Source organism: Poecilia reticulata, chromosome 1 (genome assembly GCF_904066995.2).
Source record: "Poecilia reticulata chromosome 1, P_reticulata-male-v2, whole genome shotgun sequence".
NCBI classification, from domain to species: domain Eukaryota; kingdom Metazoa; phylum Chordata; class Actinopteri; order Cyprinodontiformes; family Poeciliidae; genus Poecilia; species Poecilia reticulata.
The window spans coordinates 18248710-18357552 of NC_088830.1; the positions used below are offsets into that span (position 1 = coordinate 18248710).

Here is a 108843-nt window from a genome sequence, read left to right on the forward strand (position 1 = left end):
CAAACCATACTGTAGTTTTCTCCTGATACGTTTTGTTTTCTTTTTCAAAGAAAGACAAATGTGTAGACTTATTGAACATTTTGCAATTTTGCATAGTTTTAAGACCTTTTCAGGGTAAATTAGTCATATTGCAGGCCAAAGCCCAACCCTAATGAGGCTGAACGTCACTTCTTGTCCTCGTTAGTGTAAAGCTTTGGGAGTGAATGAGCAGCAATAGATTACTGTTAGTATTTGTATTTGGAGTAAAACTGTACCCATTCTGTTTGTTTGTGTGTGCATTTTTCACTTTCTGTTCTCTCAAACCCTTTCTAACTTTTGCAGAGTTTTACTTCAGAATAAACTTTCTATTAGTCTATTAAAATATATCCAAACATCTTCCCCACCATGAGAGCAAATTCAAGAGTGATTTTGGCAAATCTGCGCAGTTCATTGACATTTGCCAATAATTACTAAAACAAAGCTTTCAAAGTTTTGCAACTGTATTTAACACAAACATCTGGACCGTCACAAAAATTAGGGAAGCACTGAAATCGTAAACTTAGCAGTTAGGAGTTAATGCGGCAGACTGAAAATGTCTGAATGATTGTTGCAACTAGTGTCATTATATTTTTCAGCTTTATATATATATATATATATATATATATATATATATATATATATATATATATATATATATATGTTTTTTGTTTTTTCAGCCCCACTAGTGAGTGGCAACACCTTCACTCTAAGTGGAATATATTTATCTTTCACAAATGTCAAATCGTTGTTGTCACACCACACTGTTGCTCCAACAGCGCTGGCATGTGGCAAGCAATTGCCCCATGGGCATGTCAAAGAAACGCACAAATGCACAGTTGGGAAGCAGGCACGCATGGCCGCACACATACGAGCACACCTGTAAACATATACCATGTGCTGGTATGTCACCAACTGTCTCCTCCTCCCATCGCATCCATCTCTTTCCCCTCTTTGCTCCCTCCCTTCATGTACCCTCTACCCCCCACACCCCGCTCCACCCACCCACCCAATGTTGTGGTCTGCCCGTGACAGTAATTGAGGTATGCTGGTCAGAACAGTGTGAAAACTGGGATAGTAGAGGAGGAAAAGATGGGAGAGAGAGAGAGAGAAAGAGAGAAAGAGAGAGAGAGAGACAGAGAGAGAGAGAGAGAGAGAGAGAGAGAGAGAGAGAAATGAAAAGAGGAAGGGAGGGAGGGGGAAGCCATTCATCTGAGGCCTCTGGATGCGGAATGGCGTATTACAGGTCTAATGTGTAATTAGATAGATAGGGAATAAGGTCAGTGTGCTCTGAGAAGGGGGAAATTGCTGCTGGTACAGTGCCATCTAGTGGTGACATGTTAGCAGGGCGTCTCATCTGCAGGTGGACAGTTTGGAGTGAACAGGGGGTAGGTCCAATCTAAGAGCAATGATGATTTATGCCTTAGCCTTTACTGACTGTAAGTGGAATTTCTCGCATGACGCTTGCAGGGCTGCTGCCACATAAACTGGCAGAAAATCGGACCTTCGTTTTTGACTCCTGAGTTGGACTAGACAATTGCGATCTGGTCTCAGAGGGAAGTGGAGTTCTCTTCCAGTTGGAAAGTTGTCGGTTCAATTCCAGAATTCCACAGTCATCTGCCCAGGGGCAAAATGCTTGTCCCTAAGTAACCTACTGATCTGCAGGTCAATGGGACTTTGGTGTAAATGGATTATATTGGTCAGTTTGACTAGCAAAGCACTGTATACATTTAGTTCATTTGTTAAACATGAATAAATATGTTAGGCCAGCCAAATGTATTCCTGTGAATTTACTGATTTTCCTTCAATGAATTATTGAGTGTTTGTCCAATTTCAAACCTGAGGTCTGCATATGTTTCCACTGGCAATGTTGAGCTGCGCATATACAAGGGTGATTGACAACACTAAGATCTTCCTTCTGGCTCTGATTGATTGTTTCTAACAGAGGGGTGTATTTCTGTAGCTGGCAGTAGGACTACATAGAGGAGGTGGAGCTTGAGCTTTTCACAAATCACCCGTCTCATGTCACATGGTTACAGTGCAGTGAGAGTTTTACCAAACATGTAAGAAACATATGTTTCTAAATGTTACCGACTGCAGCTTCAAAATGATGTTTATGTGAATTGAAGACATGAAAATAAACTGAATTGAAGCTAGTGCTACACATGTTCAACATTTCAACTTTGATCAAAGAATTAGTCACTCAAGACTTAATTATGAATTTTGCTGTGCAGTTATCTGTTAATAGTGTAAATTATGCATATTTTTATTTTATTGCATAATTAAAGTAAAAATAAACATCTTCATTTTATTGCAAATGTTTGTTCTTTAGAAACTCAGTGGACTGTTATTTTTTTTAATTCAAGCCATCTTTTAGTAAATTCAGGGTCAGACAGTCTTTTCAACCTATTTTATGTTGCTAAAAACTGAAAAAAAAAAAAAAGAAAACATGTGAAAGTTAAACTCATAGCACAATCTGGTAAATAAACAAAACAAAAAATGCATAACTTTGGCCAAACACAAATACTTCAAGAAGATGAAAAAAATTAAAAAAGAAATGAATCACGTCTGCTCTCCTGGTTACTCTGCTCAAAATATTCACCTTGTAACTTACAAATGTGTGTGTGTGTGTGTGTGTGCGTGCGTGTGTGTGTGTGTGTTTGTGTGTGCGTGTGCATGCATGAGTGTGCGCGTCCGCCCCACCTCTCTATCGTTCTATTACATGGGCCAGTGACTGCGCCATCTCCCCAGTTATACCCCTCTGCTCCCCCAGACGTCTCATGCAGTCCTGAGGGATGGTGCTGATGCGGGAGGCGGAGGGCGGGTGACTACACACATTATCTCTCTGAGAGGCTCAAGCCACATGCATGGCTGCAGCCTCTCCATCCCCTCGCTGCTGACTCTGACGCTAAACATTTAGCTCAAAACACATCACGTTGCTCTTTTCACAGTCACTCAGGGAGTCTACGCCTGCACAATTTGTTGAGGTAAAAAAAAACAACAGAAGTTAAGAGGCTGTGCATCTCCTGTCGCATACATAAACACAGTGGGGAAGTTCTAATAGGTGCTTTACTATAATGCCATTTATATTTTTACTTTTCTGTTTATTCAAAAATGTATAATATTGCTCAGGCAAGTTATTGTCATTTTTTTTCTTTTTTTTTCCCCCCCTGCAATTTCTCTTTTTTCTTAGGCTTTATGAATATGAGGGAGATCAAATTCTCTCTATGTAAGTGAAAAATCGCAAAGAATAAAGAAAGTCTACTTGAATTGAAATTGAATTGCATTGTCCTCACACCTAAAATCGTCTCTCTTATGCCTCCTAGTGGCCACAGGAAAACTACACCAAAGCCTTCTGTACAATTTAGAGTGTAGATTAATAAGGCTTCCTGATGGCAAAATAAATTGTGGAAGTTAAGGCAGCACGCTAATCTAAACTTTAATTTCTTATCAGGCTATAAGGAGTATCACCCACAGCTCAAGTTGTCACTTTAATGACATGTAGCTTATGAGTCATTGAACCTTCACCTCTTGGGTATTCTGCTTAGAGACAGGTTTCACTTTTCATTTAGCGAAAAAGAAATTAGAATATCATCCAAAACCTTTAAGTAATTTAAACTGAAAAGCAAAACTCATATATTGCATGGTTTCACTACACATAGGCCGATAAGTTTTTTCTAAAAATTATTATTAGTATTATTTCTGGTAATTTTGATAATTGTGGTTTACAGCTGATGGAAGCCTAAAATCTACATCCTTTGAAAGTTAGAGGGACTTCAGGAAATACCAGCAGATGATGTGACTTCCCAGATCCTCACTGACTGTAAAAACTCCACACTGACGTCAACCAACTCGGAACTTTGTTCCTTTCTACTCTCATGAATGGTAAAACTGCTAAACATTCTACAAATAATAATAATAATAATATGTCGGGAATTGACAAAAATATTTTAAATATATTTCGATTAACAGAAGTTAGACCAATTTCTAAATTGTCTAAATTCTACTTTTGTCTTTGTTACTTTTAATGTGATTTTCTCTATATAAAATGGCATCGCTCTGCTAGTAATGAAACATTACCAAACAATACTTTTTTATATATAAGCCAGAAGGCCTTTCAGCAACCCACACAGCTGTGGAGCCGGATATTACCAGCTTTTTCAGGAACTCGTTGAGGGGAGGAGCTGATCTTGTGTAGCAGCTTTCAAAATTAACCTCAGAGTAAAACTTCTGAAACAAAAAAAACTGACTGTAAAATCCAGAAGTTAAGTGCAAACACTGATTTGCAAATGTATTTAATTTAGTTGTTAAATTTATCTACGAACATAAACAAAAAAGCTTTTAATGGGAGTTAATCTGATAGGTCAACATGAAGAAGTCTATAATTGTGAGGTGGAATGTAAATATCTGGTCTACAACTGTTTCACAAAGACAAATCTGACAAATCTACTTTTTGAACAGAGGTAAGAGAAAAAAAGAAGAAAAAAAAAACTATCAGAAGCTACAAAAAGTCTGAGACTGAGTTGATAGTTCAGCAGGTCAACAACCCTAAACGTAAAAGCATAAAATAATTTATTTCAGTAAATTATTCTGACAACTTCATGTGAATATGAATATTCAAGATGTGAATCCAATTTAGAATCTGAGGAAAGACGGATGCTATTGATCCAATTTGACTGAGTTCAAAGAATTTTGCAAACAAGAATGTGCAGAACCTCCAGTCTGTCGATGAGCAGAGCTAGTAAAGACATAGTGTACCCAATAAGATTGGCAGCTGTAGCTGCAGCAAAATTTAATTATATGTAGTGCTGACCCAGTGGTGGTACACATAAATCATTTTCTCTACCATTTCCAAGTTATGATTTATTTTGAGTTTCACATAAAACCCTGTGACGTTGAAGGTCGCAAAGTGATAAAAATTTAGAAAAGTTCAAGGTTTTACATGGCCCTGACAGACAAAGCCTAAATAATCATCACGAGAACTGAAACTGAGTGATAAAGCTGCTATTGTTAATTGAAAGAGTTTCTTATGTCAAAGAACAAACGCCAAGAAATGTTGGTCAAATTTAGTTAGTTATTTGTCATTGTCTGGATCTCCGACGCTCTCATGTCCGTCCTATTTTTAACCTCGGTGAAGCCATTTGTGTCACAGCATGCTGTGTGAGAAGAGTTCCAGGAATAATGTTTGATCGTCCTCAGAAGCAAATTACAATAGGAGTTGTAGATGACTTTTTGAACAGCACTGTGTCACGTACATGTGGTGATGACAGCAAAGCTTTGAGTCATTGTTTTCCCCTAATTCATTCCAGTGCAGTCTCTTGCACTTGCTGCGTAGCACCATGACAATCTTACATATATCCACTCAATTGCTCCAAAGCACAACATTAAACTAGCATACAGTGTAAATAAAGGAGTCAGACTAACTATGGGTAAAGACAAAAAGAAATCTAAAATACCTGTTTACACTGCTGCACAATGTCACATCAGGTCATATGCTCAAGGATTCCCCAAAGCCACTTGTTTTGCTTTGTGTTAGCATATCTTATCACATTGATGGTAATCACCATCATTATAAGGAGCCATGATGTCAACCCTCCCTGTTAATTATTAGCTTGCTGAAACGCCTTCTTTATTGCTGGGAGCGTCCTGGAAAAACACATAAAGATACATTTACTTTAACGCTTTTCATACATCCTTACCAGTGGAACAAAAATTGTGGCTGGCCATGCAAAGCTTCCTATTTTATACTGTTTATCCCACAGCGATTTAAGACATTCATTTGTGGGTGTTAGCTGCAGCTCATACACACACGTGACTGGCACACCGACAATGTGTCAGCGCCTCAAAGTCGTCCTCACCTCCTTCTTCCTCCAGATCCACAGCCACGTACTTAAAATCTGTGGCTGGACGGGAGTGTGGCTCAACTGTTTTGTGCTGTGCTTTTGCATCTGCGACGAAGCAAACTTAAGTGTAGATATAGCACAACTCGCCATGTCTTATTTGCCCATACAGTGTCTAAACTTGTGAATAAGAGGTATTTCATTTCAGTTTCTAATCACACACGCAACAGTCACAGCTATCTTACTCGAAGTAAGAATGAATGTGTGTCACAGTGGAGGAGCTAACTAAAACGCCAAACCTGTTGAACGACTCTGACTCAGCATTTCTATCATTTATCATTTTAAACATGCCTGTTTGTTCTCAGATGAACAAAGAGAAAAACTGCAGCGAGGAAGAATATTCTACATCTGATCACGCACGGTAGTCTCTTCCAGATGAACAGTAATGTTCACAGTTTATTATACATTTTGAATTGACAAAGCTATTCAGCAGTTAAGCTAAACTATAACCCACTGTGCATCGTTTATTGTGGAAACACTAAAACAGTTAAAACAGCTAAGAGTCAGTCATGTCTCTTTTGTCTTCTGGCTAAACATTGAAGACATTTCAATTTAAACACAACTTGAGCATGTTAAGTTGTGAGCCTGCATCTATGCATTATAGGTGTTCATTTCTGGTACTTGGAAACCTAAACACATTTTTAAGATGTGCCCGTGCTCAAACAAAGTTGATTGGAATGGTTGCATTTCTTCCTTTAACCTTTTTGGAAGAGCTGTGAGAAGAACCACACTGCCAAAAGAAAGTCATCATACGTGCTGTTTGTAATTCCACATGAGGGGTTGAACTTTGTGACCTACAAACAAAACATTAAGAGAGGAGCAAAATCAACACTGTTCATCAACCAGAATGTATACCAACTGTAAAACATGTTGTTGGTGGTGGTAGTATCGTGCTGTGAGGATGAGTTTCTTTAGCAGAGACACTGGACGGCGTCAGACTTGATTGGAAGATGTATGACGCTGAACACAGAGCAATTCTTAAGAAAAACCAGTTAGAAGCTGAAAGAGTTCTCAGACTATGGAGGAGTTCCGCCTCCCAGTTTGATGACAATTCTGAACATAGAGGCAGAGCTACTAATGGATTAAATCAAAATACTTAAAAAAAAAAAAGAAAAACAATCAAAGTGTAAAAGTAGGTATCTGTGGCGCGACTGAAAAAAATATTTTTAGATGCTCCACAACTGACCTTAGCTTTATGCTGCTTTGCAAAAAGAATGGGCCGAAAAATTTAAATCTGTACATGGGTCAAACTGTTTCAAACATAGTTGCAGCAATAAATAGTGTGAAAATCGATATATATATATATATATATATATATTTTAACCCACTGAGGCCTGAAGGTTCAGTAAATGCACACCAAAATTTTGGGAAATCTTAGATTTTATTAAAAATCTTGAAATCTACATATACTTTTCTTTTTGTATCATAAAAAGACAAGGATATTTTATGTGTTTATCACCTAAAATCCTATTGAAGGTCAGCAAAGTCATGCTGTGGTTGCAGCATGATGTCAAAGTTCAGGGGGTATGAATACTTTTTGTAAGACACTGTTACATTGATTTATATCTGTGTGAAAAATCACACAGCAATGCTAATTATCATGAGTGGATAAATAGATGAGTTCCATTCTGGTTAAAAAGTAGCCTCAAGTCAAAAATACCCAAGATGCACTTCTGACTTCAAAGCAAATTCTGTATGCTGGGAAACAAAGATTTTATTTGCCAGACAGTATGTACTACATTATGTTTGCCCAAGTCCAGCAGGTCTGTGATAATAGAACACTGCAAATAGCAGAGGGAGCTCTGAATCAGTCAGTCCTCTCAAAGATAGCGATAACAAAGATGACTATTGGAATGTTGTGCAGTTAAAACTTAAAATGTGCAATATTTCATAGCTCTGAAAACAGTTTCAGCATTTCATCAGTTGTCTGTGAAACACTGGAAAGATGTGACTGCTTTAAAACAACATGAGAGGTTTGTCGGGCTGAGTTTCCACTTAACACAGCACAGTGAAACGTCACACACTGTGTAGAAGTGCTTAGTGGCTATGAGAGGCTATCAGTAGATGCAATAAAAAATGTGAACCCAGGCAGTGTGTAAAAAAAAAAAAAAAACACACAGCACATATTCTGCACCTCCTCTCTGAAAAGAATACCAGAACATCACAGGTTGGGAACAACAGTTGGGAGGGAGCATAGTACTTACTCCATGAGCATAGTTTAAGATCCTACCCTTTTCTTTTGTTTATTCGCTCCCATAGCCGTGGCTGGTACCACTTCTTTCTTGGTGTGTCTCCTTCTCCTGTTAAAGCTACTGCTTGTTCTTAGTGTAGATGCTGTCGTTTCTCTGTTGGTAACCTTGTAGCCAAGGCGAGGAAGAATCGTCTTCTTTTGGTCCCCTTTGTTCTCTTGAATCCCTTCCTTTTTCACCAGTCATTGTTTTTTGTTTCCAGATTGTCAACTCCCCTTGGTGACTCAAGGTCTTCATCACCAGGTCACCAGGTCCTCATCAGTAGGTGTTCACCTGGGTGAAGTAAAAATGAAAAGCTTGTCTCTCAAATTAAAAGCACGCGTAATACTTCCAGGTTCAAAAATATAGTTAAGAATGTTCTTTTTTTTTCCCCTTTGTGGAAATGATTGAGAAAAAAAATCAACTGAATCGGTTTATATTTGATTTACTGGTGAGTTTGGTGGAGTCAAACATTTAGAAAAGCAACAAAAGAGGGTAAGCTGGATGTGACGTAATCCACTGGTAGTTAGAAACAGGTATTTCCATTATCAGCTGCTGGGGTGTGCAGCAGTGTTAGTGCAGAGATTTTACTGTGTAGGAATCAGATTTCAAATATACGTTTTTGTTGTTTTCTTTTAGATAAATAAAACAACCAAGTTATGTAAGCGTTTTCAGGAGGAACACTGTAAAGCTGAAAGATGTAGACCAGACACTGAGGAAACTTCATTAATCCAGCAGATTGCACTGATGCTCGCGTCACTACACTGACCACAACCAAACTACTAAATTTGGCAATGAACAAGGGACTTTCTGGATCAACCATTTTTATGACCAAATGAACGTTCCCACATGGTGATGTCAAGTCACAATGTCAATCCCGTCAAAGAAAACCTTTGGTGATTGCTTTAGTCAGTTTTAAAAGTAGCCATTAGTTTCCCCCTTCTTTTATTGTTTGAGAGACGGATTGCTTTACTTTTCAGTGCGATAGAACTAATTGAAGCGATGGCGCTCGAAATCACGTCTGCCAACTCTAACAGCAGGTCTTCTTTTCTCGCAAACGCAAGCAGACACAAACGAAGGGGACTTCCAGGCCAACACACCTCCACCCACGCACTCAACCTCAGAGGCTGGACTTCGAGACAAAATCACATTCCATGCACGTCTGCTCACATTTACTCAAACAGTCTGAGAATTAGGTCCATTGACACAGTCTACTGATGTGCACCGTACCTCACATGAAATTTGTTGACTGTATAGCATGCAGTTACTCCGCTGCAACCTTAATAGGGCGATTAGTGCAACAGTATATATATCAATGTGCTGCTGATGAACTGCATTAGTCATCATCAGCACTAATGACTGATGACTAATGCGGATGTATTGTAATACGAGGGAGTTTCTTCAACCCTTGGCTGATGTTATGCTTTCAGCTTGTAATTAATGCATATTCATTTCTGTTCATTTGTCTTAAAAATTTTACATTTTTGTAGGAAATGTGAAATGTTTCTTATTAAGTAAGAAACATTAAAACTAAGTTCCAATTTATTGAAAGGCCACAAAAAAATCAGTTGAGTATCAAAGCCCACTTACCCATGGAAACTGAATTGTCTTAGACTGATACAGTGGGCGCAGAAGGAAAGCGGAACATTCTTCTGAAGCTCGTCAACATCACTCACTTCTCAGTAGAACACGATTAAACTAATTACAGTAAATGTTTTCAAAATTAGAAACTGTTTTGGCCTACGATTTTTATTGTCCAAATATTAGAAGACGGCATCTTAGGGAATATATTAAAGTAAAAATACAAGTGTCTGCAAAGGGATAACAATGAAGCCTCTGTGACGGCTGTATGATTAAGCAACTAAACCAACATGCTATAAAAAGTCTGGCAGCTGTAGCACTGATATACTGCAGGACAAAAAATTAACACAGCAGAAACAGCATCTCCAAAGTTTCAAAATCATAATCAAACAAACAGGTGCGGCAATGACCCACTAGCCTAACTGTTCAGAACAGTCATTCAGACCAATTAATTGAATTCATTGCACCAACATTGCCACTTGAAGAGTATCAACTAATGGCCACTATTATAAAAACATGGCAAAAAGAGCTATGGTGGTTATTTCTTGGTCACTCACACTGGAAAAAGCAAGTTTTTAATGTTTTTTCTCTGCTAATATATTTATTTATTTATTAGTTTCCATCGAAGTGGTTCCTAACTAAACATGTTTACTGAGAGTTATTTCATAGGTGCAGAACAATCTTACATAAATCTTAAATAAGGCAGCTTTAAGACGTGTCCTGTATGAAAAATGTAGTCATGTGCAATTGTGTGTTCTTGCCTATTAAAAACAAATCATTTTCAGACCTTGAAGGTTCTGGAAGCATCTCCTGTGTAAACTGAGCTTAAAAATATATTTTTAAGCTCAGTTTAGCAGATAATTTACTGGTTCTCCTAAAACCAAATGTCACTGTTGTATGGTGACATTTGCCAACATAGTTTGTCCATTGGCTAAGAGTTTCATTTTGCTCTCATCTGACCAGACTACTTTCCCACTAGTATTTCATTGGCTTGTGAAGATCCCCATCCGCAATCTTTAAGCAAGCCTCAGGCTTTTCCTTCTGCAGTGGAGACTTGTGTAGTGAGTGTGCCGTTTGCTAAATGAACTAATTCCAGGTCTTTCTGAAACTCTCTCTGAGAGATCCTTGGTCCTCGGACAACAATTCTGATTATTTTTGACTCCAAAGTCAGAAATCTTGTGAGGATCACAAGGTTGTGGCTTTGGTTTTATTTCCACTTCCCAATTCTTGTCCCATCACTTGAACACTCAACAAAAATTCAAAGATCTTGAGCTCTTTCATTTTACCCATAAATACACGCTTCATTTGAGATACCTGGGTAATGAAAAACCTTGTAATCATTTTACTGTAATAGTGGCAGGATTACTCTCTAAATACAAGTAGATTTCTTAACAAAGCCACAGAAAACATTCTTTTAAAAACTGAGAAGTTTTAAAAATTTGATTATGTATTTTGTTTAATCTGTAATGTTTCACATTTTGAAAATGGTCTCAAAGAAAAAAAATGTTTTAATGCATAATTATATATTTTTATTTAACCAGAAATATTTTTATTTAAACATAAATACGTTAAATATGAGGACAAATTGTAAGAAGAACTTCTAGTTTTTGTCTGACAGAAAAATGAGGAACAACTCAGCTACCCACGCACGAGCTGAGTAATCAGAAATGCTTTCATCGTGTGTCTTTAAGAACATTTAACAAGAAATTCTGAGAATGAAATAAAAAAGGGGAATTATAAGACAATATGGAAGAAAATCCTACTCCTAGATATTGCAAAAATCCAAATTACATTTCTTAAAGCATTCTGGGACACAGACCTTGCTTTTTTTTATTTTTAGTTCAGATCAAATACAGTATTTGAGTTGGGTTTTTTTTCAGTTTTCTCTGCCTCCAGTGACCTTATTTATCAGTGGTCAGGCAGGAAAGTGGGTTATGAGACACACGGTAACGGTCAGCAGACCAAGACTCAAATCTATGAGATCCACGTCGAGGACTAAAGTCTCTGTCTATGGGTCGCTGCTCTACCAACGCGCCCGAATGGAAGTATGGAAGTGGTGACGTCATGTTCAGAGATTTTTTTTCTTGCAGGATGGATCGGTGCACTTTGAATAGGTGGCACTTTGATTAAAGAACATTATGTGGAAGTAGAGAAACCTAGAGACATCAACCATATTGTATGATTATTAGATTTATTACATTATGACGTTTTTAGACAAATCCATTCACATTTCATAGTTAGTTTTTCTTCAAAAAAAAAAAGAAAACTGCAAAAACTAAAAAGAATCCTAATCTATTTTTTTGTTTGTTTGTTTGACTTAATGTTTTGAGTCAAAGTAATCTTTTCCAAATCTTTAAGCAAACATGACATTCATTTGCAATATAATTACTGACGGTCTATCTTTGTATGCTAAACGAGCCAAACTTGCCCAATGACTCATGATACAGGTCACCCAGTTTGTGTGTACACATGCAAACTTTTCCTATCCTATAGTACTGTTCGTTTGGTCCCAGACATCACTGCTTTGTTAGTGTTTTCATCTGGCTCAGAGATGAGTCAGCGTCCCCAAAATATCTACAACAACTCCCGCTACCAACACATGTAAAGCAAGTCTCTGCATGCTGCTCAGACAGTAATCAACCCAAAACAGAGGGCTGCAGCGTGTTTCCTCATGCGCATACAGCTGAGTGTCTGAGTCACTATTGATTCAGGGAGGATCTGTCTGGTGTAATCTCCTTAAATGGCTTTTTAGGTTCGTAGGTTATAAATTTTTGAAAACATTAGAAAAAGGGATTTAATCGCTGCGCACTGCAATTAACTTGAAACTCAGTCTCAAACATAAAAGTAACTTCCTTATGTTATTTAAATACTGTTAAAATCTCATTCTCTTTATGTAATTCCAAAAAAATACAAATAAAAATCAGTAATATTGAGCTACTTTGCTGGAGAATCCACTGTGTTCCAGCATGTTCTTCTATCTCTTTACCACATCAGATAGTTTGTGCATGTCTGCAACTGGGATTCACGTTCAGATTATGTCTCCCAAAACACATGTACAATAACAAAGCAGACCTCCTTCAAGAAATCTAATCTGATCTGTTTCTGTCACCACATTCAGCAGACAACCCTGAGAAAGCTGCATGAAAGGTTACCTGGGCCACAAGCAGAATTTTCTTTGGGGGCCCAAGCAAATTGTTCAAATAGCAGCTGTCTTATATAGAAATCTTTCACTCCTGCAACAACAAGAAGTAGATTATAAGTAGGTCAAAATTCAACACATCATCCCCCTGATCTAAAAAAATTCAAAAACAATTGAGAGAAAAAAAATCCCTGACATCCATCATGCAGGAAATGGTTACACTTCATACAAACGGATGAATCACAGTGAGCGGCATTACCCACAAATAAAGAAACAGCGTAACCACACATGGATGCACGTGTTACTCTAACCGTCCAATGACTGGTCCACGAGGTCATAACAGAACCTAAATGAACAGCTAAGCAGTGCAGGCCTAAGTTGTCTCAGTTATGATCAGCGTTCATGACTCACTAATACAAAAAAGAGACTCGGCAAAACCTCCAAAAGGTCAAAGTAAAACCCAAAAATCAACTCAAATGCCTTCCCTACATTTGCCAAAAACATCTTAATGATACCAGAGACTTTTATTCATCATACATTCAGTCAAACATAAAGATGGTAGTGTGATGGTTTGGAGTTACTTCAGTAAAGTGGGACATGTTGGCATAGCTGCTGGAAATTGTAAATACTGCTCAGAAGCTAAATAAAACCTGAAGAAGAATGTCTGGCCATTACTTTGTGACCTTAAATTCAACCCCACATGGGTTACACAAGCAGGACAACGGTCCAAAGTAAACAAGCAAGTCAGTAAGAAGGTTTTGTAGTGACTCAGTCAAATTCAGGGCGTAAACCTGATACAGAAGTTACATGGCAGACGTTTATGCTCAAAAATATTCCAATGTGGCACAAACAAAACAAAACAACTCTGCAAAGAAAAGGGGCTACAGTTCCTCCACAGAGATGTAAAAATATTTTGCTGATTATTTCGAACTCTTCAGGGCCATTGTTGTCACCGAGGATGGTGCTACCAGCAAAAACAGGTTAAAAACTAAATCTTTAATTTACTCATGTTATTTTTGTCTGATAAAAAAAAATTTAGCTTGATGGTCTGCAGTATTTAAGTAGGGCATAAAAACAACCAGTGAGTGAATCTGCAAGTGGAGCAAATACTTCTCCAAAGCACTGTAAGTCCAAGAGAAAAGTAGGACGAGATGAAAATTTAAGTGGCAACAAATTTAATCAGTGACAACTCAGCAAATCTTTCTTATAAGGTAATGTTTTGCAGTATAACACTTCGACTAAAATTAATATGAATCATTGCACATACAAATGAAGGCAGGCCTAATATCTTATTCTAAGTTTGTCATGAGAAAAGAATATTTCATTTGTAAATTAGACTGGAAATTGTAATAAATTGGCTGCAGAATTCTAAAAAAAGAAAAGTGCATTCTAACTTTTCTCATACAACATGTCACGATATTGTGGCCGATGATATCACTGTATGCTAATGTAATAACATTAAACCAGAACAACTAAGTGGATGATTTAGTCAGCACAAAATCTTACAAAAAACAACAATAAACCTATTTATGATTCTTTTTTTCAACTTTGGTAAATTTTCTGCAAAAATATTATGCTTATAACACCATCAACATGTTGGAATGTACTTGGAATGTACCCTGGTTAAAGCCTGTATGATTAGCATTGTGATTTGAAAGCTTGTGAAGATTTGAAGGGTAATAAATACAGTTCCTCTACTAACTTAGTTTTGATTTTAAGGGGACAGGGGGACACGTTAGTCGTAGTGTGCATTCTTGTGCACTGCAACTTGCTGTCATTTCAACTATTTTTTGCCTTGGTGATCTCAATTTAACGAGTTGGGCTTATTATTTTTTCTTTGCTTAATATTAATGATTCTTCTGTGATTAGTTTTTACGTGTACTTTTGTTTCATTCTGGTTTTTATGTATTAATGTACATTTGAAGGATTTTATCCTCCATTATTATGATTTATTTTTATTCTTATTCAACTCTACTTCTAGTTCTGTGACCTTATTTTATTCTTCAGGTGACGACAGGTTTAAACAACAGGTTTAAAATCTAACTGAGTAACTGCAACTGCGCAGGAATGAGGCTCATACTCACGCGCATGCGCAATACCGCAACAGCCCAGCAGCGCATGATGACGCCACCCAGCAGATGATGACGCTACCCATTCATTAAATACAAGACAAGCCCGGACACACACCGTCCGACAGCCGGTGGACGAGCGCAGTTTGTTTTGACCGAACCCACAGGTTCTTGCGGCGGAGTGAAGAAAAAGCAAAACGAAGATAGAGACGATCTTGGATTAAATCCTCGAACACTCATTTTGAAAGCTGTGTGATTATAGCTTATCGGCGCCAGTGTAAGGAGCTCGGGCGAGTTTGCGAGCTGGTTGTTCCTCAAATAAGCATCGCCGTCGGGGTACCTGTCAGAGGAGGACAGTCGCGGATATTGTCGCTGACAATGACCTTGGAGGATGAACTGACAACAGCCGCAGCGAAGGGACGAACGGCAGAGGTGAAGTCTCTGCTGCAGAAAGGGGCTCCGGTTAACGGGGTGAATAGTTTTGGACGAACAGCTCTACAGGTCAGTGCCTCCCTGAAGCATCTGCGAGAGAAAAATAAATAAATAAATAAATAAAACAGCGATGGCTATTTTATATGCATCTATTGCATTTCGTATACTTTTAGTTGTTTCAATCCGGTTTCTATATACAAGTTCTACACCTCAAAAGCAGACGGGACAATAACTGGTAGATAAGGCAGCGACAACGCTATAATCTGTACTCCAAAATGGACGGTTATTCAGGAGGGCGAATCAAACTATATATGTATAATTGGCTTTGATAATGTCAGCGGCGTTCTGAGCTGAAACGAAACCGCAGGAAACCTTTGACTTCATCATAACTTTTACCTTATTAAAAGCTGCGACGGGCATTGGTTTCACTCTTAACATTGTGGTCGGACTGTAAAAAAGGGAGCATTTACCAGCCGTCGAGACAATCAATCAACCAATCAGTGAATGGAATATACACCTCGTTCTTTTTTATAATATGTATATGCTGACTGCAAATAATTTCTAATATGTCCGAGTCATGTAATATCCAATATAATAGTAAGCGTGTTTCTAACTCTGACAAAGACAATACACCCTTTTTGTTTTTCATCCTGTTTGGCAAGTTTTGAGCACTTTAAATAACTAACTCACTGAGTTTGTACTGTAGTGTTGACTGTCAAATTATTGTTAAGCGTTGCAGGGCCTAACTGTACAACTAACTGTGGTAAAACAGTTGCTACAATATCAAACAGACGTTTAACAAACGAGGTAAAACAGCATGTAACCTAGAAAACACGGTCGATGCGAGACAAGTCAGTTCCTAGTGCATTTATGTAGAAAATGTGTGTTTTTTTAAAGCAAATTAAAGAGTACCAATACATAAAAAATAAAGTTAAGAACAATAGCTAATTTCGTGCGAGTATTTCATTTCTGTCATTTACATTTTTATTTATTAATTAATTTATTTAGCGTTTTGGGCGCAATGTACCATTTTGGCAGATATGTTGCAAACTAAATTTTACAGTAGGCTATATAATTATTGAGTACATGTTGGTTTTCGGTCACCTTAACAGTGCAGACGGGTTTGGCATAGAAAAATGTTTGCAGGGTATCACAAGTTATTGTTCAGCCGGTCGACTGAAAGGCGCAAGTCCAACAGTGGCTCTCTCTTTTTGTTTGTGTAATAGCGATAAATAAATGAAAACTAGTAAAATGGGATTTATTTCGTTAGATGAATCAATGCACAGATCATTCTATTTCCCCGCATGTGTCCATTAAGCATTAAATAATCCGTGAGGAACTTTTGTTTTTTTGTTTGTTTTTAAGCATTTTATTCAGTGTTATAGGCCTTTGTATCAAATAATACATGAATTAAAAACGCCTGGTTCGGTTTTCCTGAAGGTGATGATGATGGGCAGCTCGGAGGTGGCTCGGCTCTTACTGACGAGCGGAGCGGATCCAAACGTTGCGGACAGAAGCACCGGGGCGACCCCGCTGCACGACGCGGCCCGAACGGGCTTCCTGGACACGGTGAAGCTTCTGGTGGAAGCCGGGGCCGACCGGCAGGCCCGGGACAAGGACAGTTGTCTCCCGGTTGATTTGGCCAGACAGAGCGGCCACACGGATGTCGTTGCTGCCCTGGAGACTCTATAACTATGTGCCTGTCTTCATATGAAATATTATTTAATTCGGTTGGCTCTGATTGAGAACCGTGAATAAGGCCCGAAAGGGCCCTAATTTATATTTATTTATTATTTAACGAGATGCTTATAATATAGTAGGATACAACAGGACTTTTAATGGACTACTTTTAGAAATCGGCTTAGGATTAGAAATGTTTTATTAAATAACGTTTTGTAAATGTTTATGACATGTTTTTTTTTTTTTTTACTGTTCTTCTGAAATCTGAATATTTTGCTTAAACTTTTGTTTAATGAAGAAAGCTAATTTAGAAGCCATAACTTGTTGCACATATTTGTTTTATGCACTATTATGAAACCAATACACTGAGATATTATCTCTTTGTATAATTAGTGTTTGCACTTTAATTCAAAAAAGTTATGAGCATAGCCTATATGAGTTTGAAACACTGAAGGAGAGAGTAAGCAGGCTTCAGGTTGTCACAAAGGTTAATTATTGTCTTTACAACCAAATAAAATAAAGAAATTACTTAAGGATATTCATTACGCTGGGGAGTTTTGAACATTGTAGTGCTATTAAAACATGGAACATATGGACTATGACTCCTAATTGTTTTTATAGGTATGTTTGAACATGCAGGTGAACAACAGCTGAAATGTTTCGTCTTAGCAATTATGCTCTGGACTAGAGCTAAACCAATAAAGTGGCTAAAGATTTGCATTTTCCAGTTTACCTTTAATATGCAGGTCTAATAAAATTGTTATTCAGTAAATGCAGAAACTATTAGCTGTCATCAGTTTTAGTCCCAAGTCCAACAGCATGTGGCCTCATGAACATTTTAAAGCCAGAGACTTGCGCTCGGATAGATGAACGATGACAATCTTGTAATATCTCCATTTCCAGTCAAATTCAAAACGGTTGCCCGAACCAGCAGCACATGTTCCCCCTTTTATGTGTTATAGATGACAGAACAAAATAAAATCAGAATCTTATGGTCAGAATTCAGAGAAAGTCAGAAATCTGAATTGCCCTGGAAAAGCCTGATCAGTGCAGCTGTGCTCTTGACCAAGTCTATCTGCAGTGTGATGACCTTATGTTGTAAACATGGTGAGTTATTTTGTATTTCGGTAGTATTTGTATATACAAGAATGACATGACTGGGCATCCAAATTGTGAATACAAAGAGAAATGAAAAGAAAAAAGATGTTTATCTGTTAGAGAAAAAAATCTTATATCTTTTTTAAAATACAAAAACTTGACTAAATCACATTTGCAATTCTTTGATTTAAAAAGACAAAATATTAGTCTGATTTATTTATAGTTCCAAAATGAATTGACTTAGTTAATAGGTGCCATTCAACTAAGTTTTACGGCACTAATCTGCTGAACCGTTTATCATTTTAGCTCATAAGTCAAAAGAGAAACGAATGGAAAATCCTGATTTACAGCATCAACCGGATCAAAGTAATCAAATCTTCTAAAAATTATTCAAATTTTCCTTTTTTCTTAAGAAACTCAGCAAAGACCTAAATGTTTTGATTTATACTTTATTCAGATATTTGCTCATGCATGATAAATTGACAGTTCAGCCTAAAAAAAGAGGAAATCTAAGTGACTCAGGCATACTGTGCAGCGTATAGTGCAATGGAAAGTCAAGGCCAAAGATTGCAAAGATAAAAAAGGAATTATACGGTTTACTGAAATATATGGGATAAACATACGAGTTCAATAAATTATTATAAATCTCTACATGAAATGTTTGAGCATGGTTACCATTATGGGTGCAAATTCTACTGCCAACTATATGCAAAGTAAGAGCTGAGGATAAGAGTAAAGATCATAAAATGTAATTTCTAGAAGCAGAAAAACATTCCAAATATTAGTTATGTGTTCATTTAGAATATTGTGTTAAGGACTTTGATCAGTATATGCTAGACTGTGTTCTACAGGAACTGAAACTAAGACGGACAGTTGAGAGTCAGGACATATAGAAAGTGTAAAGGTTTATAAAATACTAAAAATATAAGTCTGCAACATATCAAGTATAATTTCGAGCATTTTCAAATGCAGTTACCAAAAGGTGGACAAGAAGTGATCTGTGAATCAGTTTGAAGAAGTGCTTCGGGATGCATGTAAAAATTGAGGAGGTGGCCTAATGAGACTCCGGCTAAACAAACAGAGGTGCATTATTCCTGTGAGGCACTTTTCTTGTGATTCATCGATAATGAATCCACAGACAGTCAGGGTCCGCCGTCTGTGCCTGGATTCGTGCACGTGGTGTCTGTTTTTTTTTTTTTCTCCTTTTCCTTTTTTCTGCTTCATGTCTTCTACACCCACTCAATGCTTTGGTAGCATTACTGAAGACTGAGCCATAGACTGTAAGAAAAAAAAAGAAGAAAGTCGTTATCCTTTCATTTCACACATGTTATTCCAGATTTGGCGACGTGGACGATGTGGAGTGATTTGTAGAAATTCAACGACGGAACGATGGAATTCAGACGTCTCTAATGTGACTATTTTATCCGACAAATAGTTTCTTAGTAGGTGTAGCAGACAATATAATAGAAATACAACGTATCCAACAATCGTGACGTGCATACTGCTGATTCTGTGTAACTGAATCGTTCAGTTACACAAGATTAAAACACCTGCGACATGGAGTTCAATCAGAAAATAGGTTTCAAACAGGCGGCTCCTAATTAAGGAGATGTTGTATGTGCTGGTTATCACACAGCCCTCTGAAAATCTGGTCCAGGCGCTGATTAAAAAGTTGAATGGAAAAGTAAAAGTATATACAGGTGGCGAAAACTATAGGCCAACTAAAATGAGGTCAAGTGCCTCAAAATGGTAACGAGAAAGATGGGAAGAAAATGCAAAAAAAAAAGCCATCGGAATCAGTCAAAGCATAACCGGAGTGGCAAACATTCTTCTGAGAATAAGTTCAGTGGTGACCAAAGGTTACTTGTGAGTACTGTAACAATTAAGAAGACAGCTATGCCTATTGAAGCCACAATAAAGAATGTTTCTAATTAAAGCGTTGGGCGCTGGGGTCGCACACCATGAAATGTGAGTCAGCCTAACTTGATGCTGGTTTATGCAGAAGAGGGAAATGTCCCAGGATTGATTGCTTCAGCAGGACAAGGAACCCAAACACATCAGAAAGCGAGCAGCATCATGGTTCCAAGTATCAGCCTCATTTTTTTTTAGCTCCCACAGATTAACAGGTTCTAATCAGGAAGCTGACTAGAGCCACTGAAAACGTTATTACTTTTAGCAAGAAGAAAAAAAAAATTGTGACATTTAAAGATTACTTTTAACCTAAATTTGAAGTTCAAACTACACACTGAAGCCATTTTCAGTTTAACACAGGAATTGGTTCCTCAGTTCCTGCAGAGTTGTGACATATTTGTTGACTTTGTTCCTTGATGTTTTGAATACGGCACACGTTTTTCTCTGTGCATTTGCATGTATGGAAATAAAAGCTATTGGAGGAATTCTAAAATTTTCCCACCTTCTATAAACATCCTGTTATTTTAAACGCAACTGTACATGTTAAAGTAAAAAGAAAAAAGACAGAAATATCTGTTGCCATTTAAACACTTATTCTACCCATGATTACAATTGCTCTGCGAATTTTAGAAAACTTGCTCAAAATGCATGTAAGGAATGTTTCCGCCATAAAAAACATTAAAATAAAACATGTCTGGCCTCTGTTTTTTAAGCTACACCTTTTTGTTGTTGTACTTGTAGTTACTTCTACAAAATGTAGCTAACATATAACATCATAAAGTCTGTCTTACAGGCAGAGATTTAAGGGGATTGTGCATCTTTGGTTGTTGGGTTGGTGAAAATATACAACAAACGGCAGTGGGAGACAATTTTAAGAATGACCCTGTAAATCAACAAGCAGACACTGTCGCCAGATGTTAATGACATTTTGTTGGAATCTTACTTTTAAGTTCTTGGTGGTTTGAGTCCAGTCCATCTGGCTGATCTGCGGTATTGCAGTCAGCAGGATGCTGCTGGCTTTGTTTGCGTTCTCCTTCATCGTCTTCAGGACATTATCAACACAGACCTGAAAAACAGGAAGAACGGCAGCAGCGTTACAGCAATGAAAATTTCTCTTCCTCTAAATGTCACTGATCTTCTGCATTCCAAACAAAATTATCGATGCTTTTTTTTTTTTGTCTCCACTTTTGGTTTGTGGGTTATGTGTTTGAATGCCTGTGTCATAACCCCAAATAAGGTCCTGAGGAAGTGCTGCGAGCCCGTTCTCCATTTTATTTTTCTCTCCAGTCTCAGTTTTTAAAAAAGGTAAAAATAAAGTCTAACCATTTGAATTTAAGCAAAAAAAAAATGACCTTAATTAATTTAAGTTAGAATATATGAAGTCTTTATATATATATATATATATATATATATATGAAGACCACAGTGGTGCCTGTGGTCATCGGGGCCCTCGGGGCAGTTACCCCCAAACTGGAGCAGTGGCTCAAACAGATCCCAGGAACAACATCAGACATCTCAGTCCAGAAATGTGCAGTTCTAGGCACAGCCAAGATCCTGCGCAGAACCCTCAAGCTCCCAGGCCTCTGGTAGAGGACCCGAGCTCAGAGGATGAAACAGACCACCCACGGAGGGTGAGAAGGGAATTTTTTTATTTATTTTTTTATATATATAAATTAAACTTTACAGAGAAGTTATTCCTGCTGAAGAAAATCCTCTCTTAAGCATGATACGGCCACCACCATGTTTCACTGTTTGCCACCATTATGTTTCACTGTTTTGGACGGTGTGGTCAGGGTAATGTGCAGCGTCTGCTATTCGCCGGACAGAGTTTTGCATATCAGGCAAAATGCTCTATTTGGTTTTATCTGATAAAAGCACATTCTTTCACATCTCTGTTTTACTTCCTGCATTGTTTGTGTCATGACTTAATATGGTTTTCTTTCAGTAATGTTTTTTTTTCCTCTTTTATAAATGACAATTGATCACCATTCATTTAGCTTTGACAGTGTTATGAAAACAATAGGAAAATTCTGTCTTGTGGAAATAAAATACGAGCTGTTGCTCAGTATTACAAGCTATAGAAATATAATTATGATGGGATGTTTACAAATTCTGGTAGATTAATACATCAATTGAAATGTGTTTGGAAAGAATCATACAACTGAAATACTTCCTGTAAACACCTTCCAGCCTGTCATTTACATATAATTTTGAGAAAGAGAGACAGATGTTCTTTTCACTTTTTCAGATACAAATCATTTTTGATTTTCCTTCTTTTAAGTTTTTGTCAATGTTTGAAGTAAAATTGTAAAGTTTCACATTTTGAAATCTGGGCTAATGGACAAGTTACTCACTGCGTAGACAGCATGTGGTAAATAGTTTGACTTGTTCAGCATATTTTTTAATCTGATGAGGTATAAAAAAAATGATTCACACAGTTTTTCTTCCATTTACACAGCTGCTTAATGTAAGGTTAAGATTGCATCAGCATAAGAGTGTACAGGCTGCCAACTACGCAATTTCCTCAGGACCGTCACACACTGTAGTTTTCATGTAGCTGCAGATTTTAAGTCAGTAAGTCAAAAACCAATCTTACGGTTGGGTAAATATGTAACTCATGAGCCAATGTGACAAATTAACCACACGTTGATATTCATGACAAATGGATACATTTTTCTTGATACTCTAGTAAATACACAGCTTTTTGGAACAGTTTATTGTCCAAAAACCTGCTAGTGGCTGGAATTGCTCATTTTTACCCTGCACTAGATCAGCTGAGTAGAAACTTTCAAATACGAGCTGGTTTCTGAACAGTGAATGCATCACATTAATTCATACCAGGTCAGATGGATGACAACTCTCTTTTGAGGGACACTTCATTATTATTCTTTCATCTTTTGAGAAGCACTTGTCTCGCTTCCCATCAGATAGAAACTTCTGAGTTGAATGAAAGAAGAGGTTTGAATAATTTTGAACCTAACTCTGCTTTCCACTGTGAACTATTGGCTGTTCATTCAGACTGCATAGCAGATATCAGGAAATGTAACATTACATCAAAGTTGCCTTGTTTTATGAAAACTAAAGTATCTAATTCTGTCTGCCACCGATACTGCTGGCTTAGGAAATGCTGAACATGTTCTCAGTTAAGGTAATGACTCTGCAGGGTGCAGATAAAGCCAACTTCATATATTAACTAATAAGTTTATTAAATGCAAAGCTATGTAGTGGTGACTGTTCTGACATATGCGTGGCATCTCCTTTGGTCCCAATATAAAAATTCTTATATATGGTTCATAAACCATATACACTCCATATTGAGTGTTTACAACTAAAACAAATGTTTCAACAATGTAATATAACAAAACCAAGTAACTATGTTACATCCAGTTTTTATACAAAAAAACACGACATAAAACAAATCTGACTTTGCAAAAAGAAACCTTGAAATTGGGCCTCTGTCTCTTTAAGAAGATCCTAAGTTGATCATCTTAAAAGAGACAGATTTTACATAATAGCCCCCGTTCCATCTTGAAGTAAACAAATATTTTGACAAACTCAGAAATTATGAGGCATGAAATAGAAACAAAAGTAAGTGAACTATAATATGAATTGTAAGCAGAATATGCTGTAAATTATTCACTTTTATTTTATCTGTAAAGATGTGTCTAACCCAGATCCTGGAGGAGACACATTTGTGTAACAGTGGGCTGTTTTTAAGAAATAAAAGTTGTCCTTTTGGTTGTTGGGTTTTTGTTGTTACTGTTGCCAGAAAGTAGAAGGAAAAGTTTCATTTCTTAAAGAAAAACTGTACGTGTTGAAACTGAAACTGGTAGTTCTGAGCTTCGCAAAACACGGTGACTAGAATTTGGCCACAATGTGTCTAATTTATGCATCTCTGTTAAGGATAACTTTGTATCCATCTTAGAAAATATCAAATCACATAGAATGCTCTAGTTGATGAAATCAGCCATTTCATCAACCAAACTTGGAAATATCTAAAAACAATATAAAACATGTTTGCTTTTAAAATATTTGTTTTGTTATTAGTATTTTTCTTTTACATTTTAAATGTCTAAAATACTTCTCCATTCTGTCTGAGACTGCACAAAAACCCTGTTTTTATTTCACGCACATTTTAAGTAAAATATGTCTTAAATATTCACAGGTCATATCAAACAAAGTCTGAAAATGCCATAAAGTATAAATTACAGTCAGGGATTCTGGTACATCCGTCCTGTTTTTACCTCCTGTAGCCTTCCTCTGTTTTCATGTCATGCTTAATGAATACATTTGTGTTTGTGGTTTTTGATAGCATGAAGTCATGACTCATTGTGACTCAACCTCCTCTGGCAGGGCTTCCACCGGAGGCTGGCAGGCCAAGCCGAGTGGGGGTGTGTGGCGTGAGGAGGGAGGGGAGTAAACAGGGAGAGGCCAAGAGGTAGCAGCAGGCCGGGCTGGAGAGATTGGTGGTGGTGGTAGGGGGGGGTGAGGGGAGCGGAAGGATGTGGCGAGTGTTTTGCAACAGGAGGGGGAAGAGGTCAGCTGCAGGAACTCGGAAGTGAAGCTGGATCACTGACAAATAAGCCAAAATTCGCCCACACACAAACACACACACACGCGCGCACACGCACACACACACACACACACACAGCCATTATAAACTGGTTTATATAGAGCGGCTGCCACAGGAGACGCCACTCGGAAGCTATAGGAAGCCGCAGGCAATAACTGTGGATCACTTGGGGTGCAGGGGGAGAGACTTCTGAGAGCTCAATATGATAAGAAAATTTGATCCAAACTGTGCAAGACGGCAACGTTTGGCAACACATTACACAAGGAAACACTTTGAGCAATATAAACTTTTTCTGATAACAAAAAGAACTGTAAACAGAACGTCAGACGTGAGCATCCAGTCAATGATTATCATCTTCACTTGCTGTAAAATCATATTCCAGCCTTAAACGCGACAGCTATCATGGGACACAGGGATATAATTGCAGAATAATTGCTTTATTGTACAACACGGCAGAGGAGAGTCCAAGTAAACCTGTTGACTGACACTGAGTTATCAGAAGAAATCTGCTGAACAGTGAACAGCTGTATGTCATATTTCAGGTTAGTTTCCTTATTACCACTGGTGTAAAGTGACAAAGACTAACCACATAAAGCATGTCATCTTACTTGTTTTTTTTTTCTCTCGCTCTCTTTCTTTCTTTTGCTCTTTCCTTTGTTAGATGCAGCAACTACAGTGGAGCAAGCTGTGAGCAAGTTTGGAAAAATAAGGTTTAATGTGATCCCAGAGAAACAGCCCCTCCTCCACATGTTGCTGCACTCTGCCATTCTGCTGCATGAAAGAAGATTAATACAATGTTGCCTTGCTTACAAGATGGAAGGATTCAGCAGTTAGGAAACAATTCTAGCAGACATAGTGTGGAAGCTAATAGAGCAAGTCTTTTCAAATGTATGTGTATTTTTGACTTTTGAAGCTGAAAGATTGGGTCCACCACCCTGTTTCTGTCAGTCTGCAGGTGCCGTCTCAGTCCTTCATGGACAGTAAAAAGGTGTGACAACCACAACCACTAGTGCTTGATATCTTAATGGGTCAGTAACAGTAAAATTTTAAAAATCGTCCCACAGACACTGCATATTTGAAAAGATGTGAGTGAAATTTTTAAGGTAAAGAGAAGTGAAAATCTCTCTGTGCATCATTGAGAAAATTCAAGATTTCACAAATAGGTCAAAATGATATTCATCTGCAAGTCCCATTGTTACTGCTAGCTGCTTAGATGTTTACAGTAAAGTTGTAAACATCTAAGCAAGCACAGCCAAAAATGAAAAAAAAAATAAAAATAAATAAATAAATGAAAAAATGAAAAAAAAAATCAGATCCTTCTTATATTTTTGGTTTCCATGAGATAGCCGTCACCAACACATCTGTCCAAGAATACAAATGATCGACATCGTCCTCTTATTTAATTTAGCAATGAAACAGCACTCAGCTGTTTCAGGTCTGACTCAACTAATTCTTCCAGCAGGACATGTCAGCAGCCTCTTGGTGCCTGAGTCACCAAATTAGTGGGAACAACGGTTTGTCCTGCCACTCACCGCCTCTTCGTGCTCCTTCCAACAGTCGTAGTCTGTTGCCATTGCGATGCTGGCGTAGCACAGGCCGGCCTCTTTGGCGAGGACCACCTCCGGCACGGTGGTCATGTTGATCACGTCGGCGCCCCACTGTCTGAACATCAGGCTCTCTGCCCGAGAGGAGAAGCGGGGTCCTTCGATGGTCAGCATGGTCCCTCGCACGTGGCACTTGACACCCAGACTGCGCGCCACCTCCACCAGAACCTGTTACAGATAACAGAGCATCTGAGAAAACTGGCTGTTTATGAAGCATTATTGACCTCTGGAAAGGAGAACAGCTCATAGGCAACAGCCGTCCCTCTACAGTATTGCCACCTGCTGGTGTGGTAAATATTCTTTGACGGTAATCCCAAACTTACATCTACAGTTATGTCAAAAATATCCACACACTCGCATGACAGATTTCGACTTCGACTTATCTTTTTACCAACCAAGTTAATTTTACCAACATGTCTCTGATGTTGCTGAGTGGCCTAGTCAAAGTCCTGACTTGACTCTGACAGAAAATCTGTGGAGGGAGCTAAACATTAGGGTGATGGCTACAAGCTCTACCAGCCTTCGGGTCCTGAAGCGCGTCATCGGAAATAATTCAAAATACCAGTGGAAACATGCAGAAAAGATAGCATTCAATAATTAGAAAGGTTTGATTGATTATTGAGAAAGGTATAAATAGTTTTGGCTGTGCCACGTACTATTGAAATCTAATTTTGTTTTTTAAATTCTTCACTCCTTTTATATCATTTCATTATTTATTTTTTTTGTCTGAGATGCAAGATTCGGGTATACCTGCTCATCCTTCTAGGGAGAGGAAGAGTACACCCTGGAGAGGTCAATAGCTTCAGTCAGGATGTTCCATTTTAGCCTGGCCCCAGAATCTCGCGGAAGTGGAAGGCGACCAGCGCATCGTACCTTTTTTCTTTTTTTTTTTTTTAAACAAACTCACCTCTCTGGTTTTGTTGCAAAAAGGATCAGCCATGGGGATGTGACAGACCCCCGGTGGGCTGGTGGGCTGCCCGTCATACAGCGTCTGAGGCCTCTTGGTCGTCCTGGAGAAGAGAGACTCAAAGTCTTTACTGGAGCCAATTTACAAATGCTGCTGTTGCAAATTCATGTCAAAATCAAGATCAACCATATCAAAGTGGAACATCTTGCATTACAATAAAAGATCTCTTAAAAATAATCGTTAATTTGAATATTAAACTGAATAGTATATCAGGAATGTATGTGATAATGTTGGGGAAGGTTTACCGTGATAATATTCCGCTAATATTACAAATAACCAGGTGCTTCATTTTTACATCAACAACTTTTACAAAGTTAACGTTTGTAAAAGTTAATGTTTACTTGTATTTACTGCTCATAGCAAACAGCATGGTGTCTATTTAAGAAGTTAATATTTAATCCAGTACCATCAGCTTTTTGCAATATGTATTTTTGCACAAATTAATACTGCAAAGTTGATAAAAGCATTAAGAACCACACATCAACAACAAAATGCCTTGAGTGGTTTCTAAACCCGTAGACTTGTACAGTCTATTGTAACACTGACACACTGCTTTTCTCATCTATCCAGGACAATAAAAGTGTAGTGATAGAAAAGCAGCAGTTTTTGTTTTATAAATAAAACAAGTGTCCTCTGTGTCAGTGAGCTGAGTGAGCCATAGCTTCATCCCGTCTCCAATGAGCTCATAACGCAGACAAACGGTGGCGAGCACACAAATAACCTATTGACTTCTCCCTGCGAGCCGAGAACATCAGGCCTTCTGTAGTTCCCTGAAGCCTTCCAGCTGGGTTCTTTGTCATGAATCCCATGAGCTTTGGAGTCAGTGAAGGTGAAGGAAGAATACATTTTGTTCTCGTCACGTCTCTTGAAAACATGTTTTCAGATTTTTATATGGCATTCTTTGTCATGGGTTTGATACCTCTAGAAAGAAATACTAAATGAAAGGTCTACAGTAGGGCTGACTAAAAGTGACTTCTTGCTTTCTTGTGTTTTCTCAGAGATCATAGAGTCGTAGCAGCATTTTCTTAGACATCCAAAGTATGAACACTTCTCATGCCCTGCCCTCATTTCTTACTCACAACCGTGGCATTGGATGATTAATGTCAGCCTTTAAATACTTTGTGCAAGCTTTGCAAAGCTTACCGTCAAAAGCAACGATTTAGGTGGGACAAAGCGTGAGCCGAGAACAATGCCTGATTATATCAAGAAAAACGAGTTATCCTTGGCCTTGCAGTTCGCTTGTATTTAAAGTGTATTTTCCACATTGCATATTTACGAAATACTTCATATATTCCTGATACAACCACAAGGAATTAGCAATACAACAAACATTACTGAAAGGTAGTCAGAAATTTACATTTACGTGTTTGAATGTTAAGAATACTATTAAGGGGTTGTGATGACTTTTTGCAGAATAGAATGGTTACACAAGATAGAAATGAAGGAGTCAAAAATAAGAATTGGTTACATATATTTGAATTCATTGTGGACTCTAATTGAGTCCACAATGAATATAGTATATTTTAGCTTATACCCATAAGCTAAAATATATGAATGTGTGGATTTCGAACTCAAGAACACTGCAGTAATTGGTAAGCATGGTAGAGGCAGAATCATGTTGAGGGGCGTTTATGTATATACTGACTTTGACTCGGCTTGGATTAAAGATCAAACTTCTGCACCTACTTCTTATTTTTACTCAAGCTTGTTTATTGAACGATCGTCCCACCTGGGAAATAAACATTTCAAAATAAATAAACACAAGCTCAAATTTAAAAAAGTTATGCCAATTCATGTATGTAAACTTGTATCACTGGAACTACGATCACTTTTCAACTTGTCTGATTAAGATGGTACCATGCATGGTGTTGATAAGAAGTACAAATCTGAGGTATATTCAGGAAAAACCAGACAGGCTGGCTTCAAAGCAAAATTGCGAGAAGCCATTTACGAAATGTTCCTTAACGGTAAGCGTGTGGTACTTTGAAATGAAGGAATGAAGAGATGTTGCGCATATCTGAAAGCTCCCATTATTCCTGTGAGACAGCAGCCGTTAAACATGTACGACGAGTACATTTAATTTTCTAAAAATGCTGCCCGGCCAGTTTGGAGCTGAACGTTAGCTATTTCATCAACCGCAAAGATCTGCGGCCGTCGCCGGAAACGAGAGAATGGAAGCAAAGACAAAGTTGAGATTTAGATTTAAATGAACACAGGGCATTGGTACAAACAGACAAAGACATCTGTTTATTAAATGTTCAGCTTCTGCACGATGAGTTAACGAGATGGGCTGAGCTAAAGCGATGCAATCACATGCAGTGGGACAAGTCTGAGCAAGTCCCAATGTTTAACTTCCTCATTTCGGATGAATAAGTCACGGTGAGGATAGTTCATCTGGTTCCTCAAAACACTCAACAAAACCACAGGCTGAAATGTCGGAGAGCAGGTTATTAAGATCGGCTTGACTCGCCTTGTGCCAACTCGCGGGTCACAAGGGCGGCGATTCAAATAGGAACTCGGAAAATGTACAGCCATGTCTTGGAAGACAGCATGCTCTCGTCTAAACTGGCTGTCTTTTCAATGTATGGAGAAAAAAAGAGAAAAGAATAGCGAAGCGTTTGCCTCGAGGCGAGAAACAGCTGAGGAAGAAATTCTTAGCCACAAGACAAAGATCTTTATTATTTAGCATCAGTGGCAGCAATCTCAACGTGCGTGTGAGACAAAACACCTGAAGAAGAGAAGCAACAAATGCCTGGGTATCCCATCACTTTTTTTCTTTTATTCACATTTTATTACTAATGTTCTTTGAAAAAAACTCGGAGTCCTTCCTAAAAGCAAAGATGTTAATACCGGTACTGCATGAAATCAGAAAAACCCACATCTAGACTATTTTACTTAATCACAATGTCCCACCACTCTCTGCCAAAAATATTAGCATCCATGCGTTAATTTGCTGCACTGCTGTAATGTATCTCCAGATTAACTTACACACAGACGGACTTCACTTACCGTACTAGTCATAGGACTTCTGAGGGGAACTGGAGTTGATTTAGGGGAATCACAGTAAAATGGGACCCAATAAAGATCAGCACCACACTTTTCAGATATTTTTTTTTTTAATAAAAACTACAAAATAGACAACCATTCATTGTTTTCCTTCCACTTAAAAAAGTCTGTGCTCAAATCTGGATAAAACACAAGACATTTGTGGTTGTGACGTGACAACATCACAACCACTGGAACCTTTCATACCTCAAAGGTTCCAGAGGTATGAATACTTTTGCACCGAACTGAACATTCAATATCATTTCCTCTCACTTCAATAAGGGTTACATGTCAAAACACTGAACACTGCAGTAGCACAAAAACTCTTCACAGGTTAGAGATTAGTAGTTCACCTGTTTACCTCCTGAAACTACCTTTAATCTGACCCACAGTCGGTTATGTTACCATGCCAACTAAATGCTGATTCAGTTTGACCTCATCCTGACCTTGGGCTGAAGAATCCTCCCACATCAGTACGGTTCTGCTTCTTCAAGGTCAGCTCAAGTCTGGATATTTGTAAAGCATTTTTACAAAGCTATCCTGGTTGCAAATTATCAGTATTAGACAGGAACAAAAATGCAACAAAGTCGACCAACAGGCTCTGATGTAATTTTAGCGGCAGTTATTTAATATAAACAGCCCATATGAAGACCGCAAAAGTCCACACCAAGTATTGAAAACCCCTCCCAAACATCCATTCGTAGACGTTCAACAAACACGGACATTTCACCCTCCTCTTAACTAACTGCCAAACCAAACACACAGACCAAGTAGACGTTAAACAGGTTTGGCAAATTACTAATCAACTTATTGTGTATAAACACTCAATGTGAACCGACAGCAGAAATTCTCATACAAGAACAAAATCTCGCTGAATGAATGTAGAGACTCATGGGAAAAAACAAAACAAAACAACGAAAACACACAGGATTATATAAAAGTATCTCTGTCCCAAAAGACAATTATTTTAGTAGTCTCCTCGCTGAAATATCACGCTTTCAATATGTTTTCTCTTCAGCTTTTCACTTTCACTTCAGCAAACTGCTACAAAAATTTACTCTGGAGAAGTCTTCAGCTTCCCCCCCACCCCCCACACAATACATGGCAGAAGGCAAACACTGCTTTTCTCACATCACACCAAACATTATGAAAAAAAAAACTTCCTTCCTTCCTGACACGGATATCCGAACACTTTAAAAGTTAACAGATTCTGCTCTAACATGATCTTAGTCTCTAAACAAAACATCAGCTGATGTCAAGTCAAAGGGGTTCATTGATAAACAAGTACACCCGGTTAGCTAGTCACACTTCATTTGTTCTACTTCATATCATGCTTGTGTGTAAAAACAGGGCTTGAAAAGAATGAGAGTTGGTTTAGAAAAAATATTTTAATATATAACCCAATTAACCCAAATTTGGCTTAAATAATTTAATATATTGAATTTTACATTTGATACCCAAAACCTTTTTTATTGTTGTTTTATATTATTAATAAGCTGATGTTCTTATTGCACAGAATATTTGACAGGTGTGCTGCTTTTCTCTTTATAAAGTGATTTGTGGAACAAGCTCATCTCACCTAGTTGCTCGGTCAGGCCATCTGCTGAGGTGGCCCAGCCTGTGGTCGACGTGACGTTTGCAGCTCTGTATTCCATATCAGCTGTTATTTCATATCAGCATTACTGGGACAGCTGTCCTCGCTGCCGCACAATAAACTGAGCTTTAAATGGAAACCCTTGTGTATTATTTATTGTTTAAGTTCTTGGAATGGATCACACTGTTAAAAGTAACAGCACTGTTTAATCTTTCTTTACCATATGCTAACATTTACAGCAGCAGCTTTGAATATTTAAGATGATTTAATGCATTTTAGTGACTTTATTTAAAAGCACATTAAGTTGATGTTATATGGTTGATGATTGTATTTTTTTTTTCTTTGACTTACTTTAGTAGCTCCAGGTTGTTTTGTGCTCTTCAGAATGGGTTGGTTTGACTGGCTAACAGCTGGTCAGATTCTGAGGGTCTGATAAACACTCGGCAAAAGAGCCAAAACAAAAACACCATGGCTTATGTCCCTATTTGTAGCGTCAAAACAACGCTAGTGCTCTGAACATCAAATAGCATAAACCTAATTAAAAACAGCTTACAGTATAATCTCTGCTCATAAAAACGGTATAAATGCTGGTTCAGGTTGTACCTAGTTATTATAAATCATCATTATTCACAGAAGACATTCTGAGTGACTTCAGCTTCTGGTGCTAATGATAATAATGGTGGCGTCAATGCTGACGTTAAACTGGTAACCGTTATTAATGTGCACACAATAACAATGAGACAAAAATGTTCACAGGTATAAGATGACAAGAATGAACATGAACAAGTGTTGATATTTTGTGGAAGTTTGAAGTACGTCAAACTTAATGGCTTAACAATATTTCTAAAATGCAAATTGGGATTGAAACAAGTTGGCAGTTGGGCAAAACTTATTAAAATATAGTTAGAAATGTTCTTTACTCCAAGTGCTACTGTTTTTTTTATGTAAGAGCTATGCTTCTTATTGGAAGAAATCTTAATAAAACCCTAATTTTAATCTATAAAATTTTGTGGATTTTTTTTCCCATTTGAAATAACACACGTTATTTCAAATGAATAACAGGTGTGTTGCAGTATGTTTTCATCGTGACAATGCATGAAGCATTTTCCCAGCATTTACAATAGTATCATGAATTTCCACATCTTGACAACAGAGAGCAAGAGAGAAAGTCTTAAAGGGTTCTTTTAGCCTGCTGTAAGAAGCAACAGGTGGGCGAGGCGATGAGTCAGTCTACGGCCCATTCACCCGTAGAACCCTCTGGTCACTGAAATTTTCCCCGTGAAGGATCTTAAAATTGAACATTAACCTCCAGGAAAGTTTTGATGCAACATTTTAGTTGTTTTGAAACCAAAACTTTTTCCAATCTTGGCATCACTTCACACTGGTAAGCAGCTACTGTCTCGAGGAGTCAGGAATCAGTTAATGAAAGCACTTACATGGCACACGTCACTGACCTGTCGATGAACTGATCTATGATGACGATGTCACCGGGCTGAATCTCTTCCCTCAGGGAGCCACAAGCTGTGGTTACCACCAGATGAGTGCAGCCCTCTTCTCTTAGAGCCCAGACGTTGGCCTGGTAGTTCACATTCGACGGCATTATGGTGTGCTGTCTCCCGTGTCTACGTTTGGCAAAAAGTCACAATTTCATTTTATACACATGCACACAATACCCAACACTGGCCCTTTTCCCAAGGCACACTGTCAGCACAGGAGGGCTTACCTCGCAAGGAGCACACATTCCACATTTTTAATCTTTCCCAGTATCAAAGCATCTGAGGGCTGTTCAAGCAAAACAGAGAAATCTTTCAGAATACACCACGAAGCCAAAACAGAGCACATGAAAGGCTTACTCTTTACAGCAAAGAGTGCGCCTTGGAACAACTTGCCTTTCCATATGGTGTGTCAACATAACGCTCTGTTCTTCCTTCCAGAATATCTGGATCATCAAGACCTGACCCACCGATGATTCCTATCTAAAAAGAAAACAAAGTCGTGGTCACAAAGATATGAGCTGCGTTTTGAGTTCATTTAGGTGGTTGCATCCAGCCGTAATGGTTTGTCTTTGTTTGCACTTTAACGCGCTTTGCATAAAGAAACAAAGAACTCCACCTGCCAATGCAAATTTATGGTGAACCCTTTAAAAGATAACATACCTCAGAGGCAGCAATGCGACCACCAGTATGATTGATGGAGTAATACAAGCTTAGTTTGACAGCAACTACTCTGTCTTGCAAATTTCTGTTTGTGACCACTGGCTCCATCCCAACTGTGAAATGAAAACTATGTGCGTCTAACATATCGTCTACTGTACATCTTTGGGTGTCTCCACAGCACAGTGTCAAAAAATATATATGTATCTTTTAAAGGACACAGAAAAAGACTTGCTAGTTCTGTCAGATTAATTGTAGGTTAGTAAAATCAACAGAGAGTGGTTGATGTTATCAGGTTGCATTAGTAGCACAAATGTTGAGTTGTATACTTGTCATGCAATGGACTTAACCTGATGTGTCTCAGACAGGGTTTCAGTCATATCAGGCAGCAACCTGATTATCAGGCTGCTATTAAAGAAACCTGATTGTCAGGTTGCTACCAAAGCAACCCGATTGTCAGGTTGCATTAGATGTCTGAGACAGGGTTTGGCTCAACGGACCCCAGCATTATGGAGGATGCTGCTGTTGATGCTAATGTGGAAACAAACAGTGACAATGACTGGAAACATATTCAGAACTTTTACTGGTACAAATTGGTTTATGTTCCTGTTTAGTAGATAGATACAGAAACCAGAAATCCAAAAGTTCTGTTTTGATTGAATCACAGTTTAGGAGTACTTTACCGGTAAAGTGAAATGGCATGCAGCCTGAGTTCATATTCCTTTATGAAAAAGTAAACTTCTGACTGCTACGTGGCAGGGGGGTTTTTTTTCTTAGTTTTTCCCCTCCAATGTAACCTGGAATGAAATGAACTGTTCCGCTGATAGAGTGTAGTTAACTGAATGCATTGAGCAGACATACCAACCTTCCTTGAAATGATCATAAAAGATTTTTGATCATGAACTCAGGCCATTCCAGTCTGTTTTAGTTCTCTTCATAAACCCATTTCATATTAGTGCCAAATAATTCATTAATGTCATTAAATTAAGCTTGGCTTGGAGGGATTTATCTTGAGCTTACAACCAAAACGCAAATCACAGCATTTTAAAATAAAAGTGTTGAAATCACGAGTTTAAAACACTTTACAGAATGGTCTGAATAGCAGCTTTAAAAATGCCAACAATGAATTGCTACAATTTAGGCACTAGACAAACTATTAAGGTGGGCCGTAGGCATGAAAATAAAGGAGGGTTGATCCATTGTTCGTTGTAGTGTTTGACTAGGTCACATGTCCCCGTCAGTCAGTAAGCGTGGCGACAACAGCAGGGTGCGCTCAGGCGGCCATGTGTTTAGGTATGGCTAAAATTCTGATGAAAAAAAAAACAAAAACATTTTATTGCCAGAATAAAAGCCTCCGAGTTCCCACAGATATGCTTAGCTAAGTGTTAAAGTCAAGTTACTCTGTGAAGTAGCTTAGTTACAATGCTAACGTCAAGACAATGTTTGTTCCTTCACTTCTAGGTTTGATATACAATTAAGACTATATGGCTTAGTCCCCCTCCTTTCAGCGAGCTCAGCCACGTAACGTTCAGCAGCAGCTAACAATGCTCGCAATGTAGCATGAAACGACAGTTAATACCTTTACGGACACGGAGGACGCCATTACAGTTATCTTCTTGCAAGTAAAAGTGGAGGGTTTGGTCAAATAGAGGAAGCTTCTCCATGAACATCCGTCCGCACTGTGAAGCGCCAGTATTTCTCTTCCTGCTCGGTCATTTGAAAAATAAAAGCACTGCGAAAAAAAAAAAAAAAAACACCTCCGACTGTTAGAATGTCAATTATTTCCTTTACAAGCCAGACTTTGGTTATTTATCGCTTAAAAATGGTAAGAGGTGAAGAAGAGTCTGGAAAATGAATGAACGCAGAAACTCAGCACACGCCTGCAACTTAAATCTGTAATATAAAAAACAAATATGCACAACTTGTTTTATATTTATGGGGTTTTTGTATGTATTTATTATCAACTTCATGTATACTAGTTTCAACACCACGTGTGTCTTTGAAGGAGTCAGTTTCACCTTTTATTTTATTTAAGACCTCTAAAAGGTCATGTCGTTCATATGTAAAAACCAGCGATTGTCTTAAAAAAAATCATATTAATTTAACCAAAAGCCAAAAAAAAAAGAAAAAAAAAAGGTTTTCTAACTTTTAAAGCCATTATCCCGTCCACTAGATGTCACCGTAATCTCAGTGCCTGCTTAATCTGTGTTGGTCTTGTCCGTTTTTGAGATATCATTGTTACTAGATTGCCCCCTTCTGGATGGGAGATAAAGTTAAACAAAAGCACTTCGTGTAATATCGAATGTTTTCCCTTTAAAAACAGTCTTGCTTCATGCATTTCTGACCGCAGAAGTATGTAAAGACACAAACACCCACTGTTTCACTATTTTGAAAATATTTGGTTTGAAATTTCTAACTTATGCAGATTTAGATAAAGATCTCCACCTAAGTTATTCCTACCTCTGGTAGATTTAAATTCAAAACAATCATTTAAATTGACTTGACAAATTTCTAAGGGTAGAAAATAGTTTCGACATGCTGTTGTTTTCAGAATAAAAATGTAAAAAACTTAATTTTTTTTACTCTTTTTAAATCAAGAGCCAGTAGGTGTGGCAGATGTATATTTATCCAGTTTCTGACAGACGCATAATGATTTAAATATGTTAAGCTTTTGGGAAAGTGTCCTGATATTACCATTTGTTGCAACATAGTGCAAAAAATAGTAAGTGCATAATGAATCTACAAATAACTTGCTCATTATAAACATCACCAGTAAAACATCCTCCACAGTAACCCATTTGAATTAATTCATAAATTAAACTTGATACAAAAGAAGTCATTTTTGAAATCATAATGCCATTTTAATGGTAACAACTGAATTACTGGCAGTTAAAAGTAGATCTGTGTCATAATTACAACAGAAAGGCTTAAAATCCCTGAATATACAAACACCTCTGCACATTGCAATATTTCAATATTTTAACAAAATAACAGCTCACGCTTGTAAAATATACAATTCAAAAATATTTACACCTCTACCTTGTTTGCATTGTCATGTCAAACAGCCTTTAATAACACTTTACATGGTGGGCATACCAGACAGTTTTGATACAAAATGTCATTAAAGATAATCTGTTTTATCTGTAGAACGTACATTGTTTGTCACATATGGAATTTACTGTGGAAAAACATAGTAACAATAAAAATAATATAAAAAAACAACTGGACACCTGATAGTTTAAAGACTGTTCTGATGCAAAATACTTGTGATAAGCTCTAGAATATTCAATCCATCAATGTGATTGTGAAGCTTGGTCCACCGTGGCAGGGTTTTCTCCATCATCAGCAGGATTATCGATGAAAGTATGTTCAGTAGTTCTACTGACAGGCGTGATGCTGCGATTGGCAAAAGACTCATTGTCGCTTTCGATTGTAATGACATTGGGTGAGGACTTCGCTTTGAGCTCGGAATTCTTGCTTTTTTTACTTTTCTTCTTGTGCTTCTTCTTCTTCTTATGGTGGTGCTTGTGTCGCTCACCGACGACCTCTGTGCTCCCACTCCTGCTTCTCCTCCTTGACCTCTCTTTGGATCTTTTATGGTGCTTCTCTTTGCTTGTCTTCTTGTGTTTTGTCAACGACATGGAGTCACTTTGGCCACTTTCGGTGTTCTTGGATGGTTCTGCCAAATGTTTAGCTTTACATTTCCTTTTGCCGCCAGGCTTGTCGTGATGAGATTTCCTTTCCGGCGAAGAGGAGCAGCTGCTGGAAAACGGTCTGGATCGAGACCGCCTCCTGTCTCGTCGGTGAGGTGAGTCCCTGCTGCGGCTCCTGGATTTGGAGCGTGAGTACTTGTGGCTGCTGTAATAGTAGGACCGTCTCTGTGTGTAATGAGTTACGCTACCGTTCCTCTCTCGTCTGTAATGGGTGTATGACTGGTAGCTGTGGTCGCTGTCCCTCCTTGCATGCAGTCCATCACTTTTTGAGAAGTTTCCACGACGGGCATGAGAATTGAAAGTGCTTTGAGAAATTACTGGACTTTTGCTAGAGTACTTGCGCCCTCTGCTCTTTGAGTGGCTCTTCTTTCTCTTGTGGTCTCTCCCCTTTGATTTATGTCCCTCAATAGACCTTTCCCTGCTGTCAAACCTTTTATGTGTTCTTCTACCAGTTGAAGTATTGTATGTGTTTGAGCTAAGTGTTTCGTTAGAGGAGGACTGATGACGGTGGTCTGTTTGGCCTTTTGTAGTTTCTCCAGCCTTACTGGAATCACTACTGCGTGAATTTGCAGGACTACAGCTGGTGAAACGGATGTGTTGCGACTGAAGAGGAGCTTCTGGGTTCTCCTCAACAGAAGAGCCATCAGAGTCAGAAGACAGATGAACCAGCTCTGGAGTCCTTTCTGTTGTAGGCTTAACATATCCCACAATGACACAGTCATCACCGTCGGAAGATGCACAGTCTTCTATGGTGCCGTCAGCATGAGCAACATCTGTTTGGCTATGAGATCTAATTTGTGGTGGAGAAGCACCAAAAATTTGCTGCTCGTCTTCTGAGCTGCTTTCTGAATCCAAGTCCAGGACTGTTTGAAAGTCTTGCCTGCTGGGCTCTGTTGTTGTTGAATACGAAGGCCCCGGCGTCTCATCGTCCCACAAAGACTGACTCAGAGTATATGCCGAGTTCCCAGGAGGTTCCATCTCTGCAGAGTTTTCCTCGTCCTCTGAAATGGCGATTACAGAGGAGTTGGAGCTGCTGTGCTCATTGGAGGAGGGTGCAGGGCAATCATAAACGGCATGTTGGTCGTAGGCCTCCATATTGAAGGGGGACTTTGCAAAATTGATAAATTCGTGCAGAAAGTGTTCTGTCCGACCCTGCAGGAAAGGTCTGAGCTCTTCCTGGATGGCCCCGTCCTCCATATCGTAGCGTGTAATGCGTGACATGATGATATGCTGAACTATGTTGACCAAGGAGCCGTGGGCCCCGTACAGCACCATCAGTTCTCTTTTTAGCCACGGGACGAGTCTGTGTAGGCAGGCAGGATTTCTTCTATAAAATTCAGCGGATGTGTCTCTGGAGCGCCCGCCGTCCCTCACAATCCTCACCCTGACCCCCCTTCGGTAGAGCTCCCTTCTGAAGTTGATCATCTCCTGTTCCCTGAGATTGTTCACGGCTCTGCCTTCGCTTGCAGCTCTCCTCTTAGCCGCCAACCTCGTCATCATGCGGCGAATGTATCGATCCCGTCTCTGCTGGGGTAAATCGGAGGAAGCTTCAAACATTACTCCGTTATCTGGAGGCGGAGAGGTTCTTCTCATCTGTCGATGAACCCCAGTGAGAGTCGTTCGGTATCGAAACCGAACTCCTCCAAAATAACCAAATGAGGAATTTTCCACCTGCTGTTTCAGTTCATATTTTTGAAAGTCCTCATCTGATTTTATGCTGTGATAAATTGAACTAAACGGCTGTTTGCACAGTGGGCACTCAGGTTTGTTCTTCGACCACTCCAGAATACAACGGAAGCAGAATTTATGGAGGCAGCGGTCCAAGTAGGACATATTATGAAATATGTCCAAACAGATGGGGCACTTGGAGTCTGGAGACACGTCTGCAGACATCGTCTTGGAGGTTTTACGCCTCCCACCCTTTGGGCTGTGCTGTAGGGCAACCTTGATCGCTGACATGATCTGATGAGGAAAAAGGAATGTTAACCATTTTGAAAAAAATTTATAAATAAAAAAAAGAAGTCATAAAACAATTTCACAACATCCCTACAGTCCTATTTTTTTAAGTTTCTCAAAGACTTGCATGACAAAATGAAGACATCTTAGTTGGTGTTTCTCAGTAATTCAGTAATTTTTTTACTTTAACATCTTAATGGCCTTTGAACAAACATTAAAAATAATTTTAGCAGCAGAGAGAGCATGAGTGGATGAACAATTTCAGTACGGTATTTTACATTCAAGCAGTTACCTTTATATTAGCATGATATTGTGCTGTCATAACAAAAAAACTTAAATTTAATGTTTTATCTTAGTATGCTTCATTTACTACTACTTCCTTTTGTTGAATGTTCAGACGTCAATTCGGGCATCTTAGAAAAGGTGAAAAGTAATGATCCATTCTCCAACCAAAATATTGCTAATTGGAGAAACTTCTGGTGGGTGGATAGTATTTTTGGAGCCACATCACCAACACCCAACCATAGACTTAGAGCAGATTTTATAGTTACTGTACATGCATTATCTGATAATCAACAACAGAATGACAATAATATTATGGTGCATGGAATATTCCCTGAATATCTAACGTTCCAATTAAGATATTCTCTGTTTATAAAAAGGTTATTTTTCTTTATTTTGACACCTAATAATGAAAATAAAGTTGCAGTTCTTTGATTTTATATATATATATATATATATATAATATTTAAATAGAGGGCATTTATAAAAATAGAGAACATTATTTTTTTAGAGAGTCGTGTAGCTTTTGAGACTAAAACTTTAGCAAATCGGCCAACATCCTTTAAAATATCCACAATAAGTTAAAGCTGTAGCAATAGAAGAAATACTGTATATATATTTTTGATCAACAGCATTGGGTTCACACACGATCAAGTGGCGTCTTATAGTGTTTACATGAAACCCTAAATAATTATACTGCACTGTTAAAGAAAGACTTATATCACTGGAACTGGATTTATAATAGAAAAAAAAAACATCTTAAAACTTTAGTAGCTCAAAATGTATTTATTCCGTTTAATACCTAAACAATTTTAAAACCAAGGTAAAGTGGTAAGGTAAGGACTACAATCATGATTCCTTCCAAGTGTAAGAAACCATAAAGAATTACTGGCACTAAAATTGCTAACCGCGGGGTTCGTGTGTACTGTTCTCTTGAAAACACATATTACTGGAGAGGGAAACTAACTGGAAACTGTTATGGATCAACTCGGTTAAAGTTAGCAGACTAGCTAAATTTAGCTACGAAGGCTAGCAGCACTACAGCTGGTTAGTTAGTCGGCTTTAGGAAAAGTTGTTTAGCATGTACCTGTTACTTTGTTGAACACGTATATGGTCGAAAACTAACTATACCTTCTCTCCTTGAAGAAACTCACTCATTCCAAGACAAATTTATCGTTAAACATTTCCTTCCTCACATTTCATAACGCAGGCTTGACAACGGGAAGACCTGTGCACAACTTCCGCCTTTCAAAATAAAACAGTGCGTTCGCAATGTTTTTTAAGTTCTGTTAAGCAGAGCATAGTATATTAGCATAGATCTATTTGTGGACACTTGCATTATTTATTTTTAACTTTGCACACAGAAATGAATGTCTATAACCTAAAGAACACTAAACCTACAGTGAGACATGCTGTGGTGGGGTTCCTTCAATGAAAGAAAATCCTGCAAGTGAGGAATGGATCATAATCAAAGGGTGAGCAGTATGTTAAAAATTTGAAACAAAACCTTCAGGAGTTTGTGACAAAATTGGACATGGATTATCGCTTTTCCTTCCAACATGACATCATCCATTGCTCCTGGTAGAAAGCTAACTCCATAATGCACCTTATCGATAGATTTGCTCTAAACCCTGACTTGAATCTCATTGAAAACTTGCGAGGGTCAGCTGAAGATTAAGGTTCATTCCAAAAGACCATCACATTTGAAGGAACTTGAGACTGCAGGCTGTTATCCAACAAAAATAAAAACACAAAATGACTAATAGCGTCAAGGGTTTTATGAGATTAATTAGTTTCTGTGTTCAAAGCAAAACACAACTCTCATTTAATAAATCTAAAATGCTTAAAAAAGGTGTTTGAAATTTTTTGGAGAAAATTTTTTTTTAAATACAATTTTGTCCTCAACTATGTTCAAAGCATGACTTCGAACACACCCTGAATTAGATTACATCAACAAAGGAAAAGCAGCTACAACTTTGTCTACACATTATTTCAAAAGCATTTCCAAACCAGTTTGTTTTCCTAAGGTTTGTGCTGCAGATATTCATGTTGCTGTATGGCTTCATCACAGAGAATAACATCCAATCCCCAAACACGTGCTTTCAAAATTCACATCTGAAATTATTTCCATACCTTATCTTGGTGAGTTTTATAAATTAACACAACTGCTATTTGACAGGTGAGCAACCAGTAAATCAGAAATCAGCAAATATTTCTGGTTAAAAGAATTTCTCTACAAATATTAGAGCCATGTTCTTGTGCATAAAGTACACAGTTTATTTTTTAAATATACTTTTTTTTTTTTTACAACAGAAACTCAAGAAAATTAATGAAATATTTCAGGTTCAGTGATGGCCATGTGTTTCAGGGAGACCAGGAAGAACTTCACCCGTCTCAAGAATGGTGTCACCCTGAGAAAAAAACAACAACAACTCAGAGACAGGTTTATGACATTAAAGTTAACTAAAGAGAGGTACAAACCTTTCTCATTACATTAAAATAAAAGTAATAGAGTAAGAATTTATAAAAAATAAATACATAAATCACACTCACAGGGAAAAGCCTGGGTTTTAGGTCCACAATGCCGTAAGGTCTTTGCTGTAAAGAAAAATGACACCATTGTTTAGTCCCTCCTGATCAGATAAGCTTTGATTCACAATTATTTTATAAATATTAAGGGAACAAAATACAGCCAGACAGTTCCTTTGTTATTGTTACATTTAAATGCGACTGCTCGTCTCTTTTTGTGTCTCTGGCCTGTACACTACCAATCCTGTTTCAAAGCGTCTGCTTTTTGACATAAGGTTTTGATCCTAGCTTTTGTCTGTGCACTTTTATTTGCTACAGAGAGTTCATTCTGACAGCCTTACATCACTAATATGAGATTTGCACCACTCTTGATGATTTTTGTTAGTAATTTTTGGTATTTGTAGATTTCCAGTGATACAAAAAAAAAAGAAAGCTCTGTAACTTTGGACTGCATGAGACAAATAATTGCTTTACTACACTCAAATTTTATTAGAAATTACATTTAATTGATGTAAAAAGTGTGGTGTTTTTTATTATTATGCTTACATAAATACCTAACTTGGTTAAAAAAAAAAATCAGTACAACAGGTCAGACCCTAAAAATGAATTTGAAATCGGGCAAAAATCTCAAACTTGTACATAACACAACTTTCATCACATTTGGCTAAACAAAGAACTGTTAACTGTTTTTATAAATGTCCCTGCTTCTTGTTGTAACCAATTCTCCTTCACCTTCACATGTGATGCTTTTGTGTTTCCAGTGAAAAAGAAGGATGTGTAATTCTTCCAATTTTATTATTATTATTATTTATTTTTTTTTTTTAGAAAAGTTTAACTTTGAAGCTATATTTTCTTTTTTTGTCTGACTGGAACGAAATGGGTTTGTTTGATATACTGATAAGAGTTTATCTTTCCTAACTGCATGTCCAGTTTAAAAAAAAACACACACAAAAACAAACAACTGTCACCATTTCTGTGAACTTACAGCAGCGTGGTATTTCACATAGTAGTGGGCAAGCCAGGCAGGTATCAGCAGCCGTGTTAATGTGAAAACGCCACCTTTGTACACCTTGTGGGTCTGCAAATACAGAAATTAATCAGCATTACATAAAATAATTTAAAAAAGATAAAAAAAACCAGATAATTTCAAGACATTTTAATTCACAAATAATGACCATTTTTTTCTCAATTCAAGGATTAAACTGGCCAGTAAGGCTGCAAGAGTATTTGAGTGGGGTCATCAAATGGTTACATGGAACATATTGAATAGCACCTTCATAACAAAAACCATTTGAAGACTTAAAGACTTTTAGTTGAAATATAAATTATTCAACTCCTCTATTTAAATGAGATTTTAAGACAAAAAACATATCAAAGGAGGACAATTTGAACTGATAACACCATAAATATTACAAGTAGTTTCTTCAAGTTAAACATAAAATGTCTTCAGCTGTATTCAACCCCTTGATGACAACCATCTTTAGCACTTAGGAAGATACCATATTGCTGTCATGTGCTTCATGATCAGCTCCTGCCAGCCTTTCTGAGGAATCTCGTCCCATTTCTCAAGGGCAGATGCTTCCAATTCACGAATACTGTTAGGTTTGAATGCTGCATCCACATTTTTTCAAATCCCACCTCAAATTTTCTAATTGCGTCGGCTGACCACGTTGACCATGCTTTGAGATTTGCTTGGGATCACTGTCCTCCTGCCTGGGGGTGACTTCCCCACTGACTCCATGACATTTTCTCCCAGGATTTTGCTAAGTAAATTTAGTTAATCAATCTTTATGCTCCAGGTCTCCAGAACCACAAAAATTGGGTTCTTTTCAGCGAATGCTTCATTCTTCTTCTACAATGGATCCTACAATGTTTCACAGGTTGAAAATGTTTAAGACTGCACTTATCATTAAACGTATGATGTGTTGACCTTGGATAAACTTATTGTAGCATTGTTTTTAATTTAACCATTCAAAATGTTCCTGTGTCATTTTGATTTACAAACTTAGCAGAGAAGTTAGATTTACAAAATTAGCAGAGAATATTCAATAATTTTAACCGTCAGAGTAGCTTTATCTACACAGGTGTTATGATTTACTTCTACATACATTTTACTCTGCTTGCTGGTGAGCTTCAATGAAAAAATATATATATTCTAGGTGCTGCAAACACAGTAATTACAATTGCTCAAATTGTGATCTGAAATTTAATTAAACTGATAAACTACTGAAGACGTAGCAGTTGGTATTGCATTGTAAAATACGTAAACAATGAAATATATACAGACCACTGTTTTAATTACTTTAAGCCTAACTAAATAATTTTCGCACAATAATATCATTGTAAGTTTAATGAAGCGCACATTTATCTTAATAAAGCTGTATCTCAGTTCAGATCATATTTAATATAACGTGTTGTTGTGTTTTCATGACTCACATAAAGCCTCCACAGACTCTTCGGCTCCAGAAACCCGGCCCAGAACTTAGCGACAGGCCCGAGAGGTTTGGGCTGCAGCACGGGCTCCCTGTGACTGAGCTCCTGGTCCTTTAGCCACTGCCTCCGGAGCTTCACTAGCTGCTGGAAGCGCAGCTTCTCGTCTGGTGTGTAACCAGACATTATTATTCTTGAACGTTCAACCTCGACAGACCTACAATGACACCATGGAGGACACTTCCCTTAGCAGACAACAGTAGCCGGAAATGCTACAAGAAGAAAATGACACAATTTAAGAGTTTGACTAATCTGAGAGTGACCTCTACTGGACAACAGTAGGAAGGCAGGATGAAAGATGGGAAAATGGAGAGAAAAGCTTTTGAGAGGATGGCCCTGGTTTTCTCCTAAATGCACAAAGATTTTATTAAAAAAAATAAAATCTTAACAATACTTTACAAGTAAATGCTGCATTAATTATTTGTCTTTAGTTGAAGGTCTTTGGAATTGTTGTGCTGTTTTTTATATTATTAATTTTAGCCGCTGGATGGCGCCAGAAGCAACATTCTGACAGAAACAAAGCATAACATTCCATATTTTAATGGAACCTACCTAAAACTCGGGATTTATTTCAATATGTAAAATATTTTATTGGAAAGTTAATTTTCAAGAGTCATAAGTGACTTTAAATAGTTCTCTGCATCACACATTAATATCTGTGTGTGAAGGACACCTCACTTGTTTTTTTGTTGTTTTTTTAATTGTTGTTATTGTTTGTGTGTGTGTATCTGGGTGTATTTTATGTGCCTGTCACTTGCTGCATAAACGGGATTATTCTATTCTATTCAATTCAAATTGACATACTAATAACTGAAATAATGAACATTTCCCCTTTTTGATCAGTTAAGTTGACTAAAATTCTTGATATTTGCTAAATGAGAGAATAATGTGACAGAGAATTGCCTGGAGAAGTATTTTCTTCATTTTCTCCACATCCAGAAAATTACACGTTTTCAATATAGTTTTTCAGTGGTAGCTCTTCCATTTGACCTGTATGACTTCGTTTTAGACATCGTTCGATAAGCTTCTCCCAGTAGTTTACTACAATATTCTGTTCGTAATTTTATAAATAGTTAGGTTAAACGAGAACCATCGTTTTTTTTTCGCAATTTTCCACCAGCCATAATTGATAAAATAATAATAATAAAATAAATATCAACATACACAAAGAGGGGTTCTTTTACTTTGAAAGTAGCCGGAAATAGTCATGTGACGTCTGTCCTCGCTGTTACTTTTAGCATCATGTCTTTAATTAGCTAACGCTTCCTTATTTTTGGGATTGAAGTTCAATAAAAAATAATCACCACACAATTTGCAAATGTTTCTCGACTTAGATTTTAACACTTTATAAAGGTAAGTGTCGTTTAAAACGCATGTTTTCGTCCGGTCGACATTAAGGCTAGCCATTCTGAGTAATTAACCTTGGTCGGGCTTTGTTAGGATGGTTTAATTATCATTAAAACAGCTACGAGTAAAACGGTAGATGACAACACAACTTTTAAATTACTGTTAATGTTAGTTATAGGTCTAAGCTCATTTTCTGGTCAACTAAATAATTTTGGTTTTAGAAGTAGCTAGCGCTGTCATGTGAGCTAAGCGATAACGGTGAAAACATGTCTTCACCTGTATTGTATAAGCTTGAATTTCGACTTGCATGTAGTAACAATGAGGGGGCAAAAATCACGCTAATACCATTAAAACTGTTCCCATAGTTTTCTTAGAATAGATAAAGAAGACAAATAGGTTTATTAAAACTAATAGTCACAACACACATGATGGCATACAGGTGCATCTCAATAAATTAGTCTATTATTTAAATGAATATTTCTGTTAACTATGATGATTTTCTGTTTACAGCCAATGAAAACATATCATTTAAGATTAGACGATGACATCAGACCAATGAACACCATTTATTAGACATAAATATGGGCTTAATGAGTATTATGTCCAATACCTATTTAAAGGTTTTTATTTTCAAAAGGTAATTTTACAAACAAGCTACATTGCAACGCATATCCTAATTTCCTCAGATGTGCTAAAGCTTCTGGGAACACTGGTACAACTTATCTGCTTGGAGAGTGACGTTTACATGTGTTATTTAGGATGCATTTTGTGTTTCACTTTGTTTTTAATTATATGGACAAATTAGTCTGAGATAAAGTGAATCTCATGTGTCTTCATTTCGCTGATGGATTTTTTATTTTCTTTTTTCAGGACAATCCCAGTCTTTGGATGGAGTCATTTTCCAGCTTCTCGCTATTTTCTATAATCATACAAAGGGACCTCAGGTTTCAGGATTCAGGTCATAGTGCAACAGAGTTGCAGAAGAATGGTCAAATATTTTTGTAGCACCTCAGACATAAAGAGCACATGGGACCATGTTGTCTCTGCCTTTTGGCAGAGATACCCTAATCCTTTCAGGTAGTGAAACTCTTTTCATTGTCTCTATTACATCAAGCCATATTGTTTAAACATATTTGGAGGATATGAAAAGTGAAAAAGGAATTTTGTGGTGAGTGGTAATGTGAATCGAATATATATATATATATATATATATATATATATATATATTTTTTTTTTTACGTAAAAATAAAGCTTTGTTACCGCTAACTTGTTAGAATACTTTTAAGTCGGTCTAAAATATCCAGTCTGCGTAACTGTTTTATTAAAATAATCAGCCTTTAGAGAATTTGCAACAGATGGCGCCTTCGTGTTTAAAATAAACGCAAAACAGTTTTAGAATATCATTAAAATGTGCAAAAGATGTCTGGCGTTTATACTAAGCGATGAGGTAAATTCTAAATGAATCAATAAAAACACCTTCCAAAGTCCATTTTTAATATGTGACACATGACACTGAATGTTCGTTGCTCTGAAAGAGAAAGACAACCTCAGTCATTATTAGAATAGAGAACTGAAAAAAACATCGCCAGAGAAGTAAAACTGGGCTCAGTCTGTCCAAGTTCTCTTGGCGCTTATCTGCTTCTTACCTCCGGCTGCCCAGGCCTGCTCTTTATACAATGAAAACATTAAGAGTTTTGTAACACTTTGCAAATGCTGAACATAACAGTGAAATGAGCTCAGTGATGACTGTCAAAAAAAAACAATCAAAATCTAGACAAAAAGTTTTCAACCTGAATTAACAAAGTTATTTGATGTCAGACTCAGGAACATTTATTAAAAGTCTGGTTGTTGAGTTGGTTAAATGAAGACCATACAGAAACAAAATAGATTAACGTAAATATAAGGCCAGTTATTGTCAAAGCCTCTCTCTTGACTCATTTAGCTCTCAGCCAAAACTGCAAAAGTTAATTTCAATCAATGAAATTAAATCCATTTGTGTCATTTGTTGTGGCCATTTGGGAACTTTGTAAGTATCTTTAAAAGAAACATTGGTCCGATCACTGAGCCTTAGGAGACCGTCAGATGAAAATTTTAGCATATGTAAATCTATTTTCTCCACAGCAATGTCAGATTGTTTTTTTTTTTTTTAGATCCAAAAAATTACACGAATTGTTTAGTATCTCAAAAATCACAAAGATGATTCTGTCAAGCATATTTAATTTTTTATATCTGTAGAACTGTGGTTTATGTTTTCTGACTTTTTATCAGTAAAGGGATTAGCTTAAAGTGATGACAAAGCCTTCACAAAATCCTTCGCCACCTCCGTTTATACACAATACAAAGTCTCAGAGGTGTAAAATACCGAGCACCCACAGCTAACGCGACTCTACGTCTCCCAGCACCCATGTTCTCACTGAGGACGTCGTGTACCGGGAGGTGACCACGGACCACCGGCTCCTCTCCAGACGCCTGCTGATGAAGACCAATCGGCTGCCTCGCTGGGCAGAGCGGTTCTTCCCTGCCGGCATGTCTCGCTACGTCTACATCCTGGAGGACTCCATTGTGGACCCGGTCAACAGAAGCTTGACCACCTACACCTGGAACCTGAATCACACGACTCTCATGGTGAGGCCTCATTCTCTGTGAAAAGGAAAACGGGAAAAATATCCTGTTGCACGTAAAACATTTTAGCTTAGAATCTAGCATTGGCGAATGTTTTGTTCTAATGAGCGTGCACACTTTCCTCTCTCCTGGTTCAGTCTGTGGAGGAGCGCTGTGTTTTCCTAGATTCGGCGGAGCAGCCAGCAACCACGCAGCTAAGACGGGAAGCGTGGATATCTTCAAGCATTTTTGGCTTCTCCAAACCCATTCAGGTACGTTTACCTGCAGTTTACTTTAATAAGCTCACCTGTGCAAACCTTTGGATTGCTTTATGTACGTCTCTTTTAACGCTTGTTTCTTGTGACACGTGCAGACGGACCATTTTGAGTTCTGCCAAGGTGTTTAGAAGTAGCCAAGAGGCCGATTGTATGTTTGGAGAAGCTGCAGATCTCCACTACTTAGGTGGGGGGAGAATCAGTAGGCAGGACAGCTGTTAAGCAAATAGCATTTTATAAAGAGAAGCCATTGTTGAAGTCTGGAAATCTCATTTGCAGTTTGAGTTTGTAACATGAGAAAGTATTAAAAGGTTTAAGGGGGTATGAATACCGTTCCTAGTCACTGTTTGTAATTTAGTTCACCTGTCAAGGAGAGTTTATTAATTTTCAAATGTTTAATCATTTGGCCTATTACTTTAAGGGTGCTCTAGATAACATTTCAATTCAAAGTGCTTTGCACGATGAAAACATAAAACAGAAATATACTGCGGTGATGAAAAGTCTAAAGACTGAAATTAATGATGTTTGTGGTGGTATAATAAGTGGAACAGTCAAAGACAGCTCTAATAAGCAAATAGGGTTTTTAGCTACGATTTAAAGGAAGTCAGTGAGTGTTCCAGCAGTTTTTCGGTTTTCTAGATGTTTTTTTTTTTTTCCAGATTAGTGCGGCATAAGAACTGAATGCTGCTTCTCCATATTGCAGAGTATTTTAAAATCAGAGATCCGGAATGTTGATGTGATTCTAAACCAAGTGTCTTAAAGTCTGTTCTCTGGGTCACAGGGAGCCAGTGAAAGAAGGTTTTGACTGGGTGATTTGCTTTATCTTCCCGGTTTTAGTGAGAACTCGAGCAGCAGCGTTGTGGATCACTTCAGATAGACCTTCGAAGACACTGTTGCAGTAATCCAATTAAAGATAAATTCAAGATCTTGTTGGGATATTAGACCTTCAGTCTAAGCAGTACTAAACCCATTAACTGTAATTAACATCAGAACGTTCCAGACTTTATTAAACATCTCCAGTCAGACAGAGACACACAGGAGTGTACTTCTGTTGTCATTAAACTACCTTTTCCTGTTGTGCGCTTTCCCAGGAGTTTGGATTGGCCCGCTTCAAGAGCAACCAGGTGAAGGCCATGAAGGGGCTGGAATACGCTCTGTCCAATCTGCAGGGTATGTACGGTACGTTTGAGCTTCAGATGAGGGCAAGGCGAAGTGTAACGTCTTATTAATATGTTTAAATATTATGTTTAAAGAGAAACGTCTCCTGTTGTTCCTGCTCCGACAAAAGTAAAAAGTTTGGAGGTTCTGACATAGAAGAAGACAAAGTCACGTTTGAGAAAAGAAAACCATGAACCGTTCAGTTAGAAACAAATGTAATCTGCTATTAACAGTTAGCTGCTTGTTTTGATCTGTCACAGTGTAGCTTCTTGCGCGGTCTGGCAGTCCTGTGCTCCAAACTGCTGTTGTGCTGATGCAGCAGCCAACTGTTGTCTAAAGGGAGTTCTCCCATTGTTGTGATTCTGTTTTATTGCCCCATTGTTGATGGCTCTGCAGGACTGGGCATCAGGCTGAGCGTTGGGGTGAGTATGTCGGGTGGGTGGCGGGGTGGTATCAATTTGACACTCTTGGCCTCTGCCCATGGTTGTCACATGAGCCTGCAACAATAGCTGGAGTAGTGGAGGTACTGACACCCCCATTCTTCTGGGAAAATATTGCCAGCTAGAGCAACAATGTCTTTATGTGGTCCTCAAAGCAGCAATAAAATGTCTGTTTTGATGCAGCATGGCTAACCTAGCATTACTTCCAGCAGTTGCAATTTGTGAAAAATTGCCTGCATACATTATTATTTATAATTCAGTTTTGTTTGTCGCATGCAAAAACTCTAGCGGCACGTAAATATTAAACTAGGCTGAAAATGCATGATGCATGATTGCTTCCATATCTCAGATTAAAAGGCCCAAATAAAGTCATTGTTATTTAGTACATTTTGATTTAAAGCTTGTGGTTTGTTTTTGGGGTTTTTTTGTAGTTTTTCTGTTTCTGTAGTCTGTCAGTAAGTCACGTAGCCTAGAAACGCACCAAGTTTTGGTCTTGTTTGTAGGGATTTCGATTCGGAGCCAAATTTGAGGGAAAGTGGCGAAGTGTTGCGTGTGCGAAAAATTTCAGAAAAGTTTGCATGCGGTTTTCCTGGGTCTGTTTTTCTGCCATCATTAGCTCCACATAAAAACAGACTGCTTTTAATTTTCTGCCTTAAACATGTAGCTGCACGTCGGGTTTCTGTCTCACTGTTGACAAACTGTCACTGCTGCCAGCATCAGTTGTTCGAGGAGCCTGGAGCAATTTACTTCAGAGGTTTTAAGCCTTGAACTTTTTTACATTTTGTCCAAGTTGTAAAGAATGTTGAAGCAAAGTTAGGTTATAAAAATATCTCGGCGCCATCCAGTAAATGGAAGAACACGGCACATCTGCACTCTCATTAGACGGTGAGAGCGCTAATTTGAGAAGCAATCATTGTAGGTCTGGAGGAGCTGCAGAGTCCCACAGCTCCTGTAGAGAATACGGCAAACGTGCGAGAGAAGGTGCTTTACTCTGAAAGCAAAGCTGACCCCTCTCCCCTGCATTCAACATGCATGGTGCAAAACTAAAATCCCATCCTGAATGCACTGACTCCAAGGAGCAACAGGTGGGGGCAGCATGATGCAGAGGACATGCTTTTTTTTCAGCAGGGGCAGGGAATCTGCTCAGAGCTGATAGGATGATAGCCGGAAGGCAGAGACGTACCCACAAAAATACTTGCAGGTTTAATCGGTTTGACATGTTTCAAGATTAAAATGCGCACTACACTTTTCAGATTTTTTTACTGCAAAAAAACAACAAAAATGTAATTTTCCTTGCAGCTCAGAAATATGCACAAATTTGTGTCGGCCTGTTACAGAACACGTTGTCGTTTGTGGTTGTAGAGTGACTAAATGTGAAAAAGGGTCAAGAAGATGACAATTTCCTGAGGCGCCTTAGAAAACCAAGCTTATGTTCTGTTCCACTCCCACTTTGCTTTCAGTCTCAAACTGCAAGTTCTCAGGGGCTTGGATGTTTTGAACTTACTTAAATTCAGGTGAAAGCTCAGATATTGTATTAAATGTTTTGAAAAAGACAAAAAAAAGCAGAATTGGTAAAAGATTTGAAACGGCAAGTCAAACCTCAAAGCAAACCAAAACTTTGTCAGCCTCCAGAAGCCTCATTGGTACATCTCTTTTTTTGTTGTTGTTGTTGTTCTTTTACAAATTAAGCAAAACCTTCTTAGCATAACTACTTTAAGAATATTGGAGTACACTTTTCACCGTAGCTACGATTCACTGAGGCGACCTCAGAACTTTTCTACCTGCTTTTTGACTTTTTTGTAATCTGTTGCAAGGTTTGAAGAGATCGGTTCATCCCTGCTGTTTGTTCTGTCTTTATTGTGCTTGTTGATCTCCCTTGAGGTTGAAGGTTCACCGACAGGGCAGATACACGCACACGCTCTCACACTCCGTAGCCCACGGCAGTGAATCCAATGCGAGCCACTTCAAACCAGCATACAAAAGAGGGAGTTTTGTTTACTTGTAGGATCCCCAAGGTCCTCTGTGCTTGTTGTTATGTCACCTATTCATCTGACATCCTTGAGCCCATAATGTGGAAAACAGATAACTGGCTGTCTGGAACTCGGACAGCTCTCAAATGAACTCAGATTAAATTAAAGCCTTTGAGATATTGCCTGTTTAGAGTAAGGATACAGAGACTCATTCTTGTTTTAAACTCTTATTTTTTTTAGAAACAATCTCAGGTAAGCCAGTAAATGAGAGTTAAACCCCTGGTAATGATTGCAGTTGAGCCTTGCACTTTCATTCTAACTTGATGCCTGCAGCATCGGTAAATCTGTCGACGTGCTTAGACAACGGTGTCTTTGATGCCTCTTCAGATTTTCTTAAAAACCCAAAAACATTGCAAAAACGTCACCTGAAAGCCCGCCTTGCAAAAAGTATTTCTGTCCCTTTAACATGTTCATAGTTTTTTTTTTTTTTTTTTTTCTATGTGACAACCACAACAGAGGGTTGTTGGGTGGTTACGTGAAATGCCTTGGGATACATAAAGCTCTTTCTATTCTCATGGTCATTAGTGAAACACAGCAGACAGATCAGAGATGAATGTGTTGCACAAATCAAGCCTACACAGCTGCCCACCTAATCGGACAGACCGGGTAAGAAAGCCATTACTGAAGAAATCCCTGCCTTAGTGTTGCAGTGGACACGTGGGAGAAGGCGGTCTGGTCAGATGAGACCAAAACTGAACCTTCTGACCTACATGCAGAGTGTGGCAGCGTCATGCTGTGGGGGTGTTTAACCAAAAGGGAAGCTGGTCATTTGATGGGAAGGTTAGTGGCTCTAAACATCGGACAGAGATTTCAGGCTTCCAGCAGCGTGGTCATCCAGTGTGTAGATAAAGCGTACTCAGCTGATCGTCTGTTCCGAATAGACAATCTTTGCCTAGATTTGAAAATTGATATGCAAGCTTATTATGTGTGGCTGAGCTTGAACTATTTTGCAAAGAATAATGTTCAAAGGCACGTAGGCAGAATCCTAAAGACTTCACAGTTACACACCACTGTTGGTCTTCAACTTAAAATCCCAATTATATTCAGCTTTGTAGATGCAACATGGCAAAATGGAAAAAAGATCAAGACGTATGAATACTTTTGCAGCGAGTCGTGCAGATGATGAATATTCATGCCTTGGTTATTGATTTAAGGAAAGTTCTTTTTCCTTCTATCTCATCCCGGTCTGGTTCTGGTAGGAGAGGCGCCGCAACGGCAGCTCCGGGACTCGGTGAGACCCCCGTCAGAGAAGGCCAAGGAGGCGGCCAAGAGTCTGGCGTCAGCTGCCGCCGCTCCGAAGAAACCCCAGCAGTACGTCTGACGGCCGGGAGCGGGAGGCTCGGGGCCGACGCCTTAGATGAGAGCAAACTGTGACCGACTTGGTTCTCTTCATCATGTCTGTGTTTTTTTTTTTCTTTCTTTCTGTCTCGGCCCTGTTAAATCTCAGGTGTTTGTATGAAAGCCGTCTGCCTTTCAGTGCTAGAACTGTGTCAGTCAGCCGGGTGTAAATACTGAGTCCAGATCACTTCACATTTTAAGTTCTCCCAGTAGAAAGATGATGATTTTATTTGTACTTTTTAGAGCTAATATATAGAGCAAATATATGCATCAGTAATCTGTGAAATGATCATTAGAAAGCATAAAATGCCTATGCTGACACTGACAATCGCAACAGACTGACTTCTATCAGAATGAGCAACATTTTCACTGATTTACTGTAATGTGATCAGGCTGTAACTGTATGACTGTTTCTGAGGTGGAATAATGAAACTGAATCAACTTATTTTAAAGCTTGTTCTAAAGATCATTCTGATTTCAGCGACTGCATTCCTTTCACGTTTAAATTAGACTGAATTTTTATTTGTTGTCTAAACCTTGGATTAAAGACACAATATGATGGATGTATTCAATTTTTTTTTTCCCATGTCATTTAAAACAGCCAAGCTCTTATAAAATAGAAAAATCTTCAGGACGTCCAATTTCAAAAAGCTCCTTTGTTAAACGAGCATCAATAAAACTTAAAAAAAAAAAAAAGGTCACATGATTGACAGATGCTTATTGTTTATGGGATCAGCTAACGTCTTTCTGCTGCTGCAGCAAGAAGCTCCACTCTGACCTTTAAAAGTTAATATTCCAGACTTCAGCTTCACAGCTGCACAAACCAAACAGGAAGCCCCCCTAACATTTCAGCTCTTTTTATCTGCCTTTTCCTGCTGCTTTGCTCAGCTGCGTGCATGAATAAGTCACAGCAACGTGTTTATGTATAAAACATTTTAATTATATTACAATGAGACAACACACAATACCTTCAAGTGTTTGCTAAAATGTAGCCAGCACCAGGTACTCGTGTAGACGCGCTCATACGCACAAAACAAAAACAAACCCCCCCCAAAAAAGGAACTTAACATCTTCTGTATGCAAATTACACATCCTTTATAAAGGAACATATTTCACAGGTCTCTGGCACAGAACTCTCCCTCCCCTGCTCAGCACGCCGGTCCCCAACTGTTTCTCCATCATCCTCTGTACTAAACCCCCAGCCAGAGTTCCTCCTGCTGATGCGGCTCTGGAGGGTTTCTACCTCTACGTGTGAAGGTGTGATGAAGGTTGAAAAAGGGCGGAAAGCTGACCTAAAGCCTAAAGGGTACTTAAAGCTATCCATGTCGTATTACAAGACATAAATTCTTAATTAATCATGGAAGGAATAAAAGTGACCATTCGTTTGGCAGGAATAATATTCCTAATGGAAGTCATTGTGTGGATTTAAAAAGCAGCAACAGATTCTGATCCCCGATCAAGGTGTGCTGATGATATTTTGTTCGAGCCCGTCGATGTTTCCAAACCTACAAGCTTTGCAGAAAGTGCACTACACCAAAAGCTAATCTCTGAGCAACAGTAACGCGAAAGTAGGCATGGGCCAGTAAAGACATTCTTACGATAAAATGTTAAGAAAAAATAAATACCATGGTGATAACAGAAAAATATAAAATATTTAAATTGTGTTTGTTTCAAAGCATCCAGAGCTGTCCATCTCATGAGCACAAAAAGTCTGTTTTCAACCACCTGACTAGCAGGTGGAACAGCTAGCATCATGCTACTGAGGCTCCATCTACCTGAAGAAAAACCCCCAATCTGGTCATTCCAGAGCCTTATTTTGGCATTTCATTTAAAGGGCCTTTCAATTACAGATGTACTGATAAATCATTAGGATATCGGAATTGACCAGTTTCCACCCAATATCAATATTGTTAAAAGGACTTTTAAAAATCAATCATCCAGAGCCTCAGAACTAGCCAATCAGGTTAGCCTTGTCATTTCCTAATGTTCTTTTGAATTCAGAACTACAACCTCCACCACTCAGATGTTTGTCCTTTATGTTGCAGTTCTAAAAATGTTTTTTTTTTAATTGTCAGGCGATACCTGATACCTGGCCAGAAAAAGCCTAATTGGTGCATTTCTACTGTAATCCTACTTTTAGTTTTTTTGTGGTTTTGGAACCTGAACCTTTTAAATCCTCAATACCAGCAACTGGTCCATGCCTACGCAGTAGCCATCATCAAAACTCATCTTCGCTTGCATGTGTGTTTATATATGTATATTTATATTTAGTCAACTGGTACAATCTCTGCTTAGAAAAGGCACATCTTTACAGGAACCTCCATACACGCCTTCCCCCTTTTAAAACTTAACCAGAATGTCGACTAACGTCTGGTCGGCTGCTCAGTAAACCACTCAGCATGACTGCGTGTGCCATTTTTTTTTATCCAATGACAGAACTGAAACATCATAATCTCACATCCAACTCTCGACTCGCCCCAATCCCTGTTGCGTTCCATGCAGGAGGTTCTGTGCGAGAGAGTCATCCCATGCCTTCAATAATAGTATACTCAGTTGTTCATTTTGACCAACATGGATGCCTTTTTTTTTTCATTTGTTTGTTTAGTTTTTGCAACAAACAGTCATGTACAAATGCTCTGACATGAATGTAAACTTTTTATGACCAAAAGAAAATTAATTTAACCTGGGGTTGGGTTTCTTCCTCTTTTTTTCTTTCTTTTTTTTTGCCCTCCTGCAGTGTATGGAGAGAGTGCAGATAGGAGGTAAAAAACAAACAAACAAAAAAAAGTGTTGGTCACCATAAATGCACCACAGAGTAAAAGCAAAATAAACCACCTGCTTGTCTTTAAAAATCCCTGCCCTGCCCACCCTCCCTTGTCTGAAAGCACAAGATGGTCATATTGCTGTGAGTCGAGAAGTCCTCCTGATCGATGGGTAACACTAGTTCTTTTTTTTTTTTTCCTTTCTTTTTCAGTTTGGGACGGACCACCTGGGAGCTCGGAGGATAACACCTTAAGCTGCCATTGATTGGATTATTCTTTTATCGCTCCTCTCCCGGGTGGCTCCCGCAGAACAAACATTTAGTCAAAATACAATAATTGTAAAAAAAAAAAAAAAATTAAAGATGAAGAAGCTTCAAGCCCAGACGTTTAGAGCCCCCCGCTGGTGTCCGTTCGTTCGGTGGGGCTGGGGAGTGAATAGAAGCTGCCATGGGAGTTCACCAGTGTGTGTCTTTTTTGTTTATTTCCATGACAGAGGTTTCTGTGGGGGGAGGAGGGGTGCGGGGGGGTCCTGGACAGGGTGCAGGGTGCAGCGGTGGCTCCAAGCAGAAGCCAAGGGGCGGTGGGTGGGGCGGGGGCTCGGATGGAGGGGGGGCGGGGGGGGATTCTGATGTCGTCACAATACCCCTCTGCTTGTGGAAGTGTAGAGAAAACAAGGAGGAGGAGGGGGGAGTGTGACCTGAGTTGGGGAGGTAACGAGGAGGAGGGAGAGGAGGAGGAAGGCTCACCAAGGCACAGAATGACAGCAGGAGAGTCAACCAAGAGAGAGGGGGCCAGTGTATGAGCTCCCCTGCCCCCACTCTCCCTTCAACAAGCCTGGCCTCCTGTCTGTCTGTCTCTTATATAGATATATATTTATAGATATAGATAGATATACTCACTCTTTTTTTGACTTTTTTTTCAGCTTTAGAGAACATTTAGGAAAATATAATACAAAACTCAGTACAAGAAATATAGACTACACTAGCTGGTTTCACTTTAAGTGACAAGTAGCTTCTTTTCTTTCCAGGGTTTTTTTTTTATTTTTATTTTTTCTTCTGTTTTTAGCAGTTTTGTATTTTTTTGGTCAGACCCACCCGTCGTAGTGGACGAGCTGCTTTTCTGTTTTGTTTTGTTTTTGTTTGTTTTGTTTTTTTAAAGTGCCAAGCTCTACAGACTGCAAAAAGACCAGGGCCGGGGGGTGGGTGGGTGGGGGTTGAGTGAGGTGGAGGTCGGGGGGAACATATTGATTACTAACACCGTCAGAGAGCAACAGGAGGCGCCTCGTCCGTCCATAACCACTATTGTGCATCGGTTACAGTCAAAGCCTGGGGAAAATTCACCCAGAAAAGCCGAGAGGAATAATAATAATAATAATAATAATAATAATAATAATAATAATAATAAATGGTAGGAGAAAGCAAAGAGAAGATTATTACTTCTGCTGGAAAAACTGCAGGATTAGTTTGCTAAGTTCTCTATCCCTCAACAGAACGAGAACAGTTTCCCACTGATTTGTCAGCTTTGACCTGTTAATCGGACGCTGTAAATTCAGGCGAAGCAACAGAGCTGCAGAGGATTTTTCCAATTCTTATCGCTAGGTGGCGCTGTGCAGACGGGCAGAGGTCAGTTAGTGAATCCGACGCAAAGGTCAGCTTACCGTCTACGGGCTAAAGAAACAAAACACAACATAAAAATCTCCCAATGACAATAGCTCGTGGTCCGCCGGGATCACTTCAAAACGTAAGAGGGAAGCCTCTTATCTGCTACATCAATTCGCTACTGAGAAGGGAAAAAAAAAAAACAAAACACAATGTTTGGGTTTTTATAGTTGTAGGGCAGCTCCTTCTTTCCTGTTTTTCTCTCTGAATTAGTAGTCCATCCACACCATCTGGTGGTATAGTGTAGTGGTCAGTAGTGTGGAGTTAGTGGTTAGGCGACCCAACCAGAGGGAGACGTGGACAGTAACTGGATTATCTATTTACACTGTTTCTGCTCCTGCAGCTCTGATGTTTCTCCTGTCGTCTTCACTGAAAGATGAACTGACTATGAAAAAAGGTTGTGGGTAAAAAAAAAACAACAACAACCTGGCTGTGCATTCAGGATGTGATGAAGATGTGAAAACAGGAAAGGGTCGATGTATTTGGACTGGTAAGTTCGAGGGTGTGAACGTGCTCTTAATGTGACCTTTCAAGGGCCTCGGAAAAGTATTCACACCCCGGGAAGCTTTTCACATTTTTCACATTACAATCATAACCTTCAATGTAGTTTGTTGGAAATTTCGTAGCATTTGTCAGCAGAAAGCTTCAAGATGGCTATAAATCCTTAGCAACAGTCATTTCTCTATGTAAAGGATGACAAACAGAAGTGCTTTTCTTTTTTTTTTTCTAGTGCAAAGCCTTGTCTGAATACTTTTTCCTCAGGAAGATAAATGAACCTTGCTTTTGCATTAGGCGATTAACAGGTCAAAGCTGTTCTTCTTCACTGCCTGATTAAGTAATTATCTTTCTAATTATCAGAAAGAAAAGCCACAAACTCTCCTCTGCGCTGTCTGAGCCTGCAGCAACACTCGGTTAGAAGGGGCTGTGTGGGGGGGCGGGGGGGCAGGATGCGTTGGGGGTTGAGGGGTGCCAGGAAGGGGCTCGGCTAGCTTGTCAGCCTGCAGAGGCGTGGCCTGGAACAGGTGGAAGCCGTACCGCCGTCGTGGACCGGTCTGACGCAGGTAACAGGCGCCGTCGGGGGGCGGGGGGGATCAGGAAGGAAAATCAAAACGCTGGGAGGAACTGGTTGGTTGAGCGACGGAAGGTGCCTAACAGTGGTGCGGCTGCAGTCTGTGGGAATGTGCGGCTGTGTAGCTGGTGTCGCTGGAGCTGCTCTGGACGCCGTAGTGGTCCTCCTCCTCTTCCTCCTCCTCGCCGTCGCTGATGCTGTCTATGCTGTCCACCTCGCCCGGGGTGAACTCCATGCCCTCGATGTCCACCTCTGTTTGCGCAAACACAAGGAGACAACAAGCAAAAACGTTGATTTCCGCTCGACTGCGACATATGGCTGGCACACCTGTGAGGGAGCGGGCTGCGCCTGCTGATTAAACCTGGATTTGGGCTGCCTTCAACTCGGAGCAAACAAGGAGCTCTTTTGTGCTCCAGCAGGTAATCCCCCATGCACGGACAAACAACTGCAAACGTGTTTATCTTAACGCAGGATTAGTAAACACACTAAAACTGCGCAAAGCCAAGACTTTTCAGGAAACTCTGACACCAGACTTTTATTAGCAGACATCCTGTAGCTTCCCATTCTGGAATGAAGCTATAAAGCGGCGTGAAGATCCAACACCGACAACCTTCTTATCTCTGAACACCAGTCCACCGATGCAACTGGTTCTTCTGAGTTCTCCTGAGATTTGAAATGGTTTTCACATATAGAACCAGCCTGAACTCAGACGGTCTGTTATTTCTGCAGCGGACACCACAACTTGCTCCGACACGCAGCAGGCAGGCCGCATGACGCAGTAGCTGAAATGCCTCTTTATCTGTAATCTGAGGTGTTAACCTTTTAACCCCTGGGGGACTAACCTGCTGACAGTGTTGGGATAATTGCCTGATCAGGCTGGACATTTTAGAGCGCGGCTGGGTGAAGCTACGAGGCCGCTTTACTTCTTCACATGTGGAGGACAAAAGTATTCATCCCCTCTGAATTGTTTCACATTTTGTCGTCTTACAGCCACAAACCTCAGTCTGTTTTATACAAATTATACGTGATTAACCAACAAAAAGGGGATATAATGCATGGTGTTTAAACTTTTCCACAGGTAAACTTGCAAACTAATTTTTTTATTTTCTTCAGGAATGTCCTGTCCTTAGCAGCCCCACAGGATGGTGCTGCTACCACCATGTTTCATAGTAACAGTGCACAGTCAGGGTGATGTGCACTGTTAGTTTTCTTCCATAAACAACCTAAAAACAACCTAAACAGTTTTCATGAAAAGTAACATTAATAGATGAATATTACCACATCATCTCTGCAGTCTTTATAAAAGTTTGGACATTTGATTAGAAATGATTAGCCCATAGCTTCCATAGTTCAGGCAGCCAGTTTAGATCTAATGTCTAGTTAGAGCTGCAGATGTACTATGGTCATTTACACAAGAAATATATTCATTTAAAATGAATAAAGCCCATGTTTTCTTAGTTTTAAATATGTGCTACTTGCGCTATGTGCCACAGATAGTGGTTGATTGTGGCACAGATAAAATGAAATGTCCTCTGGCCTGCAGAATCTACTGTTTAAATGCTGAAACTTCACTTTAGTTCCTCAGACTTCCTCTGAAGCGTCAGCGTACCTTGCTCTGAGTCGGTGGAGATGGTGGAGCCCATGCTGTCAGTGCGAATGCGCTCCACGGACCCCGACACGGAGAGCTGCTCGAGGCGGCGTTTGAGGTAGCGGTGCTCTCTCTGAAGCTGCTCCTTCACATTTAAAGCCTTTCTGTCCTGTTCCTCCAGCTTCTGCAGACAAAACATACAAAAAAAAAAAAGGCAAAGAGTGAGCGGAGAATTTCATCTTGGCCCAAACACGCCCCCTCCCCGTCAGATCTTCTTTTAACTGGATGCACGATCACCAGTAAAATTGTGTTGTGAAAGTGAATTAAAGGAAATGAAAATGCAAATATAGTATTGAAACGGTACATGAAAATAGTGCAAGGTCCTGCTGTGGATATGCAAGTTCCTTTTTATGCTTTTTGTTTTTTTATTGCGGCTCTAAAATGATTAGTGTCGCTGCTGAATTTTTTGGAGAGCAGCTAAGAGAAATCTGCCTCTGCTTCATATTTATGCCAAAGGACAAATAGGAAGTGGTGAACTGGGATCAATGATTTTGCAAAAAATATATATTAATTTCACATGAAAGGTTGGATTTTAACATTTTCAGGCGGGGGCTATTCATCTGCAACAGAAGATGAATTTCTTTTACTACTTTTAACACGTCTTTGCCAAAGTTACCATTAAGTGAGGTGGCTGCAATCATTCAGTCATCATTGTAGATGCAGAAGGCTTTTGAAAAGCAGGTTTTGTTTTGTATCTGCAAACATCCACACTTCGATCAAACTCACTAAAGCTCCACACAAGCAACTTTCATGAGTGTAGCTACTAAAAGCAGAGAGATTTCCAGGTCAAAAAGGCAAAAAATAAACATGAGCTTCACAGTCATATTCAGACTCTGTGTGAGGTTATATTTTGCGCTCGTTTGCATCTGAAAGTTTTCGGTGGTGAATCAAAGCCACCCCGGGCCCCGAGGCCTCCTGTGAGATGAGAAAGCTCAGCACAGTGACGAGAATCAGCGTGCATCGTCTGAGCTCGAAAAACAGGAAATAAGGGGTTAAAACTCTTGACGTTTGAATTTTCCACCCAACCACAGTGTTGCTGCCTGTAAACAGCACGATCAGTGCAGCATGACCTAAACTGTACCCACAGGTCGCCTTCTGCAGCCTCACAGTCCATGCACCAGCAGCATTTCTTAAGCATTTCTGTATTTCTGCTCACTGTGCGTCGAGCGGATCCTCGTATCGGTGAGCTGATCTCACCATGAACCATAGAGGAGCCGCTTCCAAACATTATATCATCTTCTTATCTACAGATCAGCCACCCACTTCTCTGTAAAGTCCACTTTGTTGACTCATATGTTGAACTTGTTTTTCTTCCTTTCACTGTTGAATTCTTGTTTTTTTTTCTTCTGAATGTGATTGGAAGATTACAAAAACAATGGCAAAAAAAACCAACAAACAAACAAAAAAGGAGAGCAAGGATTTTATAAGGACATATTTGTTTAAATCAAACGTGCTCGCACAAAATACATGCAGCATTTTGTGATAGCCAACAGTGTCTTGCAAAACTATGTAGCGTATACTGTTAAACCCCAAACTTGGGATTTTGTGTAATGGATCAGCACAAAACAGGGCATAAATGTGAGCTGAAATTAAATAGACACATGGTTTTTACGTGATTTTAAGAAAAAAATATCTTAAAAAAAAAAAAGTGTTCATTCAGAAACTAACTTCATCCTGAGCAGAGTTAATAAACACAAGGGCAGTTTGTTGTTTAGCTGGATTTTATTTAGGGGTATCAGAGTATAAATGTAGCTGAATACCCATCAATGATTTTCATTTTTAAATGTGTTTTTTTTAAAAGCTTAAAGCGTTTAATTTTCCTACCATAACACAATTAAGTGCTGCTTCTTTGATGGTCAATCATATAAAAAGCCAGGACAAGGCACAACATTTAACAGGTAAAACCCACAAGTGCTGATTTTATCAGCATACCAGTCCAAAAAAAAAAAAAAAAAAAAAAAAAAAAAAGCACATTTGGTAGTTTTGTGAGATAAAAATAAACCGCATAAGCTGTGGTTTGGAACAGTAGCAACCAGTTACAACCACATACATTGTATTTATTTATTTTTTTTTACTTTGTTGTGGCGTGCTCTTTGAGTACCTTAATGTGCATTTTGGCCCTTTTCAGCAGGCTCAGGGTGGTGTGTCTTGTGCTGTCTGGACCCAAAGGCACCAGCTTCTTCAACTGCTCCAAGTAGAGTCGTAGCTTGGCACGTCTGCAAGCAAGCACACAAGAACAAAATGAGTCAGCACCTGTCAAGAATCATGAGCGCACCCACACACAAACACAAACCCACGCAGGTGGAGAGGATCGTCCTTAAAGCTGCAGAAGCAAAACGTTGCTCCATGTGAGCTCTGACCGTCACGGCCTGATCTTGTGCTGGAAAACGGGACCAGTGATGGCGAACACTTTGAGTTGGACCGTGAGATTTTTTTTCAATGCCTGAGGTGCATTGGAGTCTCAGTGGCAACACTGGGTTGAAAAGTTTAAACCATTTGCTTGAGAACAACAAATAGCAGATTTGTATTTGTCTCCAATAAGAAAATATTCTATATTTACATAATAAGTAGTTCTAACAACTATTTTTATTTTTATTTTCAGTGTCTTGCATTTTAGCTTGAGATGGTTTCCAGATTTAACTTATCCTGAAATAAAATAAATGACTCGATAAATGTATCGAATAGCAATTGTCACTGCAATATTAATGTGCGATAACACAAAAGACTGCTTGGACACAATACATGACTGATGAAGCTCCACACTGCAAAACTGATCCAGTCAGTCCAATGGACATCGGCTGCACTTGATGCTCACTCCTGATGGAAAAGGCAGATGCTAAAGCTAACAGAGACGTGTGGACACTGTGATGACATGGGAGCAGTGAAGACAGAGAAAGATGTGGGTTCAGGTATGATTCGCATTGAAAACTGATATTGAACAATAATATTGCAACTGTGCGTTTTCCTATTGCCGAACACACCAAATGAGTTAAATTTACCTCATGTTCATTTGATATTTTTGCCTATAATGATAAAGAAAATCAAGGTTACAAACGACCTTTAGTCATACTGATATTTTCAGTCAAGGTTCCAACGTCATGGGGATATCATACAGCTACTTGCATGATTTTCTTTAGCTTTTTTCATGCAGATTATTGACGTACTTTTTTTTTTTTTTTTAGAAAGAAAACATTTGTATCTACTTTGTTTTCCTAAAAGAGACAGCAATTAATCCATGCTTCCCTTAATCTAAATAAGAGTAAATCTTCCAGTTTGTTAGTTAAACATAACCACAGAGGGCAGAGTCCCTGCGAGGCCGCCTACAGTCTGAAGACTGTAGTGATGGGGAATGCGACTAATGTACACTAGCGATCCTTAAATGTCTCATAAACAGACAAAGCAGCAAAACCTCAAAACCACCTACAGTCAAAACTATGAGCAGCACTCACCCCACCCACCTACTCTCAGAGACACAATGGGTTAACGTTTAAATAACAGCGCGAGTATATGACAACTTTTGACAGATAAAATGAATTTTTTGTTTCTTGTGGCTGATAGTATCAACGAGGAACAGGTGGATCAGGATGCAAGGCTCTCGTCAACACCCACACAGTCTCAGTATGAGGGCGTTTGTTTTCTGTTTCATTCAACTTATTACCGAGTCTTTCGGTTTTCCTCACGGTGGTGTCACCCGTCTTCAAAACGCAGCCAAATGTCAAACCTGCTCGAATAACAGCTAGCAAAGTCGCAGGGAAAATGTTTGAAAAAAAAAACACAAACAAACAAAACAAAAACTGTTGACCAAAATGCCGTCAGTGATATGATGAACATCTGTTCCAGTGAGTTTAACGCTGATCCGAGATGCAGATTGCGACCCTAGAAAACTCAGCATCCAGTCCAAAGCCCTGCAGGCCAACAACCCCGTACCCCTGGGTAAACGGCTCTCTGCATGCACCATCGGGATGTTTATTTAGGTGATAGGCGAGGACAAATCAGAGTTAATCTGTGTGTGCAAGAGGAGCTTTTTGTCGCTCGACACTGTATATGATTCGCAACGTCAACTGAGCCTGCGTGCCCCCTTCTCTCTGTTCTGGGTCCATTCGGATTTGTCCATAAAAGCCTTTCAACCCTCCGTTAGTCAAGCAGGTCCGTGAACAGTTTCTTTGTTCTGGGCCCTCCGTCCCCTTCTTTCTCTCCAGCTCCTTTGGCTAACTCCAACGGAACGGTAAACAAACTCCCAACAACGTGAGATCTGCTCTGACCATCACAATAAACCTAATCAGGGCAACAAAGCTCGCTGGGGCGAGTCGAAGCACGAAGCTTCAGCAATTACAGCCGCGTCGCCGCTGCACAACATCTTCCCTTCCCTTCAGGAAGGGCGTCACCTGCATTTTCCACAGCACCCGCAACATAATAAACTTCCTGAATGAGAGGGACGTGTTTATTTCTGAGGGATCTGGTTAGCTGAGCTTTAACATGTCGGAAATGTGAACGAATCATTTCTCTCTGCAGGTGTATGGAGGTGTTCCACGAAAGAGGGCATGTGAAAGTGCTCCCGCTCTTTTAATCCCCACAAACCCTCGCTCCTGGGGGAAAAAAAAAAAAAAAAAAAGAAAAAGCAGAAAAAACTCGGACCGAACCCCTTCAACTCCGTGCTCCACCCTGCCAACACCAACACGCCCTCAATCCCACTGGAAAACAAGTGTCCTCTGAGGTCAGGGGCGGGGGGCCATCCCCGGCCCGCTCCAGTCCAGCCACATGAAGCGCTTGGTCTGCAGCCAGGGGAAGCAGGCAGGAAGGAGCAGGGGGTCTGCAGCAGAAGGGTGTTTTCTTTTTTTTTCTTTTTTTTTGGGAACAGGAGCGGGGTCTGAGTTGGTGGACGACTTTTTCTGGGGTTGAAAAGAAGGGCTCTTTCAGCGCAGTGTGCTCAGCTGCACCAAGCATCCTCCAAAGGGTAATTTGAGCCAACCGTCATGGACCCCCACCTCAGTCTCAGCTTCTCTTGTGATAAAATAACAAAAACAAGGCGTTCCCCCCCACCCCCCACCCAAATACTGCGCCTGGCGATCCAACTCCCCGTGTAGAAAACTTTGCTTTTGAATGATTTGCTTTCCATACTAGAAAAAGCATCAAAACTTCGCAAATATTTTCAGATTTTGTCACTTCACAACAAACTTTAGTGGATTTAATTGTCAGCGACGAACGTAGTGCAGAATTGTGAAGTGAAAGGAAAATTTTTCACAAATAAAAATCTGAAAAGTGCGGTGTGCTCCAGCTAGAACATCCTGGCCTGGAGACTTTCTGCATTGAGTTAGCATGCAAGTGTTCTCCTGTAGGCTACTCGGGCTTCTTCCCACAATCCACCTACGGGGGTTCATCTCTACCAGCTTTACGTATCTACAGACTGAAATCTATGCCCAAAAATAACTAACGCTCCACTCAATTTGATAGGCAGCAATTTGCAACACAGGACTGAGAACTGGGCTTTGGTTAGGCCATCCTAACTCCTTAATGGGCTTTGATGTTATTTTGTAATAGAACAGTACTCTTAAGAGCTAAGGTATCATAGCTCTGCAGCAGACACTGTGTAGGTCTGACACTTATTTCTGTCTTTCACTGAACACAGTGCTGAGACATGATAATTACTCAGGTAAGTCCTCTTTGGCAAACAATCAATTTGTTAAAGCAATCATGCTTATTTCTGCCTGTCTGACTGCAATATTTTGTGATCAGATTTGTTATTTGCAACAGTGTGTTCATTCCAAAGCTGCTGCACATAAATAGTCAAATCTGATCTTTCCTGATTTTGTCTGGTATGCAGATTTGATATGACGTTCACTAGAGACAACATGATGTTAGCGATCATGTTCATAGAAGCCGATCGTGTTCATGTTTTTTTTACTATCCCTACAATCAAGTGGTGGGAACAAGCACAAACATACAGAAGTTGAGGTGTAAGGCTGACTAAAACTAAATGTCCACAGTATGACCAGCTTCCTTCTCCCAGATGACCGACAGAACCGCCTACCGGGTCCCGTCTGCACGTACACAGTTAACAATGATCACAGCACTCTTGCTAAATTAGTGAATTTGTCAATATTTTTTGCGATTTTTCAAACCCCTGGGGAATAAAAAGCAACTATTGCTCCAAATATAATAACTTTCTCAGTTATTGGAAGACTTTGGCAACAACACATGAAAGCAGCAATTGTACTGCAGTTACAGCAAACAGCGAGTGGCTCCAGGAGTCCGACAGACTGGGACACTGAAGGTGTACTGTGACCTTAATAAAAATAATCGGTGGCCAAAATCAAAATCCCTAGTGGAAATGGTAGGGAAGTATGAGTATTTCTGCAAAGGTCTGTATCACTGTTACAACATGTGTAATCCTCTCTTCTAACCCCTCTACATAATCTGCTCATAGTTTGCATCCTAAACCACTTGAATTGTCTGATTTATTATCTTACAGGCTTATTAAAATTAAAATTTAAGGAATATGTAAAGTAAGTAGGGACTGGCATGTGCTACATTGAAGAAGACCTTTTATATGTTTGCATGCGAGAAGCAAAAAAAAAAAAAAAAGGAATTTTTTAATCTCTGGTTTGAGATAAATTCCCCAAATTATTATAAAACAGCAAATTAGGTATCTGTTACGATTCATTTACCCAAATGAGTTGTTGAGAAGATTGCAGTAATCTTTGACTTTACAAAAAGGTTGGGAATTATAGAAAACGGCTAAAGTTTTCCCTCCCCAACGTTTCCGGCTTTACAAGCTGACAAATGCACTCCAGTCAGTGTTGGGAACATCTTTGTTTGAGGAGAGCGTTGTGTTCCTGCTGCATATCAACAGGACAGGATCTCGTTCAACCCAGCATTGTGTCTGTCAGCTCCCTTCGCAGCAGCATGTGCTCCCCTGTCACGAGACGCGCCGTGTTTTTCCTCAAGAGCGCACCGCTGATTTGCGGTGGGGACCGGGACCCTCGCTCGCCGTTTGTTATTCCTGAGCCGAAGTCACGCAATGTTTATGAGATCATCAGAAACAGCCGTGCCAGGGCTGGCATCTGATGAACGCGATCGCCGTGTCCCTGGGAGTCTTCGCCGTCTGACCTGTGTCGTTTTGAGTCACAACAAATTTTCCAATTTGGGTTCAGATCAGGATGCTCTTTGATTAAAAACACAGCATGAGGCAGTTTGTGGCAGTAGTTAGGGCCAGCTATGAGTTCAGAGAAGTTAAAACTCAGAGTATTATTGTGCGACAGAGACAATGCACAAAACTCACCCTGTTTTCAATCTGTTCAATCTGACCCTCCTGGGAAATGTTGTGTTTATTGTGTTTGAGCACAGCTAACGCTGTGCCGATGCAAAGGGAATTACATTTCCTTTAAGTTGTTCAAATGTCTGTTAAACTAAATCGAGCAACCTGCATCTTTCTGGCATTGTTGGAGCTGTTGACTGAATCACTAGAATTTGATTTCCATGTTTACCCATCTGCTGGGAATCAATACAATCATTAAACCACCAATTAATCATATTTTCACAAGTACAACTCCTTTGTTTAGAAAAAACCATAGACTTATTTCACAATTGTTTATAAGGTGTATTTCACAAAGTGAAATTTAAGTCAAATCCTTTGATTATGTGCCCAAACTTGGAAAATAACGACTATTCTGAACATGATTTCATGGAAATTGTGAAGTTAAAATGTAACATTTTATTCTGTCCTACATGATGCTGATATTTTTTCATGCATTGTGGATCTACAAATTTGCATGTATGGGCTTGAGCAAAAAAAAAAAAAAAAAACTTTTACAGCACAAAAATAAATACAACAAACTGAGTAGAATTTCTTGGCTTGATCAATTGGCAAATACAAGGATAAGAAGAAAAAAAAACTATTGCATGTGGAATTTAATCACCACATTTAGCACATAACTGTTACAAAAATATATTTTTTTATATGTTGTCATGCATGCACATTAATAAAAAAACATGCCGCTGCATGTTTCTGTGACGATGTTTAAATGAGTATTTTTGTTATGTCTAAGTGACCCAAGTGGAGCAGAGACTGAAGGGGCTCCAAAGGGTTAACAGAAAAGAAGTGCAACAGCAGCATGGAAACAGTGAGAAGTCGTGGCGCTTGCAGAGAAATCACCACCTGACTGTTTTCACGAGCTGAGTACCACGGGAGGATTTGTGTTTAACCTCTGGCCTTCACTCCCCCCTCTCCATCAGGGACTGGGTGCCAAAACAAAGCCAAGACTTTAGGGAGGAAAAAAAAAGGAACTCAAAAACGACACTGCTTAAAGTGAAAAAAGTTATTTAAACTGCTGATGCACACTTCAGTTTTGCTGAGTTCGGATCTTGTTTTTTTTTGTTGTTTTTTTGTTTTTTAGCTAAGACCTGCTTGTTTTGTTGCTAAGGGAACTTGCAGCAACTTGCCAATTTATATAGATGCTCCTATAGAGCTAGTTAGAAAAGAGGTAGCTGCTCACACACACACACAAGCACACACACAAACACACTGGTCCTCCTAGATATAGAGTGTCCCAGGATGCCTTTGTGTCCCCCCACAAAGAGCTATAGGGCCTGAGAAGGCAACCTAGTGCAAACAACAAGTCTTCACCCGTCACTCACTGAGCTGTTTAATGAACTTAAAGCCATGCATTCCTTTTCCCATGCATGCACGACAGAGTGGCACATCTGGCACAGAGCCAAGCCTGCAGAACCGAGGTCAGATGTCGTCAGAATCTCCGCTGCGGTTTTTCTTGTAACTGCTAGAGTTGGCACGCTATGACCTCCGCTAAGGTTAAAGAGGACGATACATTAGAACGTCCAGCTCAGGCTCTGTTTTTGCCAGAGCCTGTGAGACATCAGCGTACGAGATGATGCTTCAACAACTGGGTCTCAAAAGGACCCAGCAACAAAACTTCGAATGCAGTGTAGAGGGAAGGAAGGGTCGGTTTGAGATTGTTATGGTGAAACTTCCTGTAAAATGGTCAGCATTTAAACAAAAAAGCACAACATGATGTAACTTCTTCTAACTGCATATAGACTATTTCAATTCTAATTAGGTTCTCTGTGACATTTATACGCTACAAAAGTGGTTTCTGCAGTCCAAAACATAGTAATTAGTATTAGTGCTTATTAATACTGTGCATAGTTTTACATTTTCAAGTTTTGTTTACTAGTTAGTTTACTCTGCCATATCCCAGAATGCAATGGGAAGGCATTGGTTCAAGTTTGCAGAGTTCTCTTGGCAGTAATCACACCCTAAACAAACCACTCCTCCTGACGGTCTTGGTACGGCTGTTTTGGTCCGAGTTCTGGTGTGATTGGTGTGTCCATATCAACACAAACAAACCACACCGTGGAGTGAAATTAAAAAATTCGTTATAAACAGAGTGAGCAGCTTAGATGTGAAACTTCCCAAAAAGAGATGTTGGGGTTAGGGATGGTGATTGGAAATGAACGTCCAAATCAAATTTTTAGTCTAGGGCCCCAAAAAATCTTGTGCTGTCTCCAAGCAACCCCTGAATTTACTAGGAGCAATAAGATGAAAAACTTTAAGTAGTTTTGAAAACACAACACCTGTAAGCAGTGTGTGCTTGCATCTGACATGTTGATTTTAAAATAAGCATTCAAGTCCTACTTTTAAAAGGTCACAACAAAACACTGTTTATCTTCGTCACACAGGTAGAAAAATAAATGTTCCCTCTTTGCGCTCCTAATGACATTACTTAGCTGAACCTGGGCGTTATGTTATAATTTTAGGAGAGAGTTTTCTGCTTTCTAAAACAGCAGTTTTGCTCACTTTAATGCAAACAAAAGAGCAAAATTAAAAGTAGAGAGAAACAGCCCTCTGTAAACATTTTGTGCATGGTCCCTTTACAGCGTGTCTCCCCAGCGAGAGGCGTTGCGTGAGCTCGGATCGCCATAGTGAGACGCCCTGGAATGCAAAGCTGCCAGCAGAGCGCCTCTACATCTGGCTGGCAGGTTCCTGAGGAGAACGAGGCAGATGGGAGGGAAGGTTGGAGGGTCGGCGAGGGACCAAGCCCAGGGGCCCTGCCGAGAAAACGACACACGCAATCCTTCAGCAGCCCTTCATTAGTCTGCCTGTCACCCTCCGGGCCTGCCAAAGACATGTTTACATTCAACACAAAGCCGGAGCGCCGTCTCGGGGAGGCGAGACCTAAAAGAAGTTACTGCGGCAGTTCATATGAAACCAGAGGGCTGGTTCGCCACGCTGCCCACGTCAGCGATACGGAAGGCGCACACACCTCGAGACACGAGAAGCTTTTATCGCCACGATATGAAATGTCAGTCGTCTGGGACGAGCCGTGTTTGCTTTCTGTCATCGAAGACGCCACGCCCATTGAGAGCAGTGACAGCTACCGAGGTGAGGCAGACGGATACAAGTTCCCCCCTCGACCCAGATCCCGACTGCTGGAACATGGCTCTCGCTCACCCTCACATGACCCGACTCTCGCGCATATTCAGTGAACAGAAACCTGACCGTGGTCTCCCTTTTCATAGAAAAAACTCTTCAGGAAAGTCTTCAGCGTGCTTTCAAGTGTGATTAAAGTTCAGGAAATAGTAGTATTTGTGTGCGGCTGACACGTCGTAGTAAAACTACCACGCAACAAACAGGAATTTCCACAGGGCGTGCTTGGGAATGCCGAGTAATTGGATTCATTTGATTGTTGTAGTGTACTGAAACGATCCCCTTGTGTGTATACGGATCATTGCAAAATCCCTTCCACAGAGAAGCCAGCTTACAGTGGTGTTAACAGAAAAACACATGTGAACTGGATTTTAAAGAGGTGGGCGCGTGAGAGAGCGAACGCGGAGGCGCGGTTTACCCCTTATGCGTCTGGGAGCCTTTCCAGGGCAACGCCAAAACGGCAGACCTGAACGTTACCCGTCTACTGCTGCGTGTGCCGAAAAGCACATCTGCACAGTTTGCATGGACCAGCAGAGACAAGTTCCCGGAGCCCAATAAACACATCAAACCCTTATTATAGCGAGCTTTTATAGTGATCTCAGTCAATATTTAACAAACAAGATAGTAGTGGCATGACATTAGATTTCTGACTCCTTGTTGACTGGGAAAGTTAGATAGTTAACCAGAGACGGGCCAATTTAGTGCTTCAGGAGTCTTTTTTTTTTCTATAAAGTTTTTTGAATATTTTAGCTCATTATGGTTTATGCAGAATTGAATCTTTGAAACAAGATTACTGCATGAACTTAAAAAGTCATCAAAGCATTTAAATTAAAAATTTCACTTTTCAGGCCTTTAAAAGACGTAAACAAGTGCAGATTTAGGCTGTATTACAATTGGTTTGTATTTTATTTTTTTAATTCATTTATCTTCCTGTGGATTTGTAAGTAATCTCTTTTACTCATTTACTTATGTTATTGGAAAATGAACATATTTATCGTAGTTCTGGCCTTCACCTCCTGAACCTGCTCTAGTTTAGGTTTGCTTAGCAGATTTCAATACAAATAATCTTGTTAACTAGCTAAGGATATTGTTTTATGTAGCTTTTACATTTAAGTCAAGAGGCTCATTAAAAGGGAGTTTTAAAAAGTCTCACATTCACTCACTAAAACTTAGCAGAAGGTATTTTTAAAATAATAATAAAAAGGTAGATGGTGTAGTGTGTAGTCACGTGTGACTGCTTTCTTGCCAGAAGAATTGAAACGAGCTCCAGCGAATGCAGCTGCAGAACACTGTGGAGTTTTGAGCTCCCCAAGCCATCCACTGAGTCTCCCCCATAAATTCAGCCTCTGTTACTTAACTCCACATTCCAGCATATGTGCTGCATGCTCCGCTGACCTGAATTTCAGGCTGCCTGGTTGACACACACATACTGTAGCAGCCAGCCAGTGTGTGTGTGCTTCTCATTCCACTCCTTCTGCCGTACTCGAGAACGTCTCGACGAACAGTTTCCTTTTCAGGTGCATGCGGTTTGGATCAAAGCGTGAAAGGTTGGAGCAGCAAACCTCTCTCATCTTACTCCTTTTGAAACCAACCAAACAAAATCTCGCTTTGTTTAAGGAACATCTAAACATAGCGCTTTATTAGGGAAACCAACTTAAAGCTGCTTCGTTAAAATTTGTAAGCTTCCTCTTTGGAGTATGTTTAGACTCCAACATATGACCCAAGCACCAGTGCACCTAAATGTACAGATGTTAAGGCTGCGTCCAGCATGGTTTCTCTTGTAAGCATCAAGATGTTGTGAGTTAATGATTAGAGGTTTTGCCAGAGGACACCCTGCAGCACCAGATGAAAAGCAAAGGAGGAACATTCTTCGCTAAATGTAGGTCTGAAGCACTCGTATTCTCGTATTCTAGGTGTTTCCATGCGAGTGGCTGCATAAGCAAAAAATGTGTGATGAATTTCAAAAACATCTAAAGATCTGTGGCACTCTGGATCAATTGTGTGGCACAAATTCACCTGTTTGGTTTCTACATGTTACCAATTTGTCCTAATTTACTTTTATTTCATACCCATTAAAAATAAAATACGTTCTACCTGAGCACTGTGTAACAGCTTATTGATGTCTTATGGGGAAAAAATTGCCATAAACATTATCAAAAGTTATGCATAATTAAGAATTTAGAATTTCTATACATGTAAGGTGAGATCCTCCAGTCTAAAATGAGATTAGAAATTGCAAATGGTGTATGTTTTACAGACTGATGCAGATAAAAACACGTCTTTTTTTTTTTCTAATCAGAATTTGTCTATGCAGTCGGTCTGGTCATATTCCTGTTTTTATGTGTGGCAGCCTTGATGTAGTGCAGCATAACAGCAGCATTCAGTCTTGTTATTGCTCCTCATTCTTTGAGCACTGTGACTGTAATGAATGTGACTGTGTCCATGATCATCATTCATTATATTAGCTGCTTGTGTAAGACCTGGGACTCCAGATCGCCACGCACAGGAGGAATTTAACTGACACTGTGGCAGAGGGGGAAGTAAATTACACACGCAATCATGTGAGTGTGCACACATCACATTTGAACAAACCTGGAGGGAGGAAAGAAACTTTCCTCGCTGTTGAAACTGCTAACCAGCAAAGCAGAAGACAGCTTTTAAAGTGGTTTTGCACCTCGCCGTCTAAAATAAAAACAAAAGAACTAGCAAGTCAAAACTGATCAAGGTGTTCGGTTGAAAGGCAAGTTGTCCTGCAACTTCGCCCTGCCTCGGGTTCTGCTGACTCAAACACTTTCAGCAAGCAGAAACGGAGAGCCAGAACAAGGAGGTGGAGAGGGGAAGGGAAGTCAAGATAACAGAAAAACCAGATGTGGTCTCTGGGGTGAAGAGGGAGAAAGCAGAGGGGTGAAGAAACAAGAGGGGAGTGCATGGGATGCCTTTTCGTTCAAACATGGGTATAATTCAAATGGCTCAGTGGGGAGCCGACTGCCCTATAGGCACACACAGGAGTTTTTCGAGGGGGAAAACTCATTCATCTCAGCTAGGAGAAGAGGACAGCAGAGGAGTAAATTTAATTAGCGAGAAGATTAGGCTGACAAATGGCCTGCTCGCTCCTGAAGTGTGTGTGAATTTAAAACAGGATTCAGTCGGCGCTCCGGCACATTGTCTGCACTGCAGGACGGCGAAGTAAGAAATCACTATTTGGAGGAAAAATAAATCTGGTGATCTCAATTAAGTCAAAAACCAGAGTGTTAAAAATAGGAGAGAAAATCCTTCCCTTGCTGAAGAGAAGTGGAAGCTCAAATGCTCAGCAATATTTTACTGAGTTTAGAGTTCCTGTGAACAGGTGCACAAGGGAAAGGGAAGGTTGAGTAACTTCTCAGTGCTGGTTGAAAGGGAAACATGTGGCATGATAAGTGCGTCACAGACATCATCGAGAGCGGTTGAAGAAAGAAAGGGGAAGGAAGCAATGCCAGAGGATACCAACCACACAGGACCAATTGGTTTCTCGATAAACTCCAGCTGAAGCTCTGCCGCTCTGGTAAGGGCAGAAAGCACAAGAATAAGCAGAACCACAACAGAGGCTGTCTAAATGGAGCTGCCGTGGCTAAAGTCGGGCTGCTGCAGATAAGCAGGCTACGTCGGGGACAGATGACCCAGTGGGACCCCAGCACCCGCCCCGCAGACGACTCCGTCTGATAACGAGACACAAATATATGCAGGGTGCCTCCTGAATGCCTGCCAAGGCAGCAGCGACAGACGCCCAAAAGCAGAAGATCAAAGCATAGCAGTGAGAGAAACCGATGCCAGAGCGAAATGTAGAACTGAGCACATCTATTTAGTTTGTAAACTATTGCAATACATCTGCAACGTGACTTCTTTTCACATCTATGGCTATAAGAATGTCTATTTTTGGGAAGAAGCTCTTTCATCTATGATGCAAATGATAAATTGCCACGGTGCCTTAAATTAGCCATCACTCACAATTATTGTTAACTGCGCAATTAGGATTGATCAAGATTTAATGCACTTTCATAAAATTATTTTTGTGTTAAATAAATCTGAATAATTCACTTAAGTTAAGTTGTTCATACCTCTGTATGATACAGATCTAAAGACTCTTAATTTGACCAACATTTCTCTTTTAACAGGAAATAATGCTAACATTATGGAGTGGTCTGACTTGAATCTGTGCAGGGAGCTAAAGATTAGGGTGACCAGATAAACTTTCCAACAGTCAAACGCCTTTTACATGGTTTGATTTTTAGAGCTCTGTGTCTCATTTCAAAAACTTACTTTTTGGTTGAAAACATAATACATTTAAATCTACCTGGAGAATTTTTTTTTTTTTTTGAAGGACAGCATTACACTTGGCATACATTGTGGATTTTGCATAAATACTTTCATGGAAACAAAACTGTAAAACATCTTTTTCCTGCCAATCAGGTATAATAAATTCCAGTAGCATGTCTAACCACCCCACCTATAAAATATGCCTTGCGGCATTTAAGCTGGACATTTATTTGCCAATTAGACTGCCTTGTGAATGTTAAAGGATGGCTCTGTGCTCTTGGAGGGTGAACCAAAACATCCCAACCTTTGACCACATAACGACACAGAGTCAGGGCTCGAACAGCAGCCCCTCCCTGAAGAGGCGTCCGATGGCTCGATGGAAGAGAAAGGTGATGACTACGACACTGGGATTGCTGGGGATTTAACATGTCTGCATGTCTAAAAAGATGTTTCAAACTGGTTGAACAAGTCAATCAGAAGAGTTTTGGTTTCAAAATTAATCAGCAGACCAGGAATTTTTCAACATCTTCATTGAAGTTGTTGGACGTGAGAATAAAAAAGGAAAGAACCTAGACAACCACTGACTAGAAAACTGCTCTCATTTTAACACAACAGTCTGACTACTAGAACAAATCCATATCAATGTAATGACACTGAAACCCTAAACTAAAACGAGAAAATATGCTTTAGTGTTAATGAGTTTTAAGTATTACTTAGCCCTATTCTAGAGGGTTAATTATCCATAGACATTTGATATACTTGTTATAACACAAAAATGATCGACTATTTATGCTAGCTTTAGGTGTGATATTTTAAATATTAAGTCATAACTTGAAAATGCAGACCAGCTGAACTGAAATAGAAATGTCCAACTTTAGCTACTGTAGCTAATATTTCTGCTATTGGGAGTTTAACAGTACAAATAAGTTGATTTGTGCATATGGGGTAAGGGTTCAATTCACATTCAGAGCCACAACAACATATATACCGAGGTTAAATGTCAGGTTCCTTTACTAAACCAGTGGACCAAATAAAAACCCTCTCAAAAACAGACAGATGTTGCAAGCGAGGACGCTCCAACAGAGAGAACAAATTATAGCAGACATAAATTATTCACTGTATTTGCAGATATTCTCAGGCACAGCAAAGTGTGAGATTATGTATATACACTGCTTGCCATATATCCCCCAGTAGTCCCCCACTGATAGAGCAGTATCACTAGAGGCATGACGTTTTTGCACATCGCTGATAAAAAAAAAATAAAAGGAGGAGTCTTCCAGCTCATGTGAGAAATCGCTACCAATTATTCCAGCCTTACATTTAGTTTGAAGGGTTTTAAATAGTTACCCTACCTAATATTTTATTGCTGTGGATTTTAATACAATACATGTGGATGTTGTCATGGGCCGGCAGGAGAGTTGCACAGTGTTGCACCTTCAAGCCATTATGAATCATCGATATTTAAAACAAAAACCTATAACATGATCTTACTGCTCGTTTCTAAAATAGAAAAAATAAAAAATATTCCTACCACTGACAAATCAGTTTGATACATTAAATAATATAAATAGTGATCAGTATGAATTAAAATATAATATAACCAACAGTGTCAATTTAGTCTTTTGATTTTAAGGTAAAAAATATAGAATGAAAACCTGGTAAATTTTCAACTGACTGCTTTCACAAGGGCCTAGCTTGTGTGCCGTAAAGATTTGCCGGGAAAGAAACAACATTGCATCAATAGTTACTATTACTTCCACGTATACCCAGATGTGACAGCTAAAGTATGTAGTGCAGGACCTGCACCGTCACAAGGTCCTGACGTGTGCAGCGGACCTTGTAATTTGAGGGCACATGCTCAGACAAAGATTCGCCTCATAGCTTTGCAAATAATGAAAATTACATCGATGAGTGTATGGGGCCCTGTCATTACAAACAGAGACGGAAAATTTCCATGCAAACAGTCACAAGTCTAACAAAAAAAAAACAAAACACATGATGACATATTGACGGGGCAATTGTACCCAATAAAGGTCATGATGCTGATAAACTGTAGGAGAACTCAGGTGTTTACTAAATATAGTTACGGCTATCTACCTTTTTAAACAAGCTTATGATAAGAGAAGTGTGGAAGCTGGTTGTAGACGTCTTTACTGTCATGTGCATTTGTCAATTTGGCTGATCATCACTTCGTTGGCAACAACCAACCACACCCGTCATTGGACATGAGGAAACTTCTGTGTCTCAACCCCGCGGCGTAATCATCCAGGTCCTACGTCTATGTCTCGCAGGTCACGGAGGAATATGTCCTTACTTGTTTCACTTTATGCAACACACACACACACACACACGCACGCACGCACGCACGCACGCACACACTATTACTCACTGCCAGACATGTGACTGGCAAACCCCAAGCCTCGACAGTGTGTGTCAGCACTTAAACACGCCCATTTCAGCCACTGCTCATATGCTGCCGGTCACATCAGCTGTTTCTTGAAAGCCACAAAAAAAACGCCAGCTGCATTTACAGGAAATCAAAGAGCTCAAAGAATTTACATCTTTTTATCGCGCCTTGCAAAAGTATTCATACCTGCTGAACTTCTGCTGATAGGGCAACTATGAGTTCACAAATGTGGCCTTGGGGTATAGAAGAGTGGAAGAAGAAAGCCATTGTGGCAAGGAAAAGCACAAATAGTCGAATTTAAAGTTTGCCAAAAGACTTGTAAGTGACTCAGCAAAAATGTGGAGGGAGGCCTGAGGAGAACAAAATTTTACTTTTTGACCTACATGCAAAGCTCTATTATATCTGAAAAATAACACACACTTGTCATTGTCTAACTTGGTAGGGGCTGTTTCATGATGTGGGAGTCTTTTTTTTTCTCCAGTGGGGTCAGAGGTGGTCAGAGTTGATTGGAAGGTGGATGAAACTAAATACAGGGTGATATCAGAAAAAAAAAAACTGTTAGAGGCTTCAAAAGACTTGAGACTGGGGCAGAGATTCCCCTTGCAGCAGAAAAAACCACCCCAGACATACAGCATATTGTCAGAGCTGCTATAGACCAGGTGCTAGAATGGCCCAGTCAAAGTCAAGAACTATATTCTATTAAGAATCACTGGCAAGACTTGGACAAAATTGGGGTTCAAAGATACTCTCCACTCAATCTGACTGAGTTTGAGCTATTTTGCAAAAAAAGCAATGTGCCAACCTTGTGTGAAGATCTAAATATTTATTCAGGGAAGTTGAATAAAAATGTATGCCACAAAACCAGTTTTTATTGCTTAAAAATATCGACAACCATTTATCCTTGCCCTTCCGCTTAATAATTAGACAGTACTCATTGTTAGCCTATCAAGCTAAATCCCACCAGAATACTTTCAAGTTTGTAGTTGTAAAATGAAAAATAACATTTTTAATGTGTATGTATGAACATTTTTGCAAGGCAGTCTACAATGCTGGGAAATCACTATTTTGTTTTTCTAACTCGAAGGAGTTTGCTTCCTAGCAAGATGGAAGTCTAAACAGAGCAAAAACAGTCATCTGTGTCTCTCGTGCCCACACCATGAATCGTGAGAGTCGTTCCCAAAAATAAGCTGAAGAAAAACAATTTTGTGCTTGAGAGTGTTGCATGCTGGGAAAAAGCCAGATCAGAGAGTGTGCGTGCCATCTGTGGACTTCTGAGTCTGGAGAAATGACAAAAAAAAAAAAAGGGTCCAGATCCTCCCTGCCTCCATTCACAGCATTATTTTAGGCAGGATTATCTCATTTCTGACAGGATTCCCCCCCCCCCGCTTGTCTGCCTGCGGATTTCAGCTGTGAAATGGAGAAAGATCTAATGCATGTCAAGCTGCACTTTCAAATCATCTCATTATCTAATTTCAGACCCAATGGACTCTTGGAGGAAGACTCTACATCTGATTTGCATTGCAGGTTGATTTTCACTAAGAGGAATAAATCTGATTTCTACCTGCTGCTCGGAAACAGCAGACTTAAAGAAAATGCACAGTGTTGCAGAGTGTCAGAGTGTCAAATATCAACTTACCTGTGTTTTTCAAGCTCATTGTGTGATGATCTGAAAGAAGAAAAGACGAGTGTCAGGACCAGGATCATAACACCCCAAGATCATCACATAGCATGAGATTCTGTGTCATAATAAAAGGCTAAATGTTTTTTTTCTTTTTTTGTATCTAAATGTCGGAGCGAAGAGTCAAATAAGCACATGCAAACAGATCAGAGGGGTTACATTGCACAGTGATGTCATGCAACAAAAAAGGCTCCAAAGTGAACAAATGTGTAGTATATTGTAAGAGATTTGACAAAGAAGGAGCAGAAACATGCTCGGGCATGGCAACAGGTTCTTTTTAACCATCGGCAGCCATTCTGCATAACCCTTCAGCATCATCAGATTTTCATTTAGCATTAATATTTAATAAGATGTTGAGAAAAATGTATATTTTATTCAGGCGAGACAGGTAGTAAAGAGTCAACCAGATATTATTCCAAGAGCACATGTCGATCTAAGCCTGAGCTTCCCAGCGCTGTTGATGATCATCAGGGCGGAAAGGTTAAAGGTTAATGAGGAGTTTGTATTACACAAATCCTTGGTGAGGAACATTCTGTACAGATGGTGGAAATTCAAGACCATTGTTAACCTGCCGGGGAGGGGTCAGCCAACAAAGATAACCCCAGGAGAAAGGTGTGTAATAAGCTGTTATGCTCAGGATCCTCACAAAGGAACTCATGTTTGCCTCTAAGCATCTTAAGGCCTCTTTCACGGCGGCTAGTGTTAATAATACCAAATCCGCTATTAGGGCAACACCACACAGAGCACTTTGAAAACATGTCTGTCTTTATTTAAGAAAAAAAAAAAAAAGGAAAACATAACTTTCTGGTTTCATTTTGTGCTTTGAAAAGTACAATACAATGCTGTCTGAATGTTTTTTGCTTTGTATGTGTCAGTTTGTACTCCCCTTGAAAAGGTGTTGTACTCCCACTGACGAATGGCTTTTCAAAGAGATTTTCTAAACTTACAGAAATTGTGACTCTAGTGACTATTACATGCACTCATTAAGTCACTCACGCTCTACTTTTGTCTTTTGTAATGAATATTAGAACTGCAATCATTAGAAATAGGGTGTCATTTGAATTTTTTTTTAAAGTCACAATTCATTTTAAATGCAAGAGAAATTTGAGCACTTCAGAAAAATATTTGTCTCCATAATTTTTTAAAAACCTTTACCATATCACGCTTTTGCTATTTTGGTCATTTTGCACCAACATTTTTCAGGTATGAAAAGTAGCCTTATGCAACGGGACAAGTTGTACTGCCAAACGTCCCACCGTTATTATGTTCTTTTTCTCTTTGAAAACCATTGATTTAAAGTTATTTTCACTAATCTGCTCATTTTTCAACTGAATTAAATAAAAATTTTCAACTGAATTAAATTAAATGTGGCTATATTAGTCATATAAGCTACCATCCCCTGGTCCAAACTGGAAACAAAACCAAAAGCAATAGAAATAGTTTTGAATGTAAGCATATGTCTGTATTAAATTATATGAGATTTGGATTTCATATGATTATCTAAGCCCATATTTCATAAAAATATTACACTACCAATTAACTAATATGAAATGATTACTTAGATCTGTACAAAATTTAATTAAGTTGGAAATTATGTTATAGTTCATTGTTAAAAATATATATTCTAATAAGAATTTGTCAAATTAAGATGGAAACAATAACACAATAACTTTAAAAATACTGTTTCATAAGAGCATCAAAACAAGACTGAAAGTAATTATTTTGTACCGTTTCAGTAGCACAGCAGTACTTATTAAAAATGAAGAACTAAAATACAGTTTTTCTTCGGCTCAAACTACTGCAAATGTAAATGGCACAAAATATTAGAATTTCTTTTTTTATATCCATAGTATATATGTCCCCCTAAGTAGAAGTAGGTATGACATGGAAGGGGCAAAATGTCCTGCACTAAACTAGAACAAATAGAAACATTCACACAAAATTGTGCACAAGGCAGCTGTAGTGTAATGGATTATTATTCATTTGAAAATCTATATTTTCCAGCAAGGAAAGGAGCTGCTTGCCATGGGAAATTTCCTGACAAACCATGAGCCAACTTGTATTTGCCTTGGGAAGATTTTGTACCTGCTTTGACAACCAATAATTTTAAAACATTCTATAATTTCCCCATAGTCGACAGTAAGGAAAAATGGTTATGAATCAGCTAAATAATATCTCCTAGTTTTTTGTTGTTGTTGTTTTGTGATTAGCTGATACCAAAAGAGTACACCAACTTAAGATGACATCACAACCATTGTCAACACAATTAAGGTGTACAATAAAATCAAATGGTTAAATATACTGTGAGATTAGAATTTAGATTTATGCATTTATGACTGTTTATCTTTATCATGCTATCCAGAAAAATAAACTGATATGTGATGGTTAGGAAAATGGACATTAAATATTTTGTGTAGAGATAACAAATGGAAAACACGTGAATTTATGAAGTATGGGTTCGGATTGGCAGAGCTGCAAATTGACCTGCAGTCATAAACACGTTCCATCACAAGAAAGGCTCTAAATTACAACGTAGCAGCCAAGATCTGATGCTGTGGCTCTGATTTGCTACATCAAACGATGAGAACAAACTGTGCAGGAAAAAGGCAGCACATCTGGCCCTGGACAGAATATCAACAGAAAGTGGGTCATATAACAGGAACATGAGCCTAAGCAAACAACATGGTTTTTGACAACGAATCTTAAATGGGATGAGGGAATTGTTGCTAAGTAGGTAATGAAGTAAGTAAAAAAAAAAGTTTTAAGGACTTGCAGTAAACAGCTCGCACTACAACCAAAGCTGTTCTGCTTGCCTTACAGCTGAAGTGGGAAACTGATCGACATTTACAAGGGGAGACGTCCAGCTGCAGCAGAGGGTCACACCCCTGCTGACTGCAAATTCTCACCAATTTTTAGTGCTACCGCTTTGCGAAACTGGAACAATTTAGTGTAGCCGAGGAGAGCTTTCTGCCAAGCTTCATGACAGAAATATGTAAAGTTCAAAACTTTTAAGTGCCATTCTTAAAGCAGAGCCTCAAATTTAAAATGTGTTTTTCAATCGTGGCCAATAGCTGCAAAGAGAAAATGCAGGGAGAGCTCAGGTGAACTGATCCCCCACCCCCCCACACACACACACACACAGCAAGGGACTGTGACACCCCATGCACGCTGTGCGCACTGCTGCAGTTTCTGCATGACGGCTGATCAGCGGCGAAGGACGCGGAATAAAAACGGCTCTCAGACGCTGCAGAATTCCTCAGCGTGCATGGGCTATTCCGAGGACAGACTCCCCCCGTTGTGACACGCAGGCATCCGGGAGGGCAACCGAAACAGGCCCTCTGTTCATGAGGGCGTCATGGATACCGTGGCAACAAAAACAAAAACAGCAACAACAAAAGGGGCCAGACTGACAACAAGCCCTTTTCAGACTTTCCACCACCCTAGAGCCCCCCCGCCCCCCCTGCCAAGCTCACGAAAGCAGTGGTTCCCACAGCTGTACCGCAACAACAAGGCAGTTCGACGTGCTGAAAGGGTTACGGCTGACCCGTCTGCACAATATCATCCCAGAAGGAGCACAGGATGTCACACCGCTGCAGATCTAAGAAGGCAGACAAAGAGCTTCGCTCCCAGCCCGGAGGAAGTTGCGCTATTGAAAGATGTAGAAATTGGAGGAAAATGTCCCAGTCAAAGCACGAGGCCCGAGCAGGAAATCGTGAGGAGGAAGAAGGGAATGCTCCCACCCACAGGTTAAACCACACATTTTTACATGTTATGTAAAAGCACTGTGTCTGGCATGCAAAACCAATGATGCCCTGTATCAGTTTTTAGAAGGAAGTAACACAGCAAAGGCCATCCCCTGAACATTTCCATACTCACAGGAAGGAATTCAAGGCTGAAAATAAAACTCTTTTTTATGTGACTATTTATATGCGAGTGTAGTACAGAGGAGTCTCAGTGAAACAGAAACTAGTAAACAGCCAAAACACAGCGATAATCTCTAAGAAACACAATGGGGACCGCTTCTTGCTATACATACATGTGAAATATTATTTTGCTTATTCTCCCCACGACAGACTCAGAAACATGTCACCCGTAATTCTGCCAAGTCGACCGTCTTTTTAAATTCTTTTAAACCTGATTAATGTTACATTTTCTTCAGGTCCACCCACCGACTTGTAGGGGATGCCCATGCATAAAACTAATGGAGGAGAGGAGTTTTAATTAAGGGCAGTCACATTAAGATGAAGAGAAAAATCGGTCCTCGAACTTGGTGGGCGTGGGTTCGTTCCACAGGTATGTGTGTGGGCCACCACACCCAGCACACACATCCGCACTCCCTTTTCATCATTCACCCGTTTATTGAAAGGATGCATTTCCTTGTAAGACCAACAGAATGTTGTAGGAACTGGATGAACTTGAAGTATCGTTTTAATTTCACAAAACTTAAAACCAAATATTAGCTCTTAACCTCAACCGATCACCCGCTGCATAGTTTGCTACTGTGAAATTACTTCCTAACCATTTAACAGATCAACTTTTTTTTTTTAAATCTTAATCAGCATGTAATTGTACAAACAAAAATATAATTCATACAAATTCCCTTAGACAGTCACAACTTATCCAGACTAACATCCACAGTTACTGACCAATTAAATACACTATTACACACCAGGATCAAATAAGTCTCAAAAAAAGAATAGGGTTACAAAAAAAAAAAAAATCCAGATTAGTCTCCTATTGAGGGTGTGTCTCCATACGATGCAATACATTTCGCAGAGACAAATGAAGGGAAGCTCAAGCTGGTGTGACAACTCTGTTTTTAGCAACATGAGCTTAAAAGATTTATTACCCGATCGATGACTCAAGTTTCATTTGAAATAGGCTGTGGTTTGTCACATGTAAAGATTCGTTTGTCAGCACGTAAAAAGAGTAATTTAAGATTTTTGCAGCAAAGTTCAACATTTATCCAGCAGCAATAAACTTTTTTTTTTTTTTTTTTTAGTATAAATCCAGATTTGATTAACCCGAGAACCAAAGCTGGGTCCTAGCGGGGCCAAGACTAAAGAGGCTTTTCAACAACTTGTACGTCAATAATGTCATACATTGACGCAAGCACTATTTTACGAACCTTTAAGTCATTCTTACATTTGCACTGGATGATTATTTAGTGAGAAACAAATTATTTATATCTGAAAATGGAGATGAGAGGTTGCACACCACTAATGACACATGTAAAGGATTTCCAACCCAGTTACGACAAAGCTGGAAAAAAAAAACTGGTCAAACTATAAAAAAAAAAAACACTTTTCCTTTACTTTGACCAAAAAAGTTTAACATGTTCTGCTATCAGTATGATTTTCACACTGGATGACCATCAGTAGCACACTGCCTCCCTCCTTCATTTCATGTGTAAATGGTTATAAGCTTCTCTGTAAATAGCTATCTAATACAAATGTGGTGATGGTTTGAAGTTAAATGAAATGTCCAGAGTGTCAAATCCTGCTGGTAAAATATTAGTCATAAGTATGTTTCCAGTGTCAAGCTAAACCAAGATTTTAAAGATGTTATGGTTGCAGCCACCTGGAACTGTACATGCGCTATAATTTAAGTATGTAATTTAATTTAATTCGGATTAATTTGCACCGATACCATGTTATACCTTTGCAGTCTTGTGTCAATTCGAACCCATGTCAGGGATGTTTTGTGCCCACACAGATCATTTAAAGACACTGGTTTACTTGAAGTCATCTGGACGTTGCTCAGAGTTGCAAAACGTAAGTATGAAGAGAGGACGGAATCTCTTACATTTCATAAGAGTCGAGTAATCCATGCGGTGATCAGAACAGCAATCGGTAATACTACCAAGAAAAATACATTCATCTAACTGGTAAATATTTGGGTTTGTAATGGTTGTTTACAGGTATAACTGGGAGCATGTGGGAATGAAATGGGAGCATTTTGGCACAAATTATTAGGAAAGAATTGGCAAAGGTAAACTGACTCAGACCTCAGGGGTTGATTGTCACATTACACAATCACCATTTCAAAAACTCTGCAGATTGAAATCTTTTCTAATAAGAGGAATTGACTTCCACTGGATTTTTTTGCCATTCATGATCCAATTTGTTTCCTCCTTTGGAGACAATGAGTGCCCACTCTGATGACCAACGACTTAAAGTAGTTTTTGGAATTCTGCTACCGTAAGGAAATATTCTAAATGAAACATCATGGCAGGGTTATTTTGGTGTGAATGTTCATCATTTTGCCCTTTCATATCTCTGTAGTTTAGGTCACTTGATACACAACTCTTTTATGCACTAAATAGTGCTGATCTCCGCAGGACATTTTGTACCGACTATGCATTACTACTGGGAGATTTGTGCACACTGACAAACATTGGTTTAAAATAATCTTCTATTATCTACTCATGCACCGCTATAAGGAAATGTGGCTAGTCTACTCAAATAGGGTAATATTTACTAGCAGGAAGTCACTCAGTGTTATTTTGGGGTTATTAGGGGTCAGAATCTCCCTAATTATAAAGTCCGTAGTGAATAATACAAAAATAAATTAAATTACACATGAGATTTGAGCATTTCTATAATTAGAAATATCATATAATATATAATTAGAATAAGCCTATAAAAAGTACTAAGATAAAGTGATATGCAAACCCACATGGGAATAAATAGGAAGGCATGGAACTACAATGCAAAGGTGGCACAAAGCGGTGAACGCAGAGCTATTCTGAGAAAAGGATTCAATATTAACCTTCAGTCATTTATCTAACAAGTTAGAAATCATAAAGTAACATTGAATCAAAACTGAAACGTGCATTTTGTTTGTGTGTGTGCAGTTCAGTAGAACATCTTGCGGATGTGTTTTCTAAGCGGGAGAGGTCGTTCAGCGGAGATCTGACCAAAAAGAATTTAAATACTGACGGTTCAACCAAAAAACATGAGGACAACAACAACCTTCTTGTGTTCTGTGTGTGAGAGTGTGGGAAGAAAGTGCAGGACTGCAGTTCCTGAAATGCGACCCTCTGTCACTCTCTCTCTCTCTCTCTCTCTCTCTCTCTGTTTTTCTTTTGCAGGACTTTCATTTTGCAACCAGACACACCAAACAAAACACTCTCGCCACATGAAAAACACAGCGTTTTAACCCAGGTGACAGCATGGCAAGCTGTGTGAGACATGCTGCAGAAACGAAAGGTTAAATGCATGTCGGGTGTGCGTGTGTTTCTCTCTCTCTCTCTCTCTCTCTCTCTCCGGTTCTCTCAGCATGGGGAGGGCAACACAGAAACAGACAGAGTTGACAGTGTACGCGTGGCACTGTTGATTGGAGAGACCAAAACACACTGATCCCAGCCCAGACATACATACCAGCAGGGCTGCTATACTCATGCTTATGCACCGCTAGAGTTTACAATGGCATGGCACGTGAAGGCAAGACATATAGCTACATATTTACCTATTGTTCTGAGCTTTTCTGGAAATTGGTGTGGCTTTCGTTTTCTTTCGGGAAAAGTCACTGCTGTATGGTAAAACAGACGCATAACCATGTTCTGCCTCTGTGGACACACATAAAACAATAAATAATGAAATGTTAGTTTACTGTTAGCCAGTCAGTACAGGAAAACGTGAAATTGCTATTATGTCTAAATCCTTCCAAGAAATAATCCATTAGTACAAACATTTTTATATCAAGGTAGAGTGCACAGTAACCCATATTTTTAATGCAACTGTTTTAAGCCCTGTTTTCATATACTAAAACGACAACACATAAACAAGTCGTATCTCTACAAAATTAGATTACATCATTCTTTCTGTAGCACATCATGTTTCTGGGTCCACTTTGTACCCATCGCCTTGTCTGTGTCCCATTGAGAAACAAGTGACATCATACCTGCACTGAAGGCAGGATAGTGTTAAAACCCAGAAACATCGAGCCTAATTTATTATGTCACAAAACAACTCCTTTAAATAAATGCCTGTCACTTCAGCTTTAAATACCTCTGTCTCGTCTCTCCAAATATTCTGCAGCCTCCAGCAAAATTAAAAGAGAATTCAGTTCCATCTTCTCCGGGTCTTGGTGTTCTTTAAAAAAATAGAAAAAAATATATATCTATCTACACAAATGTACAATTCATAAAATAATGGAATGAAGATGAAAAATAAAAGCTGTTCTTCAGCGGAGCCCAAACGCTGCTACGTTCACTTCTGAGTCCTGACGACTCCAAACTACAGTAACAGCAGCACCTAAACTCAGGAAACCAACTGATTACACCGCTATCCAATCAGAAAACCTCCCTGAGGTGCGTCTACGCCAATGAAAGTCCTCTTTGCGATGTCATTGGCTTGACTGAGTGAAGTCATTGGCGATATGCCCTAGCAACAGCCGCTAGTGCCCGCCTTTTTCGATGCTGATTGGCTTTTTACTCTGCGAGGAAGCGTCTGATTGGCTAATGAGAAAGGGGCTGGTGTCTTCATATAGCTGAACTTGGATGTTGTTTTGGTTTCCCAAACTTCTCGAAGTACGGTTTCTGCGTTTTGGCCGTGGAATAAACGGCATTTGTTCAGTCAGCAAGGCTCAATTATACTTCAGTCATATATTGTGTGGCATGACAAGTACTCAGTCACACGGATGATGTTTTGTCTTTATTTCCTGTACAAGTCATCCTGAAAGTCTTCAGCTGGGCCCATAACACCAAGCTGAGCCAGCTGTGAAGATAAAGCACCATTGCAACACACAGTTCCCTTTAAATATGTTTATTCATTGCCTCGTCTTTTAATAAATGCAATAGCATGAATGCACTGTAAGAACTTTTTTATGCACAAATTATGGTATTTAGAAAGAATATATATTTTTTATTACAACAGCAAATTGTACCCTGAAAAATTAAGATTCAACCTTCATTTAAGCATTTTTTAAAATTGGGTCATGGGGGGAGTAACATTATTGGTAACCACCTTGTCATGTTTTTTTTACAACCCCTTTGCCAACAGAGCAGGACTGCCTTCTAAAACATTTCACAGGGTGTTGATGTAGCCATATATATATATTTTTTTATAATTATACAACTGAAAACTCACAGATAGTCAGAAGCCACATTAATTTAAAAGATCATGATGCCTGTTCATGTTCCCTAAGGGGGAAAAAATGACACGACAGCCATTTCTCTGCTACTGAAAGCAAACAGTCTGTAACTATATTCAAATTTCATCATAATTTGATGTTTTAGTCACATGTTCCTTTTAATTGTACACAAAACTGTAAAAAAAAAAAAAAAAAACTTTCATAACAGTCAAATTTTTACTGCTATGCTAGCTACTTTTTTTTTCTTATCTTGCAAAGTCAGGTCTGCAGTCATGATTCATGACCCATGTGTCAATTGAGATCATGTGACAGAGATCAGCTCTTGAAATTGAATTTGATAGTGGAAAATTCTACCCCATCCATCACCAGCTAAGCATGAGAGAAAAGTGTCAGAGGTTTCACAGAAATAGAAGATTTATGAATTTCAAAAAGCCTTCAAATGTGAGTTTTTTATGCGCATGGCAGGCAGTTTCTCATGCTAGAAGCCAGATGTTTGTTGGACAGCATTCTGAAGAAAACACCAACACATCAGAATGAGGAAGTGACTCTCAGCGTGAATTATGAAGACCCCAAGGACCACAAACACCGTTTATGTTGTACGCTCTTGGTGATATGCGACACATGAAATCCTCATGGGGCCCATGTAGCAAGATAGTATATCGACTTATGTTGTAAGTTAGTGTGTGGCTTTGGAGTTCTGTTGATGTCAGCAAGTTTAACAAGAGTGATGTGCAAACTGAAGAACCACCTAAAATATGTGAAGCTGTTCACAGTTGTTAGCTGCCACACCAAGACAGATGATACTGTATGTCTAGATGATAAGTATGCAACACTTTCATTTGCATAAATGATCTCATGAAGAGCTCTTTTTTTTCCTCCACTCTGCTGGCACAAAGATCAATGGATTTTTATGTATTTATTTTTAAAAGACCAGCAGAAAGTGGAATTACAAATTAGAAGGAAATGATGCGCGATAGTAAGATGTTTTTACTGCTGAAAGTCTGAAAAGTGTGATATGAGTTTGTGTTTGGCCCTCTTTTACCCTTTTACTCCTCATTAAAATCAGGTGTAACCAATTGTTAATCTAATCCACCTGCGTTTAATTTCATCACAGCTGTTCTGTGGAGGCCTCAGAGGTTTGTAGAGAACATTAGCAAACAAGTTGTTTTTTCTGAAGGGACAGGGGAGAGCTGTGCCGAAAATGGATTAACCTTTAAAATAGAATGTAAACAGCAATAAGACAATAGAAAACATGCCAAGGCTGCGAAAGACTTGCGATGTTGACAGAGTTTTGACTTCCTGCAGGACAAAAATCCAGAGCTACAATGAAAAGGTTTAGCTCAAAGTCTTGTTTTAAAATTATTTGGAGCTAAATTAATTTAGAAATCTATGGCAGAACTTAAAAAATGTTCAGAGAAACTATTCATCCACTTTGCAAACTAGAATTGGTACACATTTCAGTTTCTGGACATGCAAAGTAGATAGTGACAAACTACAAAAGGTTACCTGTAATTTTAGTGAATGGGTACATAGAGCATTGAATCAGGAGGCCTCTGAATACAAATGCACACTTTTCAGGTCTTTAAGTGTAAAAATGTATAGTACTCCTTATTTTATAATGTCTTAATGATCTGTGCTAATCTAGCACAAGAAAAAAAATGTAAGTGCAATTCAAAATTTAGATAAAATGTAAACATTTTCAAGACATATTAGTACTTTTGCATGTTGTTGTATAACAGTCAATTTCTGAGTAGGAGATGATGTTTTAATTTGTGGAGAATTTAAATTTTATTTATTTTTTTTTATTTTTAGAGAATTTCTCAAATGCAGCCTCTCTGCAGCGATGTCCAGGATGCAGGTGTTTTGAGTTGCTTGGCCTTTACCAAAACTAAACTAGTATTTGGTTCACCAAGCTCAGGCCATGCAGAAACCACATTCAACTGCTAATCAAGCTGTATTTAAGTTTCTGTCTCTCTGACTCCATTTGCATCATGTCCAATATGGAGAGCCATTTCAGCCAAATTTAATTTTGGCTGAAATTGAGGAATCATTAGTAAAAATGAAATCACACATAGTGTAAAACTCACATGTTTCACAACAAATGAACCAATGCATTTTCTTCTGTTGAACCTCGTGCTGCGTTTTTGCCTGTATATCACAAGTGTCCTTAAGGGTAAAAATATGAGAAAGTCGTGATAGTTGAACCCCTCATATCATGTTCCCACATGTGCAAGGACACTCTTTACAACTACAGTCTGATTGCAGGAAGCCACAGGTTCACTGAGGCACATGAAGCGTGCACTTAACCAGTGTAACACTTGTTTGACCTTGTAAGAAAGAACTCATTGCCATCTCTATGCATACCCATAGTGAATGTGTGTTAATCCGAACTTGGAGAGAATCTTTTCTGCGAGCGAGCATTTATCATCATGAGCGCATAGTCACTTCTGTTTTGGAAGTTCTGTTTCCTCTGAAAACTCACTGATGTGAATTTCAGAAGAAATGTGTGGCTTTCTGCTGTTGCGTTTACAGTAATTATTCAGTGACACAATACTTGAAAAGCAACAAAGATGTTCACTACATGGCTTTAAAAACATAAAATCAGCAAAATCCCCGTGATAAATGGCAGTTGCATGATTATCCAAATTTTGGATCCATTTCCTGGATTTTACTTTCTTGCTGGCATTTGCATTTTACTTTTTGCATTGTTTTCCCTGGGCTGATCAACAAATTGTAAGCCAATTTTATTGCAGGACTTTCATCCTCATAACTCAGTATAATTTACAAATAAAAAATCTTAAAAGTGTGGAGTGCAATATTATACACCCCGCTTTTCTCCACTACCCCTATATAAAATCCATCTCAAACCAGTTGCCTTCACGGTAAACTAATTACTAAGTAGAGTGTGTTCTTCAGTGTTGGTATAAATGAAGTTGTTCTGTGAAAGTCTCAGAGTTTTTTAGTACTTTAGTACTTTTTAGACCAAACAGCACCATGGAGACCAATGCATACCGCAGACAGGCCAGGGAAACAGCTGTGGAGAAGAATTAGGCAATAGAAGGTATTACTCAGAAAAGCAACCAAGTGACCAATGGTAGCTTTGGAAACTCAGTTGGGAGAATCTGTTGGCAGGATGGGTATTACCTGTCAACTCCCCATGTCTGACTTCTTTGGAAGACTTGAGAAATTATTATTCTTATAAAAGAGAAACATATTAAAAATATTGAAAGTTTGACGCAGGCTAAGTAAGACACGTGTAGAAGAAAGTGCTCCGCTCAGAGGAATCCACAATTAAATTTGTTGACCTACATGCAAAACTCTTTATCTGGCAGAAAACGTCATCCTGAACACATCATCCTCACTGCGAAGCATGACGTGGCAGTCTGATGCCGTGGGCATGCAATTTTCAGCAGGGACAGAGAAGCTGTTCAGAGTTGATGGGACTGGATTGAGCTCCTGTCAACCCTGGCAATCATGAGGGGCTGAGAGGGTTCACCTTCCAACAGGACAACAACTCCAAACACTGAGCTACAAACCAATGGCGTAAATCAAACTATATTCATGCATCAGAATGGTCCAGTTAAAGTCCAAACTTAACACAGCTGGGAATCTACAGTAGTGTTTCACAAAAAAGCCTGATAAAATGAAAAAGGGTTTAAAAGGTGAGTGAATACTTTTGCAATGCGGAGTGTCATTACAGTCACAACTCGTTCAAGTGGTTCTTGCTTATCCATTCCAGTACTAGCTATTCTTTTGCATCGCTTTACAAAGGAAATAGCTTTTGTCCCTCCTGCTTCCATTCTTTCTATTTATAGACTTATCATCTGCATGCTCTGTGATCACAGTGGCTCAGGCCCTGTACTGCACAAATGCCCCAGGCCTGTGCAGCCAAATGACTACTCTCTCCTCGCTGCCTCTTCCTTTTCCTTTGTCCAACATCCATCTTGGCCAAACATCTTGACATACTGGCAGCAGATCGCTTTTGACAAATGGCGTTCATGTCACAGATCAGCCATGGCCAAATCTGTTAGAATGATAAGAGTACTACATCCATTTGAAAAAATAAAAATAAAAAAATAGGTCATAGCAAAAGAGAAGCTATTAAGCCTATTAAATCAAATGCAATCATATTTTTTAGAAACCCATAAACAAGCAGTTTATATTTTAAGATATATTTTATGTTTGATTTATATAAAACTTTTCTTATAGTAATATAACGTGTGGTAAAAAAAAATAAATCAAAAAATAAAAACATTTGTTGTTTCCACTCAATTCAAAATCAAACTTCATCATAAAAATCAAATTTCATCAAACTTCATCAAACTACAATGAAGTTTGATTGCTGTAAACCTTCTACTGTTAATTACTGTAGGAGCATAGAACTGAAAAGTTTATTTTAAATAATAAACTTTTACTTTAGATCAAAAAAGTACTGAAAGTTTCAGCTCCAATTTTACGTCACTATGTCTACATATTTTATTTTTACATATGATTTTTACAATGATCATTACCTAAGTAAAAGATAAAAACTGAGATCAAATGCACAATATTACTGCATTGTACAATACATCAAAATGCAAAATAATGCAAAATTACAGGTTACTCTTCAAGGATTCAAAAGCTACAAAGCTCTTGCATGAGTAGAGACAAAACGGTAACACTTTATTTGAAGGGGTGTGCATAAGACTGACATGACACTCATAAACATAAAGAAGTCTTTATGAATGATTATGATACTTGTCATTAAGTGTCATTTGGTAAATAACGACACTTTTAATGCAAAGTTGCTCTAAAAGTTACACTGAAAGTCCATCAAAAATGTCAACTTTGCATTAAATTATCATGATTTACAAAATCATGCAAAGTTAGCACTTTTAATGGACTTTCAATGCAACTTTTAGAGCAACTTTGCATTAAAAGTGTCATTATTTACAAAATGACACTTCATTGACAAGTGTCATAGACATTCATAAAGACTTCTTTATGTTCATGGCAGATGTTATGTAATGTTTATGACAGTGTCATGTCAGTCTTATGCACACCCCTTCAAATAAAGTGTTACCGACAAAACTATTTTGCCTTTGGAAAATTATCATTTTCTCCTGAGAATTAGTTGTGGCACTCATAAAGACCTGTTGTCACCCAATGAAGACAAAATAACAAGCAAACAATATCAGCAACATGTTTTCTTCACTTTCATTAACTGTACTTCTAAGGAGCTCATTTCAAAGTGTCAAGTTCTCTCAGGAAATGAAGCAAAACCTTCCAGTGTGTTGCTTCTCTGTCACTTTGGTTCATAAAGAGGTTTCAACAGTTAGAAGTTGGCAGCAGTGAAGCAAGGAGAGGAAAAATGCCAAAATGATTGGTTATTCTTCATTTTTAATCATCCAACATTTCTGTAAATGTAGTCACTTAGCAGAATGGTTTGTGATTGAATGCATGTCTTGCCAAAAGTTGTCCAAGATAAAACAGACCAACTTGTCAAAAGTGCTCCATCCTGAGTTGCTTCTCCTTTTTAATTCTATAGCGCGTTATAAGAGTATTCATACTCATTAAACTGTTTCACATTTTGTCATGTTACAATGTCCTTTTTTTTTTGTTTGTTTGTTTGTTTGTTTGTTTGATTTGAACCACCAAGACGCTTATAGCAACTTTGAAGAAGCTGCAGGGATCCACATATGAGGTAGAACAATCTCTCTACAGCAGCTACTATTGGGCACTATGCAAATCTGGCCACATGGAGTGTCATGAGACAAAAAAAACTATTACTGAAGTAATAAGAAGTCATGTTTGTAGCTTTCCATCACCATGTAGGGGTCACAGTAACCATGGGGACAATGGTGATTTGGTCAGCTAAGAAACTGGAAATGTTTAGACTATGTGCAAACTGTTATTTATATAAAAATTACCTCTGCGAAACATCCTGAAGATGCAACTGACATTGTGAAACATGGTGGTGGCAGTATCATGGGTTGGGGTATTGATGTGAGGAAAATGCATGACCTATAAAATGCTGCCAAAGATTTGATGCTGTGACAGCAGGACAATGACCTTAAGCATACAGCCAGAGCTATGGTCTAATGTTTTAGATCAAGACATGTTCATTTGTTAAAATTAAACAAAGTTCCGGCATAAATGCATCTCTGAATTTGTGGCACAACGTAAATATTATTCTATGTAGAGGCTCTCCATCAATCTGTCTGAGCTTGAGTTATTTAGCAAAGAAGAACAGGCGAAGCTTGTAGAAACATAAATAGTTGCAGTTATATTTGGATTAAAGGAGCAAAAAACCCAAATGAAGGTTGATACTTTATTGGAATTTATTGGTGGAGAATGACACTGGTTGTTGCTGCTTAAGCTATTACTTGAACTGCAGACTCGAGAAGGTGTTTTTCTTGTCGACACTGATCGCTCACTGACAAGCTCAGTGTCAAAAAGCACCCAACACCACGTTCCAGATGCCTTTTGGGCCAAAGTTCCTTGCTGCAGTCTCTCCACTGTTTTTGTTCCTCGCGTTATCAAGATTTATGCAGTTACTTCCAGTGAAACTCCACACACGGGTCAAAAGTCCATAAACAGCTTTTGTATTTTCTGTCTACAGACTCAAGATCAGGAAAAAAACTTTCTTATTTGCAGTTTATGTGTCACGACAGAACTAAAGTGAGGCAGGAAGATGAAGCGTCTACAAACCGATTGCAATAATAAGATCAGAAATTAAAACTTTTACGCCCCAAGTGTGTGCGATCCAAAGGAAAGACGTGATGAGATAAGATGATAAATGCGAAAACTGAAAGCAAGATCTCTTATGTGTTTGAGCTGATGAGTGGCAAATAGTATTGATAGCAATAAACATATCTGCATGATTCTTCTTATATGGCCACAATTACAGTTCAAGACAGTCCAGTCATCTGCTACTTTATTAAATACAACTGTTTGTTTTGTTGCCAACACAAACAGCAAATCAGCACATCACAAGGTGAGAACTCAGTGCATTTGGATGTATAGAGGTGGTAAACAGAGCCATCTTAAAAGGAGATTTGAGTTATTTTTAACATGATTGTTTCTGCAGCTGGCAAGTCTAAGAGCTTCAGAACCTATTGATCTATTGGCATTTTTACAAACTATCAGGTTTTCAGAGAATGGTCAAAAAATGTGCAACAGTTGTGTGGAGAAAATGTTTTTGTTGATTTCAGAATGCAAAGGAGAATGCACTGAATGCTTAAAAAATGATTAAAAAGTAATAGTACTTCAAAGTATGTGGAATAACATATCACACCTACACGATACCTGTACTTTCAAACAGAGAGGCCAAACCCCATCAGGTGTCAGTCTTGTCAGCTAAGAACAGGAAACTGAAGCTACAGTTCAGGCTCACTAAAGAGACTGGAAAAAATGTCACCTGGTTGTATGAGTTCAAACTGAGCTGTGACATTCAGATGGTTGGAACAGAATTTTGTGTTAGCCTACCTCAGTATTGATGCTGATCATGTCACTTTATACATTGTTCCTATTTTCTAACGGCAACATCTCCCAGAATAATGCATCCTATCGTAAAACTCAAATAATCTTAAGCTGGTTTCTGTACTGCAGTGGTCTCCCTATTTATCAGATCCATCCATCCATCCATCCATCCATCCATCCATCCATCCATCCATCCATCCATCCATCCATCCATCCATCCATCCATCCATCCATCCATCCATCCATCCATCCATCCATCCATCCATCCATCCATCCATCCATCCATCCATCCATCCATCCATCCATCCATCCATCCATTTTCTTTACACCCTTGTCCCTTAGTGGGGTCAGGACGGTTGCTGGTGCTTATCTCCAGCTAACGTTCTAAGTCTAAGATCCAGCTGTATCATAACTCAAGCAGACATTAACTAAATGCTACATTTGTTTAGCTTTTTTGTTGAGTCTTTTCCGAAATGGGAAATATTGTTAAGGATAAATTCTCAAACACTTCAGGAACAGGAAATAATGAGCAGGAAATTAAAGAACCGAGTAGTGAACAAAGGAAACTGCTCACTATTTAAGGGAGCTTAACTATGGAGGGCGCGTTGTGAAATGGTGAGTCTAACCAGGGGAATGTTAAAGAGCTGTGGAAGAGGAGTGAGCGGGGAACACTGAGGGAAAGAAAGAAAATAAAGGGCAAAAGACTGACAATAGAACAAACCAAAATGAACATATGGAAGAACAAAAGAAATGTGGAAAAGGAAAGAAGTGATGAGATAAACACAAGGCGAATAATTGTACATGGTGAAGAGCCTAACAACAATAATGAACAATAGAAAGGAATCAACATGGCAAAATCTTTACTGACTATAAAAAGCCAGAAATATCAGGAAAAAAACACAAAATTAACAAAAACATAAACACCAGTGGCAATCACGTTATATTACACTCTTAAAAGTGATTTTCCTTTATTCCCTGTCGTGTTAAGTTACAAACACACACTGAAGTTTGTGTTTGTAACTTAACAAAATACAAACAAATCAAGAGATATGAATACTCTCCACACACACAGAATCTTGCAAAAATATTTACAGTCTTTCTATTTATTGCAGTTACATTAAAAATAATACGTGGAGAGAACGTGGAACACGGTTCATTTCTATCCTTCACAACCTCAGCTTTGCAAAAGTTTTCATGTGTGTGAATTCTTTTGCAAGAAATGGATGTAAGAGATGTGAGAAAACTGTGAACAATGGAGAAACAGGACGTGGTCCACTCTCCTTAAACTTACCCAAACATTTATTTACTCCTGTATTGATGTATCTCCCTAAAGCTTATCACTTAATTCACGTAGAGTGTGAAATATCCAACTGCTTTTTGAGAAGGATACACTTTTTATAGCAAAACTTTATTTTTCTCTTTTGCACGTTTTTTTGACTATGTTTTAGCTATTTTCCTCTATTTTAAATGAAACAATATCAGTATATTTTAACATAGAATTTTATTTCTGTTTTCCTCCTTTTCTTTCCTTTTCTTTTTTTACTAAGAATAACTAACAGTCAAACTAAATATTTTTAAACAATTAAAAACAGACAAAAACATGTTCAATTTTTTTCCAATACAGAATGTGTTTATTTTACATGTGTGACTGAAATTGCCAGTGCAGCTTCTCCTACTTTGTTTTCCACTGCAGCCCTGAAAAGTCTCTGCTTGAAGATTGGACTGTAATGTTCCAATCATTCAAACTCCATTTACAGTAAATGAACTTTTTCTATCCCTTATAACCTTTGCAAAGAGCTAACAATGAGGCAAGGGGTGAAACTAAAACTGAAGTTCACCTCATGAAGTAGGTCATGTCTTTCTAACTCAAATACGGTTATTTAATTTGCTTTTGGGATCAGAAAATCATTTTATAATTAATTTGAAGTGAAATCAAATTAAATCAGATTTATGTTCACACATATGATGTATTATTGGTTTGGGAGGTTTCAGTGACTCACAGAGCTAATTATAAAACTTGTCCAAAGAAATTTGGTAACACTTTATTTAAAGGGGTGTCTATGAGACTGACATGACAGTGTCATAAACATGAGGGAGTCTTTATGGATGTTTACAACTGTTGTCATGAAGTGTCATTCGGTAAATAATGACACTTTTAATGCAAAGTTGCATTCACTAACAGTTGCATAGAAAGTGCATTAATAGTGTCAACTTTGCATTATTCTGACAATAATGGACCTTTTAATGCAAAGTTCTATGAAAATTTGCATACAAAGTCAATTAAAAGTGTCAACTTTGCATTAAAAGTGTCATTATTTACCAAATGACACTTCATAACAACAGTCATAAACATTCATGAAGACTCCTTCATGTTCAAAACAGGTGTTATGTCATGTTAATAACACTGTCATGTCAATGTTATGCACACCTCTTCATATAAATAACCAAAAACATCTAAATTGCATGTTTTAGGCAGTTTGGGATGATACGTTTATATGTCTCAAGATACAAATTTCATATGCTCTGAGACTACATTTTGGGAAAATTTTACGGGTCATGTCCTTTTGCGTTCTGTTGGATTTGTGCTCTTCGCTAGCAGTGGTGTTAGAGGATATAATCAATCTCACTCTTTCTTCCATCTCCTCTGCACTGACCCACACATGTCCCCCTCATATGTCCATATATCCATTAGCCTGTACCTTCACATTGAGCTCATGGCTGCTTGAGCTATTCAAGTGTCCTTCAGTCTTTCAGCTTTGTGTATTTGTGCATCAAAACCAGAACTATTTTCTGCACTCGAAACTCCCCCCCAGTTTCTTGGCCTTTCCCTGCATGTTGCCATCTGACAGAGCAACTGTCACATGCTCCCTCACCTCAGAAGCTCAGAGCCGCATGACTGTGAGAATCATGTTGCTGCTGCATATGTCTCATGGAGTGCTGAAGCATGAGTGGTTCGGGCCGCTGCTCACAAATCTGCTTGTGTCTCAGGAAAATGTGTAAGTGAAAACTGTGTTTTCTGCGCTGTTTGGTTTTGTTTTGTTCATAGCTAAATATCGAGGAAAAACAAATCTTAGCAGGCTGAAACGGTGGGGTGAGGGGGTGGCAGCTGGGTTGGTGTGAATGTGAGTTTGAATGGGTTCAAATAAAACAACCATATCCGTGACCATAGCAACTGGTGAACTCAAGCTAATTCATACACTCAAACAGCGGGTCTCCAACAACAAACATCCTGCCCTATAAATATGCAAACCAGTCAGATCATTTGGTTGGGCAGTGGAGAAGGATGGTGACAGACCACCCACACTAATGGATGTGATTCTGCTATTGGGGTGTATGGATATCCATCACAGTAGCAAAAGAACATAGCGAAAGTCTGCGTTTTGTGGGTCTGGATTTGTCCGACATCCTGCTGAGAATCCCTGTCAGGATGTCTGAGTTTACAAATCCCTGTTGTGCCCCAGCCTCTAATCTTTGGAGTTGTGGTAACTTGGGAACGGTGCATTTCCTTGTATTGAGTTTGCAGTGGCCCTCCACCCAAAATACATTCTTGAGGATCACCTTCTTTAAGTCGAAAAGGTTGCTTCAAATGTCTGTTTTTTTTTTTTGTTTGTTTCTTTTTTCAGATGAAAAAAATGAAGCACATCATGAGATTGAAGTGACCTCCTGTGTTTAGAGGATGGTGGGAACTTCTCACAAAACATTTGGTTGACATTCATTGTAAATTGTTATTAATTTCATGCCATGATAATATGGGACGCATGACCAGCAGATCAAAAAGATACCTGCTGCAGGAGAGAACTAAAAGTTCATCTTAAAATGCTCCAGTTACCACAGTTCCCATAAAACCTTTGTACACTTTCATAAAATGTAAATATACTCAATAAAAATGAAAAATCTCCACAGTAAGATGGTACCAATTCCATGGCCCATCCATTTTGAGCCTATATGTACACTATTGATCGTGTGAGCAAAGGGAAAACAAAACAGGATATATTCTAACATGTGCACACAACCCACTGCTATTTTTGGTTGTATAAGCTTTCCACGTTGAAAAAGTCAAAAACAAAAACAAAATGTACGTCTATGTTTAGTGTATGTTAAACAAAACACAAAAAATGGACGAATTGTTCAACAGACAATCCGTCTTGCAGTCTTTTAGCTTTCTTTCATCCCTGTAAAAGACACATATGTGTGACTCCCCTCATCGGCCGCGCGTATGTATGTGCACGTAAATACCAACGAATGCCGAGCTTAAGCTTTTCATCATCTTGCTCACAAGTGGTCAAAGGGTGTGGCGGGGACAAATGTCAGAGACAAAACACCACCGTAATTACCACCATTCATCAAGGTCCTGCTCACACGCACCACTACCTGTCTGTGTGACTCACTGTGTGTCAGCCATTGTCCTGCTCATATCTGCACAGTCTTGGATCGGAATATATATAGGTTGTCTGTGAGTGTGCGTGTGTCTGTGTCTGTTGGCTGTCTGTGTATTGCTCTGCCCTTCAGGCACTCCTGCATAATCAGCTCTAAGGTACTGATATTGTATATGCGATGCTGAGGTGCCAGCATAGGCAGCCCAGTCAAAGAGTTGAAAAAAAAAAATTCGACTGAAACATCTTTACAAGAGTTTCTTATGGAGATAATAATTTCATTCTCCTTTTGTCTTTTTTTCCCTTTGATGGTGGAATGAATGCCTGACAAAACAGTCACTGTTAGAGTTAAAATAGCCCAACAATCCAATTTTTTAAACTGAATATCAGTTATACTGCTCTGTATTTCATTTTGGTATTTTATACAATACTCAAGCCCACAGAAGTGTATCATAAAGAAGTGGAAGGAAGAGGAGTCAGCCTAATTTTACATGATGACAGAAAAACGTGTCATGCTGCACATAGTTGGACTCCTCCAACTCCATGCCACAGTTTCTAGGTCTTTGATTCTATTTGTTCAAAAGACGTTGGTGTGTTTTTGCTTGTCATTGTTCCAGATCAGTTTTTGTTAGCAACTTAAAGAAACATGGACATGATCGACCAGGGAAAGGAGTATTTTAGGTCAAAAAATATGCATGTGTTAGAATGACCCAGTCAAAGTCAAGGCCTAAATCCAGACATTTAAATGTATTCGCACAGATAATTTTTATACAGTCTTCAGCTTTTTGGCAACAAAGCTGGGCAAGAAATTTGATCTCTAGATGTCAAAGCTGGTTGAGACATACCCCAAAGGAGCTGCAGCTGAAGTTGCAACCATAAGTGATTCTACAAAGTATCTACGTTTTTACATACTCAAAATGCAGAAAAAACAAAAGCACATTCTTTCCACTTCAAGATTATCCATTACTTTGTTTTGGTCGGTCATGTGAAATCCCAATTAAATACACTGAAGTCTGTGGTTTACCGTGACAAAATGCGAAAACGTTTACAGTGTAAACAGAAGAGAAACAGCTGAGTAATGTTTTTTATCCAAGAACAATAGGCAAAACCACAGATATTCCAGACTGCCCTGAGAAACAGACCAAAAAGAAACTCGCGTAAAAGTTTTCACCAGAGCACAAACAAGGAGGAAAAACGCAAAGCATGCTCCCATGGGATGTTTCTGCAGAGATCAGTAATGTAGCATTGACGAGTATGGCCTGCTTACACATTTATGCAACAGAACAGTGTCTTCTTGTGATTCCCTTTAATTATCATTTGTTTTGTGGGAATAAAGTGGAACTAAAGACAAAGTCTTGAGAGCTTGGGGCAAAAGAGAGAATATGCTTGTCTGTATGGCCGTGCAGTGGTTGCTAGCTGCAAGAGATAAATACAGAGAGAGAGAGAGAGAAAGAAACAGACAGAGAGAGAGAGCCAGAGTGGCCCACAAACATACAGCTGTTTCTAATCGGTAACTCAGCACCGATGGCTGACCTACATTCTGGTGCGTGCATGTCTTTGAACCCGTGGCCCTGCCAGACTCAGCCATGGGGGAAGGTAGAGAGAGAGAAAAACAAGTTGGTGGAGAGGAGTGGCTGGAGTCGAAATTGGCAGAAAAAAAATAAGGGGGGGGAAAGAAAGAAACACGTGAAGAAGGACAATTCTGTGTTGGTTTGTTTATAACAAATTGTGCAAGTCATATTCAGCATAAGTCGCAGAACGGCATGAAAGATTAAACCCGTGCGAATGTTTCATCAGCTCCAACATGCAGCTGTGCACAGTTAGAAGGGCGAAAATCGGTTTTTGGCTTCTTCTGATGGAAAAATCCTTTCTTTTTTCTTTTCTTCGTCTACACCCTGCTGTCGGTCAAACAATTAAAAAGTTCTGTTGTGTGCATTTGAATGAGCGTGGCTTTTCATGAAGTTTCTGGGGTGCATCTAGCTTGCATTCCTTGCATGCAGAGGAAGGCTTCGTCGTGCCAGGGGTCCCCTGAAAATGAGACATGGCAAAGTTCCCTATCTGCAGATCTCAAATAGGACAAGCATTCGCCGGCTGATGCAGACTTTGAACTCACTGATAGGGATAAGCATGTTTTATAAGATCTGGGAATATGATCCGGAGCAAAAAAAAACTGCAAAAAACAGAAACCGTTAACTTTACCTTTTACACACACTGCTTCAGAGAGAGGAAGGAACTGGAAGTAGGTCACTGTGTCTCAGGACTCCAAGAGAAAAAAAAAACAGAAAGAAAATAGAAACTAGGGGAGTGGTTAACTCAGGACAGCTAAGAATTTAAAGGACTGCAACAACAAATGTGCACAAAAATGGGACAAAATGAGCACACAGGCAGGCGACAGATTCATTAAGCAAGCTGTAGGATCAGTTACAGAACAACAGACTTTGCAGAGTTTACAAGACCGTTATTTCAGGGGATGAAACAGGTGTGGCACAGAAAATGCTAGCCTCAAAAGCTGTTTGTAAAAAAGTGCATGCTAAAATCAGCAACTTTTAAAACCAAAATAGCTGTTGCTTTAATCATCAAATGCAAGACAAAAAGAGGGTGAGGGGAATTATTTTATCTAGTGGACTGGTTGGAAAATGCAGCAGCAGCACCAGGAACTGAATTAGTCAACCTCTGTCAGCAAATTTTAAAAAGCCATTGCAGGCGTGCAGAAAGACAGTTTCTTTTTTTCTTCCTGCGAATTGACTTTTAACAGGGTTATTAGTGTCAGTAATGACACTGTCACATTGATGCGCAGATGTTTGTGGTTTTTTTTCATATTCCTCCTTGATTACTTCTGGATTTCTTATTTTTGGAAGAGGTCTTGACATATTCAGTTGTTGGTTGTTGCTGTTAGTGTTTTGCCATTTGTTAATTCCTTTTTTTTAGTTTCTTGATTTAATTCTGTGTTCTGTCTTTCTTTGTGCGTTTGGATTAATTTCTCTTAAATCGGTGTTAGTCTTTTTCTCTTTAGTTTGCAGTTTCTTTGCAAACTACTTCAGCTTCCTTTGTGTAGAATATTAATCTTGCCTTGGCCTGGCTTTCTTCCAGAGTTGTTCCTGGTCCTGCAGTTTACTCATCTCCATTCAATGTCAATCTTCACTACTGCTTCAGTATAAGCTCTCTGGTTGTCATTGTTCTTGAACATTTATTCTACTTTTGATTGGTTTTGGGTTTATTTAATTTCTTCATGTTCAGTTCATGTTTCTGGATTTTTGTACCATGGACTTTGTTTTTGTAATTTTTGGGGTATTATTGAAGATCTCTATTTTTGTTACACCTCTGCCTCCCTTTGCCTGCATTTAGGTCCTCTATAATAATCACCTCATCTGTGACAGACACTGAGTTTTGGCTGCATCTTGTCCTGTATGTTGTCCTCTATTCCTTTCTGGTCTTTTAGGATCTTCTTATTTCTATGCTGGCCTCATTAAAAAAATGTTTTGTCAGCAATTGCACCAGCACAAAAAAGGGTTTTCCAAACCAGAATCTCATTTTTTTCTTTTTTATGGTAGAAGGTCTGGTAATCCATGAAAAAAATATTATTTGGAAAAGGAAAACATTTGGAATATAGTTTGGGAGATTCATACTCAGCTTTCACATACTGTATTAAAAATCTATCTAAATAACCTTAAAATAACAGGTTTACCATCTCACTGAAGCTAATTTACGCTTCAAAAGTATTTGCATTTCTCGACCTTGAAATCTGCATTAAGATTCTCCAAAAATATCCATGTTTTCCTAGAAATCCCTGAAGTCTTCACATGACATCTGTAATTTCATCAGAGGCTACGCTGCATATGTCTGGGCTGCTTGATTAGATTCTGAAGGCCCCCTGTTGAGCTTGATTTTATTTTGGCTTTCAGAGTAAAGAGGGTTTGAATACAAATGCACTCTGCACTTTTCAGATTTTTATTTGTCAACAACAAAAACCAAAAACAATCTGTCATTATTTTCTTTCCACTTCACAAGCACACACTACTTTGTGTTGGTCTGTCAGTTGAAATCCCAGTAAAACAAATTGAAGCTTGTGGTTGTAAAGTAATACCATAGGGAGTGAGGATACTTCTGCAGACTTTGTAAACAAGACTATCTAAAACACATGGAAATGTGTGTACTTTTTCTTTTACACTTGTCAAGCAAACTCCAGGTGTCTCTGTTGATGGTAAGTCATCTCATCTTTAACTCGCAGGCAAACCACACTTAAGGCTCTCTGTTTGTGTTGTGTTCTTTTTTTAGTTGTAGTCAAGGCTGCGCAATGATGAAATCGAATAAAGTCGCCTCATGTGATGTTTTGAACGTCTCACTCAGCAGCGTGACAATAACACTTGATAATATGCACCTACGGGCGTTGGGGTCCCAGTTAAATTCATCTGGCGTGCCAGGACTTGTCATGGGCCTCTGTTTGGCCTGTGGCTGCGTGGGTGTGTGTGTGTGTGTGTGTGTGTGTGTGTGTGTGTGTGTGTGTGTGTGTGTGTGTGTGTGTGTGTGTGTGTGTTTTGAGCACTCTGAAGAAGGGTGGGGCCTGTCACTTTAAAAGAGACTGTCAAAGAGAGGAGCAGCAAAAAAAAAAGAACAGCAAGACAACCAGAGTCACTATCATCTGCTCAGCACTAGTTTCCTTGTGAACAAGTGCAGAGTGAGAAGAAAAACTTTCACTAATTTCCCAAAGAGCAACTATGAAAAGATGATGAAAAAAAAACACATTAGAGATTAAAAGAGATTGCTTGTATCACTGAGTCAGTTCTGCAACCAAAAAGCAATGTTTCATTTGAGTTTTGATGTATTGTCCTCTGTATCTATGAAACACTGACAGTCGTGTTTGTTTTGGGATATTTTGGGTGAAGACCTGCAGCTTAAAGCCTAAAGACAAATGTTTGCACTCAGACTAGAAGTCTGATCCTTCTGCAAACACAAGAGGAATAACTTTTTCAACACCGTGCGGTATCCGTTTGCGTGCAGCACTGTTTGACAGCTGTATCTTTCCTCGGGGACAGCTGATTGGTGGAGCTTATGTTAACATACTGCCGACATGCTTCAGAGAGGCAAACGGATCCAGTGCCTTTAAGTGTCTTAATCAGGGACAGGTGGTCACTGAGTGGTTTATGAGACGGATCTGAATGCCAGGTTTAACTGTCAGGAGTCATATCCAGCAGATACTAACAGAATCTTGGGCATTTCTTCATGAAAATGATCCCCGCCTACAAGCGCGAAGCCGTATTGCGGCCCACCATGAATGACAACCCCGTTAAAGATGTGCAATCCTGCAGAGGCCCGTGACATCTGCTCAGCACTAGTTTCCTTTCCCTTTTTCCTGAAGCAGCATAATCTCAAACCTTAGAAAAATACATGTCATGTGCATTACAAGTTGTTTGTTGCTTTCGTACCTGTACTGCTGATGCAAATGGACAGAGAATTTATCCAGGTGAAGCATTATGTTGATCCTACAGCAATAGACACCAATTTTAGTGAAAACCTCAAGAGATGAAAAGGATGAAAAAGGGTTTGATCTTATGATCTGGGGGGCTAAAAGTGTATTACATGTAATGAGTGTTTTACTTTCAAACGCCCTTGGTACAAAATTATTTCAGGAGTTTGTTAAAAAAAAAAGAAAAGAAAAAAAACACTGTGGTAAAATGTCTCTTCGCAGCTCTTCAGACACACTGAGCTGTCAAGTGTAGCAGCAGTTAACCTTGATTTTTATGCAGAAGTAAAGAAGCTGATTTTCATTATGGGACTTCAACTGGTCTTTTTTAAGACATTTCAGGACATAGAGAACATGTGGCTTTTCAGGTTTTAAAATACACCAAGAGAGATTGTAATCGGAAAATGTATATTTTACAATGCAAATATGATGCAACTGAACAAGCAAGTTAAATGACAAAAGCGTATTGTCTTTATTTTTAATGAACATTTGCTGGTAACAACATGCTGATTTTATTTGTTTGTTTGTTTTTTTTTGCTCTGAATGCAGCAGGGGCCAGAGGCACATCACGCTGTCATTTAGCATTTTTATCTTAAATGTCATTAGTCAATGTGGCACCGGATCTAAATTTCACACTGTGGTAACTGCAGACAGATGCACGCAGAACCAGAGCTCTTTCCATTTCCTGGAGTTGGCATAATTCTCAATAAGCTTAGTTTACTGCTAAATGGGTTTTCTGTTGGAGGTTGATGCAGCAAAAAGGAAGTGAAAACTTGCATAAAATGCTCCTTTTCTTTTTGCCATCATTGTGACATCACGACCAAACTTACAATGGTTGCTCGATGGGCCGAGGTAAAAATAACACAAATGCCAAGCAACCACCCAAAGCATTCTTCAATGTCCTTTAACAAACAAAAAAAAAATCATCTTTTATTTTTAAACTATTATCAAAATGTCTACAATACAAATGCTGTAAGCGTGGAATAAATGAGGACTTGACCATAAACCGTGTTGCAAAACAGTAAGCATTTTCTCATTGTGGGATTTTCCACTTATTTGTATATTTCAACTTAACAAACGAGTGGAAATTTTTGTTTGGTGAAATCCAGCTCTGCAGTGAATGATCACTTTCACTAGCCTCACTAAGAAAACAAAGTACCATATTTCTATGATTTCAAATTTGTATTACATCTGTCTGAACAGTGTGATGAATTCATGTTCTGAAATACATCAGAAAGAAAAAAAGAAAAGAGGGGCCGCTTTCTCACTTTTTAAAAAGTCGGAGTAGTTGTTTGATTGAACATTACATATTTTATAGAGACAAACTAGCTAAAATTTCAGTCTATAGATGTGCAAAGCAGGTAGAAATATATCACAAAATATTTACAGTTGTAACTGCACAAAATGTTCTACAGACAGTCACTCAGGGGGCCTGAACATAAATGTGTAATGTTTTTCAAAATTGTATTTGTACACACCTCTGAACCCACTTATCCATTTAGCTTAATTTCAGAATTATGCACCAGTTTTTATTGGTCTATTAGTTAAAATTCCAATGGAATAAATTGTAATAGGCAAGATGATTAATAACATATTACCACTGAAAGAAGAACAAGGCATAAAACAAGTTTCATTTTGACTTTAATAGGCAATGTTGCAAATTGTGACATGTGACGTCAGGCTTAACATCACTAGTGCGGACACACATCCACTTATACAGTTATGAAGGAATTCTTATACTTGCCACAAAAAGTTAGTCATATATGGGTTTGTACATGCATGCGAATTTGCAAAAACATGTGAGAGGAAGTGCGTTATGTCATACTGTATCATTATATGTCAGGAAACAACATGACCAGGCATCTTCTCGTCAGTGCTTGACAAAATTACTATTATTCATGTTGCAGTAAGAACGTGCATCATCGCATGCAACCCAAATTAATTTGCAGCGTTTTCCTAAATAGTACGAATTCAAACCGAACATGCACAACTCATTACTGTCTAAATCAGGAAGGTGAGGCCTCTCTCTTTTTTGGTGCAAATTGAGGTTAGATTTCCTGTCATGAAGGGCAAACAATGATTATATAGCAATGGCGATAAAAAATGCTTACACGAACCTTTATAAGGTGTAATATAACTGCGACTGTCATAACTGCACGAAACTATTTCCTCAGCAGGTCAGTGAACCCTGGGTTAAAAGCTCTGTGAGAAAGGAAGTTCAGAAAGCAGAACTCTGTTGCCTGCTGCCCTCTTGTGACAAGTGACAGAACTGCATTAAAAATGATCAAAATGCAATAATATTAACGCTCCCAGTTTAGTCTAACGCACAGAGTAAACTTTTATAAGAT

The 108843-nt window shown here is 39.0% G+C and overlaps 6 protein-coding genes across 11 annotated transcripts; 2 read left to right on the forward strand and 4 right to left on the reverse strand.

The window, feature by feature from the left end:
- Positions 1-15002: 15002 nt before the first annotated feature.
- On the forward strand, positions 15003-17640 carry cdkn2a/b (cyclin-dependent kinase inhibitor 2A/B (p15, inhibits CDK4)). Its single transcript, XM_008412024.3, has 2 exons — positions 15003-15433; positions 16805-17640. The coding sequence occupies exons 1-2, from the start codon at positions 15311-15313 to the stop codon at positions 17054-17056; spliced, it is 375 nt and encodes a 124-aa protein (XP_008410246.1). The 5' UTR covers positions 15003-15310; the 3' UTR covers positions 17057-17640.
- A 935-nt stretch (positions 17641-18575) lies between these two features.
- On the reverse strand, positions 18576-35719 carry mtap (methylthioadenosine phosphorylase). Its single transcript, XM_008412012.3, has 8 exons — positions 35569-35719; positions 33726-33812; positions 33560-33618; positions 33291-33458; positions 27138-27240; positions 26159-26398; positions 20997-21119; positions 18576-19420 (listed from the first exon to the last, which is right to left on the reverse strand). Exons 1-8 carry the CDS (start codon positions 35590-35592, stop codon positions 19382-19384), a joined length of 843 nt encoding a protein of 280 aa, XP_008410234.2. The 5' UTR covers positions 35593-35719; the 3' UTR covers positions 18576-19381.
- Positions 35720-36825: 1106 nt separating this feature from the next.
- On the reverse strand, positions 36826-42062 carry toporsa (topoisomerase I binding, arginine/serine-rich a). Of its 3 annotated transcripts, none has more exons than XM_008411998.3 (2): positions 41137-42062; positions 36826-39664 (listed from the first exon to the last, which is right to left on the reverse strand). In XM_008411998.3, exon 2 carries the CDS (start codon positions 39659-39661, stop codon positions 37283-37285), a length of 2379 nt encoding a protein of 792 aa, XP_008410220.2. In that variant the 5' UTR covers positions 39662-39664; positions 41137-42062; the 3' UTR covers positions 36826-37282. The 3 variants fall into 3 exon arrangements, with proteins under 3 accessions (XP_008410220.2, XP_008410203.2, XP_008410211.2); XM_008411981.3 differs by having other exon boundaries at positions 41072-42062; XM_008411989.3 differs by having other exon boundaries at positions 41028-42062.
- A 126-nt stretch (positions 42063-42188) lies between these two features.
- ndufb6 (NADH:ubiquinone oxidoreductase subunit B) lies at positions 42189-45175 on the reverse strand. Its single transcript, XM_008411973.3, has 4 exons — positions 44906-45175; positions 43455-43547; positions 42494-42538; positions 42189-42351 (listed from the first exon to the last, which is right to left on the reverse strand). The coding sequence occupies exons 1-4, from the start codon at positions 45083-45085 to the stop codon at positions 42286-42288; spliced, it is 384 nt and encodes a 127-aa protein (XP_008410195.1). The 5' UTR covers positions 45086-45175; the 3' UTR covers positions 42189-42285.
- Positions 45176-46159: 984 nt separating this feature from the next.
- Positions 46160-54711, forward strand: LOC103466417 (PRELI domain-containing protein 1, mitochondrial-like). Of its 4 annotated transcripts, none has more exons than XM_017306415.2 (7): positions 46160-46312; positions 47177-47383; positions 48706-48931; positions 49066-49179; positions 50274-50361; positions 50737-50762; positions 54010-54711. In XM_017306415.2, the coding sequence occupies exons 2-7, from the start codon at positions 47292-47294 to the stop codon at positions 54043-54045; spliced, it is 582 nt and encodes a 193-aa protein (XP_017161904.1). In that variant the 5' UTR covers positions 46160-46312; positions 47177-47291; the 3' UTR covers positions 54046-54711. The 4 variants fall into 4 exon arrangements, with proteins under 4 accessions (XP_017161904.1, XP_017161906.1, XP_017161901.1 ...); XM_017306417.2 differs by having other exon boundaries at positions 50274-50352; XM_017306412.2 differs by lacking the exon at positions 50737-50762.
- Positions 54712-55066: 355 nt separating this feature from the next.
- mxd4 (MAX dimerization protein 4) lies at positions 55067-88369 on the reverse strand. The gene is made up of 6 exons (XM_008411950.3): positions 88117-88369; positions 87575-87674; positions 80063-80092; positions 63387-63501; positions 61247-61409; positions 55067-59889 (listed from the first exon to the last, which is right to left on the reverse strand). Exons 1-6 carry the CDS (start codon positions 88178-88180, stop codon positions 59717-59719), a joined length of 645 nt encoding a protein of 214 aa, XP_008410172.1. The 5' UTR covers positions 88181-88369; the 3' UTR covers positions 55067-59716.
- Between the last annotated feature and the right edge of the window lie 20474 nt (positions 88370-108843).

Excerpts from the sequence above, each read along its gene's own strand:
- cdkn2a/b (XM_008412024.3), top strand. The coding sequence starts at position 15,311 with ATGACCTTGGAGGATGAACTGACAACAGCCGCAGCGAAGGGACGAACG. Across the intron at positions 15,434-16,804 it reads TTGGACGAACAGCTCTACAG|GTGATGATGATGGGCAGCTC; the intron begins GTCAGTGCCTCC and ends GTTTTCCTGAAG.
- mtap (XM_008412012.3), bottom strand. The coding sequence starts at position 35,592 with ATGGCGTCCTCCGTGTCCGTAAAG. Across the intron at positions 33,459-33,559 it reads GAATGTGTGCTCCTTGCGAG|ACACGGGAGACAGCACACCA; the intron begins GTAAGCCCTCCT and ends TGCCAAACGTAG. Across the intron at positions 27,241-33,290 it reads ATAGATCAGTTCATCGACAG|GACGACCAAGAGGCCTCAGA; the intron begins GTCAGTGACGTG and ends TCTCTTCTCCAG.
- toporsa (XM_008411981.3), bottom strand. The coding sequence starts at position 41,098 with ATGAGTGAGTTTCTTCAAGGAGAGAAG. Across the intron at positions 39,665-41,071 it reads AGTTTCTTCAAGGAGAGAAG|ATCATGTCAGCGATCAAGGT; the intron begins GTATAGTTAGTT and ends TTTCCTCATCAG.
- ndufb6 (XM_008411973.3), bottom strand. The coding sequence starts at position 45,085 with ATGTCTGGTTACACACCAGACGAGAAGCTGCGCTTCCAGCAGCTAGTG. Across the intron at positions 43,548-44,905 it reads AGAGTCTGTGGAGGCTTTAT|ACCCACAAGGTGTACAAAGG; the intron begins GTGAGTCATGAA and ends CTGTATTTGCAG. Across the intron at positions 42,539-43,454 it reads ATGTGAAATACCACGCTGCT|CAAAGACCTTACGGCATTGT; the intron begins GTAAGTTCACAG and ends TTTTCTTTACAG.
- LOC103466417 (XM_017306412.2), top strand. The coding sequence starts at position 47,292 with ATGGTCAAATATTTTTGTAGCACCTCAGACATAAAGAGCACATGGGAC. Across the intron at positions 48,932-49,065 it reads TGAATCACACGACTCTCATG|TCTGTGGAGGAGCGCTGTGT; the intron begins GTGAGGCCTCAT and ends CTCCTGGTTCAG. Across the intron at positions 50,362-54,009 it reads CAATCTGCAGGGTATGTACG|GAGAGGCGCCGCAACGGCAG; the intron begins GTACGTTTGAGC and ends TGGTTCTGGTAG.
- mxd4 (XM_008411950.3), bottom strand. The coding sequence starts at position 88,180 with ATGGAACTGAATTCTCTTTTAATTTTGCTGGAGGCTGCAGAATATTTG. Across the intron at positions 80,093-87,574 it reads AGAAAAGCTCAGAACAATAG|ATCATCACACAATGAGCTTG; the intron begins GTAAATATGTAG and ends TTCTTCTTTCAG. Across the intron at positions 61,410-63,386 it reads GGGCCAAAATGCACATTAAG|AAGCTGGAGGAACAGGACAG; the intron begins GTACTCAAAGAG and ends TTTTGTCTGCAG.